Consider the following 144,179-nt stretch of genomic DNA (forward strand, 5'->3'; position numbering starts at 1 on the left):
AGTACATTATACAGCGGTTTGAAAAAGAGCAACATCAAAGCAGCAAAATCAAAAAACACACCAGGAAACCAAATTTACAAGAAAAAAAAGGGGCAAAATGTTAAACCTCTGTGCAGGATGAATCTGCTGAAAGTTAATATCTGAAATTAAGGTCCTGTACAACAAATATACATGAATTCTCCAGAGGGGATTCTTTTATTTTGTCCTGCATAGGATTCTGTACATTGCCATTCATCTACATTTGGTTATTTTGTGCATTAAACATTAGTTTGCTGCCTGGGCCTAGTGTGCCAGTAGCCTCTCTGTATGCTAGAATTACATTCTCATAGCTAGTTGAACAAAGCAAGGAAAGCTAACACTGTTGTCTGTACCACATTACATTACTACAGAGTGAAAAATGAAACCTTTGCACGCCAGTTACAGTAACTCTGAATGTATGCTCTTCAAAGAAATCCTTAATTTACTGAAACCCAGCCGAGACCATGGGAATTGATAGTGGTTTTCCAGGACTCTCCTCTTTGAACTTGGAGGCAACCATGGGAAAAACCAAATGACAGTAGCTGTGCCCTATTGAGTCCTTAGAAGGCATTATTTTTCTTCAATGACTTTGTGACATTCTCTAGATGTCTAAATATTCATGCTTTATTTTTCTTCATTTGCTTCCGAAACACTTTTCTTAGTAAACCCAAATCTCGCTGCTGCAAAAGCACAATAATTCATCACAAACTTCCTCAAGCTGAGGAAGCCAGCTTCTTTTCCTTATGGCTGCCTGGAAATGTTCCCACCCTGCTCTTGGGTAGGGAGATCAGACGCTGGCCAGTCGGGCTGTCAGTCAAGAGCGCTCAGTGCAAGTTGTCAATAGGAGGCTGAGTTTGGGGCCAGGGTTCCTGACGAACTGGCCCGTCTTATGTGAGGAAGCAGGTAGGAGTCACTGCCCAGCTGGTGCACATCAAACCGGTCCTCTTTCCTGTAGGCTAGGCACCGGCGGATGAAGGCCTACACAAAACAGTAACATGCCATTGATTACAAGCGCAAAAACTCAAGGACACCATGACTTAGCATATTTTCACATTATTTTGTACAAAAACTGACGATTAATATAAAAATGTGATATTTTGCCACAACAGCAATTAATGGTTTCTCAAACAGATTAGTATGTTCAGCAGTTCAGCAATTTATGATGAACAGTGAAAACTCTTGCGTTTTATTTTTTTTATTTAGATCCTATTTTTTCCATTCATTTTTTAAATTATTTTTTCCAAACTCTTATTAGATGTTAAATATGGTCCGAAAAATCTACAATGTGTTTAAGACCCTGTTTACAAAGGTGTTTTTTTTTTTGTTTTTTTTTGCTTTAAAACGGTGTTTACACAGTTGTCGAGGCTGGTATGTTACGGAGCCGTTAAGAGAGACGGTGCCGGGCTGTGTTTCACATAAGCATCGATAGCCTAACTGATCGCAGAAACCATTAGTGGCAATTGTTCTACGATCAACTTAGGCTTACGATGCTTTTGCGAAACGCAGCCCTAGCTAGCGCAGGGTTTCTCAAACTCGGTCCTGGAGGGCCACTGTCCTGCACAGTTTAGCTCCAACCCTGATCAAACACACCTAGCTGTGAGTTTCTAGTGATCCTGAAGACATTGATTAGCTTGCTCAGGTGTGTTTGATCAGGGTTGGAGCTAAACTCTGCAGGACAGTGGCCCTCCAGGACCGAGTTTGAGAAACCCTGCGCTAGCGTAATGTGGGCAGGCATGCCTTCGTTTTCAAAAGTCTCTGGGGTTGCGTTTCAGTGTAAACGCACCAAAACGGAGTTTTCAAACTAAAACAGGGTCTGCAGCGTTTTTGTAAGTATCGCATTTGAGGTTCGAAAACGCCGGAGTACTGTGGACGTCAGGCATAACCGTAGCAAAAGTTGTGCGTTTTAAAACAAAAATGCACTAGTGTAAACGGGGCCTAAATTTCGACTGTTAACTATGTGTGCTATTATGTTGGCAAATCATTTGCCAGAATACTGTAGCTATGTATGCGAGCTTCCTTATCTGTTGCTGTTTTGAGTGATATGGAGGCACACACTCGTTCATTCAGTGAAGTTCAAAAGAGACTTGCTTACGGTAAAAGTATTTTGTAATGAAAATGTGTGCCTTGAATTCATTTGGTTGTGTAAAATGATCACTAAACCTTTGGCTGCACTGGCTGACTGCTCCCTTGGCTTGTTAGTACATTTATTTTTAGAAATTATATTTTAGAATTGGGGCAATAGTCTGGAAACATACACTGATGAGCCAAAACATTATGATCAGTCAGAGATGAAGCGAATATCATTGATCATCTCCTAACAAGGCCACATATTAAGGTCTGGGTCGATTAGATGGTAAGAAATCAATCAGTTCACGTAATGGACGTGTTGGATGCAGGAGAAATGGGCAGGAATAAAGATCAGAGTGACTCTGACGAGGGCCAGATTGTTATGGCAAGGCGACTGGGTCAGAGTGTCTCTGAAACGGCAAGGCTTGTGAGTTGCTCCCGGTCAGCAGTGGTGAGGATTTACCTACAGTGTCCGAGAAGGGACAAACCACAAACCGGCGACAGGGTGTTGGACGCCCAAGGCTCATCGAGGCTATCCCGTCTGGTCCGAACCGACTGAAAGTCTACTGTGGCCGTTCAGTACTGTGGCCATTAGTCTTAATGAGGGTTATATGGGAGGAATGTGTCACAACACACACTGCGTTTGAGGCTGTGTAGATGTCAGAGAGCCTATGATGACCCCTGTCCACCGTCAAAAGCACCTACATATGGGCACACGAGCATCAGTACTGGACTTGGAGCAGTGGAAGACGGTAGCCTGGTCTGATGAGTCCCGTTTTCTTTTACATCACTCGGACGGTAGTACTGCGTTTTACCTGGGGAAGTGATGCACCAGGATGCAGTGTGGGATAATGACAAACCAGTGGAGGGAGTGTGAAGAGCTGGGCAATGTCCTGCTGGGAAACGCTGGGTCCGGCAATTCATGTGGACACATGCCACCTACCTAAAGATTGTTGCAAACTAGGTACACCCCTTCATGGCAATGGTATTGCCTGGTGGAAGTGGCTCTTTCAGCAGGATAATGCACTCTGCCACACTGCACACATTGTTTAGGAATGGTTTGAGGATCATGATGAAGAGTTCAAGGTGTTGAACCGGCCTCCAAATTCCCCAAATCTCAATCTGAGCATCTGTAGGATGTGCTGGACCAACAAGTCCGATCCAATGCAGTTCCACCTTGCAACACACATAACTTGAAGGATCTGCTGCTTAAGTCTTGGTGCCAGATATCACAGGACACATTCAGAGGTCTTTTGACAACACACGGAAGACCAACAGCATATTAGGCAGGTGTTTGGCTCATCATGTGTGTATATATACATTCGTAGAAACGTATGATTTTATGCAAAAGAAGAACGACTTTCGGGAGCGACATCCTATGTGTCAGTGGAGCTCAAAATTCACCTATCTTGAATGCAGATAAGACAGAGAATTTCACAGTTATATATGATTTATCTGAAACCAAACACATGGATATAATATTAATATAATTTTGGCAGTCTCAGTGAGTTTGATTCATACATTGGTAATTCTTGTTGATTATATGATGCAATGAGCGGTTCAGTAATGATAAAGTTCATATTACATTTCTATCTGCATAATGTTCATTATTGGGGCAAAAAAATTATTATTTGTATGATTTGAATGATGTTTCGAAGTTTTTCGGCAGTATGAGATTAAACAGTATTTTGATAGAGGGTTAATGATTTAAAGCACTAGCACTGCTCTAGTTTATATAACAATACTCTCCAAAAGCAGAATATTACTTTTTTAGAAAACTTATTCCAAGTCAAATCTCAGTTTTACCATCAATATATCTCATTTGTGATCACATTTTTAAAGATACATGTGCAGTCTACCAAAACATATTAGAGCAAAAACACTTGGAACGGCCATTTTAGACCCTGTAGTGACAAAGCCCCCGGTGGGGCTAGTGAATGGGGCTTTACTAATCTAGCACTACTGCATGTGGATAATTGACAAGTAACAAGACATGGACATTCCATCAATACTTTAGATATTTTAGGTGCTGTAACTGCTAACCATTTATCACCATTTTTAAAATCATCTTTCAGCGAAGACAAATTATTAAAAGCACTAATATTCAATAGTGTCTCTCAATTAATGTCAGCTAATAACAACTGCAAGCATAATCATTTATACAGGAATAAGCAAAAATTGTTTAAAATAGTTCTAGATCAGTGGTTCTCAAACAGGTGGCCGGGGTTCTCTAGGGGGCCTCAAATAAGACAATACAAGCAATAAAATAGGCTAAAAAAATAAATGTTTCTTATTGTAATTCACCCCCTCAATCCCCTTGAAGACCATATACAGTATACAAGATTTTCTACTTTTAAAAGAGTGATTAATAAAATCTCATAACTCCATGGGCATTTTAAAAAAGGATATACAAATTATGTGTAAAATCTATTTCAACAAAATAATCCTTCTCACAAAAGAAAGTCGCACTACAGAAACTGCTGTCATACGTCAATGTCAACCACCCATAAACCTTCAATCATTATTATTTACTGATTATTATATTACTGATTACCTTGGCTTCGTTGCTGGCAACAGGTTTGGAAGGGAACTGGACCTCTGTGGCTTTCAGGATGGTGTTCTCCTGCAGGATGTCCTGCTGGGACTGGTTATGGCCAAATGGCTAGAAAAACAAATCAAATTTGCATGGTTATGCTAGCTTGTAATAACATGACCTAGTTCTACAGATGGAAAATGACAGGTATTCCCCCTATAACTCTGCAACTTGTAAATGGTACTGATAATATTCCCATTTATTCCGAGAATTGCTCCTCACCTTTCTTCCATAGAGGCACTGGAAAAATATGACCCCGACAGACCAGACGTCCACCTTATTGGAGATCTTTGGAGGCTCTTTACCCACCACAAAACACTCAGGGGGGAGGTACCTTACAGCCACAACAAGACACAACTGAGCTACATACTTTAAAAGGCAAAAGCCGGAATATGAGTGTATTTGCGAGCGTTACCAGTAAGTGCCTGCCCCTTGTGATGTCAGGTCCATTCCATCGACTCCGTAGTTGTCGTCGTCCATGATTTTAGACAGTCCGAAATCTGTGATCTTAATCTCTCCACATGCAGTTCCATCTACCAGTAAAATATTCCCTGTACACAACCACACAAAGATAAAAACACAAGAACATGGATTCCTTAAACTGGATTATCTTTGTTATACCCTTCAAGTATGCACGATGGAGGGGGGGGGGGGGGGTTATATAAAAAATATAAGATATTTTTTATACTTTTAAATGTTCTTTTAAGTTTTCTATTTAGCAAATAATCCTGAAAAAAAAAAGTATCATGATTTCCACAAAAACATTAAGCTGTACAAAGGTTTTCAACATCGATAAGAAATGTTTCTTGACCATCAAATTAGCTATTAGAATGATTTCTGAAGGGTCGTGTGACATACAGGCAGAAAGTCAAGCATATCTGAGTGTTAGAGAGCTAAAGACAGAATGTGTGTTCACCAGGTTTGAGGTCATAGTGAATTATGGGTGGCTTGATCTCGTTCAGGTATCGTAAAGCATTAACGATCTGCATGACGATAGAGCGAGCCTCTTTCTCAGACATCAGCTTGTGCTGTTTCAAGTAGAAATCCAGGTCGTTTCCTTCACAGTATTCCAAAACCGTACAAAACCTGCAGGAAACAGACAACCTAATGTAACTTGCGTCCAACCTCACTGATGTGTTTTGATAGCTGATTGGTGAAATTTGCATGGCTGGAACTCACGTGTCTGTGTCCAGTGAAAAGTAATCGTACAGTTTAACTATTCTGGGATGATCCAGCTGTTTATGTATTCGGTATTCCCGACAGGCGTGTCTGCGGAGAAGAGAGGCACGGGTTACCATGGGCAACAGAGGTGAGACCCAGGCGATCAGCGTCATGAGAGACAGACGGACTAAATTTCCAGACATTTCAAGTTCTGCACAGAATACCAATAGGCATGGAAACACACCCTTACATATGTCCCCACACCCCAATAAAAGCCTGCCACATATCAATAGCACATACAAAATAAGAGATAATTGGCTCTAAAAAATAAAGGAATCCTTAAAGGAATGTTTTTGGGTTAAAAGCAGCTTAAATATGGCATATCTGAACGAAAATGAGGCTGTGAGGGATAGACGTACTGTCCGTTAAATGTCGTTTCACAACAGATGTTTTCTGGATTCTTTTGTCTACTGAGAATGTTTTGGAAAGATACATTTCCAATGTTGTGTTGGCTGAACATACTGAAAAGGTTGTACATGTATTTTCCTTTCCATCAAATTAATCATGTCAACCCTGTCTATAAAGTTAAAGTGCATAATTCTCAATCTGAAATCTACTTCATTTCTTGCGGTGATGCACAGCATGCCACTGATGTATTTAACAAGAACAGCATCAAAGAGGCGGAACGTACTTGTGGTAATTTTCTTTCTTCTCCTCTCTCCAGTTTTTGTTGAGCTGATGAATCTTCACAGCAGCGTACCGTTGCTCAATTAAGTCAAACGCCTGAAGAGCAGAATGATGAATTCAAATGATCCGTTTCTTTCTCAAAGGTCAGCATGAATCAGGCTCTGTTATAAATGAGGGGTAAAGATACCTTGTAGACCTCACTGAAACCACCCCGACCGAGCAGATGTAGCAGCAGATAGCGTTCGTTCAGGGTGGGATGGTCCTTGAATCTAAGAAAGGTTTTTAAAAACAACAACAACAAAGAGAAACAGGAGAAAAAGGAAGGGTTGGTGGAAAATAATCACGGAAAACCAATAAATAAAGGGACAACGTTTTAGAAAATGCAACAAAAGTGTAGAAAACGGGCCCTTTACAGGCAGTGAACTTATGAAACTGCTGTTAATACGAGGAGTCAATGTCCACTTCAAAAGACACAAAATGGAAGGAAATACGAGATCAGAGGCTGATGTCATCAGTGTCGGTACATACTGTGAGCTGTCCTCATTGTTTATTCTTTTCAACTCTCGGATGTGAAGATTTCGCACCCTCTCCAACCTCTCCAGCTCTGCCTGAATCTCTGCCTCCTCCTACAAACACACACAAAAAGAAAGTCATGCGTGTCATTTTGTTTCCATAAGAATGTCAAATGTTTCTTGAGCAGAAAATCAACATGTTAGAATGATGAAGACATGACACTGAAAATTCAGCTTTGATCACAGGAATAAATTACATTTTTAAATATATCCAAATAGAAAAGAGTTATTTTAAACAGTAATAACATTTCACCATATTATTGTTATTTTATTTTGATAAAATAAATGCAGCCCTGGTGAGCATTAGAGACTTCTTTCAAAAACATTAACAATCTTACCAGCCCCAGATCGTAAATTAATAAATTCTGGCACCTTCATAATTACACATTAAAAGAGGACTTATGTCTTTATTTTGATCGTTGATTGTTTTATAAACAAAGCCCACATCGACGGATTTGCAGATCGTCTAATGCTTAAGGATCGAGCAATCACAATGATAAAGGTTTGCGATTGCAGGCGGTGAGTAAACTGCTTAAAATGTCTCTGTGTTGTTGTTATAGCTTGGTTAGCACAGCTTTAGCTCCGCCCACACGGCCCGCCTTCAGCCGCTCGTTTTTTTCCGGAAAAACTCGGTACAGCCTATCTGTCTATTATAAATATAATAAAACTAAAGACTTTTTGGAGATATAAAGGATGCAATACTACTCTATAGGTACTCAGGATTAACAGGAGATTGAGTGAAAATGAGCATTTCACCCCCCCTTTAAGTTTGCCAATGACCATTTGGATGATCCAGAGGAGTCATGGGAGAAAGTCATGTGGTCAGATGAGACCAAAATAGAACTTTTTGGTCATAATTCCACTAAACATGTTTGGAGGAAGAAGAATGATGAGTACCATCCCAAGAACACCATCCCTACTGTGAAGCATGGGGGTGGTAGCATCACGCTTTGGGGGTGTTTTTCTGCACAATGGGACAGGGCGACTGCACTGTATTAAGGAGAGGATGACCGGGGCCTTGTATTGCGAGATTTTGGGGAACAACCTCCTTCCCTCAGTTAGAGCATTGAAGATGGGTCGAGGCTGGGTCTTCCAACATGACAATGACCCGAAGCACACAGCCAGGATAACCAAGGAGTGGCTCTGTAAGAAGCATATCAAGGTTCTGGCGTGGCCTAGCCAGTCTCCAGACCTAAACCCAATAGAGAATCTTTGGAGGGAGCTCAAACTCCGTGTTTCTCAGCGACAGCCCAGAAACCTGACTGATCTAGGAGAAGATCTGTGTGGAGGAGTGGGCCAAAATCCCTCCTGCAGTGTGTGCAAACCTGGTGAAAAACTACAGGAAACGTTTGACCTCTGTAATTGCAAACAAAGGCTACTGTACCAAATATTAACATTGATTTTCTCAGGTGTTCAAATACTTATTTGCAGCTGTATCATACAAATAAATAGTTTAAAAAAATCATACATTGTGATTTCTGGATTTTTTTTTTTAGATTATGTCTCTCACAGCAGACATGCACCTACGAACTTGCAAAATAGCAGGGTGTTCAAATACTTATTTTCCTCACTGTATATATATATATATATAATTTCACATTTAATCCAAATTAGTGTAGAAACAACATACAGTATATTTTAAATATTTGATCTAACAGGTCGGATATATCCAGAAATTGAATAACAATTTATGGCACATGAACTGAGACATTTGCATGATTAAGAGCGTGCTAAATGCTAGCTAATGGATGACACAAAAAACAGATGCTGCCTCAACTGCGTTTAATATTGTTAACACATTAAATTGAAAAAAATGGAATTGCATGGTTTAACACATTCATTTTGACAGCCCCAGTTTGAACCTGTTCTGAAATGCAGGATGATCTGAATCATACAGGAGCCACTGACCTTTTTGAGATGGCCGAGTCTCAGTTTGAAGATCTCCTCCTGCTCGTGGTACTCAGCTAATGTTAGCCTGCAGGAATATCAGAGGAACAGGACTAAAAAAAACTGTTTCAAACTCATTTGACAGTCAGAGCATCCTTACCCAGTACATGTACAATCACAAGATTCTGAAGAAGCTTATGAGATCTCGCCACACTGCCCACTTAACAGGCTATTTTTCATATTGTGGAAAGAAATGTCTTCAAACTTACATTTGGCTCCTAATAAATCATGTCCTGCCATTTTTCAAACTATAAACAATACTGCTGTTGATTTAAAAATAATTCAGATTTTAATAATTACCAACAAAACCATTTTCAAGCATTTAAACAGAATCATTTAGATCAAAAGGTTTGTAAGATCTTCAGAAATATGTTAGTCAAGTGTGTCCAAACTTTTGACTTCTTCTTGGTACATCTGCTTAAGGATCATTTCTAGAAAATCAAATCAGCGACTTGTTCGTGTGAATGTTAGTGAAGCATGTAAAACATGGAAGGCCGTTGTGTGTGTGGATAACAGAGGTTGTATTGCATCACTCACAGCTGTGGAAGGCTGGGTTTGAGGAAGGGGTCGTTGTCAGAACCGTTCACAGCCTTGGTCTTTCGTTGTTTCGGCTCAGAGTTGGTGCTGGGCGACTGCGAGCTGCTGGATGCTGGTGGTTTTCTCTTAGCTAACAATTTCCTCTGTCTTTCGATTTCTTCACGCTGTTGAATGATCCATTCCTGCTGTCTGCATAAAAAAAGCAATAAAAACAGTTCATATGGCAATAGTACAACTTAAATTCTGTAATCAAGTGAAATCTGTAATGGACAGACAGATCTACAAGAGACCTGAGGCTCGTTCACACTAAGAACGATAACAATAGAGATAACTATAACAACTATATTTGCATCCACACCAACGTCGATAATGTTCTGTTTCTTTGTAACAGTCGTGCTGTTTGTGGCTTGAAATGCTCAAGCTCTTTAAAGGATTCGTTCACTTCAGAATTCATTTATTGATAATTTACTCTCCCCCACGTCATCCAATATGTTCATGTTTTTCTTTCTTCAGTCGAAAGAAATGAAGGTTTTTGAGGAAAACATTCCAGGATTTTTCTCCGTATAATGACTTCAATGGTGTCCAACGGGTTGAAGGTCCAAATTGCAGTTTCAGTGCAGCTTCAAAGTCTCTACACGATCCCAGCCGAGGAATAAGAGTCTTATCTAGTGAAACAATCATTTTCTAAAAAAATTACACATACATATACTTTTTAACCACATATGCTCATCTTGCACTAGCTGTAATGCGCCACACATTACGTAATCACGTTGAACGATCACGTGTGACACAGGCAGAAGTACCGACCAAGTGTTTACAAAGCGAACCTGTTTTTTTTCACCCTATTTGAACCAGAACCCAAGTGACCTTTCAACGTGATTACATAAAGCGTGGCGCATCGCAGAGCTAATGCAAGACGAGCATTTGTGGTTAAAGAATATATATATTTTTTAGAAAATGGCGATGGTTTGTCTAGATAAGACTCTTATTCCTCGGCTGGGATCGTGTAGAGACTTTGAAGCTGCACTGAAACTCACATTTGGACCTTCAAACCGTTGGACCCCATTGAAGACACTATATGGAGAAAAATCCTGGAATGTTTTCCTCAAAACATGAATTTCTTTTCGACTGAAGAAAGAAAAACAAATATCTTAGATGATGTGGGGGAGAGTAAATTATCAGGAAATTTTATTTCTGAAGTGAACCAATCCTTTAAAGGCAGGTGGATTCTGATTGGCTGTCAATTTTATTATCGTTCATCAGCTGGAATATTTTTTTACTAAAATTCTAAATTTCTAAAATTGTTGTTATCTTTAAAGTTTTGGTGTATTCCTTTTCCCGATGAATAAGAACTTTTATCCCAATTATAAAAACTTAAGTTGTAGTTTTCGTCCCTGGTGTGAACAAGCCTTTACTATAGAGATGGGTGAAAATGTGAGTGAAGACCGACAAAACTGGGGCTGGGGCACTTTAGCCCAAAGTATACTTCTTTTTACAAGTCAAGTTATCAGAGCACAGATCACCTATTAGTATTAGATTATGTGCTTATGCTGTCAAACTTCAGTAAGTGTCTTACTTGACGAGGTTCTGGAAGGCATATCCGTCTGTCCACTGCTCTGTAAACGAGGCTCCGTGTCTCACAGTGGTAAAATGACCCAAACGTAGTCGATCCTGCATGCTCTTCTCCCGACACGCCTGCTTCTCCTGTGTGCTCTGGACAAATACACACACTTTTATAAAGATCTGAACCGCTTCTTACTCTTTATACCATTTTCAAACTATTAAACTTTGAAGCTTTTGGTTAAACGATGCCATTACAAAGCAACCCTGTAGGTTACACGCAATCATTTTAGATATTGAGGTAATAAGACATGCTAATTTAAATACACACATATCAAATAACTGATATGTAATAACAGGCCAGCACTGGGTCATTGTTAGAATGCTAAAACACTGATATCTTAAATATCACAAGGATTCTTCACCTTCTCAATCAGAAGTTTCTTGCTCATGGTGATGCACTTGTTTAAACGTTCTTTGTACTTTTCTAGAAGCTTTTGTTGTTCATCAATTTGTCGTCTAAGATCACAGTTTGCCTGTGGAGAAGAGGAAGAGAAAATGCATTAAAGAAAATCAGACTCTGCTAAGCTGAACTACTTTAGCTAAGCTGATTTCTCATAACGTCACAAAAACAATTTGATACATAATAATTTTTGATGAGATTAATTATTTTGTCTCATGTTACTCCTTCCCATCCCATCTTTTCCTCTCCCCCTCTCACCCGCAGCAGATCGTCTATCCTGCCCTCCTTCTTCTCCAGGTCCAGGTTCTTATTGCTCTCTATAGTGGCCAGTTTTACCACCGTCAGGTCAGTCTGCAGAAGAACAGAATACAAACAAACAATTCAAGACAACTACACATTTGTATGTTGTTTTATAAATGTGTTTCTTCAACAACAGGAATTCTAAGCTGCAGGGTTCATTTGTATCAGAACAGATTTCACTTTTTTTATTTTTGATATATGAAGATCAGACATAAAACAGTCAAGGAAACTTTTGCCCACACATTTATGTGTTCTACTTTTTAAAATGCCTTTTGTTTAGATTTTATTATTTTATCATATTTTATTATTTTATCATTATCATATATTTATTGAACTATTTTTACTCATTTCTAACACAATCAACACCTTTTGCCCTCAATGAAGCTTTCACTCCTCTTTTCAAAAGTAAGCATACTTGTTTAACAAGGAGAGTGTCAAACTCGGTTCAAAATCATCAGATTAATTGATTGTTGTAATCTACAGTTTTATTCTAAGATGATAGCTAATGAGATTCTGGTTTCTTGAGAACAAGTACATTATGACAGTCCCACCTGAATACTCTTGACTGCCATCAGTCTAGAAGAAATCACAGAGTCCCCAAAACACAGACTGGTGGGAGACGAGCTGCTTTGCCGGGTCTGATCAAACACAAGATTGTACATTATTTGATTAAACTGCATAGTAATGAGAGGCACAAGTAGACAGTTTGTATTGTGGCTGAGCTGAAACTATATAAGTGTTGTGACATGTATGTGTGTGAGTCGTGATTGATTAAGATACACAATTAGTGAAATGAACTGATGAATGAGTCAGAGCGAGGCCCAGTTTACACTTACACATCTCAGATGCAGTGTTCATTTTGACAGCAAATTTTGATTTTTAGTCATAGTCTTTTGGCTTAAAATGCCATTTAGTTTTAGTCATATTTAGTCATCTGAATTGTTTTATTTAGTCTACTAAATACCGCTGTGTCAATATTGCTGCAGTCGGTTGCAACACAATCTACCGCACTCCAGTTTATGGAGCTGTTGAAAATGGGAGAAGAGATTTGAGATGCAAAATGTATATTTTAGTCAGAATTATGGCATTCCCTTTCTACTGTGCTCTGTCTGTTTGAAATGCATGCGCTCTTTCAGTGAAGGTTGTGAAGTTTAACAGAGACTTGCATGCTTTTATTTTCCTGCCATAGCTCACACTGCGTCCACCGTTATTTTTCAGATGTGTTTGCAGAATAGGGATGGGCGATATGGCAAAAATATCACATCACGATTTTCTTCAGGAAAATCACGATTCACAATTTTATCACGATTCTTTTTCATGTTGGTTTTACTATTTTGCAAGTGACTGAGCTTTACAGCCAAACTAATGTCCCTATTTTAAAAACATAGCCTTACAAGGTAGCACAATAAAATAAATGGCAGACATTTGGGCCAAAGTGGCAAAGATAAAAACATTTGTAATTTTCTTTGTTATTAAAAAATAAGAACAAAGACACACATTACACATACACAACACAACATACAAATGAAATGTACTGTAGCTGAAAAAATAAAGCACTGTTTGTGTATTTAACAATAGCATTCAAGAAAGAATATAAAAATAAAACACTACATAGACTTTACTGTATAAATTATACACTGATTCTTATTAAAGCTACTATTAAAGTTCTCAGTCAAGAGTTTTCTCTGCGTTTTGTTGTTTTATTAACATTAAAGGGATAGTTCCCCTAAAATGTAAATTGTGTCATCATTTACTCCCTCAAGTTGTTTCAAACCCAAATAAGTTTCTTTCTTCTGTTGAAAATGAACGTTTTTTTGAAGAATGTGGCTAACCAGTTGCTGGTCCCCAGTGACTTCCATAGTATATTTTTCTCCTACTATGAAAGTCAAAGGAGACCAGCAACTGTTTGGTTCGCCACATTCTTCAAAATATCTTCTTTTGTGTTCAGAAGATGTCCCTCAACCTGTGCGCATCCTTATGGACATTTTTGTCTTTTTCAGTTTTATTTTTTTGATAATTTTGCCCATGTCAATGCCAACTGCATAAATGTTGGCTCAGGTGTGTATTTTTATTGGAATTTTACTATTTCACCCCCATTTCCTTAAAATCTTTATTTGCACTAGGTACACAGAATAGTTCTCAGCAATCTCAGCAGCTTTTGGACAAAAATGTCTGCATTGAAACCCATTAAACATACCATTTTTAATCCCAGGGCCATTTAACTATAAAATGATGCAATATTTGTTAAGAGGCTTTCATTCTGTTGGCCAGGCTTCGAAATTAAAATTTTTACTATTTTTTTTTACCAGATGGTGCCATTTTTCAGGTTTGGCCTATAAAGCAAATACTCACTTTATTCCTGTTTTCTACTTTGGCATATTATAGAGCCAATTGGATAAATTATGAAGCGACAATTGTGTGGGTGTGTTGGTATGGATGTCAGAGTGTGGTTTGTATGTGTGTAATAAAAAATGTTTTGCGTGTGTATGCTTGTAATATTTGAGAGAGAAAAACTTGACTGCAAATCACAAATCCAACCACTGTGTGACCAGTGGAGTTTTGCTGGCATCTAACAGGGAAAATTTGGTACTGCGGCCAAACAAGATCTTACTGAAAGCTCATTTTTTGAGATATCAACCTCAAATTTGGAACACAACTTGCTTAGATTTATGGCTTTGATTTTCTAGCAGTTTTAGAGTTCAACATGTTTCATAAAATATTAATTTTATAAAAAATAATTCATAAATCATTTTCATAAACTTAAACCTCTATAACTTTTTTTTTGGTTTTACTCTTTCTTTTCTTTTTACTTCAACAATAATCTGCCACGGTTCTTCTTTAAAATGAGACCAAACTTAAGTCTGTGCACCCAAGGTTCAAATTTTTATGACAGTTTTTTAACACAGACATTTTTGACCACTATAGACCTGTGTGTAACTTTTTTTAATTGATGCACAAGGGTTCAGGCCAAGCGGCGGCATGCTAACTATAAGGCTACTGTCATTTTAAGACCGACACACACGATTTTCTCTCAAATGTTTGCCTTTACTTTAGACATAACCAACTGTGTTTATGTAAACCTTGTGAGTATTTGACAGTATTAGCGCAATAAGACTCTAAAGATAACTTAGTCCAGTAACCAGGCGCTGTTTGACAGGCTTTTATTGCTATTTTTTGTTTTATTGTTAGAACAGCGCATCAGCATGCGAATGAAATGTTTAACCTGCAAAGCACATACAATACAAATAATGAACTTTTGTGAATTGCAGTATCCCGTGAGAGTAACTCTACTCTTTGTTAACATTAAGGGTGTCACCGATCGAAATTAATGCTCAATCTCGATTATCGAATCAAAAAATGGAATCGTCGATGCTGTCACGCCCCCGTGTCACGTCAGCTCGTCTTGCCAAGCGGAAAAAAAAAAACACGTGTTGAAGACAAGTGCTGCGAGTCAGAGCTGCCAACTCTCACGCATTCACCGTGAGACACGCGCAATTGACACTTTTCACACGCTCTCACGCACAGAAAAATCGCGAAGCAAAGAGGACGCGGAGACCGACAGACTAGAGCAGGTTACTTTATGATATAAAAAAAAAATCTCAGCTCTCAGATTCTGTCAATTTTATTACGAAATTCAAACAATAAATACCGTTTTGGCGATCCCTAGCGCACGTGAACCGATCATCTCTACTAGCTAGGTTCACGTGCGCTAATAGTAAAAAAAAAACACGAACACTGTTGAAAGATACAGTACAACTTCCGAAATGTATATTCCTCATACATAATATCGATCAATCAGTGTTTTTCATCAGCGTGAAGAGGTCAATAACATAGCTGGAGAACAATTATGTCACATTTACCTCAGGAAAGCCATTCAATGACCATAATATAGGCTACGTAGTTGGCAAGAAAAAAAAAAAAAAGCTATTGAGAGTATTTTGCTAAATATGTGTTCTATATTACATATTATATATTTTTTTACTTATATCATTAAATAAAGTTGTTATTATAATAAAAAAATGCATTATATTTAATTATTTTTAACCTTAAATAATAGCCTACTACCAGCTGATAGGGCTCTCTGTATGTTTACAGCATTAGGGGAGGTTTTTTTTTTTTTTTTTGACAAATTAACGCCTATCTTGTGTAGCCTACCTAATATTTATCCAAATGAGTCAATATTAAATTAAATCACAATAATTGAATTGAAATGAAATAATAAAAAAGCGTAGCATACCAGAAATTGTACCATGTAAACATTGTAACATGTCACTAAATCTAATAAAATTCAGTTTTGAATGTTAGTGTTAGTGAAAAATGTTAGTGACAATCACAATACACTTATTGTGATGCAATTTTTTTTTTACAATCAAACAAATCGAGAATCGAATCGAACCGTGACTTTAGAATCGAAAATGTAATCGAATCGAGGATTTGGAGAATTGTGACACCCTTAGTTATCATGTGATGTGAATGTAAGTCGCGTTGTTGAGACGGAGGCGCCAGAACGGATGGAATGTGAACTGTAGCACGATAACACAATATTTATTAAAGCAGATAAAAAAATCGGGATATCACACACCCTTGTCGCAGCATCAACGTGAATGTTCTTCTCAAACAGCATTATAACATAATGGTGAAATCAGAGATCCGCCTTTTGAAATCTGATCACAAGTGTTCACAGACGCATGTTACAACTGGGAAAAACAGCCGTCTGTCAGCTTGTGATCAGATCAGTCGAGACAGCTCTTAATACCAGGTGTAAACAGGGTCAGAGAGAGTGTGTGTGACGTACGCTGGATCCAGGTGCAGAGTGGGAATGTGAGTTCTGGGGTGAACGGATGACAGGCGGTAAACCTCTTACTGGACTGGACCCATTACCACCCTGAAACTACAGAAAGAAGGAAATAAACAATCATGTCGCTTGAAATCATGATCTATGTAAGCACATCAAGACACCACTCCACTTAACACCATATGAAGAGGAAGTGGAGAAAAAAAATGTGCACAAACCTTCGAGCTCATGTGCATCGTCAACACATGAGGTTTTAATGTGCATAATATCAATGAGATTTGAGATCTGCGGCAGAAGGTAAGATATTCAGAAGACTTGAAATTTATTGCACAAGGTTTTTTGTTTTGGGGAGGGGGGAGTGGGTGGGGGGTGGAAAGCCACTGGTCATTGTATGCTTTCACTGCACGGAACAGAGCAGCTTGGACATTGTGTTCAATTTTTGCTCCCAATATAGCAAAACTGGCTCTAATTTGGATCAGACCCATGGCAGACAGGGAGTGAGTTCGGGAAACCTTGTTTGAAAAGTTTGAAATATTTTTTTCAATGCCGCTTTATGTTGGTAGCACAAAAATAATACATTACTACACATACAAAGACAGAATCAAATTAAAACTGACACCATTTATTTCATTTTCAATAAATGTAATTTGACTAATAATAAATTGTTGTTCTTACTTTGTCTGACTCATCAGTTTGTTATTCTAAAGAAATGAAAAACCTTTCATTAATGAAATGTTTCTCCACCTCTAAAATGGCTTTTGATGTAACAATATCGCTTGGGTGGGAAAATAATATTAATTATAGTTTAATAATAATAATAATATTTTTTCACAATCCAATCAAATCACAAATATAAAAAAAATCAGGTCTACCCTACATTATTTTGTTCCAAATTTTCAGTTTTGCTTGAAAATGTTAAATATACTACAAATGCGCTCACATTTTTAACCCTCTGTTTGCTGCTCGCAAGGTGGTCAAAAATGTCTGATTTTTCTTTTTATTTCATTGAAATTAATGTACTACATTTTAGTTCGATTTTTATTTACTATTTTGTATTTTTAGGGGATTTTATGATACGAAATTATATTTATAGAATAGTTTTATTTATTTATTTATCCACTAATATAAATAGTTATCATTTTATCAATTTATTACAAGTTAATCACTTTTTGAGCATAGGCCTGAGAATGTAACTTCCAACTTAAACTGCTTCGGAGCACAGACTTAAGTTTGGTCTCTTTTTTTAAAAAGACATTTGGCAGATTATAGTTAAAGTGAAACAAACAAAAAAAAAGTTATGGAAATTTAAGTTTATTATGGAAATTGCCTCATAATACTATTTTCCAAAACATGTTTACTCTAAAACTGTGAGAAAATCAAAGCCATAAATCTAAACCAGTTGTGTTTCAAATTTGAGGTTGATATCTAAACAAATAAAAAGTGCAGTACCGAATATTTCCACTAGATGAAATTCTCTTCCCATTCGTTTCCAATGCGGTCATTTTTGACCGTGAACAAGTACAAGTGTGACTTTTTTTCAGGATCATTTAACCTTTTATAATCATGTCAGTGATTGTTGTGTTGTGTTCACATATCAAGTGCCAGAACGTTTACCAAGTTTCGTACCATTCCGAAAAAGAAGGACATTTTTCAGTCTAAAATGACTGAACAGCATCAGAGGGTTAAAACAATATTGTCCAAGTTGCAATGACTTTGTCAGTTCCGCTCTCATTAAGCCAATGCCAAAGATGTATCATATGTTTCCCTCAAATTACTGGCAGATACTCACATCAAAATAATCACTAATTTTCGGTCCCCGAATGACGGACTTCCCTATGAGAGGGAAAAAAAGACATGAATAAGCATATTAAGCTACATGTAAAGAACATACTAGAAAACACACACACAGAGAGAGAGAGAGAGAGAGAGAGAGAGAGGGAGAGAGGGAGAGAGGGAGAGAGGAGAGAGGGAGAGAGGGAGAGAGAGAGAGAGAGAGAGAGAGAGAGAGACAAGCATTTACCCTGACTGCTTTCTGATTGGTTGTCAGCAGCTTTCCTCTTCCTGCCCCGTGATGATTCAGAGTGCTTCTTTTCAGGAGTCTATAAATGAGATATATTACATTCATACGCCATTTGTTATGAATTTATTCAGGTCTTCTTTTGCACTCGATGCACCATAACGCTGGCCTCAGCAAAGCACTGAGCACCACATTTAAATTCATAGTCTCCTGAGAGCAAATCGTACAATCTTTGAGTATCAGCTCATGGTAAAAAGAGACACATTGTGTGCCTTCGAACAGTATTTAATGACTCTTGAGTCTAAATGACTCTAAGAATATCTCTAATGTGAGAGTGCATAATCCAGGGCCTGGACCAATAATCACAGTCTATTTTCTCCCTCACCAGGGATAGGATGCAGAAATATCCTGCTCTTTTCAGCACAGACAAAGAGGGGTGAGCTGCCAAGGGCATCTTTGCATTCTGATCAGAGAGCAGTTCTTGCTCACTGGCTTGGACTGAAACCTCCACATCTGCCACCAAACTCCAGCAACAGATACCCACACACACCGATGTAACACTATTAAGAGATAAACGGTGTCCTACACACGCACTTAATATATAAAAAGAAACGCTGCCTCATCTGTATGTTGATTAAAATGCTAATCTCTTTATAGCTGAGAGACGGAGAGAAAGAGACTTTCCAAAATAGATGTGGTTAAACTCCGCCCTGTATATTATATACATGGCTTCATCATGTTAATTTCACAATCTAAGCTTAATTTGAGGTTATTGTAGAAATGATAAACTCTCATGTGGGCTAGACCAGTGCATTTTTGGAAACCACGTGATATCCCTGCAACGAGAGGATTGTTGATTTGACTGAACCGAGAGCCTCCAAAAGCATCAGTTATGTCTCGAATCAATTCTCACATGACTGGGACAGAGAGACTTACTGAATACGCAGGAGAGCTTCCTCTTTTCCCATCTGATCCCTGCAACAAAGAAAGAGGAAGAGAGAATGAGAGGAGAGGAAAAGAAAAGGAAAAAAAAATAGGAAAGGACAGAAATGAAAGGAAATATATATATATATATATATGAAATGATGAGGAAAAGAGAAAAGAAAATGAGAGAAATGTAAGAAAGAAAATTATGAATAGGAAAAAAGAAAAGGAGAAAATGAAGGTAAAAAGAAAAGGATAGGAAAAGGGAAAAGGACGTAAAGGGAAAAGGAAATTAGAGAATAAAAGGAAAAGGAAAACAAAAGAGGAAAGGAAAAGAACAAAATAAAGATGAGAAAATGGGAAAATGGGAAGGAAAGGGGGAAATAAATGAGCGAAAGAACAGGAAATGGAAAACAAGAGGAAATGAAAAAAAAGCAAGCGAAAGGAAAACAAAAAGACCGAAATGCAAGGAAAATCATAATGATAATGTGAAAATGATAGGATAAGGAAAATAAGCAAAAGAAGAAAATATTAGGAAGAGGAACACGATAAAGAGAAAATCGGATAAAAGAAAGAGGAAATGAGATAATGAAAAGAAAGTAAAACAAAAGCGGAAAGTATAAGATAAAGAAAGAAATAAAAAGGAAAATGATAAAGAAAATAATAAGTATAAGTAAAAGGAGGAGGAGGAGGAGAGTGTGTTTCAGATGCGAGTGGGTCAGGAGCTGATGCTGGTGTTTATAATTAGCCCTCAGTGACAATGACAGAATGTCACGGTGGCCCTAACGAGCCGCACAGCCTCATATTGATGTTCTGCACGCTCACAACTGGCACTTCTGGGTCACAATGGCCACCAGCTCAGAACATACAGAAGCACGCTTACCATCACTGCAATGCAATTACTAAAGTTCAAATTAGAAGAGCCTACAGAGAAACAAAGGCAAATTTCATTCAATGCATCAAAAAAAAAAAAAAAAATCCTTCAACCAGAGAACAATCCATGCACTCTCTTCAACTCTGTCTTCATTTGATATAGACACTTCCATGCACTCTCTTCAACTGTCTGTCTTCGTTTGATAGACGCTACAGAAGACACTTCTGCGCATGAAATGTTCTGAAATATAAAGATTGCATAATCTTCATTCCTGTCACTGAAAATATAATCCGTGATACATATATTCAAATCCATCATGAATATGCAAATTACCCTGCATTAAATGAGTCATGTGCTTCAGGCTGCAGGTGTTGGAGGCTGTGATTAGTGTTCAGGGGATTATGGGTAATCTAGTGTATATAGTCTGAGGTGGGGCCTTAATGGAGGTTTTGGTGCCGTGTTGGGAGCATGTTGCAATGTGAGTGAAAGTCTGACAGTGGTGTGTGCGTCAGCTCTAATGCAGTGGGAGCATGTGTGTGACAGGTAGGTGTGTGTGTGTGTCTACAGTATCTAGGTGTCTGACATCTGGCATAATAAGCAGCTCACAGCCACAAGAGAAGTTTATTCTCAACCTCCCAGTTCACTTTCTCTCTCCCTTCATAACTCGCTTCATTGGCTTCCTCCTCCTCTTGCTCTGATTTATGTCACAGCAGGTGTGTTGTGCGGGGGGAGGGGAGGACAATTCATCTTACTATGATGCTTTGTGTGTGTGTGTGTGTGTGTGTGTGTGTGTGTGTGTGTGTGTGTGTGTGTGTACATGTGTAGTGCTTTGCCTGCTGATGGTTTAACTATTGGGGGTTATGACAGATGCCAACCCAACTTGAGTCTGCTACAAAACCTAACACACACACACACAGTGACACAGCATCCTCTATGAGGCAGAAGCTCAACCCTCAGCACACACAGAACTAGAGCTTCATTACAGGGAACATTTCCCATCGGCCTGAGTCACACACACACACCAGCATCAATTTCTCTGTAACGCTTTGATTCAAAGAAAACACAGCAGAACGTCTCTGCACCATCTGCTGAACTATGAACAGAGTTATTAACAACAGCTTTCATCAGGACTCAACCGTGAACAGTTTAGAAAAGCATATCCATTACAGATCTCAGTTTGGAGCAAATGCTTCACTGCATCAATTAACGGTTTACTGATCATCTATTTATTTCTTTGTCATTCACAGTCCTTTTGGATAAAAGCTGTACAGATACAATCACAGATAAACTTCTAGAGTGGCCAGCTTCACTGATTACAGGAGGAGCGCCACACGTCTTGAACGGCGAGAAGACTCCTACAGCACAAATGCCTACATGGAAATTAGCATCCTGAAGGCTGATTCTCATGATCTAGTTGCTATGATGAATGAAGAGAGACAATATTTCGTGTGAGAGTACTTTAAATAAGTATTTTCTGAGGTGTTCGCCAAAGATGAGTAACTTGATGGAGTCCTCCTTTATTGGGAATATACGTTTTTGACCGGAATGAAAACAAGGCCGTGTTGGATGGAAGTACAGAAGGACCCATATACAGTGCTTGCCATTATAAAGACTTAGTCTATCCCTCACAGTCTTGTTTTCATTCGTTTCATTCTATATGACGTCTACCCCCTGAATAAGCTCTATTACCAAGAATAAAAGCCGTGTTCATAAGCGTTACTCTTGAATGCCAATGAACACTTATTTAACAAATACTTACTCAAAATTCACTAATAAAAGATTCGAAAGCAGAAAATGGCCATCGATTGGCCTTTCCGACTAGGCCAAATGACGACTACTCCTAAAAGTAAAGACAATTTACTCACCGTCATGTCGTTCCAAACCCTTTTGTATACACAACAAATACACGCAACACAAACATACTATTTTTAATAAAACCGGAGAGATTTCGGTTCCTCCATTGAAGGATAAAAATGTAAGTGCAGTGGACTTTCTAAGACATTGTAGAAGTAATGTTACTCCAAGTCTTCTGAAGAGACCCAATCACCTTTGTGATGAACAGATTTAATTTCATCATCATCATCATCATCACCATCACATATGGTAAACAGAAGCTCAACCGTATTTGCTTGACATGAGACCAAACGCCATTGGTTCTTGTACATTAAGTAAGCACGTTTGAGCTTCTGTTTACTATATTTGATGTTACTGATGAAAATAAATCTGTGCTCAATGTATGCGAATTGATGAATGTTTATGTCTAAATAAAAGCCTAAATTTAATCTGTTATATTTATATGATAAGCATTTGTCTTTCTTCAGAAGACCGCTCGATTCACACGGATTACTTTTACAATGTCTTTATGAACTTTTTGAAATGTCAGGTTTGGTTGCAGACTTTTACTGGAGGGACAGAAATCTCTCAAGTTTCTTTAAAATTATCTTCATTTTAAGTTTTGAAGATGAATGAAAGTCTTACGAGTTTGAAATGACATGAGGGTGAGTAAATGATGACAAAATAAAATATTTTGGCTCAACTATCATTTTAATTGGGCAATAAGTTATTGGCTAATGCTGTTAATCTTAAAGTTATAAATATCAACAATAACATCAGTCTATCGCTAACTGTAATGAATCATGATGTGTATTGTCTTGTAATATCCAGCACTAACTGTTTCCCAATGAATATTCTTTTTGGAAATATGCCACAATATATAACAGGAATTTGGTTTAAAGATTACGATCATAGATAACAAAATTAAAAAGCACTACTTACCTCTGACTCTTTATCACTGGAGGAGCCCAGACTACCAAAACTGTGATTGGAACATTCGTTGTTTGTCAAAGTCTGTACAGGAGAAACACATTTACATGAATCAATGCAGATGAGCCAGCTGAGAGTAAAGGCGGATGAATATGAGGTATTCATGCACCAGGTGTTATGAATTAATGATTTGACAACTCAAAGGAGAGGACAGTTGTACAAGCAAGAATACATCAAACAGCGAAAGAGAACTGTGTGTTTCAGTGTGAAGTCCACTGTAACCTGACATGAACCTCTCGGTCAGACTGTCATTTCTTCAAAAAGCTCATTACGAAAGTAGGAAGACATGAGTCTCTTCCATGAACATTTAAAATGCTGCCTTATCAAGCAGAATCCAGAGGAAAGAAGCCACGTCTGCATCCAGATAGGGATGCGCAGATATGAACATTTGGGCTGATACGATAATTCTTTATATTTGAAAGCAGAAAACCGATATATTGGGCGATAAATCTAAATCCAAATTTTATATCATTTTTGAGAGCCTGATTACAAAAACAAAAGTCTAAACATTAAAATGTATGTCCCAAGCACTTCAGCATAAAAGAAACATATACATTTCAGCCTGTGTGAAATATTTTACACTCCTATGGCCCCCAAAAAAACAAAAAAAACGATTGCCTTACAAATAAAATAATGAAATTCACAATGTTTTATTACAATACTGTTCTCATTATAATGTTATGTAATATGTCAGTCCTGCATTGCTGTTTTGAGCCGCATGAGCTGAAGGTAAAGATCACCGGCGCGCTTTACTATCGTGTTAATTCTTAACCAAACAAAAGAAATATATGTTTGTGTTAGGTCGGTTACCTGTGTCGGAAGTGTGCTGTAGACACACCCACTTTAACAATTTCAATATATTGATTAATCCGTTCCAAAAGGACCATAAACATTACAGATAACATCTGAAGTAACAATTAATTCACATGTATATATCGTAAATCTACTCCTTTGTGACTGATACGCTGCAAATCGGGTGGTTCTAGGTCAATGTTTTGGCTGTAAATCAATAATGCCCTCAAGGGAAGAGTAAAATAGCCGCTCGAACACTTCTGGTGGCAGTTTAGATCCAGTCATTTATATAGATCAGTGATTGATACAGATATGTTTCTATTAATCTATTAGTCTGCATTTACATCACGCGTATCTATTTTGACATGCCATTTTTTGTCCCGTTCTAATTTTCACCATGTCAATTGCTATTAGTGTGTTCATTATAATTAGTGTTATGTACAGTAGATGTCACTTCCAATATTTTGCAGTGTGTAATTGGCCGTCTCTCCTCTTACCAACATATATATATATAAAAAAAATCTTCAATGGATTACATATAGCCTCGAAAGGGCGCAAATACTGCTCCCTTTACCATCACTGAAAAAGCTGTCACTCAGTTTGCAATCTCACAAAGTTCCCTAAAAATCAATAAAGTAGTCTACACTGCATAATGAATCGCTTATTTACGTCTTTGTTTGTGAATAATAAGAGGATTTGTTAATGCATTTTGAGCAGTGACTGGATTCTGACTGCATTCAAGAGATCAACAGATATGACCGTTATTGGTTACATTTCTCACCGCTGCAAAAACACATTTTTTGTTTTAATAAATAGAAACATCTGACGTTATCCAGAGCGCAAACACAGTATAATTTTGTTCTTTTTTTAAGGGTGCTTATATTTAAATTCGAATTTGTGATGTTATTTACCCATGTATTAATTCAACAAAAACTTGTGTAATCGGACATTAAATCGAGGGACCCCTGCAGTTCCGCTGCGGACCCCCGGATGAAAACCCTCGGTCTATTATATCCCACAAGGCTGTGTGCACAGATTGGTGAATAAAAATGGTGTCTGAAGAACCAGTTAAAACAAATACATTTACAAATGTATTATAGTCAATAGGCATAGTAGTCAATATTTGCTTGGTGAGCTCTAAACTGTCCTTGAATTTGTTCTAGATCAAACACGAGGCATAACGATGCCTTTCATACGAAAACGCTACCTTCTCTTTAGACATAACCATTGTCTGCAACACACATACAGTATAACACAACACATATAACAATAACAGTCCGGTGATAAACTCGGCTACTAACTTTGGTTCCTCCGCTAGCACTGCCAGTGCTGCCCACTGTGTTTCCACTGACTCCACCCAGAAACCTGGCCTCCAGCAACTCCTGCCGGCGCGGGTCCAAACTGTGCAGCTCCTCCATAGCACCTGAGTGATACACACACATACATAAGTCACTATAGAGGTTTGTAAACTGCTTCCACTTGTGCTCACTTCATATAGGTAGACAGAAAAAAAGCACATGGAGCCATATGTAACAGTCTCCTGGGTCAGGTATTCAAAAACACACAGGTACCGCATTCCCCAGAGCTTACATGGTACTCAAAACTAGATCACACAAACAGGTTAAGCCTCATGACCTGTGTCTTACAATCAGAGACACAAAAATATCCAGTCTGTGTTGAGTGTGCATGTTAACATACGTGACTTCCCCGAGGAAGACTATAGTGAAATGCTGCAGCACACCAACACAAGCACATTAAAACTGACATTTGAACAGAAATACCATTGTTCGCATGATTACTGTCTATGCACACACACCCCATCCCTCTTTACCACTTCTCTCTGTTTTTCCTTCAAATCACCCACTTCCTCCTGCTTTTCACTCCTTCCCTCTCCCTCAGTTCTCTCTATCGGCCCCTGAGGCGTGGAGGAGCGAGAGTCGCTGTGAGGTTTCTCTGGGCGTTCTCATCCGGGTGGGCTCCTCTGGGCTCACCCTGCTGTCATTATCTCCATCTAATGAGATGCCATTATGGCTCGACTTCAAGCACAGCAGCTCAGTGCAGGAATCACACAGGAGCTCTACCACAGGGAAATACTCATATACTGCTGAGAGTAGACCAAGAAAATCCATAACAGTTCATTATAAGGTGAAACTAGTATATTGTTAAGACTGCAATATGCAAGGCTTACATCCTTACAAGTCTTACATCCTCCGCTTCTCGTCGGGGTCTTCATCACCCTGTTGGGGTTTATTCTGAGATAACAACTGGCAGGATATACACTATCCCGCTTATTACACGGCTACTTGCCAAGTCAAGTCAAGCCACCTTTATTTATATAGCGCTTTTTACAATACAGATTGTGTCAAAGCAGCTTCACAGTGATAACATGAAAATAATACAACAAAGTTTGTTTCCAGAAGAAAATTACGTCATCGTCCACCTTAAGTAAGGCAGATCAATAATATTGTTGAATATTAAATGTCCCCAACTAAGCAAGGCAAAAGCCAAAGCAAAAGTGGCAAGAAACCAAAACTCCATTAGTGACAGAATGGAGAAAAAAACCTTGGGAGAACCCAGGCTCAGTCGCTCAGTTCTCCTCTGGCCAACGAACGAACAGTGTGTGATTATGATTCAGGCAGCATTACAGGTCAGAAGTCAGATCGGATCAGAACATTCAGAATATTATCCAGTTCCATCTGGTTGGAAGTCGGAGTCATTGTGCCGGTATGGAGACGAGTTTGAGGATCAGTGCCGATGGCTGTCGTGTCAATGTAAATAATTAGACACGAAATATTGATCTAAGCTGAAATATTTTATTAGGGCTTTAAACACAAAGCTTCCGCAGAGAGAGCAAATGCAGTGGCAAGATCAAACTAGATGGACATTTAAGGGACACGGTACAGTCATGCCACTTATTACACAGCATTTCGCCACAAATGATTATGGAGATAAGAGATATTGATTTCAGATTAAACGATTTTAAAATCGTACCTGTTTGTAGCTTATAATCCAACAGTGTACAAAACAAGTTACAAAATGGCAGTAGCTGAAATAGACATATCACTGGTCTGCTTTATCTTTTTAGACTTTAAAATTACATATATTTTATCATAAAAGTAAGACTGTAAAGTAAAGTAAAGTAAAGTAAAAGTAAAGTAAAGTAAAGTAAAAGTAAAGACTGATTGCCTGAAATTTTAATGGGCTATCAATAAAACACGGCTATACAGTTAGAAAGAGAAAAATGTGAAACCAGTGCTACCTGACTAGAGAAAACAGAAAAAAGGCTGTTGCCTTCCCTTTTGCCATCCAAGGCCACTACCAACAGTCTGACATGGATACAATTACCAGAGTCAAATAGCCTACCGTCTTGTTTTATTTGGAAATACTTCCTTAGCAAACTTTCAGTCATAATGATGTCGACTTGCATTGTTCCCGGGTGCAAGAATTCAAAGAGAAAACATTTCAGCAGGTGTGAGTTACATCTGGTTTCCAGTGAAGGATCCAGCGTGATGTAGGCAGTGGCTAAAGTCTGCAAATAATCGTAAATGCAGTGAGAACGCCGAAACGGAAAATCTGAAAATGTTTGTAGTCGAAATTTCAAGCTGGATGACCACAAACACATTGTTTTAGGCCAAACGCAGGGGAAAAAACTGAAAGAAACTGCCATTCTCTAGCCTAAGTTCTGCTCAAACCCCGATGCAAAACACAGTCCCGTACAGTTAAGAAAGCAGTTGCCAATAGGCATGCCAGTGTTCCTAAAACTGCTTCACTACATTCACCGGTCTGGCAGTTCTACCAGGTGTCAGAAAAGGACAATAAATTTGCAAAGTTGTGAGATTTTAGTGCATTTCTTTCCTTCACAGCGGTGAACCTCAAACTTAACATCCAAATCAGCTAGATCGGTGATTGTCGTAAAATACAGTCTACAGTTGCTAAACTACTTGATAATAAAAAGTGTTATTAAAACAGCATTAAGCCGCAAAAGTGATACTGTTCTCCAAGTGGCTTTCTATATTTTTATTATTATTTATTTATTTATTTATTTCACATGAATGCTATATTTGTAAGCTCTAAGTTGTTCCTAATCACATCTAAAAGAGGGAACAGTCCGTTGCACATGGCGATAATGAGTTGATAAGTTGATGTTGATAATGACGCACAATAAATGATGAGTTGTCAATTCATTCTTTCTTATCTCGAAATTGTTGTTAAGAATAGTTGGCCTATTTATTCTGGTGATCGGTATCAGTAATCAGTATCGGCCAATACTGCTTCCAGTGATCGATAATCAGCCTGGCTTGAGCACCCTTATTTCCAGTGACTAAAATGACAATGACTAAATGTGAGTAAAATTTGACTAAAATGTCTAAATGGACTAAATGGTTTACTTTGACTAAGATTAGAATACAATGGGGGGAAAAAAAGATAAGGTTGACAAATATAATAAAAACTATCAAATATGGACATTTGATACAAGACTAAATTACAAAATTGCTGACAAAATTTACATTTACACAATGTAAAAAGGTTCAAAAAGACATTGATTGTGGTTACGAGCGACTTAAGTAGATAAGAATAAAATTAAAATGCCTTTTTCTTGGTGGGGCAGTTAAAGGGTTAAATGTCACAAATGCCATCAGGTAACGCCAGCCTGTTCCACTGGCTCCCACCACAAGTATGTTGTAACCACAGGAGTAGAGAATCACACATGATCCACTGACACTGGTGCTGACACTAATGGAGAGATGTGATGTTGACAAACACACAAAGTGTCACAATACTGTTTGTCTTCATTTTAAACAGCATGACTCATTTAAAACCTATCAAACATCTTTTTGTGAAATGTCTTATAACACTGACCAGTAGTAATTACTTACCCAGTAATTAACCAGCAACCAATATTGACAGTATTCATATTAGTGGTAAAACAATATGAGATGTTCTTCACCTTGGTGACATCACATCACTCTACACTAGATTACCCGAGTCAGATAACATCTTTATGAGTCCCCACATCAACCACAAGCTAGAAAATGAAGCAGCGCATCATTCCTCCACTGGGACTCGTGACTCGTCTACACCCTTGAGTCCTTTTTACATAACATAGATGCCCAAAACAACACCATATACTCATTACCATAAAATTCACTTCTAATAATTCACTTATGATGATAGAATTGCTCAGAAAAAGGTAGGAAGAGATAATTCAGTGAGTGGTGTAATGTCAAAGCAAGCATGATGTGGAAGTGACTGATGGCACTGCTGAAACTGATACATGTTAAAACTGACCAATGAATAACTCTCGTATGGAATAATGTTAAATTAAATAACCACATCAAGCATGTGAGAAACGGATACAGGTCCTGATGCCACAACTCCTTCACTGGTGGCTGACCAGACACACAAACATTCAGATTCAGCTTTTCTCTCCTTCTATGAGATCAACACAAATATAATAAGGAGAGAACACACAACACCCCTGGGACATACAGGATTACATCAGGGGACACAGGGAGACACATGCAAGAGAGAAATGGATACAGAATTATGGCCAGTCTCAGCTTATTACAAACTAAAACACACAAACATTAATCCACTGTGTGTTAATGACAAGAAAGGTGTAAAACAAACTTTTTAACACTGCAACACATCATCATGACATAATATCTCCTTTACTAGTCCTGCTCAGTAACTGGTCTGGTCTACAGTGACACAGAGTCGTGACGCTTGGACTGATGATACATAGAGAAACATGAGAAATGTCACATCACACGATGGGACTGAGAACAACATTCATACCTGTAAACATGGGACCGGCGGAGAAGGAGACGGGTTGGGGTTGGGGCTGAAGCAGGTTGTTAAGTCAACTCTAATACTACTAAATACTTATTAAGTCTACAATTTTAATTCTTCTAAACATGTACTGGAATCAGCAATTGAAATAATCAGAAAATTCTGATAGAATAGAACTACATGTTTAGGTAAGTGTAGAGTATGGTAATTAAAATGACCCGCAAAAACATGACTTACAGTTCGATTTAAACGACTTGACTGTTAAAATAAATAAATAATAAAATAAAAAGTTTTATAAAATAAGATATTATACTACATGTATACTATATGGGCAAAAGTACTGGGACACGCATCTTAATTATTGAATTGAGGTGTTTCAATAAGACCAATAGCCACAGGTGTATAAAATCAGAACAGAATGTTTCAATGCCATTTTGGTGATCAAAGACGAGTTTTAGGGGTTAACATTATTGATTACAGGGGGACTTTAAAAACATTTTCTTTGAGGAGTCCTCAATCCTCATACGTGTAAGTGGTGTTGCAAGTGTGGTTATGTTAATGACGTTATGAAATTAGGGAATGCAAATTAATTGTACGTCCTATATTAGTTTAATATTAATAATTGAATACATTAAAAGGAAAACTAGTGAATTATCGCCGTCGGCGATATCTTTCTGACTATCGTCGATACATGATATACTCTATCAACACAACCCTATCTCCCCCTTTTCTCATCTTGCTCAAAAATTCTACATAAAATTCTACTTATTTTCAACATTTTTACTTTCCTCGTTAAGTACCGAATAAAGCATGCTGGGAGCAGATTCAGTAAACAAATTATTTGAGTACTTGATTGGTTTAAATTCACCCTAAATAATTTAATCTAATAGATTGCACAATTTAGACAATTACATAAAATCGAAAGAAATGAAGTTTAAAAGAGAAACACAATTTTGTTGCGTAGACCCGCAAATAATATAAGCAAATGGTATGTTGCTGTGCTGCCTGAGACTCACATCATCAAGCAAAAGTTGATATACTCTAAAAGTAATGTCTCAAGGGACTAATGTCGCCCACAGTACCAATGTGTTTAATGATGCTTGTTCATAGAGTTTATGTTTAGACAGCCACGATAAAACATTTATTGCAACTGTGTAAATGACAACTGTTCTGGAGAGACTCCCACCAACTCAGACACTGAATTAAATGAGAGTAGAGACACTGTTAGTATTGCTTACTTCATAAAAATGAGAGATTATTTAATCAGTGTCACTTAAAGAGAGAGAGAAAATTTGTCACCTTGTAACAGACTTTTAAACATACAGTAGCCTCAAAAAGTATTTGGATGGTTAAGTCACATTTAAAAATGTCTGAATGCCATTGCATCAGATATACAATGTATTTTAAAAAAAAGGTAGTACAAACATGCTTTAAGCACAACAAGTAGTTTATCGTGTTTTTAATGTATAAAGTAATGTAAAACAAATACTACTAAAACTAAAGAAAGAAAAATGTAACATTGTGTTTGTAAAACGCTAGTGGATCATGTCGATAGTTGATGCGATTCTCTACAACTGTGATTCCTTTGCTAGGACAGATGTGTGAACTTGAAGATAAGTGAACATATTCTTGGGAAGCTCTAATTTAAGTAGTTGCTTTAATTTAACTCGAAGCTCAGAAGTCATAACTATAATGGCTATGTGTACATGCAATGAGCTTGATATACGAATGGAATTTTGATCTGAATGAAAAGGTTGGCGTCGATCTCAATCACTTAAATAAGAAAAAGATTTTTTAACATATGTCATCAAGGTAAAATGAGCACTCATACAGGGCTTCCCCCCAACAGCCGATTAAACGTTAGTCGACCCAAAAAGTTTTAGTCTGTTAGTCGCAGGGGGGAAATAGTGGTGAAGTCACGCAGTCCGTGAGGGACAGATCGTTACCGGCAGGACATCCAAACGTTCGCCTATCATCCATTATTCTCAAATATCTCTGATCATTTGAAACAAATAAGTAGCAACTTTACATGGCTGCTCACTATAATGTTAACCTAGATAAATGTTTGGCGCACATCCAAGTGTTTGTGCGGAGTGTGAAAGCTAAAGTATTAGTGCACTTACTGCATGACATGGAGGAGCTGGCGCGATCACTCGCATTTTTCAAGACAACAGCGGAATCAAATTAAAATATGCTTACAGATAAGAGTAATACATCATTCAAAACTGTAAAGGGTTTTGTTTGTACAAACAAAGTTTTGTGCCCTTGTAAAATAAAATAAAACAATCAGGATGCGCTTTCTGCCGTCAGTCTCCGTGAACTGAAGCACATAAATGAACCGAAACTCGGTGTGTATAGGCTACATGCCTCACAGACATGAGAAATACATCTATAGAAAGCTTGAATTGTCTATTTTTAAATGAAGAAACACTCTCTGATTAGACCCATGTAATCCTTATGGTGCATTTCTCTCTATCGGCGCATCCACTACACTGCGGAGATGGCGAGTCAGCATTGTCAAATTCATCTTTGCAGCAGACACCAGCACAGAAAACACTAGTTTATTAATAAACAATTAAAACGCCTCCATGCTATTTTTTTTTACCCAACACATTCATAATCATTACTTTTGACAAGCGTGCGCTTGAGTGGGTATCACGGTTACAGTAGCCTATATTAAACGCTCATTATGGCTTAGTATTCTCCTCCATATATATTTTAGTAATTAAATTAATATAAACATGCGATTAGTCAACTAATGGCTTAAATGAACGACTACTAGTCAACTAGAAAAATCCTTAGTTGGGGCAGCCCTAAATCATACCAATTAGTACAGTAAAGCTGAATTGAGAATCACAATTTTTTTTTTTTGTTTAAAGTAAATTTTATTTTCAAATTAGATTTTCCCACGATTCTGAACTAATCATGCATTAATTGATGCAGTCTAATCAAAAAATTATATATAGCCTATTTTTTATATGAATTGAGCAGTTTGCCCGATTGAATGTTGAATCCATGAACAGCATGTTGAATCAGCGTCGGGGCCGTCGGTGAGACTGGGAACTCTGACTGGCAGAAGAAAACATAACTGACATTAAAAATGGTAAGCAAGCAAGCGCTGCTTTGTTAACGATTTGTATATCTTGTATACTTTGAATGACAAATATAGACTATTGATACTGCTGATATCTACAGTTAATTCCTTACACGTAGACGCAAAACACATGTGCTAGTTTGCAGTCGCCTGTAGTCTGTGCTGTGTGTTCAAGGCAACAACATCACCGCTAGTTCTTTGAAGTGACTACTTGTCGCCACCTACTGGTGTAACTATGTAATTGATACAATCTTCAATTGAAGCGTCAAGTTACTTTGGATAAGGTGATTTACTCTATTTTGATCACTACTGTAGACATCATATTATATCCGAACTATAAACTTTTATTCCAGTACTTCTGTGATAATCTGAATGTTTGTAACAGAAATAATAAGACTGTATGGTTGAAAAACGTTTTCATACCTATACATGACAACTGCTCTCTCTGGATCAACAGCAGCGCCAACACAGATTTGTTCCATTGTTATCGTAATTGTTAAAGGTTTTAAAGACACAGCCGAATCATTGTCATTAAGGAATAAGGTTGCATGGCTGTTTGAATCGAGATTGTGATCTTTTAATGATTAACCATTAGGGGTGGGGAAAAATTCGATTCTTAGATGCATCGCAATGTGGACGTGGACGATTCTTAAAATTGAATATATTAAAATTGTAGACTAAATATATAAATTTAAGTAGTCTAAATACAAAACACAACAAATTTACATAAATTCACAATAAAACCTAAGCCACCTAACCCAAATGCAATAATTTAACACTAAATAATACTACAGTACTAATAACAGCAAAGTCTGTATTCGGTATGCTACAAACCAGCTTTAAATTTCAGCAATTCTTTTCACATTTTTTTCCTTCTCTGGACAAATACGACACCTCTCCTGACTTATTGCATGTCCTGCACAAGGTTAGCGTTATTTTAGAACGCATCACCTTAAATGCTGTGAAACCCATTGTGGAAGAAGAACGCCGTCATGTTTAGCGCTCATCAGGATCAACTGAAGGCTGGATTTTCAAAAGTACATGAGGTTCGCGGCTCTATTCTTGCAGTAAACTTGCACAACGTTCTTCAATGAATAATTTATTAGATGTACACCGGTTTGTTATTGTATGGATATCGACTTTTCACACTAAACATGCCGCGGAACAAAACGAACAGTGATTGGTTGCGTTACATGTCAGTCAGTCATTGGCTGATATTTTTATTCTTAAATACATGTAAGTGAATGTGTTTTGTCATTTAAGAAACCTTTATAATGATCATGATTCATGTTAGTTAATCAGTCAGATTTAGGCCTACAACACCTCAATTCATCCACTTCTCCCGAAATACATTAAAGTAAGTGGCTGGTGAAGTGTGAGAAGAATAGAGTAAATTTTATAGTTACCTACACAATGTGTATCTAAACACGTCATCAATTTATAATTGAAAGGATTGTTATTGCCGCTTCCATAGACATCAGTGTATATTTTACAAACTATAAATGTTGTTTTGTAAGTACTTATGTGTATTTAAATGTCTGAAACCTAAAATAAAGCTTGTGTGGTTGAAAACACTGAATAGTTGTGATATAATATGACAGCGCTAAGAGCGTCTGTCTCTGCAGCGCCAGCCAACGGACGAACGCAGATTTGAATTTAGAAGTTGATGATCACGCGATCTGAACGTTCAAATCACACCGGTGTGAACGTTCGTACGCAATCAAAGGGTTAACTAGCGATCACATGCAGTGATGATGCTCCTTACGTCCATTTCGGAGAACCAGAGGGCAAATATTTCAACAGACGTCTGAGGCATTTATGTGGCAGCGAAATGAGGCACCGAAATCTGCGTTTTGATTCGGTCAGGTTACATAGGGACCGGTTCCATATCGGTGCCCAGTTCCGGTACCCAACCCTATTCATAAAGACCTCTGAATTGGCCATTGTGTTCACAAGCTCAACGGATATGTCTGTGATTGGCTATGATCAACGCATGAGAGCGTTTGAGAGCACACGGAAGTGTTTGAAAGTTTTTTGAAAGCAGGAGTGTTTGAAAGCACAAGCAGGCGTATACCAGTGCCAGTTGACCGATCCACTGATAGACATTAGACACCTGTTTTCAAACACTCCCGTGTGTATCTGTGCAAGCGCTCGATGAAGAGCGTCATTGATGCATATTTACAACATGTTTTTGAAGCGCTGATCATTGTAGCCAATCAGACATATTTGATGAGCGCATGAGTACAAAGGCCATTCCGAGGTGTTTATGATTCCGCTCAACAGCACACAAAGCGTCACGATTTTAAAATTTCAGTATCGACTTGGTACCGACGTCGGTACTTTTGACAGCACTAGTCTGCGTGAGACGCCCTCTGGCGTTCAGATGGAGCAGCGTTTACTACCGATCAGCCGTGCTGCACTGACAAGCTGCGCATAAAATAATTGCAGCCTTTGCAAAATCGCTTGCAGTCCTAATTGTGATTTTTCACAGGTACATTTGAACCACTGACCCAACAAGGTGGGTAGAAAATATCCTTAGCATTGGGCCTGCTGAAGGTTTATTCCTTTTCTAATCCGATCGAGAGGACATGTAAACACTTGTTGTTCGGACTGAAAACTGAAACTGAAAGGACTGCGCAATGACATAAGCCTTGATTATACTCCAGTTCAGACACGTACACAGACAGCACGGACACATATTATTTGTAAACTGGGAAATTTCCCTCCACGAGTTATTGCACATCTGGCTGTCTTTATAATGTTTTAACGACGGATTGTAGAGGTGCGGTGCTTTCTTCAAATTCGACGTCCATGTTTTTCCAGCCCATGCGCAGTTGGTGCTTTTGTAGCACAGTGACCGCGTGGTAAAAAATGTGAGGCACGCGGATGTCCGCAAAGAGCCTCCGCGTACACCCTCCGATGACCATTTTTACGTCACGAGGACCCTAGCGCTCTCGCGGAACGTATAACACTAGCTGTAGAAATAGCGTAATGACGTATGACATGTGGAGCGAGCTGTTCTTCCTGTTGAATAAAGTGTCTCATAAATGAGTATCCTGTCATTCTAAAATTCTCCTTTCACTCCTTCTGCGTCTGTGAAGTGGACCAGGACAACGTCCCTCCAATCCTTGCTTCGGATTCTCATCCACAGACGACTGGTTTGTCGTCAAAACATTTGACGTTTGGGCATGTAAAAAAATCTATCCCGATTTAAAGCTTGTGATATATACGCGCACATCAACCGGATCACTTGTTTAGCGTTCATGTAAACTACATTCAGATTCATCAATCGGAATGAATTCAGGGTGTCATCAGCACTCAACAATGTCCCTCAGCAACATGCGTTTTTGTTGTTGCTCACTCTTTTTTTCTGTAATATAAATAATCAGCCTATAGTCTAAAGTTAAAGATATTAATAAGTTGAGAGCCTTATGTTTATTTGACGGTGATTTCACATTTCTTGTTTGTATGAAGGCTACATACAAATAAAAGGTGAACATGAATTTATTTGTACCATTTTTATTTCTAAAATATTATATAGTTTTATAGGAGGTTTTATAGACGTGGCAAATTCGTTTTTCAGAAGTTTGTAGGTACAGACATTAGTGGTGGGGAAAAAAATCGATTCTGTTCAGTATCGCGATATTTTGTGCACGCAATTATATCGATGCAGTAGCGCGAAGTATTGCAATATTTAATTATAAAATTATCTGTTTTACTTTCGGGTTTTCTCCATTGGTTTTCTCAGAGTTTACTCTGATCATTTACATTTGCGTAACAAATTCAAATGAAAATGGCTTCACCATCACAACCGGTTACATGACAATCCGTAATAATTATTTCTTTCAAATGGAAAGTGTGGCCATGTTGACCAACTCCGTTTTCTAAAAAAAAAAGCCAATATTCCGAAATGAATTTTGGTTAATGACCTTATAGCCAACAGGACTGGACTCTAGCAGTATGCTACACATTTTTGTTTATTTTCTCAATTTGATTGAAGCTCTAAGTTACTCTTACATGTTATTATTCTCTGGTTTATGTTACTCAATTATGTCTGCTTTATGTTAATGTATTTAAATAATTTTAAGTTATGTGCTGGGAGCTCACCATTCATGTGAGAGGTCTCCTATTCAGAGAATAATTACGTCCTGTCCTGTAATAAGTCCTGAATGTTCAAGGACAAAGTTTTTGCACTTCAGTTAATGTGTAGAAGATAATGTTCACAGAATTAAATGTGACATTTGAAGTGAGTTGAACAGTCTTTTTTTCCTAATCTTTTTCAATGCCTTTGAATAATATGGGGGACATGAATCGCAATACTTGCTGTATCGAAATATGTTAAGAATCGCAATAATATTGAATCGTGGCCCAAATATCGCAATACTATCGAATCGTCACATTTTCGCCAATTCCCACCCCTAACAGACATCATCCCTTGAGGGCGTTCTTAGCAGTTTTTCTGAGGCTTTTATATTGTTCATAGCGATATCGCAATTACATCGTATCAACCGAAATTAAGAAATATATCGCGATATAAATTTTGGCCATATCGTCCAGCCCTATATTGAACACTTATCGAACTCTTGCTCTCGACATTTCAGCGGTGTGTTACTGTAAAACTCGTATTGTGTAGTGTCATGCTGTGAACAGGACTTATACAACAGCATTAGGAAGCGAGGAGTTCTCTGAAACTGCTGTATGAAACTCTCTCTGGCCGCAGTCTTTTAACCAGGCTTATCCCTCTCTCTCTGGAGCACCCAGAGCCAACATGGATGCCCAGCACATTCCCACTGACACAAAATGGCAGTGCAAAGATCAGTGGTGTTATCAGGCCAGGACATAAACAGGACTGCAGGGGAGGTTTATCATTAGACTTCGTAATGGTGGCAGACGGGAGAAGGTGAGGCTATTTTGGGCAGCCTCCGACTCAGTGGATGTGTTTCAAGAGTGCTAAATAATCGATTTACACTTCAAAAACAACACATCTGGGAGATACAGCTACAGTAAACAGATGCAGCTTAATAGCATCACCCAGGCTTGATAAATTAAATTACATTTCCACATCTTAGACAGAAAGTAATGACAGACAACATAATTCAAATATAAAAACCATGTAAAAGTAAAGGATTTAGTAGTTAGCCTAATCCTCAATACTGCCTCTTGCTCTTTGTCCTTTTTGCACTCTCTGGTGAAGAGGCATCATTTCCTTGACATTCTGCACGGGTCTCCTGCTCTCAGGCCCCTGCACAGGCACCCGGGTGAACCCTTACAATGCAGGGATGTCATTTTAGCTTTCTGCTCTTCACAGGCACAGTCAGTGTCCACCTGTTTCTGACACATACTTATACTGTCAATTAAAAACACCTACTTTGGGTTTATGCTATCACTTTATTTCACCATACATATACATACACACACACACACACACACACACACACACACATACATATAAATATATACACATACATACATATATATATATATATATATATATATATATATATATATATAATATATATGCATGTATATGTATATGTTGATTGATTATTGAAAATTTGTATAATTTATATTTGCATTGCTACACCAGTGGTTGTTCACAATATCCTTGTGGTTAAACAGCTCTTGAGAGTTTCTCACCTAAACATCTCCCCGGGGGAATACCACTTATCTTTAGTCTCTTTGCAATGAAAACAACACATGCAAAAGCAACAGCATGGAAAGAGTACAGTGAAATGATCTCATTTAGGTCTGCTGACAGACAAACACATTAGTATTAGGATGCAATGCTCAGTGACAGGATGAAAGGTCAGCTGTGCAGACTGACACAACTTGACAACTGGCCAACAACTCCAATAATATCCTAAATGCCATGTGTGTGGAAGTGGACAACACCTTAAATAAGGCACAATGCCAAAACTTGCACCCATTACAGCAAGACCAAGCCCAAACTGTTAGGAGTAACTCTATATGTGTGATACATTAAATGTGCTTTATTACAAATGTGCATAGAAACATACACTGCAACCAAAAAAAAAAAAAATCTAACTTCCCAAAACAATTAACAAGTGACTTAACAATAAAAAAAAGTTAATAAAAGGCAGGGTAGAAAACAAAACAAATCCATTTGCTCCATATGCGCGACCCTGTTTGCCATCATGAACCAGAGTCTCCAAGTCTCACTCCTGCTCACTAAAACCTCAAATATAACCTCAAAATCGGCAGCTTACTGTGTAATCTTAAAATGCGATATCATATTGCCAAATATCATAACGCATTTAAGTTCTAAAACAGTGAATTACCAGTTGACGTTTTCTTTTTTCTTATTTTGACTTGCTAAAGCTCATCCTGAGCAGTTGCACTGTAGTACAGTATGAGCTTATGATGCTAATTAGCCAAGAGCTATAATGCTGATGCTAAAGTGCTCGCCTCAACTGTATGAGGCTAACATGCTAACCAGCTAAGAAGCTAAATGCTAGTTAGCCAGTCAGAGACCACTTTACACAATTCATTTTGACAGCACAAGCTAGGCGGCTAACTAGCCATGAAACCAACACGCTAGCATGCTAAGGGGCTAACACGCTTGTCAGCCAATACCGCGCTAGCTAATTAGCAAGAATGCTATCCAGCTAAAGAGCTAACCCAACCGCAGCCTGCTAGCCTCATACTGTAACTCGTAAGCCAAGTCGGTCGAGTAATTGTAAGCTAATTTTAACTCCACAAACGGAACCTTGAACCAAAGTCCTTGTACTATCCAAAACTAGAAACTTCTGAGAACAAAACAAGCACACTTTACCTTCTTTGGCTGGTGCGAGCGGCGCGCCGAGTGTGTGTGGAAGCGGCGCCGGGGACGCGCTCGAGAGCCGCTGCTGCTGCTGGAGCCAAGATGGCGTCCCCTCCAAACTTCCACTGTTACTTTGCGCACTCATCGAGACACTTTTAGAGAATCATAGAGCAAAACACCAATCAGCTGTCCACGCAAAACACATCAGACAAAATGTAGGAGGTTAAGTGAATGATGGTGTGTGTTTTTTTTCATCGGGGGAGGAGGGGCTGTCAACACTTGGGACAGACACACAAACCTTCATCGCCCTCTGCAGTGCGTCTAGAAGCGCCTGCTGCTACTGAAGAGGATCAAGATGAAATGAAGACATGAAGCTGCTCTGTCTCTCTCTCGAAACACTATCGCGATACTTGACACTCATCCCATGGAAATTAGCTGGGGGGAGAGACTTGGGGGCCACTTAGAAATTACTGTCCCATCGGTCTAAACATCATATCCATCACACACATATGTGGTGTAAATACACTGCCTGGCCAAAACAGTCATTGTTTGGATTTAAATAGGCAGATGCTTAAAAGTCTATGATTGGATCATTATTGCAGTGGTTATTATATTTCTAGCATGTTATATGATTGGCAACAGTTCTTCTAACCCTGATGGAGTGTGTAGCTTTTCATTTCTTAAACAATCATGTAGAAATGTCAAGTTTCATCAGGCTCAGATTGTGAAAGAATGGTTGGGAGGAGCAGGAAGAATCATTTTCACACATGAATTGGCATTCATTGTAAGTCTTTGGGATGTGCTGGAGGAGACTTTACAGAGTGTTGGACTCTTGCATTGTCAATACAAGATCTTGACCAAAATGTATGCTCCTCTTGACGGAAATAACATCACAACATTTATTTCCACTCTTAAGCATTTGCCTATTCAAATCGAAACAGCGACTTTTTTTTTTTTTAGGCCGGGCAGTGCAGATGGCTATAAATATCAACCTATGACATAGATTCGCTTCAAATCAGTGTATCAAAAATGAAAGTACATGCGATCTCATGCAATGCAATTTGTACATGCAATAAATGTATAGGCCTACTGACATTATATACTTGTACATCTTATAATTATCATGACTGTGAAGCAAATTTGTGAAATAAATATCAAACAAACATTTTTTAAATCAAATTTATTTCTTTGGAAACCAATTTGCCATCACAAACATGTAAAACAATAATATTAAATGTACATCTCAAACAATTATATAAAAAGCCTGAGCAAATACATGTTTAAAGAACAAATAAAATGATTGGCCCTTCAGTGAGAATTAACAGTTTGTTGTAATAACAGTAAAACAGCGTAGACAATATTCTTGAATGAAAAATCAAACACATTTTTATTATTATTTAATGACATGCAATGGTAAAATGGTCTTTCAAACTTTCAGAACTCGTAACGACAATTCACTCAAATATCTAATAATGCAAAGACAATGCATTCATTTCAAAATGGGAGCTATTGACAAAGGACAATAGTGGCACATCAGAAGTTAAAAGAAACATAAGGATTGCTTTCTTGATGTTTGTGTAGTGTCACCTCCATCATTTACTATACTTGAGGTCTGTCACAAAGGTAATGTCCTTTAAAATCTTGATAAGTCTTTCAGTAGCTGAATTTGTGTAGAGCTCAGTGTGCTAGACAGATGCTGAAATCAGATAAGGCTTCCGGTATTTGCTTTGCATCCACACTCTGTGCATTACCACCTTCTTTCCTCTGTTTACCTGCAGTCTTCTGTCTTCCAAATTCTGAATCTCCTCCAAACCAGCATTAGAAAACAAATGATGAACCTCATCTGTAGAGATCAAGACATTCAGCATGAATAGGTGTTTATGCGAGCCAAAACTGCATGGAATACAAAAATAATATGTAAGAAAATCTGCTGAAATGGTTCTACCTTTTGTGAAGAAATACACACAGGTTCCGTCCTGCCGCGTATAGAAGTTTTCAGACAAACACTGACCTGTGGAAAGTGGATCAGTGGTCATGCACGGTTATTCAAGAATCGATCAGATTTTGTTAAATCTACGAGAAAAGAAATGAATATTTTTAACATGAATAAAAAATGTAGGACTGTCAAAATATGAATCTTGTATTTTTTTCACAATTAGAGGCTTAACACATTCAGTTGTTTTGTAAGGAAAGAAAGAAAACATAATGTGTTGTACATTGACTGTGTTGTATATTGTATTGACGATTTGGAAGTCAATTAAAACTGAATCACTGTAGTAATGGACTTTGTAATAATATTAATTACAAAGCTAAATTATATCCACTGTGGGTTAAAGTGAACATGTTTCAGATATAGTGTAGATAAAAGGGTTCACGAGATAATGCTAATGTGACTGAGCATGAGAGAAAAAGTGTGTGTATTTACAGTATGTGTGTATGTGCAAACCTCCATACAATGAAACTGGTTTAATGTGCATTTTAAATAGAATACAAAGAGGGGTCTCTATGTCAGTGTTTTCAACATTCACAGCTAACACATGACATATTAGGTAATGAAAAGACTGAGCCAGAGTTTAATGAGCCAACAGAGACAATCACCTTTTTTAAATCGCAGTTGTGACAGATCATATCTGCCATAGTCTCTGAACAGCATGATTCCTCCATGCTTCAGCTGTCCAGCCAAACTCTTCACCACTCCTGGGGCTCTGATGGAGCAAAGCAGAAGGGTTAAAGGTGTTTTACGCACATTCATATTTAGATAATAACAGAGATGCTATTAGGCTTCCAAATGGCATCACAGGAGTTTGAATAGAATGGCAATTTCTACATTTAATTTGCATAGAGACATTTTTATGGTGCTTTTTTTGAACGCTTTATGAATCTTGACAGCCTGAGTTGCTGTTGTATGTGGAAAAAACTCAGAAATTCTGCTAAATAATGAATTTGGAATGACATGAGGGTGAATAAATGATGACAGAATTAGCATTTTGTTTTTACAATTATATAAAATTTAGAACTTAAAAACAGATTTAAGGTGTAATTATAATTTGCTATAGAAAATGAATTTACAAACTCACCAATTAGAATCACTGGGATGCTATTATTAATATTTTGAATTCATTTTTATTTTAAAGTTTTATACATTTTGTTAAAACGTTTTATTAGTTTTAAAAGTTTTACTTTGAGTTATGTTAGTACATTTAACATTTAATTTTATTTCAAATAGTATTTTTTAATGATTTTTATGCAACTGCTCATGTACAAACAGGGATTGCCTGGCAATTGTGTGTACTGTGTTCAATTCCCTGAAATGACGGAGCTGATTGAGGGGCTGAAGATCTGAGTTTCTAACAGTAAGGTTGTAGATTTAAATCCTATCAGGGTTTATCTATAAGCTATATCACCATGTAACCTTGATGAAGACACTTCAGCTCATGGTTCCTCTAGTCTAGAGGGATTGAACCTGTAATAAGTGCACTGTATAAATAACTCAGACTCAATATTGTGTAGACTATATTTGAGGGAATGTATTAAAAACTCTGTAATTTATCTGTGAATCTGACATGGGACAAGTAGAAATATTAGTTCAACATCTCTGAGTGCAAAGCAAACGTGAAACACTTTGCTAATGCAAACAAAAGAGAAAATATACTAGTCTATGGTTCTGCGAGCTTCTACTTCCAGCTTCATATGTAAGTGTTTCATGTTTGCACTCAATTCCCTTTGCAAAAAGCCATAGATACTCCAGAGCTGCGGTGAAATATGTAAACTGACAATCTCAAACACTCAATTTTCCATAACATTGCTCAAGAGTTGAGAGTTTACCATATCATTGCTGTCAAGATCATGTTTATGTTTGAAGATTTCATAGATAACTTGTAAAGCTAAAACACTGGCTTTAACATAAATAAATAATCATGATTTGACTTAACCTGCCACATAAATCTATGGACTGGTAAATGTTAAGTTTGTATATTAACGCTTCTAAATACTAAAACAAAATTAAGGTGGTTTAATGATAAAATAAAAAAACGTGCTTCTAATGCTGTTCTCATGCTATTTTTAAGTATATGAAATATTTTACAGATATTAAATACATGTTGTGATAGGTGGATTTGGCTGAAGGGTAAAAATGAGGTAAACTGGAAATGGCTGCTATAAGTGAGACAGCAGTAATGGACACTGTGGATACAGGGCATATAAACACTAATGTCAGATGCATGCTGGGCAAGTGCGTTAGTGTTAACATAATGAATGTGTGTGTGTGTGTGTGCGTGTGTGTGACCTTTATTACCGTGCTGGGTGGATGGCAGAGAGCACAAAGACCACCAGAATAATGTCCAAACTCTCAGGGGGGAAGGGAAATGGGGACGTTGGGTCACAAATGTCCCGCACGAATGCATGACACACCGCAGGGTCATAGTCTGGGTGCTCCTGCAAGGGAAAACGTGCAATTGGCTTAAGTTTTACTGAGGCATTTTTAACGACTGCCTCGCAGACATTTTTTCACACTAATACAATTAACAAACATTATGAGTTTCATTTATCTGAATATGAAAGCTGTTGACACTTTGGGAATCGCTTTAATCACATTTCAAATAGACTAAATAAAATTACTTTTAGGGTGAATCTCATAATGAAATGTCCAGGTCATATTTCAACCCGGAATCAAAAGGGGGAAAAAGCAGACAAATTAAACCTGTATTAAAAATAGCACTAGCATAAATTAAATTCAGTACTACAATGATATATACAACTGTAATTTATATATTTTATATATTAAAGCTACATATTTTTTTTAATTCAAAATTAATTATTAAAATATTGACGAAAATGCATATACATTTATTTTAAGTTCCATGAATTCCTCTTGGTTTAGCACATAAAATAGCTGCTTTATATTTGAAAATAATTCATAATTAATTAATTAAAATGTAATTAATTCAAACAAATTTTCAGCCTCATTATTCTCCAGTCTTCAGTCTCACATGATCCTTCAGAAATCATTCTAATATGCTGATTTTCTGCTCAAGAAACATTTATGATTTTTATCAAGTCATATTGAGGGTCCAGAACACCACAGAGACTCTACTCTGTGGCTCTACTTGGACCAACACCCAAGCAACACGGCTGTGACTTTTGCAAACTCAAATTTTCTTCACAAAATGTAAAGATATTAGTTTTTATATTAGAATAAAAATCAAAGCATATATGCTTTATACACTGCATGCTTGATGTCACTTCCCCCGCCATTCAATATGTTCCGCTGCTGGCATTCGATGAAGGTCTCTGCATACCAAAGAGCATCAAGCACCAGGAGACAGAGCCAAACTCCCACACCACTGATCAGCCGTCACTTATATGGATGGAGAACAGGATATGTTGCCCTCCCCATCTTTATCCATTCTCAGAGGCTTTCGCTAATGTGTATCTGGGATGTGTGTGTGGGCTCTGCTTGATGGAAAGGTGGCAGGTGTAATTATGTGCTGAGAAGCAGAGACATGTCACTGTGATTTACCTGGATGAGCTCAACAGCTCGAGATGAGAAGTCACAGCAGTACAGAAACGCCTTGCTGCCCCTAAAAATACACAAATATGCCTGCTTTTACTTGCTACTCCCAATTAGTGTTTCTATTACTTTTTGCTTTTCATCTCCTTGTCTGTATGGGATAATGCAGTCAGTTTTTGCTTTGAGGTCACCCAGTTAGGGTCTATTCTGCAAATGATAATGACCTGAACATTACTGACTGTACAATATTCCACTTATTACATGGTTACTACACTTATTACATGGAAAACATTGACATACCATACAGATTTTATTACATTACACAAGACCAACTTAAATACTCAAGATATAGTTCCTCACACAACTGTTCAAATGTTTGGGTCAGTGAGATTTTATTAAAATAATGGATTCAATTGATTAAAAGTGACAGTAAAACCATTTATAATGTTACAAAAGATTTCTACTTCAAAATAAACCCTGTTCCTTTGGAAGTTTCTATTTATCAAATAATCAAGAAAAAATGTATCATGGTTTTCACCAAAAATCATTAAACAGCACAACTGTAATAATAATAATAATAAACGCACAAATCAGCAAATCATCATTTTAGAATGATTTCTGAAGGATCACGTGACACTGCAGACTATGGAGTAATGATGCTGAAAACTCAACTTTGATCAAAGAAATAAATAAATAGAAAATTATAATAATAATAATTCACAATGTTACAGTTTTTACTATATTTTTAATCACATAAATGCAGCCTTGGCGAACATAAGAGACTTCTTTCAAAAACATTTCCAACAACATCTTACTGACCCCAAACCTTTAAATGGTAGTGTATTTCACAGTGCTTGTTGTCCTTTGCTAGAGCAACTGAAAGACAAACTTCTACATAATTTCTCCTAGTAATAAAAATGAGAAACATAAAGCGGATGCTCTTACCTGATGGTGCTGATGATGGGAAACACACTGTTACCAACACCACAGCCCACCTGCATAAACACACACATCAAAATCACCTAAACTTACACGCCGATTCACACGAAGAACGATAACTAGTCCTGTTATCGTTCTGTTATTCTAAGCATGCTGTCTGCTGTTTCAAATGCTCAAGCTCTATAAAGCAGGATGGATTCTGATTGGCTGTCAATGTTTTTAACATTTATCATCTGAATAAAATTAGTTCTGAAAGTGATTCTAATGATACGGTTTCTCACTCGAGCTGAATCTCTGACCATTACCGCCCGCTCCGCAATGTGTGTGTTCCTCTCCCGCCCACACCCGCAAATATTCTGTTACAGCTTGAAGAAATTGTGCAAAATTACAGAAACATTAGGGCTATGCTAAACATTCAGAAACATTGCGTTTTATTAAACTGATGCTGGCACCACAAATGACAAACACATTCGGCCAGCTTTTTATTAGCCTAAACATCACAACTAGTTATCGTTATGGCCCTTGGTGTGAATGAGCCTTCCTAAATGATTTAAAACAACAGAAATGATTATTTGGTAATAAAGAGCTAGTTTTTTGTGTGTCTGAATGGCGGTAACACCTCTAGTATCCTAAAAGCAGCATGTTGTCCAGGGAATGTGTCTGTTTCACTGGTTAATGTGCTGGAACTGCAGGGCTGGTGCTTTTCTCCGTTCCCAGACTCTGTTCCCAGACTTCCCATATACATCCCTGTAGCGTCTGGAGGGAGAAGCTCTGGGAACTCAGTGAAGAGCCAATTCCGGTTTCTGAAGAACTTGCTCTGGTGCATCTCATAAAATCGGTCCCAATATTTATGAGCTTCTCTGTCGTATTTTACTGATGGGAGAGAAAACAATAAGGAAACAAAACTAGAAAAACTAGCTGGCAACCACTAATGAGTTTTGAGTACTTACATTGCTCTTCTACAGGAATCTTCTCTTTCGAGTTCTCCTCTGCTTTCTGCTGGGCTTTCTCTCTCTCTTCTTCAGTCCACTGCACATGATCCCTGAGGCACAGCACACAGTATGAACATTCATTTCACCCAACTGTTCTTTTTCAGTTCTTGCAAATATGATTAAAATTTCATTAAAGGCATAGTTCCCCCAAAAATGAAAATTCTGTCATCATTTACTTCCGTTCATCATCATCATCATCATCAGAACACAAATGAAGATCTTTTTAATGAAATCTGAGAGCTTTCTGTCCCCCCATTGACAGCTACACATCTACCACTTTGACGCTTCAACACGTTCATAAAGAGATCTTAAAAATAATCCAAATGAATTGAGTGGTTTAGTCCAGATTTTCTTAAGAGACTTGATCACTTTATATGATGAACAGATTTAATTTAGGCTTTTACCCACCTTTAAACATTCATCAACGCACCAGATCTGGTAAACAGAAGCTCAAGCATGTTTACTTGACATGTGAGAACCAATGAGGTTCATTCTCGTGTTACGCAGCATGTTTGAGCTTCAGCAAGAACCAATGAGGTTCATTCTAGTGTTACGCAGCACGTTTGAGCTTCTGCAAGAACCAATGAGGTTCATTCTCGTGTTACGCAGCACGTTTGAGCTTCTGCAAGAACCAATGAGGTTCATTATCGTGTTAAAAAGCATGTTTGAGCTTCAGCAAGAACCACATGATGGTGAGTAATTAATGACAGAATTTTCATTTTTGGGTGAATTAACCCTTTAAGCATAAATCTGCTGGGCAATAAATGCAAACAATAGAATCCTTTTAATTTAATTTTCTAAAAAAAATAATATATATAACGCTTTACACAATACAGATTGTTCAAAGCAGCTTTACAGTGATAATAGGAAATTAAAGTAACAGAGATTGTTTTGGCTTTACAGCAGCTCTAGAATAAAGTTATTGTCCAGCTAAAGTTAGTTTTGATCGATTCACTTCCGTTGCAAAGATCATTAGTTATTAACTTAGGGCCCGCTTACACAACACCGTTCTAACAGGAAACCCTTAATGCGCTCCGGCCCGCTCATTCACACAACAACAGTGCCTGGTGGCTCGAGAACGCAAACCCTGAAACAGGTTACAAGGGTCAAGCATTGAACATTTTTGAAAAAAGATATCATCTTTGCGTAAACTTCAAAAACGCGAATCTGTGAAAATGCTGACGCGTTGCACATGCGTATTACGTGTTTAGTCTATAGACCTTATGTAGCTCCGCCCCTTTTCAGCGCTGCGCTCATTGTCTTTTGACTTCCGGTCTGTATTTTCACAGCGTTTTGCGTGTTTATTAATGAACGGCTCGTTTTAAAATCTTCCCGGTCGATTTACATTTGTTTAGTCATCTGCTTTAAACATTACAGTCCTCATGATAACTTTCGTTAACTTTACATTAAGTAAATCCACTTAAAAAGCTAATTACTCCTGGACAGAAATGCCATATAAATATACAGAGCGACCGCAAAACGGAAGTTAAAAGACAATTTTCCAAAGATGGCGGCGCCCTTGTTTCTCTGGCGCATAAGGTCTTAGCGCGTTTGAATTTATATGTGCGTAGTACGGTGGCCGAGAGGTGCAAAACAAATCACAATTACAAAAACAAAATAACAAATCCAAAAACAAAACAACAAATTATAAACACAATGGCAAGTCTAAAATCAAAATAACAATTCAGAAAACAAAATAACAATTCAGAAAACACAACGACAATTTAGAAAACAAAATAACAATTCAGAAAACAAAATAACAATTCAGAAAAAACAAAACGACAATTCAGAAAACACAACAACAATTCAGAAAAAAACGGAAAAGGTAGGTATATTTTGAGAATGACGTACTTATCGCTGAATGGACGAGACACCTGTCAATCAAGCCAGAACCGGAATCAAGCGATACTGGAAGTACCGAGGGTAGAAAACAAATCGTACCCATCAACGCGCCAAAGATAGTTCGGTCCCATGGAGTGATAGGTACGCCTAACGAATCTACGACGTGTCCTTGTTCTGTCCCTAGTGGGTTGAGTTCTTGCAGCAGCCGCATATGTCATCACGTTTAACACGCAACTTCTGCAGAAGTACTAACCACATTGTCCGGTAGCCGAACAACTGTCCTGGTCCATGCAGCTTTTAATGTCGTGGTATGTCGAAAAATTAAATAAAAGAGAGCATTGCAGTGATGGCTTCTTTATTGGTGTATTTACTCAGAATGAAGCACAATAGAACATGCATAACAAAAGCTCAAAACATACATTCTCAACATGTATATCACTTTTTTTACAGTAATGACTCATTGTAGACATAGCCTAAGTGACTTTAAACATTCCATCACACTAGGAAAAATATGATCAACAAGCTATTACTCTCTCTGTACAGTTCTCATGCTCTAGCTAGCCCCAAAATGACGTGTGGCATTTACAGCTGGTAGTAACACTCTAATCTCATGCTTTTTACAAACAAAATAAGACTGAAACATCATGTATTGTACTCGCATACACTCAAATAACATCGACATAATGAATAGCGGGCTATCGCGCTAATCGCGAAACACTTATGCTAACCATGTGCTCAGGCATACTAAACTCATGACACACTATTAATATAGTAAATATTATGTGGTATGCCGCCAGCATGTCCACAATCACGGCACATGAATGTCCTTCTTTTTAAAGTAACGTTTAATGTGTTCTATTTTCGCACAGCAAAACAAAGTTGAACACAAATTTGTTGATTGACAGGTGTCTCGTCCAATCAGTGATAAGTACGGCATTCTCAAAATATACCTACCTTTTCCGTTTTGTATGAATTGTCGTTGTGTTTTCTGAATTGTTATTTTGTTTTCTGAATTGTCGTTGTGTTTTCTTAATTGTTATTTTGTTTTCTGAATTGTCGTTGTGTTTTCTGAATTGTTATTTTGTTTTCTGAATTGTTTTTTTGTTTTTGTAATTGTGATTTGTTTTGCACCTCTCGGCCACCGTAGCGTAGGCATGTAGTCTTTCTTTACAAATTGACCTCAACAAATTAATTGTCTGGCCTTAAAAATGTAAAATACAGAATCTTTTATCGCTTCCGCGTCTCCATGTGAACTGGAAATATTTTGACAACGTTTATCTGTAGAGAGGTAAAGGGAAGGAGAAAGGGGTCTTCACAGGGGAGAGACTAGTTGACACTTCAGGACGGTGTTGTTGTCGTGTCCAGATACAGGTCCTTCATCAGATCTGGACACGTCCTGGATCCGGCGGACTGCAGTAAACCTCAGGATAAACAGAGAGACTAATATTACCGTAGACGCCATTCTTCTTATGATGTAACGAGTACATCAGGATTTATGGGAAGTGTTCCCGGTTCCGGCTGACCTAATCTATGCAGCCTAACACTGAATTATAGAAGTTTATAATGTGTTATGTGTATGCTAGGTCAAAGAGATGTGTTTTTAGTCTAGCTTTGAACTGACAGAGTGTGTCTGCTTCCCGGACAATGGTAGGAAGGCTGTTCCAGAGTTTTGGTGCTAAATAGGAGAAGGATCTATCGCCAGCAGTCGATTTAGATATTCTAGGTATTATCAACTGGCCGGAGTTTTGAGATCGTAATAGACGTGAAGGAGTATAATGCGTTAAGAGCTCGCTCAAGTACTGCGGAGCTAAACCATTTAGTGCTTTGTAAGTAATCAGCAATATTTTTTTATATTTATACAATGTTTATTAGGGAGCCAATGCAGTGTTGACAGAACCGGGCTAATATGGTCATACTTCCTGGTTCTGGTAAGAACTCTTGCGGCTGCGTTTTGAACTAGCTGTAGTTTGTTTATTAAGCATGCAGGGCAACCACCCATAATAGCATTACAATAATCTAGCCTTGAGGTCATGAACGCATGAACTAATTGTTCCGCATTTGTCATTGAGAGCATATGACGTAATTTAGATTCCTACTACTTAATTCTGAAAAAACAGAGATTCTAATTATTGGACAAAAAACTTTCTCACGTAATAACCTAGAATACTGTCTAACACTTGATGGCTGCTCTGTTAAGTCTTCGTCATCGGTTAGGAACCTGGGTGTGCTCTTTGATACCAATCTTTCATTTGAAAGTCACATTTCTAGTATCTGTAAAACCGCATTCTTCCATCTTAAAAATATTTTTAAGATGGAAGAATGCGGTTTTACAGATACTAGAAATGTGACTTTCAAATGAAATGTTATATATATTTACTTCATTTTATGTCAACCATCTTATGTCTTCCTTGGTGAGCACTGTGCCACTGTTCGTCCGACTGTTTGTACTGTATTTTATTTTATTTTTCTAAACTGTTTTAATTATTCTTATTTCTTTTATTATTTAAATTTCTTCTATGTAAAGCACTTTGAATTGCCATTGTGTATGAAATGTGCTATATAAATAAACTTGCCTTGCCTTGCCTTGCCTTGCCTTGCCTTGCCTTGCCTTGCCTTGCCTTGGTAAAATACCTTTGTGGTCAGATGACAATACCATGGTACTAAATGAGTACCATGCCAATTCTCACATTCACAAGACTCAAGCATCTGTAGACTGTACCACATGTTATGCTGAAAGATATCATCGGGGTCAGTGAGGATTCTTCCTCCTAACGGGACAGGTGGTCTTCCTCCACTGTACAGCCTCACAGCACAGACGGTCAGCTTCACAATCCTCCTCATTTCTCCATGCTTATCTGAGAACAGCAATTAATGACAGTCATTACCTATCAAACACACTGTCGCCTGGTTTCACAGACGAGGCTTAAGCCTAGTCCCAGACTAAAATGCATGTGTGAGCTGTTTTAACTGAAAACAACTTGCACTGATAGCCTATATCGTAATATGTCAGTGCCATTGTTTTGTCTCAAGATGCACACCACCAGTAATGTTTTTTTCTAAGGCAAATTTATAAAAGCTACTTAAATGTCCCAATTGAACTAAGGCCTAATCCTGGCTCAATCTAAACCCTGTTTGTGAAACCAGGCCTTTATCTACTATACTGAATCTGATGTGAAGCATTAAACTACATTTCCCAGCTAGCAACAGCGACGATGCGCCTTCAGATGACGTACACCCGGAAGCTTTTGTAAACACATGTGAGCAGAGTGTAGGCTGATTACAATTTCAAGCAACCAAAAAATGTCCACTAGAAGCAGACAACTGTAAGATTTTATACGAATGTATTCTATGATTTTGCAACGTTTTGGAAACGGCCGATATGAGGATTTCTGTAAACAATTGCAATGTTAGTTTAGTGACAAAAATGTCTCACGAAAATACAACTAACTTTAACAATAGCAAAATGAAGAAATGTATTTGCGCATATTTCACTATTTAAGTCATAGGAAGCAGATGCTCTTCGGTATATTAGGTAACGTTAACTGTTGTGGTTTGGATATAACTTTCAGCAACGCTATATAATTATATAGCACGCAGAGTCTGCGTATAAAAAAAGACAGAGAGTTGACTTTACCCAGCACTCAATTAGATGCAATTTTGAAGATTATTCCGCTTAGTTTTGTGGTAGTCAGTGCATTTTATTTGAATGGTGTGAGTAGTGTCGTCGCTCGTCGTTCCCCATGTGCGCGCTCCCGTCCCCGTGCGCGCCCCGCACTAGTAAGAACAGCTGTGCTGCCCTGACTTCGAGATCCCGATCCCGTGGATCCAATGACTCTGGCAGATTACTGGGAGCAAACCTTAAGATCCTGAGGAACATCATTCTCCAAGTAAGTATTGCTTTCTTATTAGTCTGATTAAAATGTACAGTGCCAGTCTCTTATGCTCGTGCAAGCCTGCATGTATTTGATAAAAAAAAAAAAAAATAGACTGTAATATTGTGAAATAGTATACAGTGTAAAATAATGGTTTTCTATTGTAATATATTTTAAAATATAATTTATTTCTGTGATCCAAGCTGAATTTTTTCAGCATCATTACTCCAGTCTTCAGTGTCACATGATCCTTCAGAAAACTATTGATTTAGTATCAATGTTGGAAACTGGTTGGTGCTGCTTAATAATTTTTTGGAACATGTGGTACTTTTTTCAGGATTCATTGAAGAATAAAAAGTTAAAAAGAACAGCATTTATTCAAAATAGAAATCTTTTCTAACAATATAAAGCTTTACTATCACTGTTTATCAATTTAACACATCCTTGTTGAATAAAAGTATGAATTTATTTAAAAAAAGATTTCAATTTTAAAATAAATGTAATTTCACTTTTTATTCATCAATGAATCCTGATTTTTTTTTAAAAATAAGCAGCCCAACTGTTTCCAACATTGATAATAATAAGAAATGTTTCTTGAAGCAAATCATCATATTAGAATGATTTCTAAAGGATCATGTGACACTGAAGACTGGAGTAATGATGCTGAAAATTCAGCTTTGCATCACAGAAATAAATTACGTTTGAAAGTATTTTCAAATAGAAAACCATTATTTTAAATTGTAAGAATAATTCACAATATTACTGTTTTTCTGTATTTTTGATCAAATAAATGCAGGCGTGATGAGCATTAGAGACTTCTTACAAAAAAAATTAAAAATAGTAATATTTCCAAACTTTTTACCTATTTTTTAATAGGTTTTAATTCATTAAATATGTCATGACTTTATAGGATGACACAGAATTCGTAAAGGTTTGGAGCAAGACTTCCAAGTCCCTCATCGCTTATGAAAGTGGACGGATATACTTTGAGAATTACAGGTGTTGTTACAGCAGGTAAACTATCTGATTTTATTAGGTTAAGATACTTAAGAAAAGTATGTTTTCCCAAAATATGACATCTGTTAATATGGCTCAAATATATTACAAATCACAGCCTTTTGCCCGAGCCAGAACAGCTGTACGAGCTCCCCAAAACTCCCAAAACTGAGAAGATTGAAGACGCATTGTTGTGCCAGTGTCCTCTCGTAAGTCTGATCATCTGCTGCACGTCATTCATTTGCATATTACTTTCTGTGTAACTGATTTTTTGTTTTTTCTGCAGGACAATGTTCTACCAAATGCTTCAGAGCAGAAATCCTGTCTGTTGGCTCTGACAGCTCATAACTGGTTACATCGGCTCTCGGCTGACACTGGAGGAACGCTACAGCGGGTCTACCTCTCCTCGCGTTTCAAATTCAGGTGCTGACATTTCTGTGTTAATAATTTGGAAATAATAACTAGCTGCATGTTACAGTACATTTTCTGGCAAAAGCAGCAATCTCATTAATGTAACATCTGAAATGAAGTGGTTTTGTTGCACTAATATGAGTTTGTTAACAGATCTTTAGGTTGGGATTCCTCGCAGGAGACATTTTATGTCAAATCCATTCAGAGCAAACAGACGACTCTGCAACGACAGGTCAGACTCCACTGAGGCTCATTTCTGTGTTGCATGTATTTCATATGCAGTTGGGTCACTCTCTTAATTCAGTTGAATTTTATTTTATTTATTTTTATTTAAATGTCAAGTCAAGTCAAGTCATCTTCATTTAGCGCTTTTAACAATGTAGATTGTTTCAAAGCAGCTTTACAGAGACAAACGTATAATTTAAGGTAACAGATTGTTTTGGCTTTATAGCGGTTCTTTAGTAAAGTTATTCTCCAGCTAAAGTTAGTTTTGATTGATTCGCTTCCGTCGCAACGATCATTTGTTATTAAATTAGGGGCCGCCAAGACGACACCATTCTCTCTACACAGACTTTAAACGCGAACCTGTAAGAAACGCTGATGGCGTTCACATGCGCATTAAGAATTGGTTCTATAGTTATGTGCGTTTGAATGTGCGCAGGTTTGTAATTCCCTACAAACCAAGCCTAAACAAAGTACTGGTGTTTCCTTATAATTTTTGATACAGAATTTTATTTTATTTTAGCAATTCGGGGTAGATACTATGTAAAGCGCTTTGAGGTCTCAGAAAAAGCGCTATATAAATGTAACGAATTATTATTATTAATTATTATTATTATACGCAAATTGAGTTTCCCGACGACGCTTTATCTGTAGAGTGGTAAAGGGATCCTCCATAGGGAGAGACTAGTTGGCACTTCAGCACTGCGTTGTCATCGGTCCAGACGAAGGTCCTTCATCAGATCTGGATACGGCCCGGATCCGGCAGGCTGCAGGAAAACCTTGGGATAAACAAAAGACACTAAATTTAGCGTAGATGCCATTCTTCTTATGATGTAACGAGTACATCAGGATTTATGGGAAGTGTTCCCGGTTCCAGCTGACCTAATCTATGCAGCCTAATATTGAATTATAGAAGTCTATAATGTATTATGTGTATGCTAGATCAAAGAGATGTGTCTTTAGTCTAGCTTTGAACTGACAGAGTGTGTCTGCTTCCCGGACAATGGTAGGAAGACTGTTCCAAAGTTTTGGTGCTAAATAGGAGAAGGATCTACCGCCAGCAGTCGATTTTGATATTCTAGGTATTATCAACTGGCCGGAATTTTGAGATCGCAATAGACGTGAAGGACTATAATGCGTTAAGAGCTCGCTCAAGTACTGCGGAGCTAAACCATTTAGTGCTTTGTAAGTAATCAGCAATATTTTAAAATTGATGCGATGTTTAATAGGGAGCCAATGCAGTTTTGACAGTACTGGGCTAATATGGTCATACTTCCTGGTTCTGGTAAGAACTCGAGCTGCTGCGTTTTGAACCAGCTGTAGTTTGTTTATTAAGCGTGCAGGGCAACCACCCAGTAGAGCATTACAATAATCTAGCCTTGAGGTCATGAACGCATGAACTAATTGTTCCGCATTTGTCAATGAGAGCATATGACGTAATTTAGATATATTTTTAAGATGGAAAAATGCAGTTTTACAGATACTAGACAAAAATGTGCTTTATTGGCATGACAATTGTTACAATGTATTGCCATAGCATTCTTATTGTTTACAGTGAAGTGTGTAGTAAGATACAATGACTGTGTCCGAAATCACATACTCTCTTGAGTAGGTTTTTAATTAGTAATTACTTTTCTAAAAAGTTAAAAAAGTTTCTAAAATTACCTCTAAAAAGTATGTTCTATATAGTATGAATGTGTGTTGTATGAATGTAATTCGGATATACTACATTTGCCATGTTAGTCATTATCATATGACCTACCAGCGTCAATTACTTCGCTTCACAGCCATTCATAAATTCTCGTTGTAGGTTGTAGGTGTAGGTGATCCGGGGAATGTTTGCCTACTCTTTTATAGGGGACAAAATATCGATGTCCTTCTCCATGCGATATGATAATCCATTCACTGGCGCCAGATATTTTAATGAATAAAATAAGGCACTCTAAATAGATTTCCCTCCTCCCAGCATCACTACTTCATGGCTCCTCGAGGTGGCGCTCAACACATGCATAAGGAAAATGTAAACATAAGTTAACTAGCCTAAGAAAGAGATGTTTTAACGGGATGGCGGACAGCAGTGTGAGTAAAATTATTAGGGATGCACCGATAGTAACATTTTGGCCAATACCGATAATTAATCCAATTTGAAAGCCGAGAACCGATATATTGCCGAATCATATTGTTATAAAATTTTTGAGAGCCTGATTACAAAAACAAAAGTCCCCCAAATTTAAAAGTCATCATTCTCATTATAATTTTATGTAGCATATGACAGAACATTTTGCACTTAACTGAATTTCCCTTTTTTGAAGTGATTCCAATCATATTTCAAGCAATTCAGAATCATCTTGGCGAACAGTGCGCATCTGAAGTGTCTCAGCTGAAGGAAATAATCCATTATTTATCAGCTTAAATATATTGGCCAAATATTCTTATCGGGCGGATAACGATAATGTTACAAATGAACATATATCGGCCGATACCGATATGGTGGGCGATATATCGTGCATCCCTAAAAATAATAGATACCCCAGCCACGTTTAAGTCCAAAGTCTGGAGAACCTGCACTTAACCTTTTCACTGGCATTTTGTTTTCATAGGTAGACAGATATCGTGATGTATCATTATAGGATTGTCTAGCGATATATTGATTATCGCAGAATTGCTGTATCGTGATGTTATTGGTATCGTGAGCCATGTATGGTGTATCGTATCGCGAGGTACCCTGTGTCTCCCACCCCCACTCTTTTATGAGTACTGGGAATTCGAACATACTTTTGTCACATACTGTTTTTCGCCTACTATATAATAGGGAAGTATGCAAATTATTTCAAATTTTGGATATAATTTCCTCCTAATTTTCCTCATAGATAGGGCAGCTGGTGAGAAAGTGTTGCTCTGTCTCAACATCTTCTTGGCTACACTATGGGCAGATCTGGTGTTCTGACAGTAATTGCTACCTGCTATATTTGCATGGTTTTAAGGGTAGTATGAGGGCTTGGAGCCAAATAACATTCAAGTTTACGTTGTTTTTCTGCTTTCTGTTGTTTGCTGCTTCAGGACCATCTGAATGAGGGTACTTTTTTCAATGGTTGTTTCTCTCTCTCTCTCTCTCTCTCTCTCTCTCTCTCTCTCTCTCTCTCTCTCTCTCTCTCTCTCTCTCTCTCTCTCTCTCTCTCTCTCTCTCTCTCTCTCTCAGGCTGGTGTTGATAATAACATCCTCATGCGTGTGGCCGTATTTCAGGTCTTTCCACTGGAGCTTGTAGGAATGCTGGAGATAAATAAAAAAGTACTATCTGCATAAGTACATTCATATAAATCTATTTTTGTTGTAATGGAATGTCATACATTTTTATAAATTATCTTTTTAATTCATTTATTTCAATTTAGCTCCACTTATGCTACATATTTTAGTGAAACCTGTGGATTTCAGAACAGGATATTAGTAGTATTTTCTATTGTCTATTTTTATTATTTAAATATATTCAAATGAGCATTGTCAAATGAATGAGTCAATATAAAAGATGTTACGTTGTGTTATGTTACATTACGTTGTGTTCCGTTCCGTTATGCTATGTTGTGTTTCGTCATGTTCTGTTATGTTCAGGTCTTTGGTAAGACGGTGGTGGATGTGCTGCTGTCACAGGGAGTCTTAGCTGTATCACACAGCTCAAAACATGTCAAACTTTACAGTTTTGAGTACATAGTTAATAAGGTAATTGAAACATAATTCCTTTTTGTGATTGTTTGGTTTATTGGCCCTGTTTGTTTTATCATCATTCCATATGTGTTCTTTTCTCTTCAGTATAGAATTGAGAAATTGGCTCTGGGACAGCAGTGTGAGATTAATGGTGGAAAAGGAATTGTGGGAGAGGCTCCATATGGTATCCCGGTCAACATTCACATTCATGGTGGGTGACTGATATTTTATAAACAGTGAAAAAAAGTTAAATAACTGCCTTATTTCCCTCAATTTTTGCTCTAAAATGTCTTGGAAAAAGTGTGGATAAAGTGTTGATTCTGTATTTATTTTTTAAACAAAATATATCTAACCTTAAATGGGGGATTTCTATGTATACAAATATTATTTTTGTCTCTTTAGATTGTGAGGTGACATTCTTGACAGGGTTTGTGAGATTCAGACAAATGTTTAAAAATGTGTCAATTAAAATGGCATAATCTATTTCGGTGAAACTGTCAAAGTTGTGCAGTTATTTTCACCATTAGTTATTTTACATTCAGGACCTCGTGCCTCGTGTGTGATGGAATATTTTGTTCCCATTATGTTGAAAACACAGTGCAATCTCTCACTCTGACAGTCCAGGGTCATACCATGAGCCTACAAATCACCTTTTCTTACCACTGAGCTTATTATTACACAGTACATATCTAATCTACAGTCATGTGAAAAAGATAGGACACCCTTTTGAATTCTATAGTTTTATGGATCAGGACATAATAAAAATCATCTGGGGCCGTATGTATAAAGCCACTCAGAGTACAATTTTAGTCTTAAGTCTGTAAAAATTCTAAGAATGACATCATTTTACTCTCATTCCTAAACTTAGGAATAAGTGTGATTCATAAAGGTTCCTAAGTGTCAAGACTTGGTCTCAGCTCCTAAATTATTTAAAAGTGCTGGAGAGGTCTCCTAACCTAGTTAAGAGTAAAAAGATGGTAGCAGAGAGGAGGGGGCCACACACTTTTCAACTGAAATATGATGTACTGGAGTTAAATGATGGATACAAGTTTGAGCATCAAGGAATTCTTTTTGTAACTAGCCTTTAAGCCATTTTATAGCAATAAAATGAAATGAAAGTAAGAATACATTTTTGTCGACTAGAAGAATGCTGCAGTGCACCGGTGATGACTTGAGCTCATTATCATTTCACAGTATCAGGGTCTGAAACAGCACTATTGTGACACTGACAACACCAAACATACAGTAGTGTTCAAAAGTGATGTGCAGAGGGTTTTTTATTTTATTTTTGTAAATTTTTTTACATTACATTATATATTTTAAATATTTTAAAATATGAGGTAAGAACAAAACACTAAACTTGGTGAAGATATTTATCTGACAAAATTGTTTCAATTCAAGTCACCTATATTTCTACAGTGCTTTTTACAATACAGATTGTTTCACAGCAGATTTACATTGATTACAGGAAAATAATGCAACAAAGTTTGTTTTGGCTGTACAGCAGCACTAGAAGAAAATAGTGTCATTGTCCAACTTAAGTAGGTTCAGTGTTGATTCATTTCCATTGTAAAAATCATTAGTTATATATTTATATATCTTTTCTATACAGCCACTTTGGAGAAAACAGTGATGTCATCGTCCAGCCCAGTTCAGTTCTCAAATAATAGTCTCAATGCAGGCAGATCAATAATATTGTTAAATATAAAGTGACAAAAAAGGGCAAACTACAGCTACAGATTTTAGGAAAAGTAAAACGCTCACAGGAGGGAAAAAAACATACATTGTCAACATAGTCATATATTAATATTTTATTGTCTACTTGTGTTCATAATTTTTTTGTATGACAGCCTGGCTAAAAATTATGTCTGTACAAATTAGAATGTTTGTGTTATCACAAATAAACATTTGACTCCAGGCACAACTACACAGTATTAAAAATGTGTTCATTTTTGTAAGCGTATTATTTAAATAAAGGGTGAATCTGACAATTTTCCTTTGCCTCACCTTTCCACAGGGGATTCCACAGCATCAATACTAATTTGTGATAATTTTGCACAATGCAGAGCAATTAAAAAAAAAAAAAAAAAAAATTAAAGTTTCAGTGTCTTAATTAAATTATTTTATTTTAATACATTAAATGATTGGTGTCATGCTACAGTGACCTCACCTTTGCAGGCTCACTATTGGCTGATTCAGTGGTTGAGGGCGGCCATTTTGGGTTGACATCATTGTAGTCCTTAGTTCACAGCACTTAAGTCCCACTTCAGTCAGCACTTAAGAATCAGTCTTATACTTTACTGAAAGTTACTTTTAGCTGCTTTATAAAAGTCTCCTACTCTTAGAAAAGTCCTACTCTTTACTAAGTATTTTCTGACACTTAAGTCAAGGCTTAAGACTATTCTTAAGAGCATTTCTTAGAAGTTTTATACATACGGCCCCTGGTCTTTAGCAGGTTTTAAAATGAGGTAAATACAACCTCAGATGAACGACAACACAGGACATATTACACTGTGTCATTGTTTGTTTAACAAAAATAAAGACAAAACGTAAAAGCCATGTGTGACGATCAAAGTACACCATATGATTCAATTGCTTGTAGAACCACCTTCAGCAGCAATAACTTGAAGTAATCATTTTCTGCATGACTTTATCAGTCTCTCAGATCATTCTGGAGGAATTTTTGCCCGCTCTTCTGGACAATGTTGCTTCATTTCTTTGAGGTTGTGGGAATTCATTTATGCACAGTTCTCTTAAAGGGATAGTTCCCCCAAAAATGAAAATCATGTCAGTAATTACTCACCCTCATGTTGTTCATCTTTCGTTCATCTTCGGAACACAAATTAAGATATTTCTGATGAAATCTGAGAGCTGGATCACTCCTTCATAGGCTGCTTGGTAATTAATTCTGCCGGCCCAGAAAAGTTAGTAAAGACATTGTTAAAATAGTCCAAGTGACTACAGTGGCTCAACCTTAAGTTTATCAAGCGACGAGAATACTTTTTGTGTGTAAAAAAAACTAAAATAACGACTTTATTCAACTATTGATTTTCCTCTGTGTGGGGCTCTGAGTGAGTTCACGAGAGATGCGATGCATGCGCGAGAACAGAGAAGATGACTTGGATGGGTCTCGATGTAGTGTTTAAAATGGTTGTTTAAAAACCCAAAACTGACGCTCCATGTACGGTCGATACCGCCACTGCACACGGGAATTGTCACAGATCGCTCGAATAATAGCTTGCCTCCGGCGCATGTAGGCAGTTATAGCATTGTAAAATGCAGAATTTACTTGCACAACAGCTGCTAGCAAAGATATACGCCATGACTGATGACACCCAATCATAGAGCCGAGCGTGAGCCTCTACTACGTCATCGTTTCTAAAGTTCTCCGTTTTGACCCGTCCAGACTAAAACGCCCTCCGGAGATTCAAAACGAAAAACGGGTCGGCAGCGTTTCTAAACTTCTCCGTTTTGGGTCTCCGGTTTTGCCGTTTTAGTGTGGACGGGAGGTGCAAACGTAGCAAAAGGTCTCCGTTTTTAGTAGTGTGGACGGGGCCTGAGACAGCTCTCAGATTTCATCAGAAATATCTTAATTTGTGTTCCGAAGATGAACGAAAGTCTTTACGGGGTTGGAACAAAGTGAGAGTAATTCCTGACAGAATGTTCATTTTTGGGTGAACTAACCCTTTAAGGTCCCGCCGCAACATTTCATTCAGGTTGAGGTCTGAGTTTTGACTGGACCAGTGCATTCTGTTGTAGATTTGCTGGTGTGCTTTGTGTCATTGTCCTGTTGCATGACCCAATATCGGCCTGATTCAGCTGTCGGACAGATGGCCTCACATCTGTCTCTAGAATACTTTGGTATGCAGAGGAGTTCATGGCTTACTCAGTGACTGCAAGATGCCCAGGTCAGGTGGCTGCTAAACAAGCCCAAATCATCAGTCCTCCACCACCATGCTTGACCGTTGGAGAAAAGGACATTGTTCCAGAAGTCTTGTTGTTTGTTCAGATGCAACTTTGCAAACCTAAGCCATTCTGCCATGTTCTTTTTAGAGAGAAGAACCTTTCTCCTTGCAACCCTTCAAAACATGCCATACTTGCCCTGTCTTTTCCTAATTGTACTGTCATTTAACTTTAACATTTAACATGTTAACTGGGGCCTGTAGAATTTGAGATGTAGCTCTTGGGTGTTTTTTTGAGATTTCTCTGAGCAGTGCACGCTCTGACCTTGGGGTGAATTTGCTGGGACGTCCACTCCTGGGAAGATTGGCAACTGTCTTGAATGTTTTCCACTTATGAATAATATTCCTCGCTGTAGAATGATGGACTTCAAATTGTTTGGAAATGGCCGTATAACCCTTGTCAGATTGATGGCTGCAACAATTACTTCTCTAAGATCATTGCTGATGTCTTCCGTCTTTGGCATTGTGTTAACACACACCTGAATGCTCCAGACCAGCAAACTGCCAAAACTTCTGCTTTTATAGAGGTGGTCATGCTTGCTGATGATCAATTAATGATCTAAGATATTTGATTAGCAGTGTCTGACGTTTAATTCCTATGGAAGCAGTATGGGTGTACTTAGTTTGTCACACATGGCTTTTCGATTTTGTTAAATAACGACACAGTGTAATATGTCGTGTGTTGTTGTTCATCTGAGGTTGTATTTACCTCATTTTAAGACCTGCTAAAGACCAGATGATTTTTTTTTATTTTGTCCTGATACATAAAACCAGATAAATCAATAGGGTGTCCTTTCTTTTTCACATGACTGTATATGACAAAACTGAGCCTGTGTAAAACATTACTTTATGGCCTGGTTTCACAGACAGGGCTTAGATTAAGCCAGGATTAAGATTCAGTTAAATTAGGACATTAAAGTAGCTTTTATAAACATGCCTTAGAAAAAGCATTACTGGTGTGAATCTCGAGACAAAACAATGACGCTTGACATATTTTCACAAATTCACTGACAAGATAAGTCAGTGCAAGCTGCTTTCGGTTAAGACAACACAAACATGTTCTTTTAGTCTGGGACTACAGGCTTAAGCCTTGAAATCAGGCATAGATCACTTTTATAGAATATTTTGCAGTAAAATGATCCAATTACTTTCTTAGGCTTTTTGGTGACCAATCATGGTCATTCCAATTCTGAAATAGAATTCTGCTTGAAAAGGCTGTTCTTCATTTTTCAAAATATCCAATGATTTTTCTACTTATTTTTCATTAGCCACCTCTATAATAACTATGAAACATTACTAAAAAAAAGTTGCCGACAGTTAAAGTGTGTAAGAGTTTCTGAGGGAATCAATTAAATTACTGATAATTGACTCTCTCTCTCTTTAATTAAGTTGAGAAAAATTTCCAGGTACAATGTGACAATTAAAGTTATGTTGTTAGTACAATTAAAGTACAATGTTATTGTTTCTTATGAGTTGTCAATAGTGTTCATTTTGTTAACGTAAACTGTGATGAAAAATGTTTGACGACACCGACATCATTAAACACCAACTGTGATATAACCGTAATTTATATTAGCGTCATTTAGAATTATTGGAATTACTCTGTGGAATTTCACAGTTGTAGCTTTTGAGAGAAGCTTTTTAGTTTTACCAGTTTTAATAGTGTAGAAAGTATCTTAATTTATTACATGGCTTGGTTGAATTCTAATGTAGAATGCGGTCTGTTATTTCTTGATAACACACCGCTGCTAAGGATAACACACCGTTGCCATGAAAAACAGAGCTTTATGCAGGATTCTTCTAACCGTAGAGACGGAACGGACTATTTTCTTTAGCGGAAGCAATACAATAGTTTTTAAATCAATAAACTCCTTTTTAAATCAATATTTTGTGTCAAATTATTGACGCTCTACATTATCCTTTACTTATATGATAATATTGTAAATCAGGAAACTTGTAGAGTAAATGAATGTGTGAAATGGAAAGACTTACGAGATACAATCATGAGGAAAAATGTATTCTCGTTCAGCGCCTCCTATCGTACAGGTGTGAATTAGCCGAAGGCGATCAATTGTTTCGCATTAGATGTGAAAGCACTGTTCGCCCCTGAATTCGCTTCACTTTATAGCATCGCTCTCAGTGTGAAAGGGCCTTAAGACTAAATAAAAAACCATTTGCTTACAAAATGAACACCAGTTGTCAATACGTCTCTCTACAGAGTGTCCTCCCGTATTGTTTGAGATGTCATACTTTGAGAACGGGGTTCAGATCGGAGGTCATCCCTGGCACTACATCTACACCCCCAATCACAAGAGACACCGAGGAACCCATCATATCTGCTCCATCACTGACGGAGAGCTGGTGATTACTCTGATTCATACACATGTTCATAGTCCTACGCAAAAAAAATCCTGTACATGCAGTGAGAGTGACTGTGTGTAACCTTTATATTGCATTTAGGTTGAAATTATTATCTATTATGGTGGACATATTAAACTTTTAGGGCAAGACAAGACAAATAGTATTAGGTTTATCTGATAATTATATTACTTATAGAATTACACAGTAAATTAAGACTTTGGTTAAGAAAAAGAACATTTATGTTCAATAATTGATACAAGTGTCTTTTAATTTAAGCTGTTTTTCTTTGTTATGTGTCTATATAATCCAATGATCTGTCATCAGGCTAAGAGCGGTGTTCAGGACATGAAATGTGACTCTCTGGAAGCAGACTGGATCTTTTTTCACCCAGATGATTCGGGCCGAATTGTTCATGCAGGACCCAGTGCAATAAAGTGAGCATGATTATTATTATATATGGCAAAAGAGAGACAAAGTTGCACATTAAATATGCGTGTGTAACAGGAATCTTATTATAAACAGTGTCCTTGGACAATGATAAACAAGTGAATGAGGATCCGTGACTTTGAACATTGTACCATAGGAACAATGTGGATGAACCACTTTTCTCCAGTTTCACTTTTCTCTATAATTGCTGTTTTTAATTTTCTCTGTTACAGTGTTCTGAAGATCATGGCTGAAACTGGATGTGACCGGAAGTGTGAGATAGTCACGGACTTCTCCATCACCGCTGCTCGTGACAATAGTGTAATTGTTGGCTGTGGGTTCATTACCAGCTGTAGTTGCAACAGAATATTATTGAAATTTTGATTCTATAGTTTTTAACCGACAATCGTAGGATTTTGTCACCATCAGACTCACTCAGCAGAAATACCAGCTGATATTTATTGTAAAAGAAGATCAATACTGCATAGAAGGCTCTTTTTTGGATGGTTTGTAAACAAGGTTTTTCATGCCCACAGGCACCTCAGGTTATTGTGACCTCTTCTGGTCGTACAGTGAAAAGGAGATTCCAGTTGTTAGATGATGACCCTGCACAAGAGGTACAGCCGACCAGCAGCCCACACACCCTCTAAGACCCTGTTTACTCCTGGCATTAAGATGCGTTTTGGTCTATCGGATCTTTAGCTTGTCCACTCTCAACCACTTTTGCGTTTAAGTCGATCGGATCACAATTAGACGAGGGAGACTCATTCCCGTTTACACCAGGGGCCGTATTCACAAAGGATTTTATCTTACCACTAGGAGTACTCCTAAATCGCACTAAAAGATTTTAGCGAGGAGTTTTCTCTTAAAAGTTATTCACAACACCTTTCAGACCTACTCTTAGTAAAGAAAAATGACAACTCCTAAACTAAGAGTGAGTCTTCGTTGCTATAGATGACGTCATTGCTCATGCACGAGCTTGACTGAAGTGACCACCTTGATTGGCTGAGGATTGTAACGCGGGAATGATTCCAAACTCCTCCCCTACGATGATGAGTGACAGGTGACAGGTCTGAGAATGCGTGTGCTACACAAGTAGTGCGAAGGACGGAAGATGATGAATAACTGAATAAATAGCCTAAATGAATAAAGAGTAAGGCAAAACAGCCTAGTAGCCTAATGAAACATATGGATTGATGCAATATCTTTGCAACATTATTGAATTAATCTGTCACTATATGCCTCTGCCTACGTTTGCAAAGAAAAGAACATTTTAATTTGATTCACAATGAAACGTTACAGTTAGTTTACATGCAATGAGTAGCCTAGTTTTGGTTGTTGTTGGTGGCGTTATTGCATCCCTAGTTATGCCTACAATGCAAAATTGTTCCCTCGCGATTGGAAGCTCCTGTAGCCGCCGCACACGCATTTCAAAACATCGCAACGTGAAATGCCACAAAAAGCGGTTTGTGAAGGTCTTAGTGAGTTAGGAGTCCTCTCGACTTCTTTTAAGCTGTCCCAGACTTAGGTGCTACTTTTAGGGCTAAAATGCTTCGTGAATTACTCTTAGTGAAAAAAATGAGGAGTCCTAAAGTTACGAGTGACGCCCATTATTTTTAGGAGTTGCTCCTAAATTCGCCAGTTAGGAGCTACTTTTAGCCTTAAAATTCTTTGTGAATACGGCCCCTGGTGTTTTAATCCGTCTCTTTTGTCCACTTTCAACCACTTGGGTCTATGGTGGGTAAATGTATGTTTTTTTTTCCAGATCTTTCGATCTAATGGGCAAAATAAGCTCACGTAATTTACATATGAATGCATCTGGAGACGACGGATAAACATACGGAGGGAACTAGCTTTAATTTCTGCTCAGAGTCGCAAGACCAGCCGAACGCTATAAGTGTGTGTTAGAAATCAGAAATGGTGAGAGAACATTGTGCTTGGTATATTTTTCATCTTCAAACCAAATTTGGGTCTTCAGCCGGCAAAGTTTAAATCCCGTCTGGCTAGAGCTCTTCACATAGTGTTCACTAATTAGATCAGTAGATGGAGAGCAGACAGTGTTTTGTGGCTGTTTGAACACATTCAACCTCATGAGTGTTTACACTACGAAAGCAATCCGGTCAAATGTGTGGAAGTGGTTGAAAGTGGACAAGATCAAACGTTTTAGACCCCATTTACACCTGAATTTAGTGTCGTCCACTTGTGATCCGATTGACCAAAACGCATCTTAATACCAGGAGTAAACAGGGCCTTAGTAAAAAAACAGTTATTTTAAGAACAGTTCACTGAAAGTTTCTTGGGGAACCCAACATTGTTCTTGTGTGGCATCAATATGAAACCCCCCTTTATTTTTAAGAGTGTATAAGGGTTTGAAACATGATTGGGAGTAAATGATGACAGAATTTTCAATCATCTGATTGGAACCTTAATCGTTAAATAATATAGTGGAAGAATGAATGCTGATATACGGTAGGTTTTATTGTCACGTGATACAGATGGGTCTGGTGTACTGATGTAAGGCCTTCACACATAAGCCACTTTTCCACCATCGGGCCAAATAGTTTTTTTGGTTTAAGCGTGCCAATCCAGCCCAGCCAGTACAGATATGGATTAATTTTCCACTGTGTGGCTGATAGTGATAACAGAGCATGAAGAGACTTGTGAGATGTAAATAGCGAACGCGTTTTGGAGGATGATATTTTAATTTTACCATTAAATTTCTAATCGTGCCATGAGTTCACTCACTCTAGTGTGTGATTTGTCTCTGAGACGGTCTGTTATTGTTTGTGCTTTGACATAACTTGGAGGGTTTATCTAGACTTTCAGGATGGTGAAGTACGAAGATGAACTTGATCTGTTGGCTGTGATAGACACCACTCACGCTGAAGATGAAGGACAAGCCCATCTTCGTCTACATGACAATAAGACAGGGATTTTAATGAAGAGAGTTCCTCTAAAAGAGCCATGGGATGTGGTATGACACTTAAATTAATGTGGTTTTTTTTAGATATCATTCACTCCATTTGTCATAACCTAACATCCTCTGTGTTTGTTTTTCAGACCTACAGTCATGAAGTGTACTTTGATAGAGACACGATTATTCATATTGTCCAGGAGAAAAATAACACCTTCTGCTGCCATGTTTATAAAATGAACAGAAGACCTTCAGATGAACCATAAGCACATTTCATATTCCTGTATATGTTGATTACTAATGGACTGTAATTTTGTGCACTTTTGACATCTTATGAACAGAAAACATTTGTTTTTAAATAGATGGATATTGCACACTATCATTTGGACTGAAAAAATATATACTTTTCTACACTTTTCTATTAAGTTATTGTATTAAAACATTTACTTGTAACTTTATAATTAAAGACCAGTTTGTGACAGATATCCTCTTGTCATCATTATGAAACTTGAAGTTGCATAACTTTTTAATGTGAGTTACACAAAAAAAAGTGTGTAAAAAGGGGGTGGGAAATAATCCTGTCTGTGTCCAAAAACCTAGTGAGCTGCCTATCTGGACAGCATCATAGTCATTTTGAGCATGGATAGGCTAAAGTCTTTTTTGGGATGGCAGTGAGCTTCCTACCTAGACAGCATTTTTAGGCATCACAGGCACAATCCAAAGCAGCGTTTTGACTCCCGGCAATGTTGCCCAGACAGGCAGCTTCCTAGTATTTGAGACAGCCTCTTGTTTGGGTGAGTAAGTCAAACGTGATCCAGCCCCCCGCCCGAAGTGCCTCGTGTCGTTGCTCTGCTGTTCTTCACACTGCGAGGAGGATGGACAACTACAAGCAGTTTCTTATTTTCTTCCTTCTGGCGTTGGCGGTCGGTTTTGGGTCGATTGCCTTCGTTTTAACATGGGTTTTGCACTTCAGAGAGGGGCTCGGGTGGGACGGAGGAGCGGCTGAGTTTAACTGGCACCCGTTGTTAATGGTGATCGGGTTTATTTTTCTTCAGGGAATCGGTAAGGAGTTTGAATGTTTACATTTCATTCAGCAACCAGAGGTTCACATTCCCGAGTCTTTAATCTCGATTTAAAGTAACAGTAGCCTACATAAATTAGTCATGTGTTAATCCACAAAAAATAACCAAAGTAACAATTTAGTTATCTTAAATGAGATGCTTTTTCTCAGAGGATTTAGCGATACAGACGCAACATGTTCGCGCAACATTCGCTATGCGGTAAAAAGAAGAAGCGAAAATAATGCAACTTTTTGGACACAGATTTGAGAAAGATCGAGACTGTCTCAAAACATACTGAACTTTTGTTTTAAATTCTAGAAACAGATGCAAATACAAACACCTTGAGCTTTAAAGTAAAAAAAAAAAACGTAAAGTCAGATATCTAAATGAAGGATATTTATAAGAGGACAAATAAAAGACAATGTATATAAAGAGGAACATAAGTACGATACATGTTTTATAGGGAAGCAATACTAGACAAGAGGCAGATAAATAGAAAATAAATATTCAGTCAATATGAGAGAAGCCGTTACAATGGAATCGTCAGTATTGTTTCAGGAATGTATCAATATTTTATTGCACGTTATACAAAAAGGTTTGGCATTAGTCTACCTCAATCAAAAAACAAAAAAAAAAAAAAAAAAAAAAAAACACTTTATTCAATAGCGTAGGAAGTGAGCCTATAAAGTTCTGTTTATGGATGAAAAATTTGCCAAACAAAATAAAGTTCCGGGAACGTTCCCCTAACCTAAAGGGAACGTTCTATTAATGTAAAAAAAAAAAAAAAAATACTAGCCAACAGGGAGAATGTTAGAATGTTTGGTCTGGGAACCTGAAAGTAACGTTCTGGGATCCAAAAATTGTTAACTGGGTTAATGTTTCATCTTCGTGACCACAAAACGTACTGAACTGCCTACCTACAGGACGTAATGTAGCTCACTTGTTTCTTTTTCTTTCTTTTTTTCAGCAATTGTTGTGTACCGACTGCCATGGACGTGGAGGTGCAGCAAGCAGATGATGAAGTTTATCCACGCAGGGCTGCATGTTCTCACCTTCATCTTAGCTGTCATTTCTGTGGTGGCTGTGTTTGATTTCCACAATGCAAAGAATATTCCTAATATGTACAGCCTGCACAGCTGGGTCGGCCTGGCTGCTGTCATACTCTACTCAGCACAGGTATGGTTTCACACACACACTGGTGCATCTTCCGTTTCAACCAAAGGGGGCTGTTATCACACACATTTGCAGCATCCAGTCTTACTTACATCAAAAACAGTCACAATTATGCAATTTAATTTAATTTAGACCATTTTCCACTCTTTTTCCACCCACTCTCTGACTGGTAAAATGTAATGATACAGGCTGTTTTTGCTACAGTGTCTTTGAGATTTTAATAACAGTATGTAAATTACATTTGTTATGATTGGCTGACCCCCATATATCAGCATAGATCAAGGGTTTTCAATCTTTTAGATGTCCCAAATATGATCATCCTTGTGCGAGGGAACCCCAACCTAAAAGGCAGCTATATATTTCCATATATAAAGTCCAAGTTTATACAGTGATTTATTACATAATAAAAATGTGTAAAATATTATTTGAGGAAAAAAAGAGTTTATTTTGCATTACACTATGATTAGATGTTAGATGCATTATGTTTGCATGTATGTGTGTATTTATAAAAATTTTATATTATATCAATTCATTTATTTATTTTATTTACTCTTGTTTTTTTATTTATTATTATTATTAGTTATTATTTTGGGTTCCCACGGGTCCTTGAAATCCTTGAACGTTTGTGAATCTGAAAAAAAAATAAAAAAAATAAATCAAGGCCCTGGAAAGTTTTTGAAAATTAACATACATAGATACAGGTCCTTGAAAGTGCTTGAATTTATTTTGTGCAAGAAGTTTTCTGGAAAAAATTCCATTATTATTCCCTCCGGTCCACTAATGTGTTATTACGCCAACACTTTGTGGCCTATGCATACTAACTTGCTTGATTTACGTTAGTTATGCACATTTACACGTTATGTTAATTGTTTCCTGCGTGAGGTACTTTGTGTTGTACGTTGCCATGACGTTGCTACAATTGTGCCTCGACGTTTCACAGACACACCGTGAAACATTGCAAAAATAGTCTGAAACCGCTGTAACTGATGCCTGGAAAATGCAATTTTTAATGTTGTTTATCCATTCATGGCCTTATGGTAATGTCCCATTTTGGAATGTTTTATAATGTATTTGATCTGCACTATGTTGTGATAGGCTATGTTTTCAGTGCTTACACTAAACCCAATTATGTTCAGTCAGTGACTGTATTTTGTGTTCAATAAACATAAAACATTTGTGATAATCTGTAACCCAAATATTTTATTGAATGTAATATTGAATTGCTTTGCTTGTTAAAATAATGTAAACCCATGAGGCAAGAAAAACTTAAAAGCATATTCATATATCTTAAAACTTCTGGTTACATGAGCCTAAGCTCTTTTCAATACAAACCATGCAAAAGTTAATATCAGATCATTTAGAATACAGTATAGGATGTACAGAATATTCAGTTTTATGCAAAATAGAAATACAACAAATATAATATCAGATCAACAAAAAAAAAATGCTTTTTTGCATAGTTGTGTTTGACACATGTCTGTAACAATGTATCTTACAAGGTAACATGGTGTAACCTTGCTCTCACTTGAAATGTCTGCCCACATTAAGTCCTTGAATTTGAGGGTATTGGACCTGGAAAGTCCTTGAAAGGTCCTTTGAATTTGAGGTTAACCAAGGTGTGGGAACCCAATTTGTTTTTCTCTAAACTTTGTCATGGATTCCCTAGCACTCCCTTGTGGCCCACTTGGGATCCCCAATTTGAATGTTCATCAGGACAAATGTTCTGGATGGCCTTGGGAGGGAGTTTTGTATTGTGAATCTTATGTCTACAGAACACAACAAACTCTTTTACTTCGAAAGGACAGAAGATCCTGTTCTTTATACAGCCCTTTAAAGGATTAAATAGAAACATAATTGTTTGTTCATCACATAGTGATGTATCAATATTTTATATTTTAATAAATCTTTGTAACATTTATGTTGTCAGAGCTCTCTGAGGTGTGATGTGTTCTTCTCTCTCATGAATTAGATAGTTATGGGCATCGCCGTCTATCTGATACCTGCAACTCCAGTGTACGTGCGAGCAGCTCTCATGCCTGTGCACATCTACAGTGGCTTGTTCATCTTCACCAGTGTAATTGCCACAGCTCTCATGGGCTTCACTGAGAAACTCATCTTTGGCCTGTAAGTACAGCTTCACACACAACACAAACCATACAAATGCAAATGCACATTGTGTCATGTGCGTTTTGAAAGACGAAGCAAATTTGCATTTAGTAGAGGTCTCTTTCTAAGTGTTGTTTGTAATGTCTTCCAGGAAAAGCCCAGCTTATAAAGACTCTCCACCAGAAGCCGTTTTAGTAAATGTTATTGGGCTGCTTGTTACTGCATTTGGTGGTCTTGTTCTCTGGATTACAACTCGCCCCTCTTGGAAGAGGCCAACAGAAGGAATCGCACGATCTGTGGGCAGTAGCAGCACAAGCCAAGAGGACTTCAAAACGGACACAGCCGTGACCACAAGAACACACCTAGACCTCGAGACACGCAGACGTAACGGAAAAGCAGAAGAGTCTGGATGAAGCTTTTCTAAGGAAGAGTTTAGAAACAAGTTTGGATTTTACTATCCATTTAATATAATCTCAAAGCAAACAAAATGCTGAAATCTCTGCTGTTGTGTAAGTATGTGAAGGGCATTTTAAACTGACAACTCTGTTTGTGCTGTAGGGCTGTGAAAACGATTTATTGCGATTAATCGCATCCAAAATAAAAGTTTGTGTGTACTGTGTATAAATATTTTGTATATATATACACACACACATGCATGTATATATTTAAGAAATATCTGCATGTATATACTGTGTGTGTGTGTGTGGGTATATGTATGTATATATATATATATATATATATATATATATATATATATATATATATATATATATATATATATATATATATAAATAATTTAAAAATAAATATTTTATATACACATTACTCATTATACATACATATAAATATGCATGTACGTGCATTTATACAAAATAATTATACAAAGTACACTCACATATTATGTAAACACAAACTTTTAGTTTGGATGCCATTAATCATTTCACAGCACCTATTGTGCTGTAATATCTCTTCTGTGTATGAAAAGAGATGCATGTAGCCTACTGTCCCTGCCTGCTGCTTTAAAAAGTTTTTTTTTTTTTTTTTAGATATTTTAAAGTATGTTGCCTATTATATTAACATCCAACACACTATACATTAGTTAAGTTCAATGACGTTATACTGCATTATTACAGTAATAAGTGTTTATATTACTCCTGATTGGCCCATTTTTATATTTTAAAGATTGTGCTTGAAATGTTCTGTTTTAAGAAGCAATATGCTATTGGTATAGACATAAAAACAAGTAAAACTTACAATAACATTTCTGTATAATTGTTGGGACATAACAAAACCAAGATTTGTATTTTTTATTATCAAAACTATCATTTGATGGATGTTTTTTGTATGAAACACTCAAAATCATTAAATATTTTAGCATATTTGACGTTTTTTCTCCTCTGAAATTTAAGTATGAGAGAAACTTCATACAATAAAACAATAAAACCTGCTTTATTTAGGAAGCCAATAGAATGGTTGGATGAGTGACCAATTAATAATCTGCAAAACATGCCTATTGTATGAATGATCATATTGTCTTTACCTGCAGTACTGAGCAGTCCATAAGCAATAAAGAGCTGCATCATCGTTGAGGTGTGAGAAACAAATACAAGTAATTCATATTCAGTTTGGTCCTTGCAAACCCGTTTGATCGATTAGTTCAAAAGAGAGATTAATTCGTGAATTTGGCATCGCTTGTTGTAATAAACGGCTGATATATATTGAAAAAAATAGTCATTTCGATATGATCTCCACTGTCAGACAAGAATTTATTCTTCACTGGGGGCCCGTGGTCTGCATAAGCACAATAATAAAAACAAAATTACCTCCAAAAGAGACTGTGAAAGTACCACCATAAGTGTTCTGTACCTGCTCATGTGACGCATCTAATCTAAATAAAAACATTCTGCTCGTCTTTAGCTGATGAGCGCGAGCATAGAACGTTGACAGTAGCTTAAATGATGTAATAGAACACATCACTGCGTCACACAGGCCAACAGCTGTAAAAGAGCAAGAGAAACGTACTCAGTTACTTGCGGGAACGAGTATTGCGTTGCTAGACGCTATGGGAAAACTCCTTTTCTCCAGAATATTGAAGCCTTTATTTTAAAACGCAGTGCAGCTGCACAGCCAGCACAGTGCAGAGCTATATGCGTGCTGATTGGCTGAGCTGCGGGAACTGCACGAACCTATGGTGAGGCGGCGTGGCTGTGCGGACCTATCAGGGCGTGTCCCACCACCAGCGAGCTGAGCCCGCCAAAATGGGCGGAGCTACTGACTATATCAGGTTTCGACTGAATTCGACAATTCGACTGAAGCGACAATACCTGGACGTGAAGCTTAATAGCACGGCCGTCTACACAGTAATTCTCGGAATCGAGGTTACGTGAGTAACCGAGTACGTTCCCTTTCGAATACGGTTCACTCGTATTACGTCGCTAGACGCTATGGGAACCCAATTCAATCACGCCGTGCTATTTTAGCTGACGACTTCGCTCTGAACTCCTGCCTGAGGCTGCAAGAGCAGAACTTTAAGTCAGAAGTCCAACGGGGCCCAGACAGATGTCGGAGCCCACAGAAGGGATACCTAGTGGTTTGGGCTCTTTAGAGGCCAACTCCCACTTAAATAGAAAGGACTCGTGCCTGCAGAGCCGGCACCTCCAAGTTGTAAAACCTCACAAATGTGGACGGCGAAGACCAGCCGGCCGTCGCATAAATGTCTTCAATTGGTACACCACTGGACCATGCCCATGAAGAGGCCATGCCCCTTGTGGAATGAGCCCTGATGCCTATGGGGCATTGAAGGCCCATTGAGGCGTAGGCCAAAGAGATAGTATCTACTATCCAAGGTGACAATCTTTGCTTTGTGACCTTTGGTTTGGCCGCCGAAGCATACAAAAAGCTGTTCCGACTGCCTGAACAGGGCAGAACGCTCTATATAAAACGGGCAGAGTAGACTTAATTCTCTATCATCTTCCGACAGGGGAAGGGCAGACAGCGAAATGACCTGGGCTTTGAACGGAATTGAGAACACCTTAGGTACATAGCCATGTCTTGGTTTGAGGACGACTTTGGAGTCGTTGGGCCCAAACTCAAGGCAGGAAGCGTTCATGGAGAGCGCTTGTAAATCGCCCACTTGCTTGACCAATGCTGGGGCTAGCAGGAGTGCGGTCTTTAGCAAAAATGGCTTTAAGTCAGCCGACTGAAGCAGCTCAAAAGGGGGTCCCCTAAGGGCCCTGAGGACCGTGGATAGGTCCCATGAGGGTATAGAGGGAGGACGAGGCAGGTTCAGCCTCCTGGCCCCCTTGAGGAAGCGTACGACCAGGTCGTTCCTTCCTAAGGATTGGCCGGCCACAGGAGGATTGAAGACTGCTATTGCCACCACGTATACTTTGAGCGGGAATACGTTATACGAGCGGGTATGACCCGTGTCCATTAGCTCTTGTAGAAAAGAAAGTACCAGTGGTACTTCATATGAGTAGGGGTCTAGGTTCCGAGCTGAGCACCAGCTGGTGAACACTGACCACTTAAGGGCATAGAGGTGTCTCGTGGACGGAGTTCTAGCCTAGGTGATAGAGCTTAGGACTCTTTCTGGGAGGTCCCCGGGTATCCGTTGAGGGGCCATACATGGAGGGCCCACAAGTTGGGACGGGGATACATGACTGTCCTGTTCGCCTGAGTGAGGAGGTCCTCCCTCTGCGGTATCGGCCAGGGAGCTGTCTCTAGCAGCTGCATCAACTCGGGGAACCATGTTTGGGTCCGCCAGAGAGGGGCTATTAGGAGGACTGCACGCTTGTTCTCCTTGATCTGTTCGATGGCCTGAGGGAGCATTGAGACCAGAGGGAATGCATAAAGGGGACGACTGGGCCATTTTTGGGCCAGCGCATCCCTGTTCTTTGAAAAGAATGTTGGGCAGTGAGAGTTGTCTTATGAGGCGAGGAGGTCTACCTCTGGCCTACTGTTTTGCTTAAGTTGTGTGTGCCCGAGGTTGCACCCTTCTTAACACACAATAAACTGTAGTTTGGCGTCTGGCATTGTTCCAGCAGAATTAAAATGGCTGCGGTGACCCCCATTCTTAAAAAAAACCAGGCCTAGACCACCTAAATATGGACAATTACAGACCAATATCCAACTTAACATTTTTAAGCAAAGTCCTTGAAAGGGTTGTTGCTTCACAATTGCGATCACATTTGGATGGTAATGGTCTTTTTGAACCTTTTCAGTCTGGTTTTCGCCCATCACATAGCACTGAAACTGCCCTTCTTCGGGTGGTTAACGACATTCTTTTGTCCATGGATTCAGGGCTGATAAGCATCTTGGTGCTCCTTGATTTAAGCGCTGCTTTTGACACAGTCTGCCATGAAATAATGATCTCTAGGCTTTCTGATATCGGCATCACTGGCTCTGCTCTTTCCTGGCTCATTTCCTACATCAGCGACAGAAAGTATTACATCACTATACAAGGGTTTAGATCTGCCACTGCTTCACTTACACAGGGTGTTCCTCAAGGTTCTGTTCTTGGCCCACTATTGTTCATCATCTACATATATCCACTTGGTGACATCATACACAGGCATGGACTTAAATTCCATTGCTACGCTGATCACATTCAAATCTATCTTACCACCAGCTCTGATAGGCCATCTCTGCCTGACTCACTAACTGCATGTATCAGGGACATCAAGCATTGGATGTCCTTGAATTTCCTCAAATTAAACGATAAGAAAACCGAGATATTAGTGATTGGTTCAACTGCCTCAGTCAAAAGGATGGACCAGTCCTTTGATATTGATGGAATTCACGTTAAGCCTTCTTCATCAATTCGTAACATTGGTGTCTTATTCGATCCAACTCTATCTTTTGGCTCTCATATTTCTTCTCTTGTTAAAAACTCTTTTTTCCATCTTCGTAATATTGCTTGTCTACGATCTTCTCTCACTTTAGCCGATGCTGAAACATTAATTCATGCATTAATCACATCACGCCTGGACTATTGCAATGCCTTATTTCTTGGTCTTCCCAAAAAACTTATTTCAAGATTACAGTATGTTCAAAACTCTGCAGCAAGAGTTCTCACCTCCACTAGGCGTTCTGCTCACATTACTCCTCTGCTTCATGACCTTCAATGGCTATCTGTGGCATCACGTATCCACTTTAAGGTATTGCTCTTAACGTTCACAGCATTAAATGGTCTTGCTCCCCAATACCTGTCTGACCTACTCTACCCTTACCACCCTGCCCGGTCCCTTAGATCAGCTGAACTTGGTTTATTGTCCATCCCTCGTTTCCGGTTGTCTACTGTAGGTGGAAGGTCATTTAGTGTTAATGCTCCTCAATTGTGGAATTCGCTACCTCTTACACTACGTAATACCTCATCTGTGGCTACTTTCAAGACCCAGTTAAAAACATATCTATATAACATGCATTTTGGATAATGTGACTATCTGTATCCTATGTGACTGTAATGTATGTGTGGGGGTTTAAATGTATTGTAATGTACAATGTAAAGCGACCTTGAGCTATGGAAAGGCGCTATGTAAATAAAACTTCTTCTTTTCTTCTTCTGCCCTCCCGAAGACACTCCAGATTAGTTGAACCATATGGGGGTGGAGAGACCATTCCCCGGGGGGAACGTTGTTTTCTCCAAGCTCGACCAGAGGTCGGAGGTTGGCCTGCCCTTGCACAGAGCCTCCCAACCTAGGTTTGAGGTCGTCTGTCGAAACAACTTACCTCCTCGAGACTAGACCCATGCTTACACCAGACTGGTACTAGCTGGTGTTTTTCCAAGGGGCCAGGGCTTTTGTACAGTCGTGGTTTACCCTGATCCGTAGGTGGCCGGACCGCCAAGCATGAGCCGGGACTCGGGGCTTCAGCCAGCGCTACAGGGAGCGCATGCAGTAGGCCTAATTGGAGTACTGACGATGCGGAGGCCATAAGGCCCAGTGCCCTTTGAAACGTTCCGAGGGGGAGGAAAGAAGCCGCTTTGAACGAAGCAGCAAGCTGTTGAATGGAGAGAGCGCAATCTGGCATGAGCCAAGATCCCATCTGAACAATGTCGAGAACAGTTCCCAGGAAGGTTATACGCTGGCTGGGGGACAGTACACTCTTGGATAAGTTGATCCTAAGCCCAAGGCATTCTAGATGGCTGAGGAGCCAGGATTTGTGAGTTTGTAACTCAGCCTCTGACTGGGCCAGAATGAGCCAGTCGTCGAGGTAGTTCAGAATGCGCATTCCCCGCTGTCTCAGGGGGGAGAGAGCTGCATCCATGCTTTTCGTAAATGTACGAGGTGCCAGTGACAGCCCGAATGGCAGGGCAGTGTACTGATAAGCCACCCCCTCGAACGCGAATCTCAAGAACGGTCTGTGATGGGGTGTTATCTGGATGTGAAAGTAAGCATCTTTCAGATCCACTGACAAAAATCAATCCCCTGGGCGAATCTGCAAAAGGATTTGTTTGGTTGTTAGCATCCTGAATGGCCGTCTCATGAGGGCCTGGTTCAGGTGTCTGAGATCCAAAATAGGCCTGAGGCCGCCATCCTTTTTCGGGACGAGGAAGTAACGGCTGTAGAAGCCTGACTCTGGCTCTGTGAAGGGGGAACTGTTTCGATAGCCCTTTTTGCTTGCAGGTTTAACACTTCGGTGCAGAGGACATGAGCCACGTTGCTCCTTACCGATGTGTTGACGAGGTCTGCGAGCGAATTGGAGCGAGTAACCTCGTTTTATTGTGTTCAGCACCCATTTTGAAACATCAGGGATGGCATCCCAGGCCTTGGCCTGAGTGACTAGGGGCTGAATAAAGTCTGGGGGCGGGCTTCTGTGTGTCTGGGACATTGGTTTTTTGAAGAGGAAAAGTGCTCTTTTTCTGAGAATTTTTGTGCTTTATTTTTGTCGCTGTTGAAACAGCGTTTGTTTGCAAGGGTGCGTAAGTCGAAACGGGCCCTTTGGTTGCAATCAGAAAATTTCCAGCCGCCTGAACTGAAAAGGGGGCTAGGAGAAGCACGTGAGCTCTTTCCAGGGTTGGTCCGGCCAGAGCGAGAACCCCCTCCTCTTCCTTTCTGTCCTTGGACTAGGAAGGCTTCCGAAGCTCAGGGTCCAGCGTAATTCTAGGCTGGGGGCCCTGGCGTTTCGGGAACGGGAAGCATTTAGCTGGTTGCGGGCGCTGTTTGGTTTCAGCCGCTGGGCGGGGCTGAGAGAACGGCAACGCTGGTTTGGCTGGCTGTTGGGTCGGCGCGTTCTTTGGGCGGCCTGAAGCCAAACCTGGAGCGTTTAGGCAGGAAGTGTCGCATAGCCTGCAAAGACTTCTGTGCTTCAGTGAAACGCTCAGCGAAGCTCTTTACAGTGGGACCAAAGAGACCAGTGGTAGATACGGGGGAGTCCAGGAAGGCAGTCTTGTCACTCTGCTACTACCAGGCTGGCCATGCCTCTTCCAATTGCCTGGGCGGTGGTCTTTGTGGCGCAGGGCCAGGTCAGTGGTGCTGCGCAGATCGCGGAAGGCCGTGGGGTCCGGTCCAGACTCGTCCATGGAGCAGACAAGTTTCGCCTGGAACACTTGGAGGACCGCCATAGTGTGCAGGGCTGAAGCAGCTTGACCAGCGGAAACATAGGCTCGGCCGGCGAGAGGTGTAGTTGTTCTGCACGGTTTGGACGGATGAGCCACTTTAGACCTCCATCCAATGGCGGTGGGCGGGCAGAGATGCGTGGCCACCGCTTCCTCTAGGGGGGGCAGTTTTTCATATCCCGTCAAGAGCTGAGAGTGCTGCAGAGGCGGAAGTGCGTAGGCGGGCCGAGTAGGGGGCGCGCCATGACTTCATCAGTTCGTCATGAACTTCAGGGAAGAATGGCGCTGACCAATGACCAATCCTCGCCTTCAGAGGCTGCCAAAGACAGGCTGGCATCATGGAGGTCTTCCTCCGATCCACTAAACAAGATGAGGCCGGCCGCTTCAAAGCAGGGGTGCTGGTCTGCTTTGGTGAAGAGCACCGGCGAAATCTCTGTGGAGAGAGTGAGGCACGTGGGGTCTGAGCCGGCATGAGCTCACTCGGCTCCATGCTCTCGTGTGTCCTCTGACCCCGCCGTTTCTTCCTCCAAGGTTCCTGGGAGGTGGGAAAAGGGAGGGCGCGAGGGGCGGGGTCACTCTCTAAAAAGAAAGCTAGCTGCGAGCGCAGAGAGGAGAGTGGCATGTTCTTGCAATGAGAGCTACCGCCCTGTGTGAGTGCAGTTTCTGCATGGTTTTTGCCCAGGCAGGAAACGCACTCACGGTGCTCGTCTGTGAGATGCAGAGGGGCTCTGCCTGTTACACAGTCGGAGCGCGGCATTTGAGACAATGCTGCGCTCAGGTGCTGGGCTTGTTCGACAGCAAGAAGGCTTTCAAAGCTGGAGAAGATCAGCGACAAGGTGAGTCTTCGCTGAAGGAGAATAAATCTGATGTCTATGGCAAAATGGGCTTCTTATATAGTCAGTAGCTCCTAGGGGTGGGAATTGGCGAAAATGTGATGATTCGATAGTATTTGCGATATTTGGGCCACAATTCAATATTATTGCGATTCTTAACATATTCCGATACAGCAAGTATTGCAATTCGATTCTGCGATATATTGCGATTCATGTCCCCCATGTCCCCCAAAGGCATTGCAAAAAATGATGAAAATAAGACTGTTCAACTCACTTCAAATGTCACATTTAATTCTGTGAACATTATCTTCTACACATTAACTGAAGTGCAAAAACTTTGTCCTTGAACATTCAGGACACAGGACCTTATTACAGGACAGGACGTAATTATTCTCTGAATAGGAGACCTCTCACATGAATGGTGAGCTCCCAGCACATAACTTAAAATTATTTAAATACAATAGAGTAACATAAAGCAGACATAATTGAGTAACATAAACCTGAGAATAATAACATGTAAGAGTAACTTAGAGCTTCAGTCAAATTGAGAAAATAAACAAAAATGTGTAGCTTACTGCTAGAGTCCAGTCCTGTTGGCTATAAGGTCATTAACCAAAATTCATTTTGGAATATTGGCATTTTTGTTTAGAAAACGGAGTTGGTCAACATGGCCACACTTTCGATTTGAAAGAAATAATTATTACGGATCGTCATGTAACCGGTTGTGATGGTGAAGCCATTTTCATTTGAATTTGTTACGCAAATGTAAATGATCAGAGTAAACTCTGAGAAAACCAATGGAGAAAACCCGAAAGTAAAACAGATCATTTTATAATTAAATATTGCAATACTTCGCGCTACTGTATCGATATAGTTGTGTGCGCAAAATATCGCGATACTGAACAGAATCGATTTTTTCCCCCACCACTAGTAGCTCCACCCATTTTGGTGGGCTCAGCTCGCTGGTGGCGGGACACCCCCTGATAGGTTCGGTGAAGCTATATAGCTGTTATAGCTTCCAGTGCAGATAAAAGTACCCACACACATGAAAGTGATAGTTTTTCGGTCTGTTGAAGGAGCTCCACCAGGAAAAATAGTATGTTGGAGCCTGGTTCTTCTCTGTCTCACCATTGTGATGTGCCGGTGGCACATACAGTAACCACTGACATTATGCCAGTTTGTGTTATTAATGTAACCGAGGAAGGCCATACTCTATGTGATGGAATAAAAATTGGGATTTTGTCCACAAATATAGAGGTGGGTGAAGGGGTAGAAGAAGTAGACCAGGAGTGCTCGGACTGCGCCTCACAGAAGCTTCCCGCTCGCAACCCTCAGGCCCCATTGTGTCCTTCTGTAATGTCTCGCCCTTATGAGCATATTGCTCTGGATATCTTGGGTCTACTCCCCGAAACCATGGATAAAAATATTGATAAATATTTACGTTATATTTTGGTACTTTGTCCAATCAAGAAGCACGATCAGTAGCCAGAGTTTTAGTTGAGGAGTGGGTTTTATCGTTATGGGGTTCCTCTGAGCCTCCATTCTTTTTATGGCCACAATTTTGAGTCTTCTCTTTTTCAGGAACTATGCCGGCTATTGGAGATTAATAACACGCATACGTCCCTCTACCATCCTCAGTCAGAAGGGTTTATTGAGCGTTTTAATAAGACTTTGCTCTCTATGCTGTCACTTTTTGTGGATAAGAACCAACAAAATTGGGATTCATTGTAACCTTATGTTATGATGGTGTATCGTAGTAATGTCCATGCCACTACCCAGCAAGCAATTTTGCTTTTAAAAGACGTCTAATGGCCATTTAATAGCTAAATCGTGACTACAGATTGACCATGTCATGTAGATGTTATTGACATTGGTACCATAATGGGATATCAACCACAAGTGGGCTACAAATAGCATAGAAATGTCAAAGAAATGAAACCAAACACCCTGTAATCACTGTTGACTTTGCTTACATGATGGAATATCATTCATCTCGCAAGTTATTTTGGCAAAAACGACGTACCCAATTCAAGGTTATTTTGTCAAGAAGTGGGTTACTCATTGCTGGACTGGTTTATAGTTTACTCATTGCTGGACTGGTTTATAGTTAACCGAGTCAGTGAAATGATGGCTATTGCTTGCTGGGTACTGGCTTTACCTTGGGAGAGAAGGATTGACATCTTCATCAGGGTTCATCAGTGCCTTCAGTCAATTTTGGAAAATAGCTCTGGGTTAGCATCTAAATCTGTGGACAATGCTGGAGCTTCTATGAGAAATGCCATAACCCCTTCTGTAGAGATGGCTCGATGTCCATGGCAGAGGAAGTTACAAGTTTGGGCTAAGGGTTATCACCTTGACTCGAGGACGAGTTCTATATCTTATACTGTCTACATACAGGTTTATCAATTACTAAATTAGAATTTAATAAAACGATTCTTGGAGAATTTCATGAAGAATAAAGTTGTCAACTTACCAATTCCACCAGCTTCTCAGGCCAGCTCTTCTTAATAAAACTGATGATCACCTACAAAATGAGGAAAATTGTTGCAAATGTAAGTAATCTGATCCATTTTTGTTTGTGTGTATGGTCATCTACAATCTTTACATTTCTGATCAAAACTGTAAACACTGATGTTTATGTCAGGACTGAAAGACTAAAGATAGAAGGAAACAAGAGGGAAAAGTTTGAGCAACATACTCCTTTGGTAGGCTATCCGAGTTTCGAAATCCCATATAATCACTCCGATCACCTCTGGAATTCAGTTTCTTTACCACTTCATAAAGACATTCAAAGGATCCTGAAAAACACACGTTAGCATGTTAATAAACAGCATGAGACTGAACTCCAGCAGCAAACACACCTGAGATCAGGTTAGAAACCGACAGGAGATTAAACTAAAGCCAGAAGCATCAGGCTGAAATGGAGATGAATCAGAGTGATGATAATAATAGACACTCGTCTGTCGGCCTGGACTCGAGCGGGTCTGTCGGCCTGGACTCGAGCGGGTCTGTCGGCTCGACACTGGGTGTGTGTGGAAGCTCCTGCGACGGCACAAAAGCACACACTTGGGTTTCGTTGGTTTGGAAGAGACGTTTCCCAGCCTTCCACACTCTCAAGACGCCAGAACAGACACTTTTGAGTGCTTTTCTGCAAACAACAAAATTGTTTAGAAACATGTTTTATTATGTTTTATTTACTATTATTTAGTATTTATTATTTATTAGCACAGATCAGACTACAGCTAAATGATTGTCCTCATGTACAGCTGCTTTGCTAGTTCAAAACAAATGGGGGAAAACATTTGGGAAAAAAATATATTTTATTCATATATTATGCTACATCCTCTGTAGTGGACACAAGGACTGTAATAAAATTACATGAAATGACATTAGAATTTATTTATTTTTCATTCACCAATCAATATTTAGGTGTCAGGATTTTTTTTAACCAAACTTTGTATAAAGATGATTCTCAACTGTTATGGAAGATATAACGGAATGAATTGATATGCCATTTTACTTTATGTAATATGAGGGTAAAATGGCCATAAATGTCATTCCCATTCAATACAATGTACCTGTACACTGTATCTAATTTGCATATTTATGTGTTCTTGTTGACTTTTACTATCCCATGGGGAAATTTTGTTGTAATGAGTTTCAACATGCGTACACAGAAAAAAACTAATAATGTACATAAATATGAAAACACAAAAACACATTTTAAAAATCACAAACTCAATGACAAAAGCAGAAGCTATTCCCCCACACTCGTCACTGAGAGCCGCTCATTAAACTCTACAAAAAAAGAGGAAGAAAAAAACACTCTCTTTCATTGAAGCATTTTACAGCCTGTGGCAGGAAAGATTTCCCCCCGATTTAAAAAAAATACTGTGAGAGAGAGAGAGAGAGAGTCTCTGTGTGTGTGTGTGCTGTGCACTTGAGATGTTGTTCCCCCACGCGACTCTATAGGGGGCGCAGGAGCTTCACACTCCTCTGCTGTGTTTCTCTCCTCAACAGTGCCACCCAGCAGCTCCTCCAACACTGCACTGCAGATCTCCTCATCCACTGGGAAGTGTGCAGACATCATACCCACTGCAGATCCTGAACTGTATCACTGTTTGACTAACTCTGAGTCTGGTAATCGCTGCACTGACCTGAACAACCGAGCCCGGAGCCCTCTCCTCGGACAGCACGCCAAATATGCATACCATTTATTCTATCTGACTTATTTGTAAGTGTGAACTCGTGAAATGGTTATCAGGAGGTCGGGTCAAGGAAAAGTTCAAGAGTGTGGGAGGCGTGCGTCCGTGACCTTGGTTTGGTTCTTGCCTGTTCGAAGTGGTCAGTGGACAGATGGACTGTGCATAACCAGGCCTAGACCCGGGTCTGGACTTTAGATTTTTTTATTCCTTACCAGCCCGTGCCTCAGACTCTGAGCTTCGGGCTGGCTCGGTTCGGGCTTTGGTTGCGGGGCACGCCCTTCTCACCTTCAAATGTATGTGTGTGTATATATATATATATATATATATATATTATATATATACAAATACAAAATCATAATTACATTACATTTTACATTACAATTACATTTTCACTCTGGAAATGTAAAAAGACAGGCAAGATAAAACATAATTTGGTTAATTTCTGACATGTGCAATAGATGGACTAACATAGAAATTTTTTCATAGCCTAACCCAAAGCTTTGGTACACAAAATAAATAAATAAGTAGGCCTACATATATTATACATATGTTCATATACCGTCCAATACATGTCTTAACAACAAATATTCATAAAAACTTTATTAAGTTAACACTCATAAAAGATTGATGAAGTATCTCATAACCCAGAGCTTTGGCACAAAAGATAAATATATTAGTGAATTATATTTTATAATATTCATGTCAACCTCATATCATTCAATAGCCTACACTGTTGTTTAGTAGCCTAGAGTAGACTAATCATGGATTAAAGGAACTGTTTGTGCTCCTTACATTCACATTGGTATGCTGTATTTCTTCAATTTCTCATTAAAAAGGATCAGGATATTTCTATTTCAAACAACATTCCACACGACGATCGATGGACGTGACGTTATCACATCTTGGTTTCATATTCAGGCTGATTATATACACTTATACCCAGTAATTTATTTTTACATCATAATTTTCCCTCTTGAGGCACTTACATGGCCGTGACGTCATCCGATATCGTCGCCTCGAGGGAAGTAGCCTACATAAAAAAAAAAAAGTACATATCAAATTCAAAACAGTATTTAAAATTAAATACACTTTTTCTCACACTAAAGGGCCGTACACACCGGGACGAATATATGGCCGCCCGTTATTCGCCAGCGTTTTTCAACGCGTTTTTTGTGTTCACACCCAAGCGATTTTCGCTGACGATGAGCCGAGTGAACATGCAAATTCATTCCCTGACATTAGATGGCGCTTAATACCACTCCATAGTTCTCTTTTATCAAGATTTTTGTAGTCGCTGTCGCGTTTGTCATATAGTTCTTTATGTTCAGACACCAACGAGACCAGCAGCTCTACATTCATCTTGCCTTGCATCTTCCTCGCATCAAATCATTTTACGATATCATCAGATTAGTGCATCATTTGAGTAAAGTGACCACAAAAGTGACCAACAACCAACCAATCACTTTCCAGAGACTCATGCTGCTCACAAACACGGTTAGGCCAGCGTTCCCCGGAGAGCAGGTTGGCTTGATGCTCGAAGGCAATGCCAAAAACTGGTCGTTCACCACTCAACTGATTCTAGAACAGCACTATGAAACCCTTTCAGAAGAGGCTTTGCAGAACATCCGCAAACAAAACAATCACTCAGAATGGCTCAAATCCTTTGAGATAGCTGCTGGTTGGGCGGGTAGAAATTTTCAGAGCCAAATTAGTACGGAGGCAATCGAGCAGGCAGAAGCTTTAATCACGGCAGAAATGCAGAGTACTTCAACAGCACAGGTGGTTGAAGTTACACACGCACCGACTTGTGCGGAAATAGTAACATTGGGTGGACATACATCCACCTCCAATGTTGCTACCACCACACAGGTGGCGTGCACAACACCACCACACACAGCCTGCACTGCCCCATCAGTTCGGCCCAGGGACAACATGCAACACATCGAGAGACAGACTTCACCGGGAAGTCTTAAATCATCACATATAAAATGTCGTTTAGGAGGCAGATGTTCATGTTTTTGAATGAGCCGGAATTGGATATTTCTTTCAGAGTATGTCATGAAGGAAAGGCGTACATGGTGTATGCAAACTCTGGAAGTATGAAGTGTTTTGAGTGTGGAGATGTGGGCGATAAAAGGATGGCGTGTCCATATAAAGCTCAGAACAGTGAGGAGGCTGCAGGCCATGGCCGCCTGAAGGTCCTGCTCCGCCATGTCGCCTGAACCAGCACCGCCCTGGAGGCTACATGCTCCATATGGGCCACGACCTCATCAGCCTCCAGGACGCCCCCCTCCCAGACACTTTTACATTTACGGATTTGGCGGACGCTTTTATCCAAAATGCACTTATTAGATTGATGACCCTCCTGGAGCAACCTGGAGAAAAAGTGCCTTGCTCAAGGACACACTGTGTCACAGATCACCCTAGCCACCATCCTGTTCACTACACTTTCCAGCATCCCTCCTGATCCCCACCTGCACATCATCTGCACCTCATCATCAACCTTATCACTCCCACTGTAAAGGCACACTCCTCACCACAGCTCCGTTTCCGACCTTGTTCGTTTGTGTTATGTGGACTCATCTCCCTGTCTCCAGCGATCTACCTCTATCACCCTTTGGACTTTCCCTACCTGCTCTCCTCATCCCTGCACCTTTATTGTCAATAAACTCACTATTCACCATCATTCTTCCTCTCCTGTGTCTGCATCCGTAACACACTGGTGGTGGCAGCTGCGGAGATCGAACCAGCAACCTTCTCCTTACCAGTTCAGTGGTTTAACCCATTAAAAAATTTCTTTAGCCCCTTGAGGTTAGCGGATAAGTCTCTCCCGATACACATTTCCATAAAGCACACACGGAGATGCAGTTGTAACAAAAAAAAAAAAAATTGGTTTATTAATCACAATCTCAGGTTTGCATTGGAAGTTTAATTTTGTATTTTTGTTTGGAAATGCGATACCACTGCATGCAATTGAAGAAATGTCTAATTTCTGAAAGAGGGAACGGAGACATTAAGTCAAAGCGACTGATGAATTGGGATCTAGCCAATGCACACTGGTGTGCGAGATTTGCATCACCCACTCTGCCCTGCGATCCCACTTCAAGTTTTCCGCTGAAGAGCCGAGACGGTGTGTCCCGGCCGTTCAGCGGTGGTACAGCAATTGTGGCGACAGGACGTAATGTCTCCGTTTCCTCCTTCAGGGAACGAGGGTTACAATAGTAACCTAGATGTTCCCTTTCAGTCAGTCACGTTTGATGTTATGTCAGAACGACTGATGAATTGGGATCCCTACTAAAGCGCCACTATTGCTGCCTCTTCCAGCGCTCAGCATAAGCCACCTGATCCCCCCGCACCTACTGGGGGGGGGGAGATGGGCCGGGGATTTATGCAGAGAAGATCGATCACTGCTGCTCCTCTGAGACTATTGAATAACACTGGGAAAGCCTGCCTCTTCCAAGCGGAAAGGAAAGTTACAGAGACCACATCTGCCCGCAGGGAGGTAACATGTGGAGATTAGGGGGATTCAAGAGATGGCAGAGTGGACTCTGCTCAGGGAAAGACACAGGCTTGCCGACAGGGAAGAATACACATTTGGGCACCGCTAGCTGTGGGTCCAGTGACGCAACAGAAAGAAAACTAAACAAAGGATTCTCCTCCGGCCCTCAAATTAGGGAATACCAATATGGCGGCTTCAGTTTTTATGATTTCATGAGTAATCCTGTCATTTATATAGATCAGTTATCAGTATACATGTTGGAAGACTGTATAATTAAAAGATGATAGAATTGCTTATGAGTTCCTGTGAATACATTTAACAATTATGACAACTGGTGAGACATGCATATTTAATAAATATAAAAAATGACTGTGAATCAATGTTTGTGTAAGATGGTTTAATTTACTATGCAGTGGGTATTTTAAATATAAAAAAATATATATATGTGGATAATAAAAATTATTTTAAAAATGTTGTATTTTCTCGTTTGTAGAGCCGACAGAGAAACAGAACACGAGCACAGCTAAGAGGGAAGCACAGGCCATTTTGTTTTAAAAGGTTTTTTTCAAGGGAGAACTTCAGGACGTTCAGTAAAATGCATCTGTGTGTGAATTTCATCGTTGCACAAGGTTTCATCTTTGAACAAGACATTTTTTAAAATAACTCATATTGTATTTGTCTAAAAAAAAGAATGTTATATACACCTAGGATGGTTTGAAGATGAATAAATCATGGGCTAATGTTCATTTTTGGGTGAACTATCCCCTTAATACATTTTTAGCTAACTGTGATTTTGTATATGTACATTTCTGAAATACATAACTTGGACAGTTACCTCTGAGAACAGATCACTCTAAATTTTAATGTGGACTCTTTAATGCATGTTCTGTAAAGCTGCTTTGAAACAATGTGTATTGTAAAAAGCGCTATACAAATAAATGTGAATTGATTTGAATTATGCAAGTATATTCCATTGAGCTAGCTGAGCCATCACTCACAATGCACTCTTGCAGCAAGGCATACAGAGTGTGTTGTGAATGTGACAGAAAATCGTGTGTGTGTGTGTGTGTCATTAGGTGGGAAAATGTGTGCACTTTAGCATTTAAGCTGACTTTTGCTAAAAGTCGTCAAACAAATTTTAAAAGTAGCTAAATTTGTTGCTAGGTGCTTTTTAAAAAATCAGTTGATAGTCTGAAAAGTTGCTAAATTGAACAAAATTGCTAGCAACTTTTCAGACTAAGTTGGCATCACTGCTTTCACGTTTAATGCCAACCAGCAGGGGGCAACAAAGCTAAAGCATGCTGATTTGCAAATGGTTGGTTTTGTGAGCATTCTAGAGTTGAGAAATGACATGATAATAGTCATCATCCCATGCTGATATGTTGTCATGGGTTTTATTTTGTGTGTCTGCTCATATCTATAACTGCTCCAGTGGCATAACTGATACATTCGGTCATCAACATTTTTCAGTAGTAATCGTTTATTTTCCCGCCTGAGATTCATCTGACAGACCTCAAAACATTCAATCTAATTTACAGTTACCGAAAGACATGAAAAATAATCTTTGGGCAGTTCATGCACAGTAGGCATCTTAGTACAAAATTACAAGACAAAATAAATAAACTGCATTGTAAAATATTTACAAAGAAAATCAAGACAATCCATTCTTGGCTTCTCATGCATCTTCCAAAAATATACAAACACTTTTTTAACGGGTGTCATTGCAAACAAAAAGCCCAGAGATATCCAGGCCTTAACAGTCAGTCTTTACCCTTTAGTTACCAGAAACACACAGATGTGTAAAGGCATCTTCATGTCAAACGTCTCACGGCTCACAGACCGTGCAGAGTTAGACTTCCTCTGAAACTTTTCACAACCGAAGACGCCAGATGGTGCAGATTGTCCACATCAGATGCAGAGACAGTCTCATGAGTAGCTCTCGTTCTCATCCCATGTGGTCATCCATTGCTTCTTCTCAAAGGGATCTAACATGACCTTTCCGTCTTTCAAGAGACGTGTCTCCTTACGAATCCTCACAGCATGATATTTCGGAACGCTGTCCTCATATTTGGAACGTTTGAAAAATCCACACTGACAGAGAAAGAAGAAAACCTCATTAAGAATCATTTAAAAAATGGGCACATTTAAAAAAAAAAAATCACTCTGAGTGTGTATGCTTTGGAGAACACTGAGAGACGGGACATGCTTGACAAAACAGGACACGTAGAAGCACATCCATCGACACAATACGAAACAAAACTGAGCTTCACACGGAAAGAGCGAAGCACGCTGAGCAACATGAGTCTTTCCCTTGCTTTTGTCAGAGCAAAGGATGAGTTAGTGAGTTAGGCCACACGTCATGCAGACACCAATCTGCTGCAGCGATCGTGTTTTACCCTGGTAAGGAGAGCTAGGCCTCAGTGGACAGTTTGTCTGAGGGCTGAGTGTGAATCTCAGCTTTGTGAATTGCGGCATCATACTCGTCCTTCTGGGCCCGCTTGAAGAAACCGCACTACAGAGGGGGCAAATTCACGGGTCATTGCAAACATGTCATGAGAAGGTTCGTACTACATTTGGACTGACACAAATGTTCATGGAATTAATATGCAGTGGCCACAAAAAGCATTTGGGAAGTAAATCCTGAATAAAAATGTGTGAATGTCATTGAATGAAAATATTAAAGCCAGTGTCACCTGCGTCTCACACATCCTTTTTCCTTCATGTCTTTAATCGTGTGATTTTTAGTAGATGTAAGAAGATCGTTCTCAAGTTTACACACTATCAACATGATCCACAACTAACCCTTATGAAAAAGAAGTGCATTTAATTGTTTTAAATGTGCACTTGTGACGTACTTCAAATCCTAAAAGTGCAAAAATTTGCAGATAATACAAAAATAGTTAAATAAAAGGTCACTTAAATTTTAATAATGTCAAATTAAACATATTACTTTAAAATACATTTTTGTCATGTTTTAAAGAAGTACACCTATTTTGATGTGTTGACTAACATACTAAAGCACATGTAAGGAACTTGATTATATATATTTTTAACTGTAGTGTTATTTGTTATTACATTTAGTACTTCATTGCAATATCATCATTACAAATGTCTAATTGTAAATATATTTAAATATGAGCCGTTTCAATAGAAAGGGCATTAAAGTATGATATGCAAACAACATACAACTGTCAATAGAAATGGCAATAAAGTATATTTTAGTTTAGATGCTTGGCAGTACACTTTACCATATTTCAAAGACAGTATTATTATATAAAGATGTACTTTAAGTCTTACTTAAGTGGCTCAAAAGCACTCTAAAGTTCAGCTAACTGCATCTAATATAAATTTAAACTATAACGCATTTTGCTATAATTGCAATTAACGTGTACATTACATTAATTTTGTACTTAAGTATATTCTTTTAAAAGCATATTATTTCTGTAATAAGTAGCCTACTCTTTTAAAAGTATGTGGTACTTCTTTTTCACAAAGGACACCTGATAAATCAATGTCACAATATGATTTATATCCATGGTTTTGTCATTTAAAACTTTATGTATCTCCTACCTACCTATCTATCTTGGAACATGACCATGACTATATATATGTATATAGGTAGATAGATAAGATAGATATCGAGGCCATGAATTAAGAATTATTTATCTTGTTTTAAGTAAATATTGCACACGATACAATATGTTGTTCCCTCGATTTTATACATCGTTTTTCCCCACATGTCTTGTGCGGTGCTACGTATTTTTGTAGTATCTTTCTTGAAAGAAAAAAAATATATATATTCTATTTGATTTTAGTTTTATTTAATGAAATGACATTCATTCAAGTGTACAGTACAGGCCCGTTTGCACCAAGAATGATATAACTATATTAGCGTCCAGCAGACGATATCATTGTGTTTTTCTAAGCGTGTGCTTGTCTGTCACTTTAAATGCTCAAGCTCATTACATCAGGATGGATTCTGATTGGCTGTCAATGTTTTTATAATTCATGAGCTGGATAAAATCACTCTGAAAGTGATTCCAACGATATCGTTTCTCTGTGCCGTTATCGTTATAGTTGTGCTGTGAACTCTTCTATTCTTTAATTTTGAGAACGATTTTTAGAACTATATCTTTATCGTTCTCTTTATAGTTATCGTCCTTGGTGTGAACGGGTCTTAAGTCTCCAAATTCTTTTTAAGGCCATTCAAATATTAAATACCAGAATAAATAACAGTATAGTATTAGAAAACAAAAACAAATTCAGAACAGAGAAGTCCACATACAATATGAGCTTTCTACCAGAAATACTCCTTAAGGAACTCTTATCCATGTGGCTGATGCCGTTGGGTTTTTGTTAACTTTATGTTTGGGTGTGTGAGTGTTTTATTACCTTCCAGAGTAACAGAACTAGGAGAGCCAGCATCAGAATCCCAGCTAAAACCGCCACAAGAATGATCCACCAGGGAACTCCTCCGAACGGAGTCACTGTCGTCTCTGGGAACACGGTCAGCCTCACCTGGGCATCAGACGGACAGGCGTTCAACAAATGTCTTTAATGTCACAGACTTAAATGTTACACTTTAGGAAACTGTGTTACCTGGGTCTCGGCATTTTTAAGGACAATGTTATTGGCGGAGACATCCAGACTTATGGAGGCTTTCACTATTATATCAAGGTAATTGTAGGACGCATAATCCTGTTGTTGAGAGGAAAACAAAACAGATTGCTTTAACAACCTCAGACATTATTTCAAGGGAACAAAATAAGCCCTCGTCATTGTCCTTACTTCAAGGAAAGTGGAATTCCACAGCCGGGATTTTAAAACGATGACTGCAGTGCTGTCCAAGCCCTGAAGGGGGCATTTCATCTCCACACATCTGGCATCGCCACTGCATGACTATTAGAAATAATGAAGTTCAAGTTGTTTTGGTCCAATCATTCCTAAAAATGAAAGTTCACTACAAATATAAATAACTAAATCTCATTACCAGAATCTTGTGCTTGCGTTTGTCAGTGAAGAGGGATATTTTACTCCCGTCAGATGGTCTCCTCTCCTCCAGCTCACGCTTTCTCCTGGTTGACGTCGACTCCTAAAAGAGTCACAGATGTGTCTACTTTTTGTCCATGTTTTCAGCATCAATCTCAGCCAGAAGGGTTAACTCTTAAAAATGTTTTCTTGATCTAGCATTATTTTTTATCAGGGGTCATTTTGACCCGAAACTCATTTTTTAACATTTGTTTAAAATTGAGTGTTCATCAGAGGGGTCCAAGACCTTAGGACTTTTGTCGCACTTCAACCATGAATACACACACACACAAAAAAAAATAATAATAATAATTGAATGGATTCGAGGAGTTTTGTGGTTGAAATTTAAAAAAGTAACAAATCCTTCCCTCGTACCCCCTTAGGAATGAATGGAATACGAGGAATGCTTCTGTACACATAGAAAAAAATGCTCAAAATTCAAACTAAAAATGCTAAAACTCTACCAAAAATAATTTTATAATATCTGTATCTGAATGCATACTGAAAGAAACTGACTTTAGGACCCAGCGGAACAGCTCATTCCCTCCATATAGAGCTATAAGGCCGTCAAGTCAAGTCATCTTCATTTATATAGCGCTTTTAACAATGTAGATTGTTCCAAAGAGGCTTTACATTAATAGTGGCAAAAGTCATGAAATATCATGTTACATATGTTTGTTCCACAAGAGGTCGGCAAAGACAAAGACCCAATGTAAGATATTTTGAGCTGAATTAAAAAGGTCATGCATGAAATTGTGAGTTATTTTGAATTTAAGTTGAAAGAATGTGGGGAATGTGTTTAAATTGCCATTTGTTTATGATGTATTGATCAAATCTAGTAATTTAAAGGTAAAAAAACAAACAAAAAAACTCCCAAAAATTGCATTAAATAATAGAAAATATGTGGAATCTATGTGTACCAGATGTGGGCCGGATCTGGGCCGACGTTATGTTGCTGTTTGGGTCAGATGTAAACTAAGACAGGAATATATCTGGTACCTCACTCAGTCTGAGAGGGTTTATCTCTCTCTCAGGTGAACAGGTGACTAACTGCAGGCCCTTGGTGTTGATCTTCATCAGATACAGCAGCCATTTTCCCACAGAACTTTCTTTAGGCCACTGGATGTTTAGGGATGCAGTGCCAAAAGACTTCAGAGGCTTTCCCAAATTAATCACCTGCAAAAAAATAAATAAAAAAATCTTAGGCTAGTGCTTTGCAAAAATGGCTGAAGTGATATCTATAAAAGTTATTTTGGCATTTACTCTGAATTCATATTCGATCAAGCTGCCGACTTCCTCCTCTGTCTTCATGGCACTCATGCCTCTGATTCGACCTCCAAAATAGACCTGAGATGGCTTGGCAACCCTGATACACAACAAACAGCAATCAGACACTGTAACACAACTAAGACTGAAAAAGAAGGGTGCTTAATTGTGTTGAATGTGCACTTGTGTACTATATTTATATACTATATATATATTGTGTAAGTATATTTAAAAAAAAACTTGCATAAAATAAAAGGAAATCAACTTTTAAAAAGTGTGCTTTGTAATATTGTCAAATTCAATGTTTTATTTTAAAGTGCATTTTAAATCATTGTTTTACTGATCTTTTGTTAAGCTTTAAAGTGCACTTATTTTGATGAGTTGACTAACAAAGCATATGTAAGGTACTTGATTATAATTTTAACCTTAGTGTGTTATTTGATTTTACATTAAAAGTCAATATATTTTAAATGTACTAAATTGCAACTTCATCATTACAGATGTGTTTTCAAATATATAAAAATATGACAACTTTCAATAGAAAGGACATAAATGCCTGTCAGCCATACACTTGAACCATATTAAATACTGTATTTCACAGAAGTAATTATAAAAAATTACATAAATATATATTTAAGTCCAAGCACTCTAAAATCCAGCTAATTATATGTAATACAAATATAAACTATAATACATAATTATAATTCAGTTTGCACTTTTCTTTTATATTATTTTAAAGTATATTATTTCCGTAATAAGTGCGCTCTTTATCAGTATCCTAATGTGTTCTTTTTCAAAGGGGAGTCATTCTTCTAAGTTTATGATGGCAGAGATACAGTACACTAGTAGTTATTAGCAGCTGCTTTTAACCTGGGGTTAAGTGCTTCTCTCAAGAGTACAGAACTGACATATTGATTTCTGTATTTCTACAGCTTCATGGTAAACCCTGCTTGAGACTTCGCCTTTGTATCAGAAGCCTTGACCCTTAAACATGAGAGTCCCAGAGGCTCTGCATGTTCTGCACAAAACCTGATGTTTAATATTACTTTAAAATGTAATGGAAGTCAGAATATATCTCCTTAATGTCTCTGCTCACACTGAAAAAATACCCTAAAAATCTAAAAATCGAGATTCAAAAGAGATCTCAAAAATGTCTCAAACTGTGCTTAGATTTGCAACGATCCCACATGAGATGAGCAATAAAGTGATGATACGCACCCTTGTACAGAAAGAAGAAGTTCAATCACCACTTTGGCTTTGGCCTTCACTTTGCTCAGGCCCTCCTGTGAACTTGTTCTGTGTGTGGATGTCATAAACATCAATATACATTCATCATACAATTAGTTCATATATCAAACATGCTTAAATCAAGAGTGGTTTTGATATTTTTAATATTTCATACGTTTCCAGCTGAAGGTCGATCTCAACTTCTTTGGTGTCGAGTGATATCTTGCCAGTGCTCAATATGATATAGAATTTTACCTACAAAACAACCATTTTTATTAAAATGACAATTAATGAAATAGATTAATACGGCACCGTTGAAGTATTACTGACCTCTGAATCCCGTTTAAAAGGGTTTCCCAGCTCACAGTCTGCCAGAGAGCCATTCTGATTGGCAGCACAGATCACATGTTTATCCTATAGGATATAAAGTATGGATCGGTGGTAACTGATTGAATTAGCATTATTATTGAAATGTAAAGTTTATGCTTTTAGTCTGCTGAATCTCTGACAGAACCAACTGAACGACAATAAGAGAGAAAGAAAGATAAAGAGTTCATAGAAATATAGCAGCAATATTTTTGTTTCAATGGTGAAATAATGAATAAAACCTTAAAAAATTGTTAAATGAAATTCAGACGTGTGTCACAACGGAAAGGTTCAGGTCACATGACTCAGATGATAGACTTTAGACGTGTGATACACTTACAGTAGTTCTCAGAGATCTGAATCCAGAGTATGAGAGAGATTCATCAAACTGCCCCACCAATTTGGCTTCATGAGCATCATCTCCATTTCTGTTCCTCACTGTGACCTCCAGAGCAATGTCCTTCTGATCACTCAGAGAAATCACCGGCACACCATTCTCCCTGAGAGACGGATTTGAGCATTTAACACACTGCACACCAACAAAGAAACCTTTATACTGATATATGTTCCTTAAATTAAATGACAAGCAATCTATCATGCTTTGTAACAGACTTTTAATTTCACAGAGTCGGTAGTCATTTAATATAATAAACAATCTAATTATATGTATTGCTATTTGATACATTAAGATTTCTCAATTTTCACTTGTGATCGGCTCATATTTATATATAGATGTAAAGAGAGCTAGTGTGTGTTGGGTTTATGTTGCATGTATTGCTGGTACACACAGAGGTAGAGGAGGGAACACATCTTGTTTGGACTCCCTGTAGCAGAACCTGTACTGCAGATGTAGGTTACTCTGACAGATGTTGTCCGTGCCACAACCCTCCTTCAGGAAGTTCACCTATAGGCCAGGAAACAAGGTTTATTATATCACTTCATTTATCAGCCTTTCACAATTTTTGCCTATGCAAAAACTATTGTTGACATTGATTATATAATATTACATTTACTATTTTGCATTATATTATATAAGTTATAAAAAGTATATCTGCCACTAAGAGCAAATATAGTGATAGATCCGATTTACACTAAGTGAAAATAGCAGTATTTTATTTGCACTAAGTGTAAATAGTAGTTATGTGCTATTTATACTAATAGCGAATTATGCTATTTATACTAATAGCTATTTATGCAAATAGCGGCAGATATATTGTATTGTAGTACATTATAAAAGAGTTTGCAATAATAACATATTCAGTGTCTATTAAAGTCAAAAAATGGATGCTTCTTTATTGGGACATAATTTGTCCCTGTGCAAAACCCTATAAACACTTTATTCCCTTCCACTTTTCGAACATTTTCTTTATTTTTATTTAAAATCTGATTTATGATGGGAAAAAAGGAAGAAGAATGAGTTTGGAAAAAGGTGGATTCGAGCTCGGTTCGGTCAGCACGTCCTGATTTTGCCGAGTTAAACGCATTCCTGGGTCAACATATTTTGTTGATCCTAGAACAACATTCCTGTCCGAAACTTTAGTCCTAACCCTATCCCTACACTAACCTAACCTAACCCTACCCATAACTTATCCCTAAAATCAGAGGGTAATGACAGGCGAATAACACTGATGTAGAAGCACCTAACTGTGGTTGTAAGCCTAAACTTGACAGAAACAATAAACTTGTCCCTCAAACCTGATTGGTTGATTGAATTGTTGCTCCAGGATCAACAAAGAGGTTGACCAAGGAGATCACCGTGATTTTGCCAAGTAAGACATGTTCCTGGATTGACATATTTTGTTGATCCTGGAACAACATTATTGTCTGAAAAATCCTAATCCTGTCCTAACCCTATTCCTACCCCTAACCTAACCCTACCCATTACTAATGAGGGAAATGATAGGTGAATAACACTGATGTAGAAGCACCTAACTGTGGTTGTAAGCCTAAAATTGCATAAACTATAAACTTGTCCCTCAAACCTGATTGGTTGATTGGAATGTTGTTCCAGGATCAACAAAGAGGCTGATCCAGGAACATATTGTACTTGTTCTGCGGTTGGTTGCGCCAAAAGCTAAGGCCACTCGCCTTACTCTTCACACCAGTGATCTGTTATCAGACGGGTTTCTTTTGTAATCTTGTAATCTAGACAATGCTGTGCGGAGAGAGTGTAAAAGCCTCTGCCAACAAGGCAAGTAAACTCTGTTACATTTACAGTGAAGGATCTAAAGATGCATTGACTCTTCATTAGATTTCTGTGCAGTAAACTGTGAGTATACCTCAGTGATGGTCTTGTTGGGCACAGAGGAGTCCAGTATTGGCACTAGTTGTGGCAGCGAGCTCTGCCGTTTGCCTCTCTTAGCACTCTGAATGGCCACAGACACCTCGATAGGAATCGCTCTGAGCTTATCCCTGATGCCTTCCTGAAAACCAGAGCACAGCAGATCCCACTCAGTCAGTGTATCGACATAACATTTCATTAATGAGAGCTTAGACAGAGGCTGAATGTCATAATAAAAGTCCCTAAATCCAAAATGAGAATTATAGGAATAGTGCATCCAGAAATGAAAATCTTTTTACAATACTTTTATGGTGTAACTTTTGAAGCTTGAAAGATCCAGTCTCACATTCATTGTAGTTGCACAGAAAAGCACAACCATTACAAAATCCGTTATGATTTCTCATTTTGTGTTGCACAGAAGAAAGAAAGTCATATGGGTTTGGAACAACATGAGGGTGAGTGACAGAATTAAAAATTTTGGACAAATTGTTACTTTAAAGTTGGCATGAAAATTAAAATTCATCCTATCTATTTTCTAAGTGCATGTTATAACATATTGTGAATGATTAATCCGTGCATATGTTTAATTTTGTTTTGACCTTGTAATGTTCAATCAAATTGTCAGACTTCTCTCAGGTGAGGTCTGCAAAGTTAAAAAGCACAAAGTCACTCCAAAGGGAGTTATTCTGTTCAACTCCATGAAACGTCTTGATTGTTGTCATGAGTTTTCTTCCGAGAACAAACACATCATAATATTCCCCATTTAAATAATTCCCGCCCAAGGCATACTCAAAAAAAGGGAGCGAGGCCTGGTTGAGCTAAGCCGTGAGTTAAACTGTGCATCAAATCAAGGTCAAATTTGATAGCAATAGTTACTAATCGGCTGTCGGTGAACATGTCAAACTAGCGATCAAAGACTTCAGATTTTTAGCCTAAGATCATCAGAAGAATCTTTTAGGATTCAATCAATTAGTCACAGACAGCTCAATCGTGGCCAAAATCATACAGTGTGCTTAAAACGGAGAAGTTTTTCCTTTGAGTTTTCCGCGTACAGACGACACCATTGTCAAAACGATCCCCATGCGAATCTGTGAAAACAACTAAAAACGCTGTATTCTGCTGCCAGGCCATTAGATGGCGATGAAACACTGTAGATTGAACACTTAATACGCATGTGCATGACATCATCGGCTTCAGAGATTCGCGTTTTTGTTGTTTACACGGAGACCGTTTTCAAAAACTTGCACTTTGAAACCCGTTTTCAAAAGTTTGCGTTTTCAGGAAACACACTGTTGTCGTGTAAATAAATGGCCAAAACGCATTAAAAGTTTTACGTTTTTAGTTGAAAACGGTGTCGTGTAAACAGCCCCTTAGAAAAAGGGCATAATATGGCCTCTTTAAACTCGCTCCTGCAAGCATCCAATCAACAACCGATGAACCAAGCGCCCTATACCCACATTTTTTGTTTTTCGAAAAATCTGTTACACTCAGATGTACCTCACAATATGGAATAAAACGTCTATCACTACGACTTCAAAGCTTTATTTACTTGTAATCTGAGTTCGGTCTTGTAACAAGCTTTTTTGTTTTGTCCTCGTAGCTCCAGAGTGCTGGTCGACTGGAAGTCCTGATCCATCTCGTTCTTCTCCAGAAACACAACTCTAGATGGGAGACCCAGCTTCCTGCGGTGCCACTCTGCCTCCAATGTACAGGAAATGGCTGGAAAACAAACATAAACTGGTTAAGAATGTGTGAACCTTTAGACCTCAGAACAAAGAAATACACTTACTTACTCCAGTGAGCATATCTTGTCTTCTGTAACAGCATTATAAACACAGAATACATTTGGATTAAATCTTAAAGTCCCCCTGTGGTGAAAATCAAGCTTTTAATGTTGTCTATATGTCTATGTGGTGTTTTTAATGTGCTTCATAAGTCGACACCATTGATGAGTATTTTCTCCTTAAAACTGCAGTGAACCAAAGACAGTCTCAAAAGCACGGCTTGAAACCGCTGGTGTTTCTGACGTCACAAACTACCTTGTAACCAATCAGATCAACATGTGATCGTCAACGAGTGGATCTCTGAGCTGGAGTGAGTGAGTGGAGGCGGGGCTCATTTGCATATTCATAGAACCGTGTATACTAAATGAGGCAAGGGTGTAGAGTTACATTCAAGCTATTTTAAAGCATGAGGACTTTTTTTTTTTCAAGGAAAAAATATTTAAATATTTTGGTGATCAAAGATGAGATTTAGGGGATAAAATGATTGACTACAGGGGGACTTTGAGGCACGTTCACACTACGAACAAAAACTATAAAGAAAATGATAACTATATCAGTGTCCACACTAAAGTTCTGTCTATTACAGTATAAGCGCGCTCTACCGCTTTAAATGCTAGAGCTCTTTAAAGTCCCTTTGATTTCTGATTGACTGTCAAAGATTTTATGGTTCATCAGCTGGAAAAAAAACAGTTGTAGACTGATTCCATCTTTATAGTTATAGTTATCATCCTTGGTGTGAACGGCCCTTTAGACTAAACAATAAAAAACTGTAATAGATAATGAAAGTTTCTCATTATAAGAGCATAAACAGACTTACTGATCTTAGGGTTGTAGGTGTGAGGGTTTGCTCTATATGTGAAACAAGCTTCCACAGTCAAGCTGTGAAGAAACACAAAATTATCTTCACACAGAACAGAGTTCAAAATGTCAAGCACATCTATGACCGATGCTTTCTAAGGTCTTGTTTTGTCAGTATCTCACCAAATACTGTTGCCACACGTTTTCTTCATCAAGTCAATTTCCTTCGGTGTCACCTTGATGTCTTGCTTGATGCTAATAACCGCTTTGGACCTGAACACAAGACGGATGTGGTTATAGCATCTCAAAAATCTTCAGGTAACAACTTTGATATTAGAAGTGACCTATGAGCACCTGTAAATAAAAACTGTGTCAGAGAGCGACCCAACGGCGAGATCAGGGTACGAGTTCTGATCCAGGTCCATATTTCCAGCCAGAGAATAGCCAAACATCTTAATATTGTGCTGTTTGCCCTCCAGTATCTGCAAGATAACGTCGGATGTCTTAGTGTCTTAATTTCTTTATTAATTTGTTTAACAGCAAAGAACACACCATGTATAGACTAAAACCATATTTTGTTTTAAAGGTCACAAAAGACAGAGTTGGTACAAAGTTACATCAGAAGAATGTCAAAACCAAAGTACAATCAGATGTTAAAATATGTAAGTATCAATTTTTTTCCCCCAATGTTTTGTCCTGAAAATGGAAAACCTTTTAAACTGAATAACACTGGAAAATGAATCAATTTCTCACTGATGTGCTCCATTAAAATGGCAGACAGAAGAGAAAACGGAGAGAGACAGAAATTGGAGAGTGTCTAACCTGAGCTGGTTTGGTATTGATGCCGTCAGCAGACCCGTGGTAGATGTACACACTACCAAACCCTGAGTCTGCATATGGAGCTCCTACTGCAATATCTGAGAACCAAGCAGGAAGAATATTAAACAATCTCGAACCTAAACAAACCAAAATAATTCAAATATTTTGCGTCCTAAACTACAAAATCAACTCCTGCATCCAACCTTCAAAAGAATCCAGATTGATGTCTCCAATGTTCTCCACAGCCAGTCCAAACATGGAGTCTTTGGTCCCATTCAGGCGAGTCGGAGTGACGTCCTTCCACCTTCCAGCTTTATTGATGTAAACGTACACAGCTCCACCCACCTCCTCGTCTCTCTGGTAGAACTGGGGTGCACCAACCACAACATCTTGCCAACTGGAGGGACAATACACATGATTTACACAGAGCCCCTAAATGTCAAGTCAAGTCAAGTCACCTTCATTTATACAGCGCTTTTAACAATATGGATTGTTTTTATAAAGCAGCTTTACAATGATAATAGGAAATTAAAGTAACAGAGATTGTTTTGGCTTTACAGCAGCTCTAGAATAAAGTTATTGTCCAGCTAAAGTTAGTTTTGATCGATTCATTTCCGTTGCAAAGATCATTAGCTATTAACTTAGGGGCCGCTAACACGACACCGTTTTAACTGAAAACAGAAAACTTTTAATGTGTTCTGGCCACTCAACTACTTACTTTGAAATAAGTAATAATAAATGGACCTTTTCAAAAATACAAATAAATATATGAAGATGCAAAAGCCTCTAAGTGCCATCTGAAATTTTCTTCTAGAATGATCATTTTTATCAAGCTTGTATATTTAAGTTCAGTAGTTTCACTTAAATGACAATTAATAGGTAATCTTCATTGCCATTTAAGTGAAATTACTTAACTTAAATATACGAGCTTGATAAAAATGATTATTCTAGAAGAAAATTTCAGATGGCAGTTTGAGGCTTTTGCATCTGAACTCTTCATATACAGACTTTTGTGTGCGCATGAGAAACATTTGCGAATTGTTAAAGAATGGTTGGGAGGAGCATGAAGAATCATTTTCACATTGGCATCTCTGAGTCCAGACCTTAAAATCATTGAAAGTCTTTGTCTATACAAGATCAAAAATTGATGCTTGTCTTGATGGAAATAAATGTTGTGATGTTATTTCCGTCAAGAGGTGCATCAGTTTTTGGTCAAGATCTTGTATTGACAATGCAAGAGTCCAGCACTCTGTAAAGTCTCCTCCAGCACATCCCAAAGACTTACAATGAATTTAAGGTCTGGACTCAGAGGAGACGATTCGTGTGTGAAAATGATTCCTCATGCTCCTCACAACCATTCTTTCACAGTTTGAGCCTGATCAATCCTGACATGGTCATCCTGGAATATGGCCATGATGTGTCTTCCTACATGATTGTTTAAGAAATGAGAAGCTACACACTCCATCACTTAGGGCTAGAAGAACTGTTGCCAAACATATAACATGCTAGAAACTTAAAACTTACTGTAATAATGATCCAATCATAGACTGTTAAGCACTTTCCAACTTAAATCCAAACAATGACTTTTTTTAAAAGAATATACTTAAGTGCACACTGAATGCAATGTTTTTAGACACTTAAGTAAATGTTATGTACAATTAAATGAAAATGTATTATAGTTTAAATGTATATTAAATTCAATTAGCTGAACTTCAGAGTTCTTTTGAGTCTTTGAAAAAAGATTAAAGTGAACTGCCAAATGTACTGAGAAGCATTTATGGTAAACTAAGATATAGTTTAAAATACATACTAATTTCTTTTGAAACCTGTAGGTCAAGTATTAAATTATATTTTAGATGAAACATTTATAATCATGAATTTACAATTCAGCACATTTAAAATATATTAAAACACACACTTCACATGTGCTTTTGTATGTTAGTCAACACATCAAAATAAGTGTATACTTCTTTAAAACATGACAAAAGATTGTTAAAATAAATTATTTAAAATGTACTTAAATGTAAAACTTTTAATTTGACACGACAAGGTGCACTTAATAAGTGTGTTAGGAGACACAGTCATGAAAGTGTACTCTCTTTAAGTACACTTAAGAGGCCTTTTATCTGATTAATATTATATTATCTGCAACTATATATATATTTTTTTAAACTATACTTTTAAGATTTGAAGTACACCACAAGTGCACATTCAATACAATTATTGGTAAGATTTTATTTTACAGTCCCGTTTCGCATGAACATGTGTACTTATTGTAGTAATGACACTAACCGGGTAATAACTAGGTACTAACCCTGAACCTACACCTAAACCTTAACTTAACCCATGTAATTACCTTACATTACTCAATTCTTTCTAAGGTAAGAACACTGTAAGTACACGCACTGTAAAATAAAGTGCAACTCAATTATTGAGATTGAGCAGACTTCTTTTTCACAAGGGCACTCACAATCTATCCATAATAAACAACATTTATTTTCTACAGATCTTGTATCCCTCACCCATCTCCATTTAGGTCCACCACAGCAACATCATATCCAAACGACGACGCGAGTCCTGGTCCTTCCAGAATGTGTTCAGACATGAGCATGGTGGAGGCTTCTTCTTGCTTGCGCAGAAACACCACTGCACCGCTGTGATTGGCTCTCGGCGCTCCGGACACGATGATGAGTTTCCCTTTTTCTGTGATACTGTGGCCGGAATCCAGAGAGAATCCTGTACATATGCAAGATTCAGTGTCACAAAAAGCATGAACGTCAAAACACACATTCACACACACACACACACACACACTCACCTAAGTAACTGTTGGCTGGTACTGGCACTAGACTTGGATCAAGGCGGTTTTCATCCCCGACCTCATAAGGACCATCATCAAACAAGCCCATTTCCAGCAGAGTGTTGTTCTTCTGCTCGACGCGCACTACACCTAGAGAACAGATGTGATGGGGTGAGTGCTAAACAACAAGATTATTGTGACACAGGAAAACAAATGATTTGAGTTCTGGTTATAAGAAACATACATTTAATTGTGCAAATCTCTGCGGAAAAAAAATGTGGTTAATTGTATTGAATGTGCACTTGTAATTCAAATCTTGAAAGTATATATTTTTAAAAACTGTAATGTGGATAATATAATATGTATGAAATTAAAGGCCACTTAAGTGTGTACTGAAAAAGAGAATAGTTTCATGACTGTTTCTTATCACACTTTTTTTTCTTATCACACTTTTAAACAGTGCACTTTGTAAAATTTTTTCAAAGTCATTTTTGAAACGCAATTTTATCATGCTTTAAATAAGTACACTTATTTCAATGTGTTGACTAACACTGCAGAACATGTTAAATGCTTGATTGTAACTGTATGGTGTTATTTGCTATTTTATTAATACATATTTTTAATGTACTAAGTTTTAACTTCATCATTACAAATGTGCAATTACATATATTTTTAAATACATAGCATATACATTTCTACAGAAATGACATGAAAGTATATTTCAGTTAACCTTATAATATATACTGTGCGTATCAAAAGCACTCAAAAGTTCAGCTAATTGCATTTAATATAAATTTAAACTACAACACATTTTCATTTAATAGCAATTAACATGCTATTAAGTGTCCAAAAACATTACATTCAGCTTGCACTAAAGTTGTGTGAATTAAGAAAATAGTGAATGAGAAATGTTGCAATGCTCCTCCTCACCAGTGGGGGTCCCTATGCATTTAGAACATAATGCATATAAAATGTAAGTAAAGACACTGACTATTTTTATTAATCACTCTATATATGCTATTAATAATAGCAATATGAGTTGGTCATGAGGTAAGACCATGCAAACAATGACCAGTGAGTCACTTCTGACCTGCACTCGGCCTCATTCGACACACCCAGACCACACACAGTCTGTTCAATAACACCTGATGTGTACTCTGCTTTGTTCTATGAGTATTTCTGTTAGATAACCTGTACCTTTTAACGTTTTGATGGACAGAATGCACATTATTTTTCAGTTTCACAGTTGACCAGACTTTATGCCTACAAAGTCTGTCTACATGAGGCTACTTCTGGTCTTCTATACCTCAAAGTTACCACAGAATCCTATCAAAAGTGTGTGTGTGTGTGTGTGTGTGTGTGTGTGTGTGTGTGTGTGTGTGTGTGTGTGTGTGTGTGTGTGTGTGTGTGTGTTTCAACATCGCTCCTAAAACACACAAAAACACAATTTTATGTATTGCATCAAATGTCAGTCCTACCTTTCCAGTTGTACGCCCCTGGCGCTCCAAAGATGACATAATGGTAGTCTTTAGTGAAGGTGGCAGCCAAGCCTTGCTGACAGGCGCCGAATCGTTCATGACCCCGAGGGCGCCCGTCACAGAACTTCCAGTTCCCCCCATCCTCGTCTGATTGGCTGTCGATGCTCAGGTCTTGACTGAGCATGTAGCAGCGTCCAGTGATGTCACGAGCCTCCTGGGGTGTGTTCGGGAACAACAGGCGCTGGTAGCGATGGGCACATGTCTGACACAGAAAGAAAGATAAAGTACGTGTCATTGTGACATTGTGTGACACAAATAATAAATCTAAAATGTCAAAATGATGACAATGCAACTGGAAGTCAATTAATGGTCCATTAGCATTCAACTCTGTTCTTGACGTACCACAATCTTGCCTCCAGGTCCTTGGCTCTGAACCGTTACACCCATCCACTGGTTCTCCTTATTCTCCACAAGAACATCAACTGTGAGAGTCACCGTGAACAGAAACCAAGTCACGATTAGAGTTTCAAGATCTATCAGAAATGATGACTAGATGGCCATTTAAACCAATAAAACAACAAATTATATTCACGACAGCAGTTCTTGAAGCTATAAGATGATTTTTCTGCTCACCATCATTGTCAAAGTCCACTCGAGTACAGTCATCGGGATGGGTGGTGATGTCACAGCTGTACAACCCACCTGTGATGTTTGCTCCCTGATTGGACAAAGCCCTGGCTGTGGGAGCACCAATCAACAATCTGTGCAAAGAAAGAAAGAAAGAATACATATATATATTAAATTATAGTGAAAAATATTGACAATACAGATAAAAATACTCTATATAATTAAAACAGACTATTTATGCTATGCATTTTTTGCACTTGCTAGAATATTGCGTCAATAATGTAGCGCCATGCTAATACAGTAAATGTCTACTGGAATTAAGGGTGTTGCAATATACTGGTACTGACAAAAACTGTGATATTTAACAGAGATTGTTAAATCTGTGATTGGAACAGAGCCATAGATTGGTAGAAAGACAAAATACAGGAAAGACCTTGTAATTATGACATGATTATCAGTCGTTCATAAATGAGACTGGTGCTTTCTGATGAAGAGGATCTGACAGATTATTTCATCAGCGGGTGTCTTCCTGTTTCCACGGCCATCAACCAGCTGCAGAAAATCAATTATTTACACACACACTGCTGTCATCACACCACAACTAAACACACATTCATTAGTGTAGATTTTGGGGGAAACCCTAATCATGTGTCTTTTTATAAATCAACGTTGAAAAGAATTGAGTACGAGACGCTGGTAAATGAAGCAATGACCTCAATATGGTTTCTCTTGAGTCATGCCGGTGATGTTGCACTTTTAATGAAATTGTGAAGAACAAGTGCTTGTGAAATCTGAAGAGAAAAAACTGAATATACAGGAAAACAGTCTCACTCAATGTCTTCATTGTATTACAGCACATACATAACATTATAATAAATATGATCCATCTGCTGCGTAACCAATCCCTTTTTTCCACAATTCATTCCAGACACACCTTTCCTGAGAGAAGGAAAATTATGTCCCTGCCTATTATCACATCCATAGCAGTTTAAGTTTTTCAAAGAGTAGGCCTAGTCTTTAATAAAAAATGTACCAGACAGACATTAAAACGGCATGGCAGTGAGACACACAGTGGCAGTTTGCTCAAGTTCTTCACACACACACACACAGCGGTTGAGAACAGCTGGCTCAGCAACTGTTATTCTGATGAAACGCTTCCAGAACATTCTTCTTGTTTGACAGCCCTTATGCATCAACAGTTCTGGGCACTTCAGTAAATGAAAAAATTAATAACTTGGTTCTGTCAGACTTACAGTCAACACAGGGAACTTATTGTAAGACAAATAAAAAAATGGAAAAAAAAATGTTGGCATCCATTTTTTTTCCAGGCAGAGTTCTGAGCATGTGTCTGACTTTCGAGACCGTATTACGGAGCGCCGCACATGACCTACGGGGGGAAATGGCTGCGTCTGAAAGCTGTAAAACGCTTCTCCTACTGGCAGGATCCAGAGCTAGGAAGTCAACAAGGCACATCCAAATCCAATGATCGTGTCACTTCCTGTCTCCTGAGATTCCTTCATCTGAATGATTTTTGAAGGCAGCATAGATGTATCCTTCGCTGCCTTTGATATCCCACAATCCTGTGCTTCCCATTCTGTGACAGTTGAGCTAAAAAAAATAAAGATGGCGTCTGAAACAGTCTTCCTAACATTGTCCAGGAAGCAGACACACTCTGCCAGTTCAAAGCTAGACTAAAAACACATCTCTTTGACCTAGCATACACATAACACATTATAAACTTCTATAATTCAGTGTTAGGCTGCATAGATTAGGTCAGCCGGAACCGGGAACACTCCCCATGAATCCTGATGTACTCATTACATCATAAGAAGAATGGCGTCTACGCCAATATTAGTCTCTCTGTTTATCCCGAGGTTTACCGCAGTCCGCCGGATCCAGGCCGTGTCCAGATCTGATGAAGGACCTGCGCCTGGACACGACAACAACACCGTCCTGAAGTGTCAACTAGTCTCTCCCCTGTGAAGGCCCCCTTCTCCTTCCCTTTACCTCTCTACAGATAAAACGATGTCAGGATAATTCCAGTTCACGTGGATACACGGAAGTGATTCTGTATTATAAATTTTAAGGACAGACTAGTAGTTTGTTGAGAGTTGGTTTGTAAAGAAGGACTACACGCCTGTGCACATATATATTCAAACGCGCTTACCTATAGACTAAACACGTAATACGTAAGTGCACACTGTCAGCGTTTTCATAGGTTTGCGTTTCTGAAGTTTGCGCAGAGAGAACTTAAGGGTTTTCTGTTAGAACGGTGTTGTGTAAGCGGCCCCTTAAAAACTAATGATCGTTGCGATCAATCAATCAAAACTAACTTTAGCTGGACAATAACTTTATTGTAGAGCTGCTGTAAAGCCAAAACAATCTCTGTTACTTTCATTTCCTATTATCACTGTAAAGCTGCTTTGAAACAATCTATGTTGTTAAAAGCGCTGTATAAATGAAGGTGACTTGACTTGACTTGAAATTTGCAGTAATGATAATTTGTTCCCTTGTTTTAGTTCAATCAAAACGAGCGAATTAGTTCAACATAACAAAGATTTACTAAAACGAGAGAACGAACTATTAATTTGTGGCCATGATATAGCTATATTTTTGTCCACATGTCATGTGCGGGTTCCATATAAAATAACTGAAAAATGTATTTAGGAGTTTGCTATATATCTGAAACAAACTCTTTTGGGGACGTCAAAAAACAAACAAAAAAAAGATTAATTAAGAGACTTCAAAATGTCTACAAAAATTATATTTTTACAAATATATTTTTGGGTCTATACTTCTACATAAGTGAATCAATCACGATAAAACTAGATTGTTACCATTATTATCGACAATGCTGTCTGCACTGCAAGTGTGCAATGTCAGATTGCAAATTAAATTGAAAAACTGAATGAAAAACAGTAAACAAGTAAGGAATGATGTCACAGTCAGCTGATCATTATCACAAAATAATCTCCAGCAGGGTGATCGGGACCCTGACACAAAACATGCACAAAATGAGCTGCTTAGCACAACAGTCTAATAAACAGACTGGCAGTCCAGAATGCAGAAATAAATATATGCAAACCAGTGTCATTGGAAAAGCATGCCTGTGGTGAAACTTCTGCAAAATGATGCGTTGCTTCTTGCATGTTTCGTTTTTCTGAAACAGATGAGTGTTAATCTGTCAATATTTTATTACATTGGTTGTTCATTCATACCTCGGCAGTTCAGAAATTAAATGTCTGGTAAGTGGCGCTAAAAAGGTTAACGCTCAATCGCATTTGAAACTAAACCTGACCAATATTGTTTGTAAAAGAAAGCGTGAGCTAAAAAGCAGCCATGCCATTTTGTCTTGCTTCTACAATCAGTCTTATCTTGACTCGTCCCCGAGAGCTTCACATCGCAAGTGCAGTGCTGTACCAGGTGAGCTACCAAGCAAGTTTACCATGTCAGAAAAGCTGTACATATGGATCTGGTTATGTGATGCAAACATCAAAATGTATTAGTTTACAAATCATGCACTATGGTAAAAGTTTTTTGAGGCCATAACATGGTATTGTGCAAGGAACAGTATGAAATAAGTCTTTATTTATCGATAATTTGCCCCTGTAATCATAATTTGAGTGAAAAGGAATAAAAGCTGTAGATGTTTTACTGCTACTACTGTTCGTTTCAGCTGCAAACTGCAGTAAATTGTATGTACGTTTTTGGAGTTTTGCAAAAAAAAAATAATGTGGAGGCATGTTTTCCCATTAAACCTAGATCAATTATTTTATTAGCTTAATAGTTTACTCTTGTAGTGCTTACTTGTAAGTATTATAATGGTAAAACATTACAGCAAATAGTTTTTTTTTCCCATTTCATTTCCACAAAGATGTGGCAGGTGGACAGAAAGGTCTGGAAAGCTCCAGCTTTCCCCTCAAACATGGTTGGGAAATTCAACACGTATCTGATGAACAACATGGGGATTTACATGCCAGAGCTGGAGTTTTTCTACATGGGAAACAGGCCAGCCATTATGGTGTTGAGAGGTTTCATCGGTGTTTCATCTGTGCACCCAGTGCCCCTTAATCTACTTTCCATGGCGAGTCCATTCAGATCAGCATGTAGGCGGACTGTGGGAACACAGGAGACCACCAGTGGCTTACGACTGGGACACTCCACCATACAGATGAATCAAATGTTTCATTGTAATCGCAAGATAATAGGCACTGTCACTCAATTGTCTAATATGAACGTCCACAACAACACATGAGTCTTTAAAGGGACTATGTGTAGCTTTTTAGGTATTTTATTATCTAAAATCAATATTTTTATTCATAAATATGCCCTCAATGATGTACAAATACCTCTGCCAATGATCAGACTAATCCTCGTAAACGAAGAATTTATTATCTTTATATACATGGGACGGGTAGGTCCACGGAGGCTTCCATGTAGTTCCGCCATCTTGAAAAACTATAATAGCAGAGAGGGACAAAAAGTACTAGGCCAACGCGTTTCCACAACGCGTTTCGTTCAGAGCCAGCGTCACGTGACTGAAGTCAACAGAAGCGGAGGAGCAGAGCAGAGAGAGGCGCTTGTCACTGCCCCGGCAAGTTTAAAAGGCTGCACTGTACGGTTATTTATACACCGTTCATTCATACATATGCTGAGTCACAGGATAAGGAGTCCTCTCGTCGAAAAAGTCCAAAATACACCGTAAAAGGAATCGTGATCGGAGATTACAAAAACAAGGTTTAATGTCGGGATAGCTATTGCAGGAGAAAGCTTTCAAAAGAGACGCTGAAGTTGCCTGCTTTCTTCTCGTCAGGTAAGTCAATGTTACGGTCTTAATTACAAGCTTTTTTTCATTGCTTGGTTGTGTACTTTATTATATAGACAGTAGAACATTTATAGTTAAAAGTTAAACAGGCTCCTTGACCTTGATGAATAGCAGCTATTGAGTAAAGTAACGTTAGAGAAGGCTCTGATGATGATGATATCTAACAATGCACGTACTTCAAAAAATATAACGAGTAAAGAAGGCATTACTACTAATTACCATAGGTAATGTTTTTCACAGTCAGTACTTCATACTGTAACATTCTTTTTTTCGTTCTTTCAAATTTCAGTTTGTTTTAAATAACAAACCTGTTCACCCGAAGAAAAACTCGAAGTGCTATTATAAGACATCCTGTCATAGCTTTTTGGTACATAACGGCTACCGTAGATGCAACGCACATTTGGAAAAGTGAGGCGCTGGAGAGCATTATTCGTTTGAATGCAACATACAATTTCACCGCTAGATGGGAGAAATTCCTACACACAGTCCCTTTAAGAGAAACTCAATAACATCAAACAACATTTACCACAGTAAAATTGTGGTTTAACCCACTACTATCAAAAAAATGTGTCACGGCTAATGTGGACTTTGGTGTAGTGGTCTTCGCTCATGCGCATCTGTGAAGTCCACGAAGTCCCGTTTGTTATTGTAGCTTTCAAAAGTGTGCTCACTTGCAGCACCTTTGTAATCATAGACTGCACAGCAGACTATTACCCAGAACACCATGTGTCAAAAAGTATAGATTCAAAAGAGGTTCATTTTGGACAAGGTCAAAGATTCTGACAGTTGTCTTACAGTCTTTACAGAAGATTCACAGATTATGGTTTCACAGGATTAAAAACACTTTTGACATTCCTTCACTTTGACATAGTATATTGTTCTTCCTTGGGATTTCGTAGAACTGTCCTTTTTGTTGTGATTGCACTATGGTTGAGAGAGTTCATGAGACCAGTGTCGCCAAATCCAAGGTTTTCCCATGGAATCGGGCTACTTTTACACTGTTGCAGCAGGTTGTTTTTTATTCTGTGGGTTAAAGCGACCCACCTATACACTAGGGCTGTAAAATAAAATTTTGAATTTTGAATATTTGTTGAATTTTTAAACAAAACATGCACATTCAATCAAATCAATCAAAACTAACTTTAGCAAAACTAACAATAACTTTATTCTAGAGCTGTTGTAAAGCCAAAATAATCTCTATTACTTTAATTTCCTATTATCACTGTAAAGCTGCTTTGAAACAATCTATATTGTTAAAAGCGCTATATAAATGAAGGTGACTTGACTTGACTTGTAGTGAGTAGAAGTGGATTGTTTCTGAATGGCAGTTTGCTATTTTGTGTTTTCCTTGCATGCACATTAAGGAAATTATATTTTATTTAAGAACATTTTTTTCAAAAGTTAATGTACTTAAAAAAAAGTTAATGTCATTTCATTTCCATAAAATGTGTGATGCTTGATTTGGTTTATTTTTGCTTATTGTGCTTGCTTGCGCCCTCTTGTGGGCATAGGAGACAATACAGTACTTTTTTCCTCTGACGTTAAAGGAACACTCCACCGTTTTTTCATATTAAACTATGTTATTCCCTTAACTAAGACGAGTTGATACATACCTCTCTCGTCTCTGAAACTTAGCTTAACCTAGTTCATTCATTAGGTACCAAATAATGAATGAACTAGGCTAAGCTAAGTGCTATCAAAGTGTCGCCGCGCGCCAGAGCGATTGAGTGCACGCACTGAGACGAGAGAGGTATGTATCAACTCGTCTAAGGGAATAATATAGTTTAATATGAAAAAACTGTGGAGTGTTCCTTTAAGTATCGCCTTTAGAATTTGAATATAATTCGAATTTTGCTAATATTTAAGAAAGATATTCGAATTTAGCTTTTCAGCCATTTTAACAGCCCTACTATACACCCTCCCCCAACAAACTAAATTTTTAACGTGATTGTGCTAGTCTAGATTTGGCTGTGATTGAACGGGTTTTGAATAGCAATTGGTTTTACTATACACAAATCTGTCAACCCTGGCCAGCATGCTATTGTTTTGGCTATTGTCTTGGCTATTGTCATTGGGTATTTGCCTCTTAGTCACAGAAAGGGTAGAGGAGACTGGCCTTGGGTCATTATTGGACAGAGCGACTAATGACTGAGACAAATCATTAAAGATGAATGTGGAGAATGTGCCCAGTCAACCTGACACTCCCCATTTCCAACCAATATAAGGAAGGACAAAAGATCTCATTAGAGATATGATGGGAAAACAGCATTTGACTTAAAAAGCCAAAGAATGTTGCTCTGTCTTATTTCCAGGAATGAAAGGCAATTCATTGTTCTGAGAAAGATTTGAGTTTGATTAGTCTAAGCATGCCACAGTAATCAGGGTCATCAGGTTTTAGTCTGATTGAGCACAATTCCCTCAAACAAACAATGGACATTAAACATAGCTTTCTCAAAGTCAGAATGTGCATCTATGATTATCTTTACTCAATCAACTAAACAGGTTTATTATTTATAGAAAAGGTAAATACTTATTCTAAATCTACATTGTCAATTCATGCAGTTATTATACACTAAAATGAAATATTATGCACAAAACAAAAGCATTATTTTTCCTTATTTTATTTTCAGATGTTATTTGGCTTAACTTCTAAGTGTGTGAGTTAACATTGTGTGTGTGTGTGTGTGTGTGTGTAGCTGTGTCCTCGATGTCGTGGCAGCTGGCTGCAATCTGTCACACCGTAAAATTGCTTCACCTCTGCTAGAAAAATGTTTTTACTACTAAACTATTTAACAATTTACAATAAAAATGACTCCAGTATAATGTATAATATAATGATATAATGTACAGTTTGACTAAATTCTTGTATCACGGTATGAATAAAGTATGAATACATTATACATCACATTAATGTTATTTATCACTTTTTTTTTTTTTTTTTTTGCTGGAAATTTAACCCCAAATTCTTATATATTACATAACTGTAAAGTAATGTTTATTTTTCAATAACATAGTGATTGAATTACCTAAATGATTGCAGGATACTGCAGTCTACTACCACCACTACTAATACCAGTACAGTAATACTACGTTCACAATGCAAATATATTCATCCTGTCAGTCCACACAAGTCCAATGATTGAGCTAATACCTGTTTCAGATTTCTGCTTCATCACTGAACAGGGAAAATGACCAGACTCAGCTGTTTCTGTTCGTCACTTTAGTCATGCAGAAGTTTCCATCTTTCCATTAGAAAATAAAGCACAGCCATAACCTTTCACTAATTCTCAAAGTGTTACACAGTCCAAAAGCATCCGTGCCAAAGCTGCAGCAGCTGCGGTGTGTTGCAAACTCTGCTCAGCGTGAGTTCATAATCATGAGCAACTGTTTTAGAAGTTTATCTCTGTTCATAATGAATCTGCAGAGCAATCACTCCAGTTGTCTGAGATGATACACACTGACAAAGCTTTATTGTGCCGGACGTCTTGTGTTGGGTATTGCACTGTGGTGTGATGTGTGCATTGGGGTGCGATGGGTGTGTTGGGTTAAATTAAATAAACTTCGGGTTGTGTATTAGGTTTGGGTTATGCTCAAGTGTAATGCTGGTGTGCTGTATTATGTTGGGGTTGGGGGTGTGATGTGTTTGTTTTCGGTAGGGATGTGTCACAATACTCAATTAAAGGCAGGTGATTTGTTCCAGAAACATTTTTTGTTATGATGGTTAACAAAAGTCTCTTCACATCCTGATAGCAATCACTGTTAGTTAAGTGGTCTAAATGTATTTACAGTCAAACCTAAATTTATTCAGACACCTTGAACATTTCTCACATTATCACAGTTTACTCACTATAGTTTAGAAAATGGTAATAAAATATGACAAGAACTTATCAAATCAGTTGATACTTCACTGGTTTTGGACATCTTTCTGTTAGACTGTCTCACAAATGAATTATGTTGAATATCTGTCAGCTGTTAAATTTAACTACACAATTAGATAATACCAATTTAGCTCGACCAATTACCAAGCAATGCTTAATTTTGTTCAGTCTGTGGTGTAAAAAAGGTCGCATTAGCAATTAAAGAAAAAACACTTAAGCAAACCATGGTCAGGTCAAAGTGTCTGAATCATTTTTGGTCCCAAATTTTTATAAATTTGACTGGTAGTCCACTATATGAAGGATTTTTGGGTATAATATGTCGCAGTTTACTTTATTTTGCTACCCTCACTTACATAAATGAACTAAAGTGTCCTGCACCCACTAGTAAAAAAATATAAAAAATTATATCTGGTGTCTGAATAATTTTTGGTTTGACTGTATATGTATATCGTCTGTGGAAGGCATTGGACCATAAAATGTTAGTCCAATCATTCGGTCTGAATGATACGATGTCCTCCCTGCCTCAGCATATGTATTTCCACACCTCCACACACCTGCTCTCGCAGACATCACGTCATCAGAGCGTCTCATGCTATGCAGAGTTAGACAGACGTCAGTCACCGAGAGCCACAAACGAAACCGCAGCCGTCTTTTACAGTTCCTCCTGAACCAAAATAACCAGCTTATGCTGCGTTCACACCATAACTACTGTAATCTGGAAGAGATGGAAACCCCTGATGTTAAACTCGGAGCGGTTCATGACTCGAATTGATGCGTTTCAATGGCAACACTATCAACACCGAAATGAATCTACAGCAGTCAGGTGGTACAAGAGCTCTGGTACAAGAGTTGGTTATGTTCATTATTATTGTAATGTTATGTGCTTTGAGACATGAGGTAGATTAACGCCGCCTCTCGTGACGCTTTTGTTTGCTCCTGCTGTACGTGTTCATGTGTTTTAAAGGTGTGGCTTTGGAGATGCTCTGAAGGGAGGGTGCGATGTTATGCTTTCAAAGCTAGCTCGCTAAATTGCTAGCCTCTCTGAAAATTGCCTACCCTACATTTAACTAGCTATAGGCGTCCAACAACCATTTACATTGCATTTACATTTATTCATTTAGCAGACGCTTTTATCCAAAGAGACTGAAACTGAGACTAAATGTATAAGAACTGTGGTAACATCTCTTTAAGCTGCTTGGAGAAACATACCTTAAAAACCTTTATCTCGTCTGATATAGCACACATTTACCATTAATGAGACAAGTGCAACTGTTCTAATCTAACGCATGTGGAGAAATCCTGACGGTTTCAGTAAAGGCTACGGGAAGAATATTACCATCAAAATTTAAACGTGTTTGCAAGTTCAGTTTACATTTGTTTTTTCTAATACACGTACAATATTCATCTCTTGGATAGCCTACTGACTGATTCCTATTCTCGAACAGATATGCAAGTGCATAGATGCACTTGTCGGCCCCATGCATACAGACAGTGAGACTAACCAACATCCCTTCAAATATAAGCAACAGATGTGTTTATTGTATGCAAAAAATGAGCTATGTTGGATATAACAGCATAGAGTTTCAGTTTCAGCCACAAATAAAAAGCAGGCCTCATACATTACTCAAAAGAGTGTTGTAAACCATATAAACACATTGTCTACTGTTAGAAATCACAAAATAGGGCTAAAAATATACCCACACCTGAGGAGGCCAACACAAACACACAACTAGGAGCCACCATTCTCACAAAAAGAAAGGAAAAGGGGCCTCTAGTGATCCATCTCTCATGTTACATGAGCACAGATGGCCGGTGTACATATTCCCTGATTTCGCCTATTCCAGTGTAAACAAATGCCAACCGATGCTCTAGATACTCACAGATCTCCTTATAATAGAGGAGTCGATGAGAATCCACAGGAAACTGTGTGAATGACAGGAAGGAAGACCTTTTGTGTGGCATTAAAGAGAAGCTACTAGTCTAATTGTGTCTGCTAGGAGTTCCATTGATACAGGAAGACAAACACAACCACATAGAGAACAGTTCTACGTCTGTGCAACTGTGCACTTCTTTAACTTTTAGCACATTTCTCATTTACCTATGCTATGTGCATGAAAACTCATACCCTATGTGCATGAATACTGAGTTACAGAGTTGAACTGAGGGAAATGTGGTCATGCAGCACGAATAGGCTTTCAACACCAGAGCCCACTGCGATCTTACCACAAGAGTTGAGCTCCACAACTCAAACTCTGTGCACATGTCAGTATTAAAATGACAAAATTGTTCTAATGCATTCTCATATTAAATATGGGTTTGTCATAAGTGAAGCAGTAAGACAGATGCTCATCAGGCTCTCTGTAATATATTCCCTCGAGTCCTGTCCTTGGTAAACTCCTCTGTGTACCTAACCTTAACCCCACAGAACTGATCCTCTTTTCAGGGCAAACTGAGAAAATACCGGCAAACTGCTGAGGAATTCAGCCGATGCGCTGATCAAAACAGACAAATCTTACAATAGCAAAAAGAAGTTTGGAAACGCTCAGCCCAAGTCAAATGCAACCCGCAATTTATTTAAAAAGCAAACATATGGAGAAAAGCTTTGTGAGTTGTTTTGGTACAACATTAGGTCTGATCTGCACAATTTTTTTTTTTTTTTTTTTTTTTGGCATATTAAAAAGATTATTGATTTTTTTGTATCTGATTGTTAAGAAGAGAGAATAAATATGTTTACATGCACTAATTTTCATAAACCTGAAAGAATCCAATTCGATTCTGAACCTTAAACTTTGCAATCCAATTCACATTTTCATTGAGCCTACATAAGCTAACAAATACGTCAGAAGAGCTTCTACATATTCATTATCTTCCACTGACCAGTTTGTAAGCCATAAACATCATGCACGTTCGTAAGAAATAAAATGTACGTAAACAGAGGTCATATAATAAGAGGGCTCTGGTGAACAACATACACACGCACTGGACGTGTGTGCAAGGCATTTTTAAATCCGATTGAGAAAACAGTCATATTTAAGCGTTTACATGCTTAGTTTTTGTCTTATTGATCAGATTATTTCAGATCTACACCATCCCTTTCAATCGGATTGAAATTTCATTTAGATCAAGCTCAATTGGATTGACTAAGGTGTTTATATGAAGGCTTTTCAATCTGATTGATTCATCAATCTGATTACTAACTGATTATTTGTGTGCATGTATTGATGAAAAGATCTAATTCGTGCACATCGATACACCTGTGAAAACACAGACAGAAATGCACACACATTACTACCTACACTCAATCGCACATGAGTAGTGATTTGAGAAGAACGTTGTAGGAAGTGTATCAGATACCACTTTCACCCTGTGTGAGCCATTGTGCTGATAGCAGCAGCCTGGCAAACACCCAGAGACTGAGCACCATTCACATACATTATTCAACCAACCCCACAAGAATCAACAAAACCCACATCACACTGGAAATAAATATGAAAAGCCTTACAGACAAACACATCAACAGAGGGAAAACAGGTGCGGGGCATTTTCATGGATGCTGTAAACATGTGTCTTCCACCACACACAAGAAAACTCACACGTGTTCGTTTGACACAACTGTTTAAACACCCTGTCAAACAAACAAACACACACACAAAATCCCTGTGTGTCCTATTTAGCCAGTGACCCCCTCACACTCAGACTCGAAGTAAATCATTCAGCCTTTTCGTTAATCGCAAATCGCAAACTCTTTTCAGTCTTACTGGTCTCTGCAAAGCAACACTTTTCTTTCCATCTTACCTCTAGACTGAATTAACAACTGGACATTAAGGAGGTTGTTTTTTTATGTTAAACATAAGAAAAAAACGATTTTACAAGATACCAATTTTGTCAGAATTTGTATGATGTGATTAGTACAGAAACATGCGATTTTATGGTAAAAGGGTCACACCTAAACGGACACCTAAATGGAAGCATATGAATTACATTTATATGAATTAGCCACCAATTTGACAAAACATAAAATAGTAGCCATGAGGGTGTGTTGGCTTGTCCTTATATTTCAAACTAGTCCAAAAAGGAGCCCTGTTAGTGCCCCATCATGACAGATGTTTTACAGCCTTAGACAATAGCATCCCATCTTTAATTGTCCCAGGCAGAATACAGATCTGAGAGAAAGCTTTAAACACGGGTAACACTTTACTTTACAGTGTCCTTGTTACACGTTACATCTTAGTAATTAATTAACTACATGTACTTAGAGTTAAAGTTAGGGATAGGGTTTGATTTAGGTTTAGTTACTTGTATGCTTAATTTACTGTTATTACTAGTAAGTACATGTAGTAAAGTGTAACTATGTCACCTTAAAATAAAGCGTTACCAAATAAAGTGTAACCGAACACAGGAAAAAGCTGAAGTGACCAACCTGACTTGAAAACTATAAGCAAAGTTAAAAGGCTAACTTGCATGCATAATAAATGCATTTATTATAAAAGTCTTCCAGCACATACTACGTATATTTGAATCTGTTCAGTACAGATTTCCTTCAAGGCTGTGGTTTAGACAAAACAGCATCAACTAATGTTCAAAATAAGGCTCATACAGTGCTTTAGAGATCAGACACCAGATGATCTGAAGAACCTAATGGTTATTACTGTTGTAATAAAACATCAAGAACTTTTAAATCTCCGAATAACCACATAATCAACTCAAGAACCTTTAAAATGATTCTTAGCCTAATTGGGTTCTTTGCTGAGTCTAAAGTGCAAAAGAACCAGTGAAGAACCTTTACTTTTAAGAGAGGACTTTGTGGTCTTTCTCTTTGAATTCTTTCATTGTGAAAGCCATTGTCCTTTGGTGACTTGTCGCATCACGTTGGGCATTGTTAACTTGTGTGTAAGAAAAGCACCAGTCTCTTCAAGCACAAGCCTCCCCCCCACCAACACACACACACACACACACACACACATCTCTGCGCACTGGACGCTTACTGGAGAATAACCCTTCGGACACTTGCTAACACTTCACCATTCAGAGAGAGAAAGGGGTGTTTATTTCTTTATGAACTATTAGACAATTGAATGCATCTGTTCATGATTTTACAGAGGAGATATAAGTAACACAACTGTTAATAAATGAATGCGGCACAGGTGCAGGATGAACGGAACGGAATATATGAAGGGGTCCGAGCGCATAAATAAGCGGAGACTCACGATCTCGAAAAAATCGCAACGATCCTAAAGAATTAATTCTACTCACATTGTTTTATCCGAGGGCTGGAGCTGCCGGTGCAAGGCGAGGGAGAATCCGAAGAGGCTTCCCGGGTGACCATTCTTCCTGAGGACGTTTTGCGTGTCCAGGTTAAATGCACTTGTAGAAGTCCATATGAGCAACGAAAAGATGCACAGGTTCAGAGAGAGCCCCTCCTCAAAGAGCTCCATTACCTGCAATTAATGTGCTCGTATGAATATAGCCCTTGTTTGCTGTAGTTCCCGCTGCACTGAGAGGACAGAGTCTGTAATCCGCACTGCACTGCGCTCAATGAGAGAGAGAGAGAGAGAGAGAGAGAGAGAGAGAGAGAGAGAGAGAGAGAGAGAGAGAGAGAGAGAGAGAGAGACCCATGGCCCCTCCTCTCACTACTGTCCCCTCAGAGCCCTACGTCACTATTAAGCGATGGACGCGTCTCAGCCGGACTCTCCACATCTTTTACACGGCTTTATTTATTTATTTTATTTTATTTTTTTATAGGGGAAAGTTAATATTCATAAGCGAAATTTGTGCACTTAGCTCCAACATTCTTGTTTCAATTCAACTTAATTAGCCTACATCTATAAATATTACTAAATTAATTTACGAAATTAATAGCCTACATATAAATGCAATGTGTTCCCTAACCCTCATGCATGAAGCATGAACATCTGTCTTGATGTGTCTGATCACAGATCATTACAGTGGATAAAAAGTCTACACACCCCTGTTAAAACAGCTGGTTTTTGTGATGTAAAAAAGGAAACATAAATCATATCAGAACTTCTGCATGCTTGATGTAAAAATTGCAATCCATGCAATGCCACTGAGTCAGAAATGGCTTGTGTCTTGCCACACTGCCCCATAGCCCATAGATGGGCAATATCAAAGATGCAAAAATTCTGATATGATTTAATTATTTATTTGTTTTTACATCACAAAAAAAACTACTGTTTTAATAGAGGTGTGCAGACTTTTTATATATAATGTCATTAAAGTTTGAACTTGAATAAGGAGCACAACGTCTAAGGGTGCCATTTTATTGATTAGTAGCCTACACTCTAAAATCATCTCGTAGTATAATTTTTCATGACTTAAATCTGTAAAATCTGCACTTTTTCAAAATGTACGTCATAATTCTTATGAAAAGAGAAAAATCTACTCCTGATGCGACAAAAACGCCTTTATTAAATTCAATGAATCCGCTTACTGCGGTTTATGGCTACAAGTCTAGTCGATTAGGCTAATGAGAGCATTCTCGATTTGTGCATCTTATCATCCGCTTAAATAATGCAGAGTTGTTAGTCTCCCGCATCTGCCTGGTTTTTAGATTTAAGGAAAGATCGGACACTGATCCTGAAATAAGATGCGCTTGAGTCCGCCTGAGAGAAGCATCGATCCCGCTGTGTCCATATGACGCTCGGTCGATGAAGTGTGAAGCAAATAATGTGATCCTGATCAACCAGCGCACGGCTGACCATCAACAAACTGTGGCATTAGTTACACTGGACAGTTCAAACATAGGCTATTTTGTGTTAAAATAATGTAAAAGGCAACGTTAATTTACTATATCCTATATCCAATTGCATTAAATTATAGAATAGCTAAATAGATAAACAGGCTATATGGAAAATATATATTTTAAACAAGAAATAGTTTATTATTCCAGGCGCCCAAGACTTTTTATCCAAAATCTTATTTAGTGGTGGAGACCATTCAGTACATAATTGCAAAAAAATCCATAACACTTCCAAAATTGCTTTATATTTGTAAACATATTGGCAGAGAGTATAATAACTTAATTATTGTTTGAAGGTGTTTGCTCTTCCACCACTAAAGCCCCATTAGTGTGTGATGATGCACTTAACCTGTGTAGATTAGAATATTTTGATTTGGAAAAACTCTTCCTAGTAATGAAACAACATGAGATCACGCACGCGCACACACACACACACACACACACACACACACACACACACACACACACACACACACACACACACACACACACACACACACACACACATTGTGTTTTTATTATGGGTACTTTACATAGATATAATGATTTTATGCTGTACAAACTGTATATTCCATCCCCTAACCCCAAGCCTACAGAAAACCTTCTGCATTTTTACATTTTCAAAAAGCATAAGGCCTTCATATGACTTATAAACTGTTTCCTCTTATGGGGAACAAAAATGTCCCAACAAGGACAAGGATTTTGGATATTGCCATCTTTGTGGGGACATTTTGTCCTCATGTGTCCTCATTTGGGTTTTATCAGGACACACACACACACACACACACACACACACACACACACACACACACACATACAGTCATCAGTTCTCATCCAGGCTGATGCATAAAGTGCATCATCATCATCATTTCACCACAGAGAGTATTACTGTAATGGTCTCTTTCAGGAAATTAATAAACGTCATCCATCACAGGAAAACAATGGCTATACCTCTACTGATCAATACCATAGAATCCTCCTGCGGTTAGGACATGGTTTGCTGGATGATGGAAGAGTCCAAGTGTTCCCTGTGTGATCCTCTTTAACCAGTATAATGACAACAATATCAGTCCACTATCTGACTTGGGATGCAGCCTGGAATAATATTCACATTATTTTGGTTAATTTGGCCAGAGGAGTTTCTCTCAAGGTGTTTTTCTCCATTCTGTCACAGATGAAGTTCGGGTTCCTTCCTTGCCTTTGGCTTGCTTAGTTGGGGACACTTAATATTCAGCAATAATATTGATCTGACTGATCTGACACTATTTGACAAGAACTGAATTGAGTGGGATGATGGCATCACTGTTTTTTGAGATGCTTTATAGATTAATTGAACTAATTTCATAATTAATGAGCTTTACACAGTTATTGTTATGAACTGAATTAACACTGAGCTGACTTCAGCTGAATAATGACTGTTTACAACTGTCTTTTTAGAGCAGAACTGAAGTCTGTTTGCATTACTGAATCATTATTTTCCCGTTTATCACTGTAAAGCTGCGTCCAAACAATCTGTATTGCATAAAGCACTGTATAAATAAACGTGACTTGACAATCTCCAGGATGCAAGAATACTGAACTTTAAAATCAGTACACAATGAAAGATAAATATTTATTAACCATTAGAAATGTTTAAAAAATGATCAGGCCAAAAAAAAAAAAAAAAAAAAAAATAGTATACATAGAGAGTGTGAATTATGATCTGTCCTGCACAGGGGGCCAATGTTTCAGAGAACCCTGAAGCTTCCCCGGGCGCCGCCATTGATTAGCAGACCCCCACCTGCTGTTAGCATCCCATTGACTCCCATTCATTTTGGCGTTACTTTGACAGCGAATAACTTTACATCTAAGGCGTTTAAAGACTCCATTTGTCCATTATTTATTTCTAAAGAAACACGACAATGTATAAAAGGCTCCATTACCTTGTATCTTACGTTATGGCCCCATAGAAGCAGTGTTTGTAAAAATAGGCTAACGATTGCGTCATAACCACGCCACTCTCTGTCGCACAGTAGAGAGATTACCGTATGGACAGGAGGAGAAGCTCGCGGGCGATCGGGGGGACGTGGAGGCAAAATGACAAAATAATTAATCAGAATACTTAGCAAAAGTTGCTCCTGCTCCTAGCTCATGGACAGCTCCTACTCACACTCTCCGTCTCTGCAAGTTTCGGAAGGGAATGATTCAGATTTCTCTCGGCACAGCTACTAGAAGACAGACGGGTTGCTCACGTCACAACTACGTCGTTTGAGCTCAGTTTGAGTCTGCGCAGTCGCTCAGCCATCAGGAAGTGAGTGCTTCTAATTGACTTCACTTTTCTCCGTTGAATCCAATGGGGTCGCTGTGTCCAGTTTATATACTGTCTATGGTCCTGCAGGGATGACGTAAGAACCAGGAAGTCTAATTCGCTGTTGGATGCTTCGAGATTTTCCTATGGGGTTTTATAAGGGTTTTTTCGTTTTACGTGTAAAATAAAGCCTGTAAACATAATTACTATACTTTGACGTTTTGTTCTACAACATAAATTACACACACCCATAGCGAAAACTCACATTTTTAAACAGTTATGTAAATTTTGGAAAATGTACGTTTTTAATAAGTAACTATAGCCCTTTGGTGCTCTTTGGTCATTTTGACCAAAACATTTTTTTTTCTTTTGAATTTTTTACTTCATCTGAATGGTACGAAACTTGTAAATGTTTTGGCACTTGCTATGTGAACACAAAATAAAATCATGGACATGATTCGAAAAGTTTAAAAGGTCCTGAAAAGAATGGTCACACTTGTGCTCCTCGCGGTCAAAAATGAGCCTATTCTAAATGAATGGGAAGCGAATTTCATCTAGTGGAAAATATTGGTACTGCGGCCAAACAAAAACTTACTGAAACCTCATTTATTGAGATATCAAGCTCAGATTTGGAACTCAACTTTGTTTAGATTTATGAATTTGATTTTCTAGCCGTTTTAGAGTAAAACATGTTTTTGAAAATATATATTTCACATAAAAATTGAAAATAGTATTTTTGTGCATTTTTCATGACAATACACGAAAAATTCTGTTAAGTTCACTTTTTAAAACCTTTTTCACTTCAGCAATAATCTACCAAGTGTGGTCTTTAGAGATCTGAATAGATCAAACTTAAGTCTGTGCTCTAAAGCATTCAAGATTTACGACAGTTTAATTCGGAAATTTGAAAAAGTGAATAAATTGAATAATACTACAGCATAAATATAATCTAGCACCATAAAATCCCCTAAAAATACAAAATATTACATAAAAACAATATCAAACTAAAATATAGTACATTAATTTCATTGAAAAAAAAAAAAAAAATTCTAGATAAGACAGCTTGGGTGCGGATGTGCACCCAAAAGTTGTAGAACAAAATGTCAAAGTAGAAAGTTAAAGTTATGTTTACCACAGGCTTTATTTTACAAAACCCCATTATAAAACCCCGTAGGGAAATCTGGAAGGAACCAGTGGGAAATTAGACTTCCGGGTCCTGACGTCATCCCTGCCTCACTCTATGAAGGGTGGAAGGATTTTGCATCCTTCCTGTTCTCAGATCATGACATTCGTGTGCCTTGGCACGACCTTAAAGTGGAAAAACAATTCGTTGCCAGCCTGTATTTCTCTGAAACACACTACATTAAGGAATGCCAAATTATCCAATGCAACATGAATTTCAGAGAAAGTCATGAAAAGTCTTCGGATTATCTATGTAAATACTTTTCAATAAATCCTTTGATACAATGCATATATTGTGTAAATACATGTTTTTACACACTTTTACACTACATGTTTCTACATGTACTTTTATTTAAAAAATGCATCTGTAACTACATCTAATTACACTGCTGACCTTCCCTTACCCATTAACCCATCCTTAAACTTACCCATAATCCAAACCTGTCCTAATCTTACACATGTCCCACCTCAATGGCAGCACAAGCAATCTGCAATACAACATCAACACAATAAGTGCATTGCACATTACTATATATTTTTTTGTGGCTTAAGTCCTGCATAGTAGTGAGAGACACCTAATATGAAGTGTGACAGAGTCTTCCGAGCCTTGAATGGCGGGACACGTGTGTGTTGGGTGACTCCTGTCTGAAAGCACAGGAAGCAGGAGGAGTGTGAATGACACTGTTGTGAGATCACTGCTGATTCACTGTGTGGGCACTCACAATCGCTCAACATGACAAAAGACTGGAGACCACCAATGTGACCTATGCCGGGAATGTGACCCTGCCAGTGACGGAATATGAATTCGAGGTCATCAGTGTGTTGTGCATGATGAACAGTCATTGAAAGCAAACATAGTGCATTCACAGCAAATCAACACAGTCAATGGAATTTCTTTATACAAGAACAAATACCAATTGTTTACTATATATTGATAATATCAAATCATACTCAATGCCAAAGAACTGTTGCATGTGAACTCAAAGTTTTCATAACCATTACTGGGTGACGCTATAGAATACTGTTCCTTCATTAATGAATAACCACACAGGAACAAATGAGTAACGCACTATTAACAGTCTAACTACTATTAACTAACAAGAAACTCTGATTAACAAATTAGTAATTAAAAGCAAGTTCACTATTAGCTACATTTAGGCACTATTAGGTACATAATTATTATTAATAATGCATAATGTATGTAAAAAATAAAAAAATAAAAAAATCATTAAATACACATACCAGTTGGTTTGTTGCCCAACACTGACGCATTTGGGTTCACAGTTATAAATCAATGGTTGTGTTTATTTATTTATTTTATGGGAGTGTGAAGTTTAATGTCAGGCACAAAAAATATAGAAAAAGAGGCATATACAGGTATTTCTGTCTCTACAGAAACTGATGAATGGTAACATGATGAGAAGTCAGTCACTGCTGTCTTTAAAACCCCCACAATTACACCTGTCATCGACCAGGTGTCAGCTGTTGACAGTTAAACACTCACTTTGGGGGTTTCTGAACCAAAACCTTGTGAATCAGCACCAGTGTCTGTGACCTGCACGTATAGAAATGACAGATTGTCACTTTGAGGAACGTTTAAAGCAATCAAACAGCCCACCAAAAAAGTTTCTTGAACAAGTGTTTCTGTAACGCCAGTTTATCCATCAGGGACAAGAACGAACATTTGAAATGCCTTTAGATGTTATGGATTGCATGGCTGAAGAGCATTTAAATGACTCTCGTTCTTTCCTTCGTTCACTTAGACTAGTCTTTTACGCTAATAAGAAATGAGTCAGCAGAGTCTGTGTGGAAATTAAGGTTTAATCTCCATTAGCATCCGTCAAAATGAATGCAGTCACCAAACAGACTGATTTCATCAATGTGTGAGTCATTTCCATGTGTATCAGATCAGGACGAGGAAACAGAGAATCCTCTGACAGAATAACAAAAGCTGTCACCAGACACCTCCGCTCTGGTTTGACTTCAAGAAAGACTTCTTTAACACTGCCAACTCACTGCAATGGTGTTTCACCTGCTGGGTTTAAAAATAGCTACAGTTAAAACTAGGTGCTGATGGGTCATTTGCAACTTTTCAAACATAAAATATCTAACAATAATTCACCATCATATACTCCATTGTAAGTTGGTAGAGTATCAGATGAAAGCACTGTTTTCCTGATCAAAAAAAGGTCCTCTCTGAAAACAGATTGACAAATATACACCAACCAGGCTGAATTAGCTGATATTTCAGTCTTTTTAAACTCTTGGTATCAGCCGATAATGTTTATTTTTGGGCGAACTAACCCTTTAACTTTTTCTTGCATCAGTTCCTAAAGTTACCCACTTGTTTCCCAATGGTTAATGCACATTTTCTCTTTTCATCTGACTTTTCATTTTTGGGTGAACTAACATAGCATGTACTGTGTGAGTTGTGTTAACAGTTTTTTTGTGGGAAATCTTTGAGGTAGTGTTCCTTTCTGACTTTGAGAAACAAAAGTAAACTTAGCAACAGCTTCAGTAAACACTGGTGTTCTTCCTCTATTGATCACACTATATTTTCACGGTATCTGTGGGCCTGTTTACACCTCGTCACTTCATGCATTTTTATTGATCGGATTGCTATCCATTTAGTTAAAGCTCTTCCATTTACACTTGACATAATAAATGCAATGCCGAACTTTCAGTTTCATTTGCAGCAGTTTGCACGTGGGCTTGCGGAAGAGAGGCTATAGCGATGCATGTTGTAGTAGCGCTGCCATATCTGACTATAACATGTCATATAGCCTATCACACGCCTTTATTAATTTTTCCCCCATTTTGGGAGGTGTAAATTTACATATGTGGTTTCAACAACCAGATGCATTTACACTTGTCCAGTTTCGTCTTGAATGCGTCCCAGACTGCCTCCGGAAGTGATTTGATTGATCGAATAGCTATCCGATCAGAGAAAATGCATGATGTGACCAGGTGTAAACAGGCCCTGTGTGTTCACATTTACATGTTCCACTTAGACAAATAAACATTTATAAACATCAGTAAAAACCCTTCAGTTGTGCTCAGAGCAGTATGTAAAAGAATAGTTTGTGGGAAATATAACAGACTTTAAACTAATTGGGCCTGAAGAGTGAAATGCAACCTCAGACTTAAAGTGTTAGTTTACCCCAAAATGAAAATTCTGTCATCATTTACTCACCCTTATTGTTCATTTACTCACCCTTATTGTTCATTTACTCACCCTTATTGTTCATTTACTCACCCTTATTGCTCATTTACTCACCCTTATTCCTCATTTACTCAGCCTAATATATTGTGAAGACGTTTTCAACTGTTTTTGTCCATTCAATAAAAGTCAGTGGGGTCCAAAACTACACTGGAGCCCTTGTGTGGACATATTTTTAATTTTCACAATATGGTTTAGTCTGCTGCAGAATAAAGAAAGTCGTTTTGAATGACATAAGTGTGAGTAAATGATGACAGTTCGATTTTTGATCCTGCTACAGCGAGCTTTTGACTCAACACAAGTGAGCTGAATTCATTTACAAGACAGAAATGAAAGCTAAATGTCTCAAAATAATTATTGTCTGGAATATAGCTACCTACATGTGAGACATTAGGGTGAGACTCAGTTTTTTTTAAGATGTGTGCAGTTCTTAAAATAATTTATTTTTGCTATGTTTGTGGTTCAAAGAACAAACCTATGGTTAGTTGAAAAGGCTTGTTTGCAGCCTGGCAATTGAATGCATCTTGGAAACAAAACACTTTAGGCTTTTCTCACAATCGGGTACCGACATAAACCAGACACAGCAAAATACAGCCATGATAACACAGAAATAAATAAAACAGCAGGTCACAGTGCCAATAAAAGCTTGAAAACAGCAGAGGCAGAATCAACATCAGAAACTGGAATTAGCCAAAAACAGTGTAAAATGTCAGCAACATTAATGCAACACTACTGACTAACACTTTAACACACTAGCACTGTGCAGACACATCCATAAACCATGTGGCCTGTGATATAAGCCCAGTGAAACGACTGAGTCTGCCCGTTTTCCTTGCGTCAGTGGCTTGGTAAAGTGCTGAGTTTAATCTCAGTGAGAGCTCCTGATCGGCCAGTGTTGTGACAGAGTGCAGGCTCTTTTGTGAAGCATGCATTGCTGTAAATCTACCAACTCCCGCAGCACAAAAGCTCAGCCTTGGTTTACAAGTGATGGGGGTGGGGGTTCAGAACAATGAGGATGTCAGAACATCGGGACATCACTGCATTCTTTCTCAGGCCGCTCCTGCCTGTGACGCAGGGAATTGTGGGGGATCCCCTTTTGTTGCTGTTGCAGGGTGGTAAAATGCGGTCTCTCTTGAGGTCAAACAGTCCTTGAGTCAAAAGGAAAGCAGCAAATATCTGCTGGGTGAATGTGTGCGGGCACTGAAATGTGTTCTTCATAAGACATGCAATGAACACTGGAAGAACGATTACCACATGTGATCATGGGCTTCTTATCTGCCTCTGTTCCCAAGATTCCACGCATACTCAAAGCCTGATGAAGGATCATGTGTTAAAGGAATGTTCTGAGATTAATATAGGCTAAGCTCCATTGAATGCCTGACATATTGTTGATTACCACATAAAATAATTTTGACCTGTCCAAATTAAAAACTAAACAGTCATGTGGGTTTAAAAACAGAAATGTGTTCATGAAAGTATACAAATTCCTCCATAAAATTGGATAATATATAACTTGATATGCATGATTAATTGTTAAATCATCGTTTTGGCATTGAAACTACTGTTCTAGACATATGAAATTCCAAGTTATTTTCTTGTATCCTTGTGCTACTGTGGAAGTTACCTCAATGTTTGTTGAGCCAAAATGAGGCATGAGAAAGAGATTTAATTTTCTCTTGTAGTCAGGATTAGGTCACAAATAATGTCTGGATGCTGCATCCAAGAATGAAGAAGAATTTTGAGGTTTGCTTTGGATAATGCTCCAGTAAAACAGGTGGAAACCCTCAGGAATCTTGCCCTGCAGTGAGAGATTAAATAAAAAAAGGGGGTCCAAACATAAAGGCTTGTCCCGGAGCCTGCAGTCCTTTTCAATGTCTTTGCTATTGATGTTTGGAAGTAAGGGAATTCTCTCTGACATACTTTTAAGAATGTATATCTGGTGCATTAATATTATTGTCACTGGTGAACAGGGCTTGACATTAACTTTTTTGCTCACCAGTCACTGTGGCTATAGTGGTTTTCCAAAGTTACTAGCACTCAGCATTTTCACTGGCCACAATTTAGACATCGATACCATGAGGAAAAACGGCCATATAGATGTTTTAAATATTATCTCATAATTTGATTATTAGGCTGCTGTCGCTTTAAGACATGACGCACGGATCCATTATACCGTTACACATGCGTTTTCTTTCTCAACTGTTTACGTTCACTTAAATCATAACTGTCCGTGTTTGCATCAATACTCGCCAAGACCGGCATTTTGACATTATTTTGTGTGTATTTGACTGTTTAAGTAGCCTGGGAAAACCCAGACAACTTCCGGCAAATTCAGATTTGCTCGAGAAGTAGTCTGGCAAAGAGCTCATTCAAGCCCATTTCCATGGCCTAGAAATCGCGGCACCAATCAGAAACGTTGAGGCGGGCTTTACACAATGACGATCGCTCTGATTGGTTTTAGGTCTATCCAATTGCGCCCAGAGGCATTTGAGCGACGTCCGTTCAACTTTTAAATGCATTATTATATTCAAATTGCAAACACATGAGGACAGTCTCCATGAAAGACCCACTGGCAGATGAACGTGCTACTACATTTCTCTCCGAAACGGTAGGAAATTAAATTAGATTTAATAGAGGATTTTAACTGTGACAAGATGATTGACAGGGCAGTTTACGGTGACAGGACGTACGCGACAGATCCGTCCGATAAAGATGACGAAGTAGTATGTCCCAAAGCTTGCCTACTTTTTTGCTACACATTCAAAAGTAAATACATTTTCTTCACAAAAAGAGTACATACTTTTATGGCGTAGTGTAACTTAGGCGAATTGGGACGCAGCATATGGCTTTACACGATGCCGATCGCTCTGATTGGTTTTAGGTCTATCCAACTGCGCCCAGACGCATTTGAGCGACGTCCGTTGGTGACGCCCCTTTGGAAATGATTTGTCTATGGAGCTTTGCCAGACCATAACTCAGTTACTACTGAGAATGGTCTGGTTTTAACCAGGCTACTGTTTAAGCGCAATAAGCAGCGGAAAAGAGGGGTACACTCTCAGAAAAAAAGGTACAAAAGCTGTCACTGAGTACCCTTCAAAAGGGTTTTAATATGTACCAATTAGGTAGTAATATGTACACTTTTGGAACTAATATGTACACTTTTGGTACCAATATGTACCTTTGAGGGACTAATATGCACTCTTTAGGTACAAAGGTGTACCTTTTGAAAAGGTACCGCCACAGTGACAGCTTTTGTACCTTTTTTTCTGAGAGTGTATTGGGTAAGTTGTGTCAAAAGGGTCTTAGACTTTGAAAACCCCTGGTCTAAAGGTTAGGTATATGTGTGAATGGTTTCGTGACCCTCAAGTTCCACTTTTAGTGTAGAGCAATTAAAGAAAAAAACAAACAAACAAACAAACAAAAAAACTGCAAACTTACTCCTTTCTCTCCTCAGAGTCAACATTAGCAGTTGTGTCTATGTCAGCTGTAAACAGAGGCAAAACGGCATCCTTTGCAAACACAAGATTTCTCTCCCAGATTTCCTCAACATTAACTGGGATCAACAAACATTAACTAGCTGTGTACTTTCTAATTTGTCCCGCTCCACACATGGTCACCATGTTTGAGTGACCTGGAGGAATTTAACTGCGGCCTTTGACGCTCAGGGCAGGTTACCATGGAGATGAATAGCTCAGCGAGATCTGGTGCTCTCTGCAGGACAGATGAATATGCGCTCTGAAAGTAATGAAATTACATTTAAATATGCATCTGTCACGATACAGAGGGAAGCAGACAAGGAAGTGATTTGTAAACAGTTTTACTGAGCAGTGGCAGAGATCCGAACAGGTATGGTGAGATTGTGGCAGAGAGACAGAATGGATGAAGGACTTAGCTGGATGATAATACGGGTCTGAGTCTTGTAGATGAACGGAGAGAGAGCAGCTGCAGGCTGAAGGCGGATGACTGAAGACGGAGTTCGGGTAAGGAATCCTTGAAGCGGGTAAGTACAGGGAGGTATCAGGATAGAGTCTGTATGCATTCGTAGGGACAAGACCAGACAAGGAAGTGAAGGAGAAGAGAGTCTATATCAGGGTTTCTCAAACTCGGTCCTGGAGGGCCACTGTCCTGCAGAGTTTAGCTCCAACACTGATCAAACACACCTGAGCAAGCTAATCAATGTCTTCAGGATCACTAGAAACTCACAGCTAGGTGTGTTTGATCAGGGTTGGAGCTAAACTGTGCAGGGCAGTGGCCCTCCAGGACCGAGTTTGAGGAACTCTGGTCTATATAGTGTGCACTGATGATGATAATGATGGAGAGTTCTGGGGAGAGTGAACGAGTGGGCGGAGCGAGCTGATCTGGTGACTCCCTTACAGCATCAGTGCATTATTTTATGTTCATTTTTTTCTGATGCATCTACATGATGTAAAACAACAACAACAAGAAGAACAGTTAAATCCCTCTGAGCATATACACTAGATAATGTGGAAGCTTATTTCTGACACAGAATAAAAAAATAAAAAAAGGTAATAGCAACTTTTTATTTCACATTTCTGACTTTTTCCCCTTGCAGTTTCATGTTTATATCTCACAATGCTGACTCTTTTTATATCAGACTTTATAACTCGAAGTTGCGAGAGAACATTGAGAGTTCATTGTATCTAACCATTTTTATTACATATTATTATTCTAACACTTTACAAAACGGGTTTTATGTATAATATACCTGTCGGGTCAGAGGCCACTCTTCCACCGGTACTAGACTCATGTACGCCAGTTACCGGAAGCCAGTGAATATAGTTTATACAGTTATATGAATATTTTTCTAACAAAAACGCATACAGTAGCTTCACTTCAGAAGGACTTAATTTAACCCCCCGGAGCTGTATGGATTACTTTTATGATGGATGGATGTGCTTTTTTAGGCTTCAAAATCGAAGTTACCATTCACTCCCATTATAAAGCTTGGAAGAGCCAGGATATTTTTTAATATAACTCCGATTGTGTTCGACTGAAGGAAGAAAGTCCTATACATCTAGGATGGCTTGAGGGTAAGTAAATCATGGGATGATTTTCATCTTTGAGTGAACTAACTCTTTAATAATTAGTTAAAAGTCATGTGCCTCAACAAGTAAAGTCATAACATAATGATATTCTTACAAATCATTAACTAACTGGTGTATTGGTGTATAAGAAAAATGCTTATGATTATAATTATTCTTTTGTGGTTGTTTCTATGATTAATTCTTTCAAACATATTATTCTTTTATTAATCCATTTATGCTTTTTGTCAATTGCATCTTTTAATATCGTATACTCATATTCTATAATCATATTTAGATCAGACATTTAGTTCACCTCCACACTGAAAATGTGCATGTCTATTGTGGCTACTTCTCCAAAAAGCTGAGACATGCAATTTCATTATGTTTTGCAAGTCTTCTATCCTGTGCAATATGTGTGGTGTAGATGAAAATACTTATTTGGCTCTTTCTGCTTCTTAGGTGATAAAACTACAATGGTTTAGCTTAATTTGCATAATTAATACCAAAAGAGCAAGGCCGAATCTTAGAAAATATATTTCTGACCTTGAACCTATGTATAAATGTTCGCAGAGTTCTTACATCTCTAGCTCACTCTTGCATCTCGCATTAATCTACTCAGAGATATTTGGTTAAGGCTTCTTTATTGTTTCTTTGTTACTTACTCTTAAAAGCTGATTATTACCTACAAATTTATCTAAATATTCGTTGTTTTATTATTTTTATTATTCATTTTATTCTTTACTTGTAGCTACATACAATTATTTTGATTCATCACTTCTCCTTCTGATTGGATCTCACTGCATCACTACTGATTAATTAAAGCAACTGGTAGTTAAAATGTATGGTTTTGACCCATTGTGGTAATCAACACATTAAATTACACTATTAGTTAATACTATATGATAAGGAATTGATACATGATATAGGCCTATATAATAATAATTCATATATTACTTAGGGGCTGTTTACATGACACCGTTTTCAACTAAAAAAGCAAACTTTTTATACGTTTTGGCAGTCCGTCTTGGGTGCCTGAAAAAGCAAAGTTTTGAAAAGGTTTTTTTTTTTTGTCTCCATGTAAAGGTCCTTGCACACTGAGTCCAAAATTTTCACACGCGCTTTTTCGTATTCGTCATACGGTGGCTCTGAATTGTCAAAACACCAGTCAAAATGCTTGCTACGGACGCAAAAAACGCAGAAAATCGAACACAATCCGAATTGTTTATGACGGACAAAAGTTTCGGAGGCAGTGTGCAAGCGTGATTGACAAAACGTGAGGTCGTATTTATTTTTTAATGTGTGAAAATTTCGGATGCGAATTTCGGTGTGCAAGGGCCTTAAACAACAAAAACTGGAATCTCTGACGATGACGTCATGCACATGCGTATTACATGTTCAGTCTATAGTGTTTCATCGCCATCTAATGGCCTGGCAGCAGAATACAGCGCTTTTAATCGTTTTCGCGGATCTGTGTGAATGGGGATTGTTTTGACAATGATCTCGTCAGTACTCAGAAAACTCACAGGAAAAACTTCTCCGTTATAAACATATCGTTGTCATGTAAACATACCCTTAATCTATTAATCTGATAGACTCAATTAGTTGCTGATGCGGTAATCATGAGGTGGCTAATTTGTACAATTCACCTAACTCGCATGAATTCGTGACATTTTTGCTAAATCGTACATATTTTATGAGTTGCGACTGACCTACCCCTAAACTTACCCATCACTGGGGTTTAGACAAATTCCATTGGTTTTTGTCCTGCAAATCCCTTTTTTTTTTTTTTTTACACAGACGCTTACAACTTTTACAGTCAGCTCATGAAGATGGTGGTCATGAATGATTGTGATTTCACCCTTCTCATTGGTTAAACTGACAACCTATTCTTCCCTATTTTGTAAATCAGTCTTAAATGTGCTTGTGAAACATTATTCACAGAAAATGATGCATGGCAAATTATGTCATAAGTAGAGACTGCATGCTGTGTGATATGCTAAGCTTTCTGGGCCCCATCAATAGCGTGGTGTTTGAATTGAGTGTTGGTCTGCAGGAGGGACCGGGGGCCCACAGACAGGTCACAGAAGTCATATCCTACACTTTCACCCCCTGCATCCTTCACACAACAGACATCGTTCAGCATCTGCTCATTTCAACTGTGCATCTTCACATAGACAGGCGTATAGAAATAGCCTGTAAGTCAGTCCAAGAAATAAAAATAACAAGAGGAACAAATACTCAGCTAAGCGAGATTTTTCTTCAACATAAATCTTAAATGTAGGCCTTACTGTAATCATTTTTTACAGATACAGAGATTCTGTTAACACATTTGACCATCAGCAAGATCATCATTGGCAAAATGTGTAATTGTTTCAGATGGCGGGCTCCCGCTCCACACCTCCTCAAATGTGCTAAAAAATTGCTGTAAATGTTGTTGTGCATCTGCTCATGCATCAAAACACACCTGTAGCCAATCAGCAATAAGGGGCGTGTCCACTCATGATGGGGGAGGAGAGAGACCTCAGTGCAAAAGACAGACATTAGAAGAACGACTGCAGAAAGAGAGAGATGGTAGAGAAAATACAAAAGAGGAAAAAGCCAGGGGAATATGACTTTAAAAGGAAGGGTTATGATCAGGTGAGAGTGAGACGCACTTTCCAGAGCTGGAGAGCCCTTGAGGAGCCTGAAAATGGACGCCGAGGATGCTTTATTTCTACTCGACACGTGTGTGATGTTGGTTTTGCTGTGTTTATGCTTGAATCATGCTGTCTTTTGCTTGAATATACTTGTGTGTCATCTTTGCTTGTTAGTTTATTTGGATTATTATTATAAGCCTGGAATGTCTAAACCTCATCTGCCACCTGTTTCAAGCAAAGTGTGTCCGAAAAGTGAGATAACACATTTCTAATATATGTTTTTTCTTTTGGTTTCCTTTTAGGGATCACTATAACCCCGTAATCATGTCACATTTTTAATATATTAGTTACTTACTTTAATATATTAGTTACTATCATGTTTTGTAGGGAGCTGTTCATGAAAACAGTTTTGTCTTTGGGATGGAAGGGATGACTTTGCCATTGAAGGAGTAGAGGAGCTAAAATAACAATTAGACATTTCACATGAATTATCATAGTAACACAAATTGCTTTCACTTATTGATGACATCATTCCCTCGGGTGGCAGGCACAGCAGATTTCGTTGTTGCCTGTGTTGTATAGTGTGTACGTGCATCAAGATAGGGGTGTGATCCTTTTGGGTTTCTATCAGAAATCACTTACTGCACCTTTAACTATGCAAAACAGGAGGAGGAGGAGCAGGGCAGTGCTGGACTTGATTTATCTGTCACAGGAAAATATTGAATGCTCTGCTTTGTGGATCCATTAATACAACCCAGAGCCGGATTTCACTTGGCAGAATCTTGCACCTCCCCCACTTGCTAAATCAATCCAAGGATATTTAGGCTTGGCGTTCCAATAATGGACAAAAAGGAGAAATCTTCTATAGTTCTAGAAAATAGAGCATGCTGGGAAGTCTGTGAGGTTATCTAACAGATAGAAGACGAATCACAATAGCTTGTAGAGTCTCTTTGTGGTTTTGTGCCCTCACTGTTCTGCTTTATTTGCTGCCTGTGATTGATGATGCTTGTAAGAGTGGTATTCACCTTTGACCTCTCAGTACAGTACAGCCTCAACACCGATTTTCCCCCAGTGACTTATGAATACGTAACTTTAAATGCTTCTTAATGTTCATTAAGCATTTATTACTACATGCCACACAGAACCATATAAGTCCTCTTTAATCATTTGTGTAGTTATACGTCAATGTGCTTTACAGTCCAGTGTAGCTCAAATTTGGCTAGTTTTAAACCCACAGAAACCTGTATGAGCTAAAATTCAGAGTTGTCATTTCATCAGAAGAGAAGGAGCAGTGGAAAACAGCTAAACCAAATAAAGACCAGCATATAACTGCTGGTGAACTTTTAAAATGTTTTGCTTGTAAGCGGCTTAACAGGAAATAACTGTTATGGTTACTCACGTAACCCTGGTTCCCTGAGATAACGGGAACGAGCATTGATGGATAAAACTCAGTTTTCTCTGAATCCTGAAGTCTGATTGGTTCACATATGTGCAACTGCACAGACAAATGGCATTTCAGTCCGCCGAAAGGGGCAAGGTTGGCTGCCTATATAAGCCATGCAGAAATGCCCATTAGTCAGAATCTTTCGACTGGGCAGAGGCTAGCATGACTTGCTGTGTAGCATAGTAGCACAGCAAGCTACGCAATACTCATTCCCGGTTATCTCAGGGAACCAGGGTTATGTGAGTAACCATACATTTTCCCTTTCGATATGGTTCACTCGCATTGCGTCAGTTTGCTGACGCTGATGGGGGAACTCAATTGAACTGAAGCCGCTCTGCGAGCCGACAGCTTGTGGGTGCTTGTTTGAGGGCCCCATGATCAGCTGTATAATAAGAGTCTCAGACTGTAGTCGGAGCCTGACTACATAGTACACAAGCATTTAGACTGACAACACCCGTGCTTATAGAGCAGGAATGTCTAGGTTGTAAAATCTGATAAAAGTGGATGGCGAAGACCAGTCGGCCACTGCACAGATATCTGCGATAACCCCTATGGGGCACATCAAGTCGACGGACTTGTAAGCCAGCGCTATTGCATCCACAATCCATCTGAAAATCCTTTGCTTTGGGACCGACAGCCCTTGAGTGCGGCCTCCAAAGCTGACAAACAGCTGCTCTGATTGCCGAAATCGGCTAGAGCGCTCATACACTCTAAGGGCCCTGACGGGACAGAGTGAATGAGGTGCCTGCTTGTTCTCCATAAGCAGAAGAACTGACAGTGCTATAATCTGCGTTCTTTCGGCACCTAGCCTATTCTCGGCCTGAGAGCCACTTTACAGTTGTTAGTAATGAATTCAAGGCAGTGAGGTTTCATAGACAGAGCCTGCAGATCTCCAACTCGCTTTACTGACTCTAAAGCCAGCAAGAGGGCAGTCTTATGCGAGAGGGGCCGAAGGTCAGTTATCTCGAGCAGCTCAAAGGGAGGGTCCCTAAGGAGAGGTTCCATGGAGAGGTCCCATGACGGGACCGGACATGGGCAGGGAGGATTCAACCTCCTAGCTCCCCTGAGAAACTTAATGACCAGGTTGTGATTGATTGGCTGGCCATCGCGGCAAATCAGGTTCACATATTCTTTGAGCAACTGACACAGTTTCGCATTTGGTGGAGTCTATTTTCCGAGCTAAGCACCAGCTTGAGAAAACAGACCATTTCTGAGTGTAAAGGCGCCTTCTGGAAGGGGCCCTCGCTTTCGAGATCGTTCTCATCACTTCCTAGGGTATGGTCCACAGAGCTGCTGGCAGTAGCTGGACCAATTCTGGGAACCAAGGCTGGTGGTACCACAAAAATAACTGCACATGCTTCTTCCCGGATTCGACTGATGACTTCTGGAAACAGGACTAAAAGAGGGAAGGCATAAGGGCACAGATGAGGCCATTTCTGGGCCAGCGCACCCATTTCCTTCCAGAAGTTTATCTGGCAGTTGGAATTCTCTTTTGCCACGAAGAGATCCACATCCGCCTGACTGAAGATGCCCCATATCGTGTTAACTGCCTGGGGGTGGAGTCTCCATTCCCCTCGTGGCATCACAGCATATCTGCTCTTTCGTACGAGGAGCCTGTCATGTGAACTTAGTGGAGATTCATCTTTGCGCATAGGAGGAGACGGTTTGCCAGTCTGTCCAGAGAGCAAGACCTAAAACTTTCTTGGTGGTTTATAAAGGCAACCACTGTCCTGTTGTCCGAACTGAGTTGCAGCTGGAACTCTTTGAAGGCCAAAATCACAGCCATCATTTATTGGCGGTTGATGTGCCAACTGGCCATAGCAGTCGCCCATGAGCCGAAGGCCATTCTCCCATCTTGGAACCATCTGTCACAACCACTCTTCTACTGAAAACTGAGCCCAGAGTTACCCCGTCTTGGTAAAAATAGGGTGATTTCCAAGGGAATGCTTTGGCGCAGCTGTGGGACACCTTGAGAGTGTGTCGGCCTGTGTGCCATGCATGGGGTGGGACAAGGCCTTTCAACAAGAGCTGGAGGTGTGGCATGTGGAGCAGGGCCCAGCAGGACGACCAAGGAAGCTGCCGCCATGAGACCCAGCAGCTTCTGAAACCTCTTGAGGAGGTGAAAAGACCCCACTTCGAATGAGGCCACCATGCTCCTGATTTTTAAGGTATACTCCTGTAAGAGCCAAGCCTGCATTTGGACTGAGTCGAAGACCGCCCCCAGGAATGAAATTTGTTGGCTGGGGAGCAGGGATCTCTTGCCAAAGTTGACCTTGAAGCCCAAGGTTTTCCAGATTCCTGAGGAGGTGGGAGGAGCAAAGCTCCTGTTCATAGCAGCCAATCGTACTGGTGGTTGAGTATGTGGACAACCACTAACAACTAGGGGAGAGAGCCGCATGTACGTCTCAAGCTGAGGTGGGAGAACAGCACCTGCCACAGTATTGGGAGCAGGAGGAATGCTCTTTTCGTAAGAATATAATTTTTTTTATCTGGTTCACTATGAGGGGGTTTGGCTCGAAGGGTTTTGGGTGCACAAACTGGTGGTGTGGGCCCAGAACCAGCAACAAACACATTGATTCTAGCGCCCTGAACTGAAGAGGGGACTGGAAGACGGGCACGTTTTGAGGGTGGTCCGGCCTCGGAAGGATTTAACCCTTTTCTCCTCTGTCCTGAGGCATCAGGACTGCTTGGGCTGCATGGGGTCCAGCTCTAGCTTGGAGCGAGGTCCTTCACGGTTTGGAAATGGGAAGTGTTTGGCTGGGCGGAGGCGTGGCTTGACTTCAGGCTCCGATTTTGGCTGGGGCTGGACGGGCACTTAGGCTGGCCTGGGTCGCTGCTGAGTTGCCCGGGCTGTCTTGGAGTGACTGGAGGCAGTGGAGGAGCTGGCTCATCAGAGCTGGCAGTCTACCTAGGAGCCAAACAGGCCCAACGGGGAGACGGAGGAGTTGAGAAGAGCTGTCCTGTCACCAGCACCACAAGGCTGGCCATAGGCTCGGCGTGGCCAATGATTTGGGCAGAGGCTTTTGTAGCGCACAGGGCAAAGTCCATTGTGCTGTGCAGCTCCTTAAACATCGCCGGGTCAGGTTGAGACTCGTCCATGTGATGGAGAAGCTTTGCCTAATAAACTTGAAGTACCGCCATTGTATGCAGTACAAAGTCAGCTGCGGGTGGGCTCTTCTTCGGCCGACCAGTCCAAAAGCTATGTGTCATACAAGACCGCACCAACATTGTATCAACGTTTTTTTTATCAATCATCGGATGGCACCAGGGGAGACTGCTGGATCAGCTTGCTTGCAGAGCATCGTTGTTCCGCTGTGAGGCTCGTTCAACAGCGAGGAGAGCAAGAAGAGGCTTCAGTCTTCTTTGGAGCAGCGAGAGATGTTGACATGTTGAGCGAAAGATGAGATGAGGTTATATAGGCAGTCAACCCCGCCCCTTCCGGCGAGCTGAAATACCATTTGTCTATGCAATTAACCAATCAGGCTTCAGAATTCTGAGAAAACTGAGTTTTCCCGTTAGCAAACTGACACAATGCGAGTGAACCGTATCAAAAGGGAACAATAGATTTCAACCAATTAATACATTAGATTAATTTTCCTGTTACTGACAATCTTATGCTTTGCTATGTCTCTATTAGAATTGTTTTTAAATCTTTGCATGGGACAGCCCCTCTATATATTTCTGCCTGATTGACGCTCGGGAATTGACATTCACAATGTTGTAAAAACAAAACCAACATTATTGAGAATGACCCAGTTGGTATGAGACAAGATTTTATGGCAATGGAATTGGAATCTGTTTTTATTACAGAGTCCAAAAAACACTGAGGGAGAAAAGAAAAGAGGGTATAATGTTTTCAAAACGGTATTAACAATTCCTACAAATGTTTTAGGTGCCAGCACTACTTTTAGTCCAAAAGAGAGTAATGTAATGATTGCAATGCTATGTGTGTCTCAAGAGAGGTGTGATAGAGAACAAGGTCACTATTCCTTGTTGTGGCGACAGTGCAGTCCAATCTAATCCTTATCAGTCTCTTCTGTCTTTTCAAACTAACTACCTAAAAGACACATCAGAGTCTGAGAAATTGCCTAAGCAAACGAATGAGAGCCATTGTAAAATATGCTAAATAATAAATGAGCTTTTTATGATTGATAAAACATTCATGATGAAGTCAGTCCCTTTACAGGATTTCCAAACCGATGAAACTGAAGTTGTGACCACCTTGGAGTCCAGATGAAGAGACCGCCACCATCATTTGCCATCATTAGTCATACTTTTCATTTGTGGCTCCTGTTTGTTTCTCTGAGTCCTCTCTCATTAAACTAAGATTAAATATTGGGCCCCATTTTATAACAAGTGTATTTAACTACTATGTACTAACATTTAAATTAATAATTTGATACAATTTACATTGTACTGATATAAAAAAAAATACATGAATGCATGAACTGCATGAACTAAGACCACAATGCAACACAGAGAGGTTTATTTTATGATGACATCATAATTTAAACAATTATACTCTGTTAACTCAACCATAAATATGCACACAGCTCCAGAGCATTGGCATGAGCCGGTGTGCCACCTGCTCCCTGTCGCATCTTGTTATTTGCATCTGATTGAACAATGTGTCAGCTAGCCAGCACTGCCTCATGCAGCAGATCTCAGAACACTTGTACGACAACATCACATACGCACGGACTGATTTTAAAAACATTATGAGTGAGTATATCTCATGAAGTGGTGTCTAGAAAGATAGCATAAAATATAGCTGCAAGCAGCAATTAATGGGGTTCAAGCACATGGGTAAAAAAAGTTTTTTAGCAAGCCTGTAACCACCTAGATCATAGATGGAAAGGAACATTTACAGCCAAAACAGACAATTTGCTAAGGAAATTTATGTTTTAAAGCTTTTTATCAGTTATCGAGGTTGAGCTAAAAACTAGTTTGCAAAAGTAGGTTATTGAAATAATCTCTGATATTTAACGAATGATTCGATTGACAGCGGTGGTCCTAGAGGCAAAGTTGCTCAGAATGAGGAGTTCTACCAAATGGTGTGAAAGTCGTTTGCATGTGCGAAAAATCGCGTAATAGACAATCCTACAGTATATGCCCGTGAAACGTGAAGGCGCTCACTGGTAGCTGATTTCTTTTGCATTTCTCACAGGCCTCTAGGGCTGTGAGTGAATTGTAAAAAGTGATCAGTTGACTTAACTTAAAAAAATTGAGGAAACCTGTTGCCTTAAAATTATTAAGTAGCCTAAATAAACTTCATGCTTAATCGAAAAAAATTAAGCAATGTGGAATTGTCAAGTTCACATAACTTATTTTTTTTCAATTAAGCATTAAGTTTATTTACTTAATAATTTTAAGACAATGGGTGTAAGTCAAGTCAAGTCAAGTCACCCCCATTTATACAGCGCTTTTAACAATATAGATTGTTTCAAAGCAGCTTTACAGTGATAATAGGAAATTAATGCAACAGAGATTGTTTTGGCTTTATAGCAGCTCTAGAATAAAGTTGTACATTGTCTAGCTCAAGTTATTTTGATTGATTCACTTCAGTCGCAACAATCATTAGTTATTAACTTAGGGGCCGCTTACACGACACCGTTCCAACAGAAAACTCTTAAGTTCTCTCTGTGCAAACTTTAAAAACACGAACCTGTGAGAACGCTGGCGGCGTGCACATGCATATTACGTGTTTAGTATATAGGTAAGTGCGTTTGAATATATATGTGCGCAGCCGCGTAGTCCTTCTTTACAAACCAACCCTCAACAAACTACTTAAAATTTATAATACAGAATTTTTTTATCGCTTCAACGTATCTATGTGAACTGGAATTATCCCGACATCGTTCTATCTGTACAGAGGTAAAGGGAAGGGAAGGGAAGGAGGCCTTCACAGGGGAGAGACTAGTTGACACTTCAGGACTGCGTTGTCGTCGTGTCCAGGCGCAGGTCCTTCATCAGATCTGGATAACAAAATTTTTTTAAGTAAGTGAACTGAACACTCTTTACAGTGAGGCCCACCGAGTTTTGTTCCGATTGG

General features: G+C 38.6%; 5 protein-coding genes across 12 annotated transcripts; 2 read left to right on the plus strand and 3 right to left on the minus strand.

Annotated features, from left to right (window-relative positions):
* Positions 1–320: 320 nt before the first annotated feature.
* Positions 321–40,195, minus strand: tlk1a (tousled-like kinase 1a). Of its 6 annotated transcripts, XM_079880266.1 has the most exons (23): positions 40,097–40,195; positions 39,811–39,950; positions 25,432–25,553; positions 23,291–23,362; positions 19,654–19,692; positions 18,721–18,799; positions 18,490–18,533; positions 16,701–16,796; positions 12,457–12,543; positions 11,864–11,956; positions 11,568–11,678; positions 11,159–11,295; positions 9,583–9,771; positions 9,007–9,073; positions 7,055–7,152; positions 6,714–6,795; positions 6,531–6,622; positions 5,858–5,947; positions 5,595–5,764; positions 5,094–5,229; positions 4,901–5,012; positions 4,640–4,747; positions 321–996 (listed from the first exon to the last, which is right to left on the minus strand). In XM_079880266.1, exons 2-23 carry the CDS (start codon positions 39,941–39,943, stop codon positions 856–858), a joined length of 2,298 nt encoding a protein of 765 aa, XP_079736392.1. In that variant the 5' UTR covers positions 39,944–39,950; positions 40,097–40,195; the 3' UTR covers positions 321–855. The 6 variants fall into 6 exon arrangements, with proteins under 6 accessions (XP_079736392.1, XP_079736394.1, XP_079736391.1 ...); XM_079880268.1 differs by lacking the exon at positions 19,654–19,692 and having other exon boundaries at positions 40,097–40,188; XM_079880265.1 differs by lacking the exon at positions 40,097–40,195 and having other exon boundaries at positions 39,811–40,061.
* A 774-nt stretch (positions 40,196–40,969) lies between these two features.
* Positions 40,970–52,846, minus strand: mettl8 (methyltransferase 8, methylcytidine). The gene is made up of 10 exons (XM_079880272.1): positions 52,715–52,846; positions 51,800–51,935; positions 47,197–47,288; positions 46,866–47,119; positions 46,253–46,302; positions 45,317–45,377; positions 44,093–44,232; positions 42,397–42,503; positions 41,744–41,809; positions 40,970–41,641 (listed from the first exon to the last, which is right to left on the minus strand). The coding sequence occupies exons 2-10, from the start codon at positions 51,919–51,921 to the stop codon at positions 41,484–41,486; spliced, it is 1,050 nt and encodes a 349-aa protein (XP_079736398.1). The 5' UTR covers positions 51,922–51,935; positions 52,715–52,846; the 3' UTR covers positions 40,970–41,483.
* dcaf17 (ddb1 and cul4 associated factor 17) lies at positions 52,307–68,428 on the plus strand. Of its 2 annotated transcripts, none has more exons than XR_013822175.1 (14): positions 52,307–52,967; positions 53,863–53,966; positions 54,067–54,157; positions 54,235–54,371; positions 54,513–54,591; positions 57,781–57,870; positions 58,189–58,296; positions 58,387–58,492; positions 64,462–64,604; positions 64,929–65,038; positions 65,264–65,364; positions 65,567–65,647; positions 67,849–68,004; positions 68,091–68,426. XR_013822175.1 is itself a non-coding variant. In XM_079880271.1 (14 exons), exons 1-14 carry the CDS (start codon positions 52,821–52,823, stop codon positions 68,208–68,210), a joined length of 1,560 nt encoding a protein of 519 aa, XP_079736397.1. In that variant the 5' UTR covers positions 52,307–52,820; the 3' UTR covers positions 68,211–68,428. The 2 variants fall into 2 exon arrangements, 1 of the variants encoding a protein (XP_079736397.1); XM_079880271.1 differs by having other exon boundaries at positions 65,264–65,351; positions 68,091–68,428.
* A 313-nt stretch (positions 68,429–68,741) lies between these two features.
* Positions 68,742–72,839, plus strand: cybrd1 (cytochrome b reductase 1). Its single transcript, XM_079880273.1, has 4 exons — positions 68,742–69,006; positions 69,973–70,181; positions 72,148–72,302; positions 72,436–72,839. Exons 1-4 carry the CDS (start codon positions 68,820–68,822, stop codon positions 72,695–72,697), a joined length of 813 nt encoding a protein of 270 aa, XP_079736399.1. The 5' UTR covers positions 68,742–68,819; the 3' UTR covers positions 72,698–72,839.
* A 16,896-nt stretch (positions 72,840–89,735) lies between these two features.
* On the minus strand, positions 89,736–121,090 carry itga6a (integrin, alpha 6a). Of its 2 annotated transcripts, XM_079880551.1 has the most exons (26): positions 120,807–121,090; positions 106,857–106,984; positions 106,626–106,705; positions 106,224–106,485; positions 104,764–104,895; positions 104,468–104,681; positions 102,149–102,342; positions 101,949–102,043; positions 101,481–101,608; positions 101,310–101,399; positions 101,146–101,207; positions 100,094–100,263; positions 98,543–98,686; positions 97,052–97,167; positions 96,604–96,763; positions 96,228–96,311; positions 96,073–96,152; positions 95,889–95,966; positions 94,668–94,770; positions 94,404–94,580; positions 93,367–93,468; positions 93,165–93,275; positions 92,976–93,074; positions 92,769–92,894; positions 90,773–90,888; positions 89,736–90,467 (listed from the first exon to the last, which is right to left on the minus strand). In XM_079880551.1, exons 1-25 carry the CDS (start codon positions 120,986–120,988, stop codon positions 90,787–90,789), a joined length of 3,219 nt encoding a protein of 1,072 aa, XP_079736677.1. In that variant the 5' UTR covers positions 120,989–121,090; the 3' UTR covers positions 89,736–90,467; positions 90,773–90,786. The 2 variants fall into 2 exon arrangements, with proteins under 2 accessions (XP_079736677.1, XP_079736676.1); XM_079880550.1 differs by lacking the exon at positions 90,773–90,888 and having other exon boundaries at positions 89,844–90,467; positions 120,807–121,076.
* Between the last annotated feature and the right edge of the window lie 23,089 nt (positions 121,091–144,179).

The sequence above is a fragment of the Squalius cephalus genome (assembly GCF_949319135.1).
Source record: "Squalius cephalus genome assembly, chromosome: 9".
NCBI lineage: Eukaryota > Metazoa > Chordata > Actinopteri > Cypriniformes > Leuciscidae > Squalius > Squalius cephalus.

Bases quoted from the DNA above. Each gene is read 5' to 3' on its own strand.
- tlk1a (XM_079880266.1), bottom strand. From the start codon at position 39,943: ATGAGTGCGCAAAGTAACAGTGGAAGTTTGGAGGGGACGCCATCTTGG. The intron at 5,948-6,530 runs GTACGTTCCGCC...TCTTCTCCGCAG, and splicing joins AAGAAAGAAAATTACCACAA to ACACGCCTGTCGGGAATACC. The intron at 4,748-4,900 runs GTGAGGAGCAAT...TTGTTTTTCTAG, and splicing joins AGTGCCTCTATGGAAGAAAG to CCATTTGGCCATAACCAGTC.
- mettl8 (XM_079880272.1), bottom strand. From the start codon at position 51,921: ATGAGGAGGATTGTGAAGCTGACCGTCTGTGCTGTGAGGCTGTACAGT. The intron at 46,303-46,865 runs GTGTTACCGCCA...GTGTTTATGCAG, and splicing joins CTGCTTTTAGGATACTAGAG to GTGGGCTGTGGTGTTGGTAA. The intron at 41,642-41,743 runs GTAGAACCATTT...TGATCTCTACAG, and splicing joins TGTGTATTTCTTCACAAAAG to ATGAGGTTCATCATTTGTTT.
- dcaf17 (XM_079880271.1), top strand. From the start codon at position 52,821: ATGTGCGCGCTCCCGTCCCCGTGCGCGCCCCGCACTAGTAAGAACAGC. The intron at 53,967-54,066 runs GTAAACTATCTG...TACAAATCACAG, and splicing joins TACAGGTGTTGTTACAGCAG to CCTTTTGCCCGAGCCAGAAC. The intron at 58,493-64,461 runs GTGGGTGACTGA...GTCTCTCTACAG, and splicing joins GGTCAACATTCACATTCATG to AGTGTCCTCCCGTATTGTTT.
- cybrd1 (XM_079880273.1), top strand. From the start codon at position 68,820: ATGGACAACTACAAGCAGTTTCTTATTTTCTTCCTTCTGGCGTTGGCG. The intron at 69,007-69,972 runs GTAAGGAGTTTG...TCTTTTTTTCAG, and splicing joins TATTTTTCTTCAGGGAATCG to CAATTGTTGTGTACCGACTG. The intron at 70,182-72,147 runs GTATGGTTTCAC...CTCATGAATTAG, and splicing joins TCATACTCTACTCAGCACAG to ATAGTTATGGGCATCGCCGT.
- itga6a (XM_079880550.1), bottom strand. From the start codon at position 120,988: ATGGAGCTCTTTGAGGAGGGGCTCTCTCTGAACCTGTGCATCTTTTCG. The intron at 106,706-106,856 runs GTGAGCAGAAAA...TGACTCTCACAG, and splicing joins AGTGGACTTTGACAATGATG to TTGATGTTCTTGTGGAGAAT. The intron at 90,468-92,768 runs GTAATAAAACAC...TTTCTCTGTCAG, and splicing joins TAGTTCTGTTACTCTGGAAG to TGTGGATTTTTCAAACGTTC.